Source organism: Mustela lutreola, chromosome 10 (genome assembly GCF_030435805.1).
Source record: "Mustela lutreola isolate mMusLut2 chromosome 10, mMusLut2.pri, whole genome shotgun sequence".
Taxonomy (NCBI): Eukaryota; Metazoa; Chordata; class Mammalia; order Carnivora; family Mustelidae; genus Mustela; species Mustela lutreola.
The window spans coordinates 30,802,029-30,941,855 of NC_081299.1; the positions used below are offsets into that span (position 1 = coordinate 30,802,029).

A 139,827-nucleotide genomic window follows, 5' to 3' on the forward strand; every position below is an offset into this window, starting at 1 on the left:
CCCGCCCGGATGCGCCAGCCGCCCGTGAGAAAGCGAGAGCTCCAGCGCCCTGCCGGCCCCAGGAGGAAGGCCGGAACCCCCTCGGCCGGCACCGGGAGGGCGAGGGAGGGCAGGGGAAGAAAGCTGGTGTAACGCAGCTCAGCGCGATCGCAGCACGCCGCCGAGCCGGGACTGGCTGAGGCCGGAACTCTCCACAGGGACTCCGGCCGGCCTCGGGCCGGAAGTGGGGAAGGCGCGATTGTCCTTTTCCGGCCGAAAGTAGGAGGCCCTGGGGGCGCCGCCACGGGGAAGAGTGTTGGTGTAACACTGCGGGGTGCGCGGAGGGGGTGGGATGGAGGCGGGTGTCGGTGTAGGGGCGCTCGGAAGGGACGGATATCGCTGTGGCACTGCGGGGACGCTCTGAGGGGACTGGTGACGGTGTGGCACCGGTGCACGCTGAAGGAGCCGGCGGAACCGGGTGGCCATGGGGATGTGGGCGTCGCTGGACGCGATGTGGGAGATGCCGGCTGAGAAGCGTATCTTCGGGGCCGTGCTGCTCTTCTCCTGGACAGTGTATCTTTGGGAAAGCTTCCTAGCACAGCGACAGGTGAGCCTGGACAGGGCCCACCCGACCCCGACACCTTGGCAGCCCGGGCCAGCGTCGATCTCGACCCCGGGTCCTTGGGGGATTGCTTGCGGCCCCAGCACCCGCTTCGACCCCGTGGGTCCCTGCGAGGCCTCCTGACTTGGCCCCGAGGGCAGGCTTGGCCTTGAGGGTCTCTTGTGCTCTGGGAGGTTTTCCGCAACGTTTTCCTGGGACCCAGGCCTCCCAGGGCCCGATGAAAGGGAAGGCAGGGCTGACGCCTGGTCAGACTTGGGCTGTGCCTGGCCCACAGCTTTCTTAGGGCCCACCGGCCCGGACTTAACCTCCTTTAACTTTGGCAGCGACCCATGTGCCTTCAAAAGGAAGAGGCAAAATTTTTAGAATCACAACTTCCCCATGACATTCGTGTAACCATGCTCAACCACGGGGTTAGGAAACCATTTTCTGAAAATTTATAAAGACTTCACAGCCTTTCCGGAACTTTTTTTCTTAAAAAAAAAAAAAGGATACAGTATGTTGTTTTGCCCAAAGACCAGTGTTTTCTTGTTTTACTTAAAACGTCTTTATCATGGCTTAAGCGATGAGGACTGTAAAGCAGTTCTAATATTGGAAGTGAATATTACTTAATAAATTTCTGGAGATAATCATAATGAACTGCTCGCTGGATTAGAGATCTGAACTTCTAAATGAGATTTTAAGTTTGTCTGCTTTATTGCCATCTCTTACTGCTGATGTCCTTTACCTACCCTCTTCTGTGTTGTCATTGAATTGTGTCAACCGTGATGGTTATTTTATGAGAGCCTTTCTCTTTTTAACTGCTGGCACTCTTTTTTTTTTTTTTTTTTGAGCATTACAACCATTTTCCTCTGCAAATTTCTTCTCGGATTACATTCTGTGTGAGTCTTTAAATTGAAATTTTTAGTTCTTCATCAAGAGCTGTATCTTGATCTCTTCTTTTAGGCCAGAATATTTATTTATTTATTTTTAGATAATATTTTGAGTCATTTTGTTTGTCTTTTTAAAATTGATCTCTGTGCCCAACACCAGGATGGAACTCAGGACCCCAGGATCAAGAGTCACATGCTCTACCAGCTGAGCCAGCCAGGTGCCCCTCGCCCAAGAGTGTAGCACTAGATTCTCTGACGCAGATACGATTGGCTAATTCATTAGTCCAGAATCTTGAGGGCTTAAGAAGATCCTTTGCATAAAGTAAAAACACAGTATATACTGTCAGAATTGGGGATGGGTTATTGAACTTATGTCTTACTTTAATGATAAGCCCAATTACAGTAACTACTTTTCATTAATGTCTCCTTTACTCTCTTATGCTTTAATGTAATGCCTTTTATTGAGGGTTTGGTAAAGTGCCCAATAATATATAGAGAAGCCATGTGTCATGAAACCATTGCGGGAGATGCTATCCATTATATTGCTTAGTTTCTGTGCCCTGTATTATGTCCCATGGGCTGGAATTGCTGTCTAGAATTTAGTGTAATTATAAAGTTTGTCTTTCTTGAAGACCTGGTCTGTTTCTATTTGTCATTCCTCAAATTTCCCTTAATTTGGTTTCTAGGACCATGTTTAATAACTAGTTACAATACCTGTTAATACTTATGGCTGGCATATTTGCTTCCTTCTCCTTTCCATGAATTTGTTTTCTAAATTATATAGGAGGTATGTTTTGCTTGGAGTGAGTGGAACCCTTTGCCCTGTACCGTTCTGGTTCACATATGCATACTGAAGTGTAATGACAACCCTGATTTTAATTTTACCTAGCGAGCTAGCCTCAACTTCTCATTCTGCTTTTACTTTCCTGAATCAGTTGTTTTAGTGGTCAATGCACTTGATTAAATGAAATATTTTTGTGTATATAAAGCAAATTCAGTAGGCTTCAGTGACAATAAATGCTATAAACCACTCAGTATTTGATCATAAATGACTGCTGTAATAAAAAATGAGTTGATTTGACTGTCTGAGTGTTTTCTTCAAAATATTTCAGAGACGGATATATAAAACAACAACTCATGTACCACCGGAGTTAGGGCAGATCATGGATTCAGAAACCTTTGAGAAATCCCGACTGTATCAGCTGGATAAAAGTACTTTCAGCTTCTGGTCAGGACTCTATTCAGAGATTGAAGGCACTGTGAGTAATTTACTTCTTGGAGAGATAATCTATCGTATTGTTTAATACTTTGTAATGTTTGTTTTCATCTTGTATTTTTGTGACACAAAAGAGGGCACTGTACCTATAAATCCCAGAATGCTTTCTTAATCTTCGTTATCAATAGTAATGGGTGTAGAGCAAAAGACGCTGAAACGTAATTGTAAGGGAGCTGAAAACTGTGGTGTGTGATAACTGTCATAGGTCAGGCATGAAAAATGACATGATATTGTTAAGTTATCCTTTTTCTTTTTTTTAAGATTTTATTTATTTATTTGACAGAGAGCACAAGCAAGGGGAGCAGCTGAGGGAGAGGCAAGCTCCCTGCTGAGCTGGGAGCCCAATGTGGGACTCAATCCTGGTGCTCCAGGATCATGACCTGAGCAGAAGGTAGATTCTCAAAAAGCTGAGCCACCCAGGCATCCCTTGTTAAGTTATTCTTGTAGCAGTCCCTCCTTGTCTTCCTGCTGCCTTTTTTTTTTTTCTTTCTGAGATTCAGTTTATTTATTTGAGAGGGAGAGGGAGAAGCAGGGTCCCTGCTGAGCAAGGAGCCCAGTGCGGGGCTTGATCTCAGGACCCTGGGATCATAACCCAAGCCAAAGGCAGGTGCTGAACTGGCTCACCCTCTTTTTTTTTTTTTTTTTTTCTTAAAGTAGCAGCCCTTCCTCCTGTTTCTGTCTCTCTTTTTTAAAAAATATTTGTTTAAGTAAGCTCTTTACCCATCATGGCGCTCAAACTCACTACCCCAAGATCAAGTGTCACTTGATCACCAACTGAGCCTGTCAGATGCCCCTCAGAATAGTTTCTTTCTTTTCTTTTGTTTTTTTTTTTTTTAGATTTTATTCATTTATTTGAGAGAGAGAGAGAGCATAAGCAGGGGGAGCGGCAGATTTCCCGCTGAGCAGGGAGTCTGACCCAGGGCTCCATCCCAGGACCCCAGGATCGGGACCTGAGCCAAATGCAGACACTTTTTTTTTTTTTTTAAAGATTTTATTTATTTACTTGAGAGAGAGAGACAGTGAGAGAGAGCATGAACGAGGAGAAGGTCAGAGAGAGAAGCAGACTCCCCATGGAGCTGGGAGCCCAATGCGGGACTCGATCCCGGGACTCCAGGATCATGACCTGAGCCGAAGGCAGTCGTCCAACCAACTGAGCCACCCAGGCGTCCCCAAATGCAGACACTTAACTGACTGAGCCATCCAGACATCCCCTTCTTGCCTCTATCTTTTTTTTTCTTTTTTTAGCAATTTTTTTTTAAAGACTTTTATTTATTTGAGAGAGAGAATGTGCATAAGCACAAGGGGGGGCAGAGGGAGAGGGAGAAGCCAACTCCCCGTTGAGAAGGGCAACCCTTCCTGCCTCTTTTTTTTTTTTTTTTAAAGATTTTATTTATTTATTTGACAGAGAGAGATCACAGGTAGGTAGAGAGGCTGGCAGAGAGAGAGAGAGGGAAGCAGGCTCCCTGCTGAGCAGAGAGCCCGATATGGGGCTTGATCCCAGGACTCTGGGATCATGACCTGAGCCGAAGGCAGAGGCGCCCCGTCTTCCTGCCTCTATCTTAACTCTTAACTGTCCTCCACATTGCAGCCAAAGGAATTCTGAAGCACAGTTTTCTGATCATCTTATTCTCTTATATTAAACCTATCACTGTTTCCTTCAGGGTGAAGCCCATATTTCTTCGTATGGATTTTTGAGGTCCTTTTTGACCTGGCCATTGCTTACTTCAACTTCATCTTTTTATTTTGTCCATCTCAAACCCAGCTTGGTTTCCTGTGACTTTAACTCTTTTCACATGCTGGTATTTTCCAGCATCTTTAAGTCCACTCTCACTAGAAGCTGATTAATCCTCACTCTTCCCATTAGGTTCCAGCTGAGATGTATCTCTTTTAAGAAACAGTTTGAAACTTCCCCTGTCCCTCAGGACTGAATAAGATAGCATCCTATCATTATTCCTATCAGAGTACTTACCACATTGTATTGAATTTTCCTGTTCAGTTGACAGGCTGGGAGTTCCTTAAAGAAAGGATGCTTTAAGGTTTTGTAATCTTTTGGTACTTAGTGCCTGGCAGAAAATAAGCATTTAATCCATATTTATTGAGTGAAAGAAGTGACCGTTCATTTTTACTTAGTAAAACAGACCCGGTCTTACCCCCATGCTAAAAGAAGAAAAGCTCTGTAGTGTAGAGCAGTGTTCTCGGTTTTTTTTTCATGATCAACTCTGGCCCCTGGCCCTGTATATTTTTAGACTTTTTTTTTTCTTTAAGTAGGCTCCATGCCCAACATCGGACTTAACAAACTCATGACCCTGAGATTGAGGGTTGGATGATCTCTACCAGCTGAGCCAGCCAGGTACCCTAGGATATTTTTTTCTTAATCATCCCTCCATGAAATTTTGATACCACAGATATATTGTGTATCTGTTTCTGAGCTATATGTATGTGTATTTGTGCTTTATGAATAAAATGAGTAAGATTTTTTTCCGTTCCCAAAAGCCAGTTCTTGGTTTTCCATCTCCTAAGAATAATTGAAAGCGCATGGTGCAGAGGTTAAGAGCAGACTCTGAATTCAGGTGGCTTGAGTTTGAATCTCAGTTCTTCCGCACTAGCTATGGGACCTCAAGCAAGTCACCACTTCTGTGCCTCAGTTTTCTCATCTGTTAAATTTGTGTGGTAGTGGGGCCCCTGGGTGGTCTGCCTCCAGCTTAGGTCATGATTCCAAGATCCTTGCGTCAGGTTCCTTGCTTGGCAGGAAGCCTGCCTCTCCCTCTGCCTGCCACTCCCCCCTGCTTGTGCTCTCTCTCTCTCTCTCTCTGACAAATAAATAAATAAAATCTTAAAAAAAAATTGTGTGGTAATAATTCCTTATTCATAGTGTTGTTGAGAGGATTAAATGAGTTAATATATGTAATATGATTAGAACAGTGCCTGATTATTGTAAGTGGTCTGTAAATGTTGGGTATTATTATTTTTATCATCAGGATCATGATTATCATCACTTTTCCTCCAGAACTTTTCTTAGATCTCCCAGTAGCACTAAGAGAAAGACTCCTATTGAAAATAGATGAGATTGGCTATCAGGACTGTTTTGTCAGTTAAAGAGAAGAAACCAGCTGTTCATGGCTTTGTTAAGTGATGAAAATATTATCTAGCTAGTTACAAAATTTTCTGACAGTTATGAACTAGTATGGTTAGGACCAAATATTAGAAGACTTTCCCATTTCCTCAGGGTGATGAAAAGTTGCAAAGAGTTAAGAAGTAGAGTTGAATCTTGGTATTTTAGGAAAATTAGTAAATGATCTAAAAAAATTGCTTTGGTTTTTGGCATACATAGCAATTACTAGTAATTAATCTTTTCAGTGTTGATTTTTTTCCCCCAATATTGATTTTTTAATTATATTTTTACTAGTACAAGCCTGGTTTAGTTACTGAGACATTGAAAGATTGGTATTGAAACCTGATGTTTTCCAACCAAGCCAGGAAAGGTAGCTTTATTGTGGATTATATTTGGCTTCGTTTAATTTATCTGAAGCATTTCTTCAAGATAGGCTTCAGATAAATTCAAGATTATCTAAGTAGATAATCAGCCTTTAGAGAGACATGGAAGTAGAGGTGGTGAATTTAGACATCATCCTCTTTTCCTCACTAATGTTTGATTCTGTGAAATTCTTTGTCTTACGCATCACAGGTTCATTATAAGAAAAAAAGACAGAATATTTTGTCAGTCTCCTTGGTTGTCACTAGTAAACAGTTCCAGGAAAGATGGGCAATGGCTTGGTTGGTGAGCATGGGGATGGCTTAGTTTGTTCTAAGAGAGGACAGAAGCAGGGAGAACACAAATAGAATGAGAGCTTCATAGTGTTCTGTGGCTCAAACCAGAAGCAGTACTGGTTTAGTACTGGGCTAAAGCTGGGGACAGTAATTGTCACCATCATCACCATCATATGGGTAGTAGTGACTTTCACTTCATATATTGTTTTTATATTTATCATTTTGTTTGATATTACAAGAGTGCTTGGAGGTAGAAAGTATAGGCATTGTTAGTCCCTTTTTATGGACGAGAAAGCAGAGACTCAGAAATTAAATGACTGGTCCATTTACTGGCCAAGTGACATTAATAAGTGGGAGAACTGGTTTTCTTTTCTTTTTTTTTTTTTTTTATAAAGATTTTATTTATTTATTTGACAGAGAGAGATCACAAGTAGGCAGAGAGGCAGGCAGAGAGAGAGGAGGAAGCAGGCTCCCTGCTGAGCAGAGAGCCCGATGCGGGACTCGATCCCAGGACCCTGAGATCATGACCTGAGCCAAAGGCAGCGGCTTAACCCACTGAGCCACCCAGGCGCCCGAGAACTGGTTTTCAAACTTTGCTCTTCTGAGTCTTTTTTTTCTTTCTTCCAATTTGATACACAGGGATCACAAGTAGGCAGAGAGGCAGGTAGAGAGAGAGAGGGGAGCAGGCTCCTCCCTGAGCAGAGAGAGCCCGATGTGGGGCTTGAGCCCAGGACCCTGGGATCATGACCTGAGCCGAAGGCATTAACTTACTGAGCCACCCAGGCGCCCCTCTTCTGAGTCTTTAAAATTACATTGAAGCAACCATTCTTCTTTTAAAATTTATTTATTTTAGAGAGAGAGCTGTGGGAGGGGCAGAGAGAGAGGGAGAGAATCCTCAAGCTGACTCCCTGCTGAGCCCACAACTCTGAGATCATGAGCTGAGCTGAAACCAAGAGTTGGGTGCTTAACCAACTGAGCCACTCAGGCACCCTGGAGAAACTATTAAAACTCCAGGGACTACATCCTAAATGTGCTGCATTTATTCTTGGGGAATTCATAGCTATATTTGTCATTTGACAGGAAGCATTTTGTGTTACTTTGAAATCCTGTTCTGTTTGAAAGGAGGTTCATTAATTCCTGTTTTGTATTGATTAAAATTAATAGGTTTTTATCACAAAGAACAAGTGCAAAGATTAATTTAGACTTTTTTTTTGCCTCCTTTTTTCTACCTGAGAGAATATAAGCAGAGGTCTTCTGTGACCAATTACAGGTGCCGCTGTTCACACAAATGTGACAGAGCACCCACAGAGAGGATGGCCAGCCTTTCTGAGATAGACTTTTCCTAATACCCCACAGATGTCGGTGAAGACCCGTCAGGAAGTGGAATGGTTGGGCAGTCAAGGAGGGCAGTGTAGAAAAGTTCAAATTGTTGCTTCTCCAATTTCTGCACATTTTTGAGTGAACACCTTAGACTTTGAAATTCATTTTTTCCCTCTTTAACATGAGAAGGTGAAGGGCACCTGGGTGGCTCAGTCTGTTAAGCGTCTGCTTTTGGCTTTATTCATGATCCCAGGGTCCTGGGATTGAACCCCACATTGGGCTCCTTGTTTAGTGGGGAGCCTGCTTCCCCCTGTCCCTCTGCTGTTCCCCTGCTTGTGCTCTTTCTCTGTCAAATAAAATCTTAAAAAAAAAAAAAGATGAAAAGTTGATCCATCTTAAACTATGTCTCACATGATTTGTGGCAAGGACTAGATGAGTGAGACAATGTAAATGAAGCAGTTAGTACAGTGCTCAGTACATAGCAGTGACTTTAACCTCCCTGAGTTTCAGTTGTCTCTTCTAGAAAGTAGAGATGACTGTATGCCATGCCTGTTTTTTAAGACTAGTGAAATCGTGTATTTAAAAGGTACTGGACTTGTTTTTGTTGGGTTCATTAGTTCTGTTCTGAGACAGCCCCAGCAGCATGCTCAGTGAGATTATCAATAGGAAGAAAGTTTACTGTTCACTGGGCTTTATATTTCATTCCCCAGTGCATACTGAACAAGGCTTGCAACAGCAGTTTCCAAAAGCATTCATAGATGCACACACAGTTCATATTAAAGCTACCCTTGATGCATACTTAAAAGCTGGGCTTTTAAAAATAGGTGTTTCAACCTTTCACCAGGAGATTTATAAATCCTTAATTTTGCATTATTTATTAGTTTTGAGAATAGGATGAAAGAAGTGTCGTCTCAAGTCAATTAGTTCAACAAGTGGAGCTTATACCATACAGTGGTGCCAAAGCATGTCTTTTGGGAAAACAGGGTTTATATCCAAGATTGAGTTGGGTGAAGAAAAGTGGAAACAGCTGGACATAGGGTTAAGGAAGCCTTTAAGACAGCAATTTATTAAACCAATGATTTTCAGACTTCGGTGTACATCATTTTACCTAGAGACTGCTGGGCTCCACTTCGTTTTCTTATTCGGTGGTTCTGGGGTGGAGCCTGAGAATTTGCATTTCTAACGCATTCCCTGGTGATGCTGCTGCTGCTTCTCAGATACCATATTTAAGACCCATGGTATTAAACCAAGCCAGCATACAGGAAAACATCTAAAAGATGTTTGAGATTATGGGGAACACGAACCATCAGGTACTGCTGATGAGAGTGTAATTTGGTATAAACACTGTAGAGAAAGCACAGGCTGATAATATACTGAATAAAGGGGGCACCTGGGTGGTTTAGTTGTTAAATGTCTGCCTTCGGCTCAGGTCATGTGGGATAGAGCCCCGCATCAGGCTCCCTGCCCTGCGGGAACCCTGCTTCTCTCTCTCCTGCTCCTCCTGCTTGTGTTCCCTCTCTCACTCTGTCTCTGTCAAACAAACAAACAAACAAACAATGTATATTTACTGAATAAAGTTACAGATCACCATGGCTGGATCTAAAAATTTGTAGAGTATAAAAAGCAAATTGTAGAATGATAAATACAATATGATGTCATTTATATATAGTCTTAAAAAGCATATATAAACCACCATAGTATTTATGGATATATACATAAAAATGGAAAGTACATTGGACGCCTACCCATGAGATATATAATAAGTGCCAGAACTCCTCAAAAACCACAAGGAACCATGTGTGAACCAGTGAGAAAACTGTGCTTCTAACCAAGGAGTGTGATCGTTGTGTTCCTGAGGCTCCACAGAAAGGAAAAATAATTGATCCTTTTGAGTTCCATAAATTTAATATCTGTTGGGGGAAGTTTTATTTTATAAGCATGTATTCTCTTCAGATTTTAAGACCAGCTCACTCATTCGAATGACGTGATTTTTTTTTTTTAAGATTTTATTCATTTACTTGACAGAGAGAGATCACATGTAGGCAGAGAAGGAGGCAGAGAGAGAGAGAGGAGGAAGCAGGTTCCCCACTGAGCAGAGAGCCTGATGCGGGGCTCAATCCCAGGACCCTCGACCATGACCTGAGCCAAAGGCAGAGGCTTTAACCCACTGAGCCATCCAGGCGCCCCGAATGACATAGTGATTTGGTGAATGTCTTTATTTACTTTATCTGCCCAAGACAAAGGGTGGTGCCAAAAAGGGGGTCTCCTATGAATTCCTGATTCCTACCTTAGGATTCCCTTTTCATTACCTGGGGAAAGCACAGATACCCCATTCTGTCTCTCAGTTTGGTAAGTGGACCTGACTGTCCACTTACACTGATATGAATACTTTGTCCTGATTGACGGGGACTATTTCCTTTCAAGGAAAAGCCACTTAGGTAGCCACATAGCCTGGTTCACATCCCATTTATGTTACTCATTAGGTGTGACATTCTGGAAAAATTGCTTACCTTTTCTCTAAGCCTCTTTCCTCATTCAGAAGGCCTTTGTTGTGGTCTTCGGCAAGTTTTTTTTTTTTTTTCCTTGCAGCTTTATAGAGATATAATTCACATGCCATAATTTATCCATATAAAATGTACAGGCAAGGGGCACCTGGGTGGCACAGTTCGTTGGGTGTCTGACTGGTGGTTTCGTGTCTGACTGTTGGTTTCGGCTCAGGTCATGATCTCAGGGACGTGAGGTCCGGCTCCATGCTCAGTGGGGAGTCTGCTTGAGATTCTTTCTCTTCCTCTGCACCCCACCTCTGAGACACTCATGCTCTCTTGCTCAAATAAATAAATAAATATTTTTTTCCCCCCAAAGATTTTATTTATTTATTTGACACAGAGAGAAAGAGAGAGAGAGACTGTGAGAGAAGGAATACAAGCGGGGCAGAGGGAGAGGGAGAAGCAGGCTCCCCACTGAGCAGGGAGCTAGACTTGGAGCTTGATGCCAGAACCCCGAGATCATGACCTGAGCTGAAGGCAGATCTTTAATGACTCAGCCACCTAGGTGCCCCTATAAATAAGTCTTTAAAAAAATAAAATAAAATGTACAGGCAAAAATCATTACAGGTCTAAACCTAGTATCTCTGTTGGTTTGTATTCATCTAAATGCATAGTTTATCCTAAATAAGATCTCTTTTTTTTCTGTAGAGATAATTATTTTTTCCTTATTTTCTTTATAAAATGCTCTCATCTTATAGTTTCTATTCTGTTCAAATGTAACCAAAGTATGTCTTGTTTTATAGCTTATTCTTCTTTTTGGAGGAATTCCTTATCTCTGGAGACTTTCTGGACGATTCTGTGGCTATGCTGGCTTTGGACCAGAATATGAGGTATGTGATTCATTAGCATATATTTTTTTAGAGTCTTTTTGCTTGGCCAGCTTTACGTGAAAGTTAATTTTTTGGCTCTGACTTTAGGCTTGCTTCTCTGTTTGTACAGTCCGTGTCCACACATCCTCTGTTAGGATAATGCTGCTTATTGTAGCAAACTCCAGAATTCCAGTGGCTTATCACAATAGTTTATTTCTCAATCACATAATAGCTTAGTGTGAGTATAGTTTGGTCATCAGGTGACATTCTTCTATGTGGGAAGCCAGGGACCTGGTCTCTCTTCATCTTACTGCCCTGCAGTCCCTTGAGTGCCCCACAGTTCTCTGCATCCAGCAGGCAGCTGGAATGAGGGGGTGGGGAAAGAACATCCTCTTCTTAACTCCCTTGTCTCTGAAGTATCCTTTGCATTCACGTTTTGTTGGTGAACCAGTGATTTAGTCTCAGATAGAAGGGAACTGGGAAATGGTGGTCCCCGGTTAGGTAGCCATTTCTCAGGGACAACTCCTTGCAGTGAAAGGAGAAACCTGAATTTTGTTGAACCCGCTAAGCAGATACTCTGTACCATAATCATTTAGAGATAACTTCATACAAGGACAGAGAGTGTAACTTCAGAATCTCCATGGAGCTGGTTGAGGTGACTACCCAGTCTTACAGAAGCTCCATTTACTGGGCAAAGCATTAAGTGTGAGACTCCCCACCCGTGGTGGATGATAGGACACTGTCTCCCGACTTTTTCTTGGAAATTGCCAAGTCTCTTCCCTCTTTCCTGATTATTTACTTTAAATGATGGCTCTTTTCTACATGTATAAGGTATCTTGGGTTTAATTCAACTCCTCCTGTGTCCCGCTTCCATATACCTTTTTCTAAAGCAGCCAGATCCTTTGAAGTCCTCTTCTTCCTGGGATATCTCTGTATCTTCATTGACTCTTGTCCTGGTCTGTTCTATGTGGCATTGTGGTTTACTTACATATTCTCTGCCCTGTTTCAGAAATTTGTAAAGATTTTATTTTTTTAAAGTAATCTCTACCCCCAGTGTGGGTCTTGTACTCACAACCCTGAGAGTACTAATAGAGCCAGCCAGGCACCCCATTGTTTCAGAAATTATTTAAGGTGGTTTCATGTAAACATCATGACTGACTCCTTATGCATTTCTCTTCTTAAATGTCTCTTTCTCAGAGAGACCCTCCCTGACCACTCCATCTAGAGTAACAATTCTGCTGTCACTCTTCAGTGACACACATCACGTTATTTTCTATATAAAAGTACTCAACGCTCTCTTCAGTTACCTTATTTTTTATTTATACGTAAAAGCCTTGTTTATTTATTTTTTATTAAGAATTTTAAGCTCTAAGGGGACAGAGACCCTATATATTTTCTTTACTGCTGTGTCACCAGTGTCTTCAAAAAGTTTGATACCAGATATTTAACTTTTTTTAATTCATGAAGAATGAGTGCACAGACACATGTATAAAGTGGTCACTGTAGTATTAGAATGACTGCTGTCATGGAAGTAGCCTAGGTGTCCACTTATGCAATGGAATACTCTAGAGCTGTTAATAAGGAAGAAATAACTATATTGATATGGAAAATTTTTATGAAATGTTATGTGAGAAAACAAGTATTCATAAAGTCATAATGATTGCATTTTTGGGGGATGGAATTCTGATTCATTAGTTTTGAGGAAGGTCCTAGAATCTCTTTTTGAATTTTTTCCCCCATTACCTGTTTGGGAGCAGTGCCGAAATGAACCACCCTGCATGTTACAGCCAGACAAATCTTCCTTTCTCATCCTCTCTCCCTTCTTCCTCTGATTAGAAACTTACATTGGCTGCATCTTTGTTACCAAATCAAATGTGTTTTGGTGGTGTGTAGTACACTCACATTTACCTTAAAAGAATTCCATTTTACACCATCTGGTGAGAGGGAAAGAGCAAGGATTCTATTTATCTCATCCCTCTTTCTCCCTCCCCCAGCTCCCTTCATACTAAGTATCCCATTTCCTCTACTATCCTAGGAAAAGTTTGGAAAGAGAAATGAGGCAGTTCTTGGCTTTTGATTTCCTGAGGATCTATCGTGAAGGCACTTGAAGTAGTTCTTGACGGTAATTTTCTCTATTGGTCTTTGGCTTCTTGTGAAAACTTTAGGACACCCCACCCCACCCTGCCCCAGTCCAGCTTTTTTTTTGATGCTCTGGGATAAATTTTTCTGCCTTATCCAGGCCTTTTCCCAAAGCCTGTCATCGTGTCCTCTTCCTCTTATAGAGTGCTTATTTTGCAAATTGGAACACATTTCTCCTCCTTTCCTTATCTCTCCTGTCCCATTAATTTACTTCTTTCTTCACAGTGGCATCCTGGGTCTTCTTAGCCTAGTAAGCCTTGCTTGAATTCACCAGTGTATGTGATTGTCTCTCATTTTTTAGTTGTTTCTGTAGCTTTAGGTAACTTTCACATAGTGCCTGTATAATAAAAGAGACATTGTTTTATTGCTTCCTTCTCTCACAAGTCAACTTGGAGAGTAGAGATGATGTTGTCAGACCTTGTATTACCCATAGAATCAAGCACATGGCTTGAGATGTATTTTTCATTTATTCACTAATTATTCATTTGAAGAATGAATTAGTATTACACTATAAAAACTGCTGTTTATTTCTTCCTGTGTTTAGATCACTCAGTCCTTGGTGTTTCTCCTGTTGGCTACACTTTTCAGTGCATTGACTGGTTTGCCATGGAGTCTTTATAATACCTTTGTGATAGAAGAAAAACATGGTTTCAATCAGCAGGTAAACTAGAGAACACATATGTTCTCTTTTAAACATAAAGACTTTGTGATTTTTCCCTCTCCTAGCAATAATTAAACATAATTTGCTATTTTATTTTTTAAGGATTTATTTATTTATTTGAGAGAGCAGGGGGAGGGGCAGAGGAAGAGGGAGGGAGAGAGAATCCCAAGCAGACCCATCACTGGGTGCAGATTCCGACTTGGGACTCCATCCCATGACCCTGAGATTATAACCTGAGCTGAAATCCAGAGCAACCCAGGTGCCCCCATAATTTGCTAATTTGGAGCAAGAATTAACTGAGGGAAAAGGAACTGCAAATATGGTAAAGATGATAGCTTGAAGTCTTGCCCTAAGCTCTTCTAGTACTAAAGTCTAGTGTTTTTCTGCTAATGTTGAAATGGTGTATCTTGAACTATAAAATGCCAGACACTTGCTTTTCTTTTTTTTAACATCTTAATTTTATTATTTTTTTAAGCGTTCCAAGATCACTGTTTATTCACCACACCCAGTGCTCCATGCAATACGTGCCCTCCTTGATACCCAACACCAGGCTCACCCATTCCCCTCTCCTTCTCCCCTCCAAAACCCAACTCTGACAGACATTTACTTATGGTCTTAGGCTACCCCTAGTGTCCTATTATATAGACTCACTACCTTTTAACTTTTAAAATTGCTTTAATAATGTATCCTTTGCATATACTTTATATTTCAGGTTTTCTTTTCTCAGTTTCTTGTGATCTTTTCTTTTTTCAGACTTTGGGATTCTTCATGAAAGATGCAGTCAAGAAATTTGTTGTGACTCAGTGCATTTTATTGCCTGTGTCTTCACTTCTACTTTACATTATTAAAATTGGGGGCGACTATTTTTTTATATATGCCTGGCTATTCACATTAGTTGTTTCTCTGGTGAGTAAAATGTTTGTTTTGTTTTCTTTTATAAAATTTCCTTGGTGAGATAATGCTGATTTAATCTTCATTAGCATGTGAACAGTTCTTAGGAAGCAAATGAAATATAAATAAGTGGTCATATAAATTTCCCTCTTGGTTTCTGCTTTTGGGTATAGAACTAGGAGAGCTGACTCTGACCGTAGATTTTCTTCTTCTTATGCTGACTCAGATCCTAGAAGCTGGTTATTAGTTATTGTTAATGGTCCAGTTCTCAGGCAGTTTTGGGCTGTACATTTGTGAGTTGTCACTAGAATGGATGACTGAGTTTGATCGTGTAATGACTCTTCACTGAGCTCCCATGCCTAAACATTGTGGATATTCTGAAGAGACTAGATTTAAGAGGGATGAGAAAAAGATACTATAAACTTACCTGATTTTTTTCTGCCCTCTTGCCCCTGCCTTTCCTCTCCTCCTTTCTCCCTTCTTTACCCCTTCTTCTCTGTTCTCTTCTCCCTTCCTTTCTCTCCTTTCTCTCCTTCCCTCTCTCCCTTGACCCCTCACTCCCCATCTTCCCTTCCTCACATCTTTGCCTCTTCTCTCTACCATATTGTAAACCACTTCACAACACACACTACGACACAATGAAAACGGTCTGTTCACAGCCTCCAGAAAATAGCATCTGTTAGCTCTTCAGCTCCTGATGATGGGGTTTACTTTAGTCTGAATTGCCGTGATACTCACTGCTTCACTTTCCACTGGTGGGATTGAGCTCTGAAAACAGGTGCTAGTTGGATTTATACACATCTGTGTATGGCAAATGAAGTAAGAGGAAAGAGAACAGAGGAAATGCTCTAGAAATGCTTAAGGAAGTGCTGCTTCAAACACAATGGATAGTTGTGCACTGCAGGTAATTAATTTTAGCAGACCAACCAAATAACAGCACACAGTCAAGCTCTAGTAATTATTTTCTAGCAAAGACTGCAGGTCTCTCATGATTACTCTCAAAGGCAGAATTCTAAGTTATGATGGGATTATGAAGTGTCAGAAATTCCCAAGATAGTTTTGAATGGATCATTTGACTTTTGAGCTATTACCACATAGAGACTACTCATTTTGATTTGATTTAACAAACAGATTTTGAGCACTTGCTATCTGGTATTTGGGGCTGGGAACACCAGAGCAAATAAGAAAAGATCCATGTTCTCAAGGCTGGATCACACAGTTGTTTTAATATAATCTATATAAATAGCAGTTTTTCTTTAAGAACATATTCATAGGTTGTTCTGACATTTATTTTTCAGGTGCTTGTCACAATTTATGCTGATTATATTGCCCCTTTATTTGACAAATTCACACCTCTGCCTGAGGGAAAGCTTAAACAAGAAATTGAAGTAATGGCAAAGAGTATTGACTTCCCTTTGACTAAGGTGTACGTTGTTGAAGGTAAGGCTACCCAGGGGTAAGGAAGTTTTATTCAAGTGATTTGATTTGTTAGGGGTTTATATTTGGGCTTTAAAAAGCCAGATTTCTAGGAATTGGTGGCATACTTCAGGGATAGAAATTGGTAGCCTAATACCAATCCTGCTGTTGCCTACAGCTGTGTTTGGTTGGCTTTACAGTGTTGTTTGGCTAAGGCCTTCCTCACTCCTTCTTATATCTTGTATATTGGACTGATTTATGAACTTAACGTTACCTGCCTGGCTCCCTCAGGTAATTGAGCTGGACTTTTGCATAGTCAAGTTCCATTTAGCACTAGTTTGGGGGCTCATAAAGAAAACCAATGTTACTGGCTTTGTCTCATCCAGCAAAGCTTTCAGTGTTCTGGAGGCGTCTGATTTCACTTGCACATTACCAAAAATGTAGTACCATTGGACTTCAGATCAGTTATTTTCTGCTTTTATGATAATTGCTTTTGAGAGTTAAGCTATATGTTAGCTTACATAAGACTACTAAAGTCTCAAGCCCAAAAAGATGTAGAGTAAAACTGTTGTATGATACCATGACTTTCAGAATCCATAAATTAAAATCCACGTAAATGCGTGAGACTGGTTCTGCCTCTGCCACTTAGCACCTGTGGAATCTTTAATGAATCCCTTCACCCTCCAGGTTTCAGTTTTGCGTCCCCTAACCCGTGCTTTGGCAAACATTTTCTGTAAAGGTCTAGTCTATAAATACTTTAGACTTTGTGGGCCACATGGTCTGTCTCTGTCACAACTGTTCAACCCTTCCTTTAGAGTACAGAAGCAGTCACAGATAATACATAAACAAATGAGCATGGCTGTGTTCTAATAAAACTTCATTTATAAAAATAAGTGGCAGAGTAGATTTGGCCTGCAAACAATAGTTTGTCCATCCCCTCTCTAAACTAAAAAACAACAACAACAACAACAAAAAAATATCACCAGAGAAACAGCTGTATTGGATGAAGGAGTAGAAACTGAGAAGTAATCATGGGATTGGGGAGAATAGAGATGGCCACAATGGGAAAGAATGAATTAACAGTGACTAGAAGAGTATAGAAGTCTCAGACATCTAGTGGTTCTGAGGTAACAGCCCAGCTAATGGCACAGTTGGGACATATCTGGCAGAAATGGTAGAATGACAATTCCTACTATTTTTTAGGCCCTGAGGTCACTGCTTTTAGTTAATAGTAAACTAGAAGTATATCAATCAGTACAGTAGGACTGTCTTTTAGGGACTTTTACTGATGGGGCAACCTAAGTTGCTTATCACTTAAGGGATAATCAGATAATATGAAACGACAGCTAATGATATCACAATAGAGGTAATTGATAAGATGTGTAATATATACTGTCAGTGCCATGTGGTTTTAGATGAAATAGGGAAGGCTTTATGGAGAATTATAACATGAGCTGGTACTTTATGGAATATCAGGATTTAGCCTTTTATTCATCGCTCCCTGACCATCTTTCGGGGCCAGCCCACACTTAAGACAGGAAGACAAAAAAGCCACTGGAGTTGATCTTTGTGCTCCAAATCAATATGAAGAGTGGAAAGTATGTGCTGGGGTGCAAGCAGACTCTGATAATGATCAGACATGGCAAAGTGAAACCACCGGCCTTGAGGAAACCTCACATAGAATATTATGCCGTATTGGTCAGAACTGGTGTCCATCACTACAGTGGCAGTAGTACTACTGAATTGGGCTTAGAAAATGGGAAGTACCGTGGAGTATGCACCCTGCCTGTCATTGCTCTAAGTGATTCTCATATCATTAGAAGCATGCCAGGACAGACTGGTGAAAAGTGAGTCATACAAGGCTTTTTCTTTAGTAAAACTGGCCAGAGCTCATTTTTTCTTCAAAAAAAAAAAAAAAAAAATTGAGTAGTTGGAAGGTAGCATTTCAGAGGTGAGGCTGTGGGGTCAATAGGCTTTTATCCTGGTTTTATCACAAGTTACCTGTTGTGACTTTGGTAGCTTACCTTTGCTAAACATGAGTTTACTGGTCTGTAATGTAATTTTTAAAATAATAGTAATAATGCTTAGAAATATTTTGAATGATTGTTATTACTAATAATAACAACATACATTATGGATCTGTAAGTTGATAGGAATATTGTTGTGAAAAACCAACATTATATTCTAAAAAATTATCAGATAGCAAGTGTTGTGCAGAGAATGAAACTAGTGTGATGTGATCAAGGATGACTGAGTAGAGAGATACTTTAGATTGGGTCATCAGGCAAAAGCTCTCTGAACAAATGAATTTGAGCTGACGCCTAAAGGAAGAAGCCATCCATGCTGAGATCAGTGAGAAGACCTTCTAGAGCTTTGTGTCGGCAGGAAACAAAAGAAAGCCGAGTGTGGCTATAGCACAGCAGGAGGGTGTGAGGACACGAAGTGTGAGACACAGGCAGGAGTCAGACCACATAGGCCTTGGTGAATCAGGAGAAGAGCTTGGGTCTTACTGTAAATTGGGGGCGGGGGGAGGGAGCCATTGAAGGTTTTAGTGACATGGTCTGGTTTGTAGTTTTTAAATACTATGGGTTGCTCTCTGGAGAAGAGATTGTAGTGGGAGGGCTAGAGTGGCAGCCAACGAGCTGTTCGGAGGCTGTGGCCATGGTCAGGGCAGAGATCAGGCAGCTTAGATTAGGATATTACAGTAGTAATCTATGCAGAGAAGTAGATGCACTGGGGATCTGGTTCAGAGGGAGAGTTGAAGAAATTTACTCACAGATTACCTGTGAAGGAATTGGGGAAACAGAGGCATTAAGGGTAATGACCTAGATTTTTGACCTGAGCAGCTGGATAAATGGTGGTTTACAGAGATGGGAAAACTGAGTGAAGAGCAGGTATGGGGGTGGGGGGATTAAGTTCTGTTACATGTTGAGGTATCTGTTGAACACTGTATTAGAGTTCCTCAAGCAGTGGTTAACTCCGAGTAAGCAGTGAGCCAACTATGGCTGATCGAAGCAGGAAGATTTCTTTCTTTTTTTTTTTTAATTTTTTATTTTTTATAAACATATATTTTTATCCCCAGGGGTACAGGTCTGTGAATCGCCAGGTTTACACACTTCACAGCACTCACCAAAGCACATACCCTCCCCAATGTCCATAACCCCCCCCTTCTCCCAACCCCCCTCCCCCCAGCAACCCTCAGTTTGTTTTGTGAGATTAAGAGTCACTTATGGTTTGTCTCCCTCCCAATCCCATCTTGTTTCATTTATTCTTCTCCTACCCACTTAAGCCCCCATGTGAAGCAGGAAGATTTCTTATCGAGACAATCTTTGATAGCTCACAAAATCATCAGGAAGGTTAAGTTTACAAGCTTGGAAAGTGGGCTATTCCCAGGGAGAGGAGGAGCTCAGAATCTCACTGTAGAACCAGTCTGCTGACAACCCTGCTGTTGCCTCCTGCTGTCGAAATTGGCAGTTTGCTCTCTTAACATCCTACCACTAGCACCCATGGCATTAATTTCTCACTGCCCTGCTTCTTTGCGTAATTAGCTCAATCTTCAGAGTCCCCAGTGGGTGCATGTATCTGATTGACTGAGCCAGGGCGTGGGCCAGGTGCCAGGAGTCTCCCACAACACTTACATGGTGAGAAAGTCTCTGAACACTGAAAGGAGAATTTGACACTAGGCAGGGGAAAAGCACACACACAGGCATACACACACAGGAATATAAACAACAAATCTGCATTACAGACATCCCTGTGGAGATGTAGGGAAGGCAGATAGGCAGCTGGATATATGAACCTGGAGTTCTAGGGAGAGGTTAGGGCCAGAATATCGATAGGAAAGCATCTGACACAGATGCTGTTTAATGCCATGGTTGGGGGCATTTAGAGAAGAGAAGGAGCTTCAGGTTGGAGTCAGCAGGAAAGGAAGAGCCAGTAATGGTGGCTGAGGAGAAGAGACCACGGAGGTAGGAAGTCCAGGAGAAAGTGGTATTTCTTTCGAGATAGGAGAAGAAGAAAGTCTTTCGAGGCGGGAGCTGTGTCAAGTGCTGCTGAGAGGTGAAGGTAAGACATCATTAAACAGAAAGACACAGATGGCAATGCCTTACATTGGTTTTCAGAGTTCTTAAGTATATTACTTCAAGTGACCTCATCAACCCGTTCTGTAAACGCTCATTGAATATATATTATATGCCAGCACAGTGATACAAAATGCTTATGGTATAGGGCAGGGACTCCTATAAGCTTTAGTGACTAAGTTTGTTCAAAGACAGAATCTTGGGCTCCATTCCCAGGTGTTTTAGTATCTACTTTTAACAAGTGCCCCTAGATGATTCTCGTATAAGTATTCCTTGGGCTACACTTTGAGAAATTTGGACCAGTGGGAGATATTAAGACATTAACTTTATTTTGTTTATAAGTATACAGTTTGCCTGTTTCCATAAATAACTTAAGGCAGCTTTTAAGAAATACTTGTACTTAAAAATTAGAATCGGAGAAGAGAGAAATAAGAGAGAACTGTAAGACCTCTGACTGACACCTGATACTCCAGATACTGAGGTCCTATACCACTGTCAGAATTGGACCACATGTTTGGCTCTTCTAGGCAATGAAACCAAAAAATGAGATAGTAATAAAATAAATAAACTACTACTTATTAAAGCCTTCCTAAATTCTAAACATACTTCAAGCATACTGCTATATATCTAGAATATGTATCTTAAACCTACTGCTAACCATAATTTATATTAGAAGTATGAGTAGATATAGAATATGTATTTTCTGTGAGATATCTCAAGTTCTCAAGAAAAACAAATGTTTTATCATTTCTTTTAAAAAATGTATATAAGTAATAGTAATAATTTGTGGATCAGGCAGTATATGGATTGATTCGCTTAGAATTTATCATGTAATCTTTAATACAGCTCAGTCAGGTAGAGATTAGCCTCATGTCATAAACTGGTAAAAAAAGATCAAGGAAGTTAAGGAAGTTTCTTACATTTACACAACTACTACATGGCAGAGCCAAGATTTGAACCCAAAGTCTGCTCTTAACCACACAGGTCCCTGCACAGTGTAGAACATTTAGAAAATGAAAAATATAAAGAAGCAAATTAAAAAATTAACCACAGTTCAGCTCTTGTTAGTCATATACTGTTAGGTATGTTTTTTTCCCCAGTCTTTTTAAAAATAGCTTTAACTTTTTCTAATAGAAGTAAGTATACTTATTTTTAAAAGCCTTGAAAAGTATAAAGGAGGGAACAAAATCCATAGTTCTAGAAGCCAGTGGTAAACACTTAACTATTTTGAAATATGTCTTTATAGGCCTTATGCTTTTCTATTTACATATACTTTTTTTCCATGACAATAATAAAACTACGTATATATATGTTTTATATCCTCCACAGTATATTGGTGAGCTTTTTTCTGTCTTGTTAAGATTCTTCAGAAGTATTGCTTTATTTCTGGCTGGTTAAAATTCCATTTCATAGCTCTACCATAATTTAATCATTCCACTACATTGGATATTTAGACTTATTTACTTATTGCTATAAAGCTGCGACGAGCACAAGTATTTGTTTGCAAAACTTTAGGGAAGCAGACGCTCTCCACTGCAGGTGGTGATTTATGTTGATAACAGTTTTCTTCAGGTATTAAACAGTTTGAAAATGTTAATGTCCTTTCCAGTAATGCAATTTCTAGGAGTCTCTCCAAAGAACCCCAAACTTTTTAATTATTTTCCATGCTTTGAACTGTCTTTTCCTTAGGATCTAAACGCTCTTCCCACAGCAATGCTTATTTTTATGGCTTCTTCAAGAACAAGCGAATAGTTTTGTTTGACACTCTACTAGAAGAGTATTCTGTACTAAACAAAGACATCCTGGAGGAGTCTGGCATGGAACCCCGCAAAGATGGAGAAGGGGACAGTGAAGAAATAAAAGCTAAAGTTAAAGTGAGTTCTTCTTTTCCTAAGAGACCCTGGCTTCGTTTTTCTAAACAGTTCCTATGACAACTCAAAATAACACCAGTTTCTATGTAGTGAGCGGTAAATTCAAGGAGACTGTCAGATAAGAATCCCATGGCCCCTTTATAATTCTGGTATTTGGGAGAGATTATCACTATTATTATATGCTAACTACCTTGCAAGCTTTTGCAGAACATACACATGAAACTTGGAAGCAGAAGATAGGAAAATTCTTATGACTATAAGCTATCTTTAAAACAGGGATATCATATATATTCCTTATATATTTATGTTCAGAGAATTCTCCCAAGCAGGATAAAGAGAAGATAAACATCTGATTTTTAGCTCATTGAGACACGCTAATGATAGGCTTCGGCACTGGAGAGACTTGGATTTGAATCCTGGTTCTGTCATTTAGTAGCTGTGTATCCTTGGGTACACTGTATAGTGTGTGGTCAGTTTTCTTTTGTTTGTTTGACAAATATATATGAAACACATTTTGTGCTGAGACACTTTGCCTGGCACTGGAAGTGTAAGAATAAGAGGGAAACTTCACTCTCAAGGAGCTTATGGTCTAAAGAGAAGAAGCCCAGTACAATATGATAATTGTAACAGTGAAGCTGTGTATCCCGGATGCAGTGGGAGCACAAGAGAAGACTTTTATTTATTTATTTATTTTTTTGAGAAGACATTTCTTAAATCTGACTTAAGTCTCAGAAACTTTTTCTGATTTCTTTCCTGGATGAGGTGAGCTGAGGCTGATAAGCAAGATCTCAAGTATCAAGACTAAATGGGGGAGAAGGGATAGTGATAAGAAACAACCCAGATTTAATCAGAGACAGCTGCCAGTATTTGTATATGTATGGGAATGTGCTATTGGCTTTGGTGTCATTCAGAGATGATTTTGAGTTTATGTAACTCTGGGTTAAGCTCTGTTCTGGATTTCTTTTTTTTTTTTTTTTTTTAAGATTTTATTTATTTATTTGACAGAGAGAGATGACAAGCAGGCAGAGAGGCAGGCAGAGAGAGAGGAGAAAGCAGGCTCTTTGCTGAGCCGAGAGCCCGATGTGGGGCTCGATCCCAGGACCCTGAGATCATGACCTGAGCCGAAGGCAGCAGCTTAACCCACTGAGCCACTCAGGCGCCCCTGGATTTCTTTTTTTAAACAATTTTATTTTTAAAGATTTTTATTTATTTATTTGACAGAGAGAGATCACAAGTAGGCAGAGAGGCAGGCAGAGAGAGAGAGGGGAGAAAGCAGGCTCCCTGATGAGCAGAGAGCCCCATGCGGGGCTCGGTCCCAGGGCCCTGGGATCATGATCTGAGCCGAAGGCAGAGGCTTTAACCCACTGAGCCACCCAGGTGCCCCTGGATTTCTTAACTAAAGGGTGATACTAACGGGGTTTCTCACCTTGGCACTGTTGACATTTTGGGCCAGGTAATTTTTGTTGTAGGAGGGTATCTTGTACATCATAGGGATGTATAGTAGTATCCCTGGTCTTTCCCCACTACATGCCAGTATCAACCTTCCCTACCCCTGACAGTTGTTATAACCAAAAATATCTCCAGACATTGCCTGATGGCCCTGGTGGGGGATAGGGTAGGGTTTGTGGGGCAAGGTCATTCCTGGTTGAGAAATACTGGGCTATAGATGCCTGCCTTTTAGGGTTGGGAGGTAAATGAAACAGTATAGGGGAAATACCTTGTACTCCATTTTATACATTTTAACTACCAGAAAATAATTATTATCTTTTGAACATCCATTTTGATGCTAAAAAAAATAGTCAAGTAAAGTGCCTAACCTATCATAAATATGTACAGGAGGCAAGAGTCTGTGAAGGGATTAAGCATTGGGAGAGGGCTAACTGCTTTGATTTTGCTTGTTTTTGAAGTGGGGTTATCCTGCCAGTTAGGATGATGGAATAAAAGTCACTTTGGTCTGAATAAGCATCCGGATTTTAAGCTAGGAAGAGATTCTTAAGGTCATCTTATCAGTAGGAAAACTGAAGTCCAGAAAGGGTAACCCAGAGGCAGCACGGCGGAATCATGTAAGTTGAGCAAGTCAGGCTGCTTAAGAGGTAACTACATTCAGGGGTGTGGGGATGGGGGCAGATAACATCATAGTCAAACAATGATGTTAGGTAGTGGTCCATCCCAAACAATGTAATGAAATTACTGACCTTTAGTATCTAGGGGAACATTATTCTTTGGCTTAAATCCTACAAAAGATTAGATAGTCTTTAGAAGTGTTTTGAGTGGAGTTTGAGTTATTTTGCTGACTTGAAAAGCCTGCTTAATTTCATTGATTAACTACAAATTTTTAGCATCTAGATATAGGTTACATAACAAAGATACATTAGACATATCCTGCCCTGAAGAACCTGTAGTAGGGGAGACTAGCCATGAATACAAATAGCCCATAAATGAAAGCAGGGTGTGGTAAAAGTGACTGTAATAGTGTGGCCTTTAGAAGTTAAGAAATTACTGAGAATTCTAACAGACAGTTTTCTTAAAAGAGAAGATACTGGCCTAAGTAGAATTTTGACTGGGAATGGGGCTTTTCGGGTTGAAGGTATGGAATGAATAAAACTATAGAGATTTAAAACAAAACAAAACAACATGGTAGCTCTCCTAAGACTAATAATTATGTGGATTTTTATAGATGGAGATAGAAAGGTAGCCTAGGATCAGTTTGTAAAATTCTTCCTGAAGACATCAAGCAGTTTCCAGTGGCCTGGAAGGGTTAGATTGATTTGGGTAGGAGCCAAAGCTTGCTTTAGGAAGATTACCGTTTAGTGGCAGCATACAGGATGAGCAGACTGGAGGCAGGGTGACTTCTAGGGGCCTATTGCATTAAGGTAATCAAGATAATGAGGGTCTGCACTAGAGTGAGAATCAGAATAAGTGCAGGACTCATGGTAAAAAATGGATTTAAAGTACCTGATGATTGCTGTTATGGGGAATGAAGGAAGTCAAAGACTGACTCAACACAGAGAAAGACAAATAGCATATGATTTTGCTCATATGTGGCATTTAACAAACAAAACAAACAAGCAAGGAGAAAAAAAAGGCAAAGCAAGAAGCCAACTCTTAACGATAGAGAACAAACTCATGGTTGCCAGAGGGGAGGTGGGCAGGGGGATGGGTGAAATAGGTGATGGGGATTTAGGGAGACACTTGTGAGTATTCGGTGTTGTATGGAAGTGTTGAATCACTACTTTGTACACAAACTAACATAACACTGTATGCTAACTATACTGGAATTAAAATAAAAAATTCCATAAAAACAACAACAACAAATTGGACTCAACACTCATTAACTGTAGTGCTTTCCAGTGCATGTGCCATAGCACTGTTTTAGGTAGCATAGCAGTATTTTAAATTTGAAAAGCTGTATATTTATTAAGGTACATTAGGACAGAGATAGAACTAGCATACAGCGATTTCATGAATATGGCCATTTAGGACAAGGCTAAGTTTTAAAAAAGTGAATTGGTTTAAAGAAAGCTATTGAGTAAATAATTACACAGAGAGCACACAGATGTAGCAGAAGTTTAGGAACCAGTGGTTTAGTCACCTGCTACTGAACGCCTACTGTATACAGTGCAGTGGGGTGGGAGGCTGCAAAGATGGTTTTCAATCTGGATGAGGGCGAGAAAAGGAAGCATTTCTTTTTTTTCTTTTTTCTTTTTTTTTAAGATTTTATTTATTTATTTATTTGTCAGAGAGAGCACAGGCAGGCAGACCGGCAGGCAGAGGCAGAGGGAGAAGCAGGTTCCCCACTGAGCAAGGGGCCCCATGTGGGACTTGATCCCAAGACACTGGGATCATGACCTGAGCCGAAGGCAGCTGCTCAACCAACTGAGCCACCCAAGCGTCCCAGCATTTCATTTTTAACAGAAGTCTAAAGAAGGAAAACTAAGTGATCTGAAATCCCTCCTCTCAGAGAGAGCTAGTAACATTTTGGTGAATGGTTCTGTATTGGTTATTAACATTTTAAAAGATGCTGACAAAACTTAACTCTGGCATTTTATCCTTCTGGAGACAGACAATGTTTGGAGCAACCTGTCTCGAAAGTAGTTTGAGTAAAAGGGAAAATAAAACTATAGAAAAGCTGCCCTTTTGGGGAAGAAAAGAAGTATGTCCCAGCAAGTACTAGGGTTATGTGTAGTGTTCCCAGTTAATAAGAGTAATAGAAAAGGCACAGGTCCCAGGGATGTGGGGTCGGGATTTACCCACTACTCACTAGCAAGATGATCTGAAGCAAGACATTTTAAATTTGTCAGCTTCCTTTTCTTCATCTCTAAAATGAAGATAACACCCCTCCCCCAGTTTGGTGGTATTGGGATCAAACAAGTCAGTGGGTAAATCTTGTGAAAAAGAAAGTGATAGAGAAAAGTAGAAGATGTGTGATAGTTCTCTTTATTCCATTACTTGAAGTTAGTTTGGGAAGTAAAGGAAATCTAATTTTGTCCAAGAATCTATCACAAGGAAGCAAGTCGTCTTTGTGTGGGAAGTGACCCTTTTTTATTAAGCTGTCATCATTCCAAATCTTTGTGACTCTGTGTACTTTCTAATAGTGTCCTAAAACCAGCCTCATGCTAGGACACAGAGGCCTGTGCTATCTAGCAGAGAGCTGGTTCTGTGAAAGAATTCATAGTTCATATCGGGAAGCTGGCAGCTAGTGAAAACAGTCTGTGCACCGCGCTACCTTATCTACAGTGAGGCTACTGATAGCTGCCTTACTGTAGTGGAGAATAGTGAGCTGCATGTAAAATGCCTAATACATCCAGTGTCTGCACATAGGCCATTACGGAATGGGAGCTATTACCATTATTATTACTATTAAACCAAACAGCCACATTTTTGCTTATTATGAAAGCAATAGAAAAGTTAGAAAACATGAATAATTCAGCTGACCATAAGTATCTTACTATGTATTTCTCATCTTTTTTTTTTTTTTTTTTTTTTTTTTTTTTTTTTTTAAAGATTTATTTATTTGTCAGAGAGAGAGCGAGCGAGAGCGAGCACAGGCAGACACAGTGGAAGGCAGAGTCAGAGGGAGAAGCAGGCTCCCTGCGGAGCAAGGAGCCCGATGTGGGACTCGATCCCAGGACGCTGGGATCATGACCTGAGCCGAAGGCAGCTGCTTAACCAACTGAGCCACTCAGGCATCCCTGTATTTCTCATCTTTATAAATTATCATTTTTTTCATCATTCTCCTACTGGATGTATGGATTGTTTCCAGTTTTTGGCTGTTAAAAATATTCTGTGAATATTCTGTGAATATCTTAATATTATCTTAATATAATATTATGAATATCTTAATATTATCTTAATAATTCTGTGAATATCTTCATATGTGAATTTTCACTCTTTGTTTCCCCCTTAGAATAGATGTCTGTTAATTGGTGCTTAAAATTGGTACTCTTGCTTAACAGCCCTGGAGGTACAGGTACACATGTGTCTCTCTGCCTTTTAAAGAACTAGGTCAGTTTTCTCATTCTTTTCTTCGCCTACCAGATGTGCTCTGACCTAAATTCTAATATTTGAAAAGAAAAGAGATAATAAATGTCAATACTATCTTACAAATCTGTTTATCCTCTTTCTCATGTATCTACCCAGAGGAATTGGGGAGGGAGGGGGAAAGTGGTAGAATAAATGTGGCCCTTTGTGTTCCCATTAGGTTACATTTTTCTGAATTGTATAAAACAAAATCAGTTTCCATTTTCATCTGGTTTTTTTTGTACTTTTTTTGTACGCTTTTAAGTAGCTGCTGTTTATTTCAAAACCCTTAGCCTTCACTTTCCTAGGATGCATATTCTCTAATTCTTTGTTGCAATATACTGTGTATGTCAGTAGATCAGCTTGTTTATTATTTGGTTCCAATCTTTGTATCTCTTTGATACTTTATTTGCTTTACATTTCAGTTATTGAGAGAGGTATGTTAACATCCTCTATTAATAGATTTGTCAGAACTGATATATTCCAAAGAAATAGTATTAGGTACATATAAATTCAGAATTAATGCATCTTCCTGATAAATTGAACTTTTGACCATTCTGTAGTGACCTTCTTTAATAATGCTGTTAAGTCATCTTTTTTTTTTTTTTAACAATTTTATTTTTAAGTAATTTCTACCCTCAACATTGGGCTTGAATTTATCACCCCAAGATCAAGAGTCCCATGCTCCACCAACTGAGCCAGCCAGGCTCCCCTTGAGTCGTCTTTTAAGTTGATTTTGTCTGATGTTAATATAGCTACACCAATCTTCTTTTGGCTAAAGTGTGCTAGATGTCATCCATTTACTTTAAAAAAAAAAAATTGAGGTAAAACTTACTATTTTTAAATGTACAGTGCCGTGGTTTTTAGTATATTCGTCATGTTGTACAGCCATCCACCACAATCTCATTCATCCTTTTACTTCCCACCTTACCGTCCTCTGTCTTAGATGCCATATACAGAGCATATATGTAGGTTTTGTTTTTACGGTTGTTTTTATTTTTATTTATTTATCTTTTGAAGATTTTATTTATTTATCAGAGAGACAGAGCATGAGTGTGGGGAAGGGCAGAGGGAGAGGGACAAGCAGATTCCCTGCTGATTGGGGAGCCCCACATGGGCTCTATCTATCCCAGGACCCTGAGATGACCTGAGCCAAAGTCAGAAGCATAACCGACTGAGCCACCCGGGCGACCCCTTATGGTTGTTTTTAAATTCAAACTGAGAGTCACTATCTTTTTTTTTTTTTTTTAATCTTAGTTTATTTATATATATTGTAATTACTGATATGTTTGGGGTTATTTCTACCATACTATTTTATGCCCTTTTCTTCTGTCCTTTCCATACCCCCACCCTAATCCCAAACATATACACGTACACCTTCCTGCTTTTTTTTTTTAGAGCTGTATCAGGGTTTTTAAAAAAATTATATTGAGTTGTTATTCAGGTTGGAAGGTTGTTGTATGATTGTTCTTTCAATGACTGCTGTTAAAAATTTAGCTTAACTTAATTTACAATTTAAATATCTTAAAATATATAACTTAAAATCTTAAAATATCTAGTATCTTCACTGCTACCTAACCAATCCAGGGACCATACACACTTTAACCCAATTATTCCTTTCATCTTGTGTTTTAGTTTTGATTAATTTTTACCCCACAAATTAGCATTATTATTTTATACAGTCATTATTTAGACTTATCCCTGTGCTTACCTGTTTCTTTGCTTACCATTCCTTATTCATCTTACACCTTCCTTTTAGACATAACTTTACTTTTTCTAGAAGTATATGTTGCTAAAACATTTCTGGGTTTTGTTTTTGGACATTTGGACATTTCTGGGTTTTGTTTTTATTTCATTCTCATTCTTGAATGTCAATTCAAGACTCTCTTAGTGAGTTATCTTAGCACTTTATTTTTATTTTTAAGTATTTATTTATTAGAGAGAGAGAGAGATAGTGAGAGAGAGCACAAATAGAGGGAGGGGAAAAAGGAGAGGGAGGAGCAGACTCCCAGCTGAGCAGGGAGCCCCACCTGGGGTTTGATCCAGAACACTGAGATCACGACTTGAGCTAAAGGTGGGCACTTAACCAACTGAGCCACCCAGGTGCCCCGTTATCTTAGCACTTTAAAGATGCCATTCTAGGGACTCCTGGGTGGCTCAGTTGGTTAAGCGGCTGCCTTCAGCTCAGGTCATGATCCCAGCGTCCTGGGATCAAGTCCCGCATCAGGCTCCTTGCTCGGCAGGGAGCCTGCTTCTCCCTCTGCCTCTGTCTGCCACTCTGTCTGCCCTTGCTTGCTCTTTCTCTGACCAAAAAAAAAAAAAAAAATCTTTAAAAAAAAAAAAAAAGTGCCATTCTAGGGCGCCTGCGTGGCTCAGTTGGCCAAGCATCTGCTTTCAACTCAGGTCATAATCCCAGGGTCCTGGGATCGAGCCCCACATCAGTCTACTTCTCTCTTCTCTCTGGCCTTCCCCTGCTTGTGCTCACTCTCTTTCTCAAATAAATTAAAAAAAAAAAAAAAAAAAGGATGCCATTCCATTACGTTGTAGCTTACTTTGTTCCTGTTGAAAACATCTGCTCTGGGCAGATGTCATTTCTTTATAGCTCTGTGTGGTTGTTCTTAAGATTTCTCTTTGATTTTCATGTTCTGTAGGTACGGACTTCTTTATCTCAGTCCTACTTGGGATGTATTGTTGTTCCTATATCGAACAACTTAGATCTTTCCTGAAGTTTTGAGAATTCTAAGCCAATTACACATTCAAGTGTTGCCTCTTTCCCATTCTCACCAGTCTTTCTTTCTGGAATTCCAGTTAGGTGAATGTTACATCCATATCCATTTACATGAATGATACACACATAGCTCATTCTGTCTTTCACAAATGGTAATCACTCTTTTATATTTTCCCTCTTTTGGTCTCTACATTCCAGTGCACTGATTCTTTCTCTGGGTATATTTATTCCATTCTTTAACCAGCCCATTGTGTTTTAATTTTAAAGCTCTGTTTGTTTCTTTTTCAAATCAGTTTGGTTGTTTATGGATATCTCCTATTCTTATTCATGTTCTTAGATCTCTTTTGTGTAGAGTATGCTTTTAAAAGTATTTTGTATCTAATAGTTCCATTATCTAAAGTCCTGTGGAGCTAATGATGCTCTTTATTTTTTCTGCTCTTACTCATTGTTCCATCATTTTTTGAAGTCTTTGGCAGTTTTTATTGTGAGCTCAAAATGCGTCACTGATTTTAATCTTTAGGAATCCTGAGGGGTCTGAGTTTAGGGTGCAGTCCTCATTTAGAGGATTTGCATTTGCTTCTGTCATTTGTCCCCAATGCTACCAAACCGGAAGTACTTTAATCTGTCGCCTTGGGATGTTTCTGGACCATACCAATCATGATTTTGATTTTGATTTGATTTGATTTTTTTCAAGATTTTATTTATTTATTTGACACAGAGAGAGAGATTACAAGTAGGCAGAGAGGCAGGTAGAGAGAGAGGGGGAAGCAGGCTCCCTGCCAAGCAGAGAGCCTGATGTGGGGCTCTATCCCAGAACCTTGAGACCACGACCTGAGCCAAAGGCAGAGGCTTAACCCTCTGAGCCACCTAGTTGACCCATGATTTTGATTTTGCTTTTTTTAAAAAAATATTTTATTTATTTATTTGACAGAGATTACAAGTAGGCAGAGAGGCAGGCAGAGAGAGGGGAAGGGAGCAGGCTCCCTGCTGAGTAGAGAGCCTGATGCGATCCCAGGACTCTGGGATCATGACCTGAGCCAAAGGCAGAGGCTTTAACCCACTGAGGTACCCAGGCGCCCCATGATTTTTAATCAGAAGTGCTTTTTTCCCCCATTTTAGGTAAGACTTGACACATTTGGATGATTTTGCCACCGTATTTTTTTCTAGCTCACGTGATCTGACTCAGAGTGTAGTTCTTCATGGATTTGTGCAAAGGATCTCAATTTCAACTCCTCACCTTTGACTTTCCCTTACTTTCTAATGAACTAAACTATATGTCTAAAAGGATATTTATGGGGCTACTGGGTGACTCAGACAGTTAAGTGGCAGATTTTGGCTAGGTCATGGTCTCAGAGTCCTGGGATTGAGCCCATGTGGGGCTCTCTCTACTCAGCTGGGAACCTGTTTCTCCCTTTCCCTCTGCCCCCCCCCAACTTGTGTGCACACTTTCTCTCTCTTTCTCCCCAATAAATGAGTAAATAAAATCTTTAAAAAAATTTTTAAAGAGATATTTGTAACCTGTTAATAAGCATTTTTAGATATCTGAGAGTTTTTCAGACTAAATAGTTACTAACATTGCCAGAAGCTAGCATCTAGTGGTGGGTATGTGTGTATGTTTGTGTTGATGAGTGAATATGTGTGTGCATGTGTGAGTGTGTAAAAGATTACATTGTTCATTGTGTATTGGCACTATTTACATTGAATCTGAGAAGTTTATAAACAATTTTTTGTGGCTTAGTAAATGTATTTCATCATTAATATGACCATCTGCCATTTATGTTTAATTATTTTGCGGTACTGTAATAATATGCAAGCGGTTACACATGTGTCAACTAAAATTCCTGTATTTGATTAATGAATGTTGAATAATTTCCTTTTACATCCGTAGTTGTGTAGAAGTTGAAAGCACAGGTCTCTGGCACCAGACTGCCTGGCTTCAAATGCCAGACTTTGGCTGTGTGGCCAGAGGAAAATTAGTTAACTTCTCAGTGCCTAGATTTTCTCAACCATAAAGTGGAAATAATAAGAATTTTGTCATATGGCGGTTGTGGTGTATAAATGAGATAATTAAGTATTTAGCACAGAGGGTCTATGTAGTTATTGTTTAATAAATGTTATCAATTTTTGTACTTATTTTTTTCACCTTTCCTGGCCCAGTCTTCATATGTCTTGAAGGGTTTCGAAAAAATTAAAATTTTCTCCTTATGTAATGTCTATTTCTTCCATACTGCTCTTTTTCTGGATCTCCCATCTTAACAACTTCCCTCATATATCTAGTAATTCTTGGTTGTCTACTCCTTAGTAGGAGAATGGGATTAAAAACTTCATTGGAATCTCTGAGCCTGTCAATAAGGTGTGTTCACTTTGGGCTTCGCTATAGGCTGGCCTGGGTGGGCTTCTTGGCTGTACAACACCTGGTGTTATTATCCTCCAGCCTTTCCTGGTGGAGTGGTCAGAGTTCCCAGGGAGTACTCTTTTGATCTTCTGCCTGGAGGGTAGCCAGGTGCAGGGAGAAGACTGGGTCAGGAGAGAGGGTTGTCAGTATTCAGCATACCCTGCCTACAGCTGACAAGATACATAGTCTGTTGCTAGTGCACTCTAGCCCCCCACTATCCCCAACCCTTGTTTGAAAGGTTCTCTTCTTTAGCCCTGTCCAGAGAAAATAAATGTTCGGGCTCTTGCCACAATGAGGGAGGAGCAGTTCCCTTTTGGTGTGGAGTTGAAGAAGGAATCTGGAGCTTTAACCACTTCTGAAGCCTCTTGAACCCAATTTTTATTGTAGGGCCTTCCCCTTTTCTCCCAGTTCCAGAAGTACCTAGTATTGTTAGTTCACAAGCCCTTTGCATACTGTGTGGTGTAAATCAGGCTGGTTCTGTTTGGTCTACTGCTGCCTTGTGAGTCAGCTTTCTTTATCTGCTAAGTCTGTTCATAAGCCCATATGCTTTCCTGCTTCCAGAATGTTGCTGTAGTCACCTTTCATGTTTTCCCCTTCCATGCGGGTTTATATCTTTTTAAAAAGTTCCCTTGACTGTAGTTTTATTGGGGATTTTGGAAGGAGTCACATTAGTTGCGAATTGTGAATGTTCTTTCTGCCATCTTAACTTGGAAGTCTCAGTTTTTTAAAAGGCAATTCATGGTGTATTGGGGGGGATATCATAAGTGATACGTGCTTATTTGTAGGTAATTTGGAATATAGGAAAGATACAGAACAGTTAAACATCACTATAATTATATCTTATAGAAAAAGCTGCTGTTAACATTTGATAAACATCCAGCTTGTTTTCTGTATTTGTGTTTTTATTTTACATTTAGAATCATTATTTTTAGTTTTAATTGGAATCATTATTTTTGGTTTTGTATCATGCTTTCTTCACCTAATAAACCATTCCCCATGTCAGAACATAATTTTGGAAACAATATGGCTGTCATATAACTTTGTCATGATTTATTTAAATATTGTCTATTGATATTTATACTTTTAGCGTTTTTTTTTTCCTAATCCAAATTAGACTGTAAGCTTCATGAAATCAGGGAATATCTGTCTTGTTCATGATTCTTTCTCCAATGTTTAACCCAGTGTCTACCATGGAGTGATTCAGAGAATGTTTTACTAAGTGGATGAGAAGTTTTACATAAAGGTGTGATTGTTTTCTTAAGTTAGTTAGAATTTAAGAAGGCCTCTTACTGGGTTAAAAGGCATAAACTTTTTGAAGGTTGTTAATTTATTTTCAATGCATTCTTTGATTTAGAATAAGAAACAAGGATGTAAAAATGAGGAGGTGCTTGCTGTACTTGGCCATGAACTGGGGCACTGGAAGTTGGGACACACAGTCAAAAATATCATTATCAGCCAGGTAAGTGGTAGTGACAGTTCTCTTTTTTTTTTTAAGATTTTATTTATTTATTTGACAGAGATCACAAGTAGTCAGAGAGGCAGGCAGAGAGAGGGGGAAGCAGGCTCTCCGCTGAGCAGAGAGCCCGATGCAGGGCTCAGTGCCAGGACCCTGAGATCATGACCTGAGCTGAAGGCAGAGGCTTAACCAACTGAGCCACCCAGGCGCCCTGACAGTTCTCTTTTTATGGCATGATAGTCAATGAAGGGGAGGTATGGCAGGCCGGAGAGGTGGTCTGGTGGAAAGGTGGCTTCATCCCACAGCTCCCTGACTTACTACCTGTGACCTCAGGCAAGTTCCTTAAGCTCTCTCTGTCTCCGTCCCAGTCTTACATCTTGACTGATGTGAGAATAAATGAGCTAAGGCATGTAAAGAGTTTGGAGTAGTGTGTGGAAGCAGTAAGGACCGTGTGAGTGTTTATTGCTGTTGCCACCATTGTGGCCACCTCCGGAGTCACTCAGCTCTAGGAACTGCGAAGATCAAAAGCCGTGTGCCTTGATAAGCTGGACGTTAATTAAAATGCTTTCTTTTTAAACTTTCTTTCTCATTTACAAGCCACTATTGAAGAGACCTGTAGTGGCTATAGAGAAGAAAGTAACAGTTCCTATAACATTCCTCCTCTGGGGTCTAAATCAGCTGTAAAGCAGCAGTTACCACAGTTGTCAGGCTTTGGGCAAAATAGCACTATATCCTGTTGACGGCTTCTGAGCAGATGTGGCCTTAAACCCAGTCTGAAGTGGGTGTTTGTTTTTGTTTTGTTTTCCTGTCAGAGGGGTAATGTGCCAAGGTAACAAGATTTGAGGGAGGCAGATATCACACAACAGCGTAACTTTCCAATCACCATACTGAGGAACTATATAAGGATCAGAAGTGGGTCTTCGTACTTTTCTAAAGGCCCATCGGTTCTGGTGACGGTCTGCATGAGAAGGCTTGTGAGCCTCTGTGGGCCCTTCTGTTGCCTTGCATCTTTCAGTAGAAAAATGAACCTGTGGCTTGAGGCTAGTTGTGTGGATAGATAGCAATAAGTAAGACAGTAAATAAGTCTAAATCCAAGTTTAAGTATTTGGTCTAAAGAGGAAAATCAGTGCTGTTTTCATAAAGGAAGGGGTGCAGTGGAATCAGGCTACCTCGAGGTAGTAGGCTGGTCTGTGTTGTGTGATGCCTGATCCAGGGTGGAGTTGACTGCCCCTTCTAATAGACTGTGCACTCAGCAAAAGCCAGTGGGGAGATGTCTGGGTTGTTGACTAATGCACTGACTCCAGCCCTGGCATCTTGGCCACTTTGTTCAAGAGCTCCTTGACCAAGTCCTAGAGTGGCTGGGGAGAGAAGCCGATTAACATCCACAGAGCAGGTATCTTCTCTCTACCTTATTGACAGTCTCCTTTACTGTGGATTCTATTTTTTTTTTTTTTTTTTAATATTTTGTATATTTATTTGACAGAGATCACAAGTAGGCAGAGAGAGAGGGGGGACGCAGGCTCCCTTCTGAGCAGAGAGCCCGATGTGAGGCTTGATCCCAGAACCCCGGGGTCATGACCTGAGCTGAAGGCAGAGGCTTTAACCCACTGAGCCATCCAGGCGCCCCCTACTGTGGATTCTTTTAGTGAACATCCACTTTGGGCCAAAGTATTATCATACTCTGGGATAATTTTGGAACTTTTTCCACATACCTCTTTTCCAGATCTTAATAGCCGTCCTGGAGTTCATTCCAAGGCCTTGATCATTCAGCCATACCATTATTTGCCAGTGCTTATATAGTCTTAGGGCAGACCTTCTATCCTTCCAGACTACCTAAAATTTAGATAAACTACTTAAAATTTCCCTCACTGAGAGTATTTCCTTCACCGCTGTTTTCCAGACAAGCCCCAAGTGATTCTGTAATGCCACAGCAGTCCCCTTTCAGCCAGTGCCAGCATATTGTATTATTTGTAAAATGTGCTCAAATTTTTTATCCTCAATTAATGATCATAGGGGGTTCCCCATGAGTAAGGGTTGATCGAGGGGTGAAGAGTGGCAGGAGTTGGGATACTGGGACTATGAGCCACTTGCTCATTTAACTTCTCTCTTCGTGGCATCCTTCATTCCTACTTGCATGTACACCACTTAGCCTGATGTTGGAGTGCTTCAGGGCGGAGCAGTTTCCTGGCTATAGTTGGGTCAGTTCAGGAGGGGCAGCTCAGAATGCAGGATGGTAGTGTCCGATGGTCAGGAATCAGTCTCTGGATGGGCCCAGTAGCAAAGCAAAGTTGTTTTTCAAAAGGCAGGTAGTTATTGACATAAATGGCACGCATAGCTTATAATCGTAGGGGCCTTCCCTGTGCATGAAGTTTTCTGTTGGAGCTTGTCATGTTACCAGGACTGAATGGATCTGCTTGCACTCCTCCCTGGGCCAGCTGGTGAACCTTGTGCCTAGCCGCACTCTTAGCTGATAGCTTTGGGGTCATCGGGCAAATGGTTTGGAGCAGCATGGTACCTCTGGCCTTCAAGACCCTGACCTGCCAAGGGGAAGAATGGTATTTGTTCTCCAACCTTACTCCAGTACCTCTTTACTCATATTTTGGTGCAGACTTTTGATTTTTTTTTTCCTCTCGTTTATTGTTAAAGATACGGCTACACTTTTTTCTTGCACCTAACTACTCAGTACAGCTCCAGTGATCCTAAAGAGTATTCAAGGTGGGACGCCTGGTGGCTCAGTCAGTTAAGCATCTGCCTTCGGTTCAGGTCATGATCCCAGGTTCAAGTCCCACATCAGGCTCCCTGCTCAGTGGGGAGCCTGCTTCTCCCTCTGCCTGCTCTGCCTGCTGCTCTCCCTGCTTGTGCTCTCTCTCTAACAAATAAATAAAATCTTTAAAAATAAAAAAACAGTATTCAAGATTCAAGAATCTTGTTTTTTTGCAGCTTCCATATCAAGGTGAGGTGGAAGGCCTTGTGTCTGATTATGATTTAGTGCAAACAAAGCCAGAATCCATTCTATCCCTTCAATTTTCTACAGAAAGAAGATACTCAGTTGCTATTGGCCACTTCCAACCCTCAGTCATAAGAGGCTCCACTTACGCCTGTTCTTATAGAAAACTATACAGCTTAGACATTTGGGGAAGTTTTACTTTATCTTTCGAGAATAACTTTTTCTGTGATTACACTAACACCATTCTTAGAATCACACCCTGATGTCTGATTCTAGTTTTTTCATAGTTCTGATCCCACAGTGAAATTAACCTTATTATGTAGTTAGAAATTTTGTGTCTTTCTTTCTAGATGAATTCTTTCCTCTGTTTCTTCTTGTTTGCGGTATTAATTGGTCGAAAGGAGCTTTTTGCTGCATTTGGTTTTCATACCAGCCAGCCCACTCTCATTGGATTATTGATCATCTTCCAGTTTATCTTTTCACCATATAATGAGGTAATGTATAATCGTTAAAATTATCTCACATATACCCTTGCATTTCAAATCTAGTACCTTTAGGATAGTGAAAGAAATAAAGAAAGCTATAGTTTTAACAAGTAGATGAAACAAAGTGTTTTAGTCCCTTGACTGACTGGTGGATCTAAGAAAGTAGCAGAAAAAGCCAAGCCCAAATGAACAAATGCTTGCATACTATTAGTGGGCGGAGCAGGGGCGGGGGAGTGGAAGACTAGACTGTGGTGGTAGAAACCTTGATCTAACATATATCTCCGAGACTTGGTAGATGGAGATTAACTATTGGAATGCTATGCCCTCAATCACATATTGGGGCATGCTTGGCAGAACATGTTCTGTGTGTGAGGGAATGGAACAGTGATAGTTGAGTATATATATGGCTAGGTCTGGGAGGCTGTATGACTGTTCCTCTGGTCTGTTCTCTGACTGCCTACTTCAGAACAGCCATGGGGGTCCCACCACAGGCCCTTTAAATCAAAATTGGGTGTATGATGATAAGTAGATTTTAAGAACCACTACTCAGATTGCTCAGTAGGGGGACTCTATGCAGGTGGTAAGGCATGGATTGATGTGACTGTGTATTAACAAATCTTATAGTGACAACATGTATGATATTTGATAAATTAAGCCAAATTAAGCCAAGAAATCATTAAGCCAAGAAATAATATTGGGGATTTTGAGATATCTCCATTCAGAACGATTCTTTCTTTGAGACAGATTATAAAGATTTTGAGATAAACCAAATGTATCCTGTTTCTCCATTACAGAGGGGGGAAAGTTTGGAAAGAAAAATAGAGAGGAATAGATCATATTTGCGTAGCATTGTCCACATAAACTAAATTTTAAATTTTAAAAGTTTTCCAGAGCACTGAGATTTACTACCTTTAAAATCTTTTTTTTATTTTTTTTTACTGAAAATATTTATAAAAATTCCTTATGCAGTTTGTTACTGCTTAAAGAGGTTAGAGATACTTTTTTTTTTTAAGATTTTATTTTTAAGTGACCTCTATACCCAATGTGGGGCTTGAGCTCACAACCCCGAGATCAAGAGTTGCATGCTACACCGAGTGAGCCAGGCAGGTGCCCTGAGAGAACACTTTTTAATGTTCTGTCTACCATTTCTGTCTTCTGTCACAGTTCAGGCATGCCTTAGGGACAGTGAGCTATGTATACTAAATGACCCCCCACTACTTTGCTTTTTAAGCAGTTATGCTGTTTATTTAACTTTTTTTGTCTCTTCCTTACTGTCAGGCTGATAATCCAGTACTGTTCAATGTGACTTTGCCTTATCGTCATCCTTTTCTAGTTTTCATCCTTAACCTACCGTAGATGGGAAAACCAGATCATCAGACTCATGAAGTAGCAGTTACTAGATCTGGCCTGATTTGAAGGGTCCTATTCGAAGTAGAGGCGCGCACAGTATTAGTGATTATCCTTTGTGGCAGCTAATGCGGCTGTGCAGAGGGTTTTTGTTTGCTTGTTGCTTCCTTATATTGAGTGGTTGAGTTCACTTCAAAACCACCTAAATAAATGTTGGGTATTAGAGTAATTGGAAGTGTGATTAATCTGCAGAGATGCTAGCAACTGCTTAAAAAACCTTACTTAGCCCAGAAGATTTGTTTCAAAAGGACTAGATACTTAAACAAAAAAACTTATCCTTGGGCGCCTGGGTGGCTCAGTGGGTTAAGCCGCTGCCTTCGGCTCAGGTCATGATCTCAGGGTCCTGGGATCGAGTCCCGCATCGGGCTCTCTGCTCCGCAGGGAGCCTGCTTCCCTCTCTCTCTCTCTGTCTGCCTCTCCATCTACTTGTGATTTCTCTGTCAAATAAATAAATAAAATCTTTAAAAAAAAAAAACAAAAAAAAAAACAAAAAAAAAAAACTTATCCTTAATGTCAGTGTTTAAGAAAGCATGATAGGAGGGACACCTGGGTGGCTCAGTCCATGATCCCAGGGGTCTGGGATTGAGTCCTGCATTGGGCTTCTCACTGAGCAAGGAACCCACTTCTCCCTGGGCCTCCACTACCCCTGCCTGTGCCCCCACCCCGACAGTTAAATAAATAAAATTTTAAAAAAGAACCCAATATGACATTTTTTCTTTAAAAGAAAAAAAAGAGGCATGATAGGAAAGAGCTGTTTTCCTGGGAAAGTTGGGAAAATTGCCCTATTAAGAGTCTGGAAGCCTACAGCAAAGCAAGAAGGTGCAGGTATAGTATCTTCTTATGTTTTTACTTACAAGTTTAATAAGAGATCAGATAGGTCGATAGGGACCAACCACATAATGATCCTGTCCTAAAAAAGCATCCAAGATGTAGAAAGAAATTGTAGGCAGAATTCAGATATTAGCTTTATATATGTTTAAGAAGGTATTAGGATCTCCCAGACTTTATTTTGAAGCTCTCTATCTGCTAGTAGCAGTGAGAGGTACAAATAAGAGACTTATTTTTTGTTTTAATGCTGAAGTATTTCAAGGTAAGAACTAGAATTCACGTCATTCATCCTGAAGTTCTTCAGTGTACAAAGAAATTGTTTTTTTCCTAGAAATTTGTATTTTCAAATGAAATTTGACTCCTTTGTAATGGTCATTCATCTTCAGTGATTGGATACATATTCTAGCAATGCTGCCATAGCTCAGGACACTGTAGAAAACTCAATTTTGAGGTTGTCATTAGAGGCTGTAGCCTCTTATGTGGAATTAGTGAGCAAAAATATGTTTTCAATAGAGAAAGAAAGAGTCTGAATGGAAATCACCACGACTTAACGCTGACACTGAGGAAGGCAGTATGCGTGGTCGGTGGAGCCACCTAGACTCTCAGTGCCAGCACCTTCTAGCTCTGTGACTTCCACTAAGTTACTTCACTCCTCTGAATGTCACCTTCCTCATCTGTGAAACAGCAGTAAGAGTAATGACCATGTGGGGTCGTTGGGGAATATGTACAGCGGCTGGCACATGGCAGATTCTTAAAAATTCATGTGTGTGTTTGTCAGAATCACATTCATTGGGATATATATCTGTTACTGTTCTGTTTGCTTGTGTGTGGGTTGGGGGAGCTCAATTAATAATTCCCCACCTCAGATGCCCTAAATATGAGTGATCTTTCTTTGGGCCTGCTGCTGTGCTTATCCCCTGCAGCCTTGCTCATGCCGCCGTCGGGGGCAGTGGTTAAAACTCTTCTGTGTACTTTTTCAGGTTCTCTCTTTCTGCCTGACCGTCCTAAGCCGCAGATTTGAGTTCCAAGCTGATGCATTTGCCAAGAAACTTGGGAAAGCTAAAGACTTATATTCTGCTTTAATCAAACTAAACAAAGATAACTTGGGATTCCCTGTTTCGGACTGGCTTTTTTCAATGTGGCATTACTCTCACCCTCCACTACTGGAGAGGCTTCAAGCTTTGGAAAACTCAAAGCAAGACTGAGGTGCCCAGGGTCTGCGGCTGAAGACATTTCTGATTATTTCTGTCCTGGCAGCATGTTCCAGCTCTTGATGTTTTTAGACTTTTTTTTTTAAAGGAAAATTATTAAGTACAGAAAAACCCAGATTTAAATACATTTACTATCTCATGTCAAAAAATGATTTTAATAATCCATTTCTTTAAAAAAAAAAAAACCAGAAGAAATTTTGAGGCTTAATGTTTTTAAAAGGCATGATTTTATCTTTAGCATCTAATTTACCATCAACTTTTAAAATTACTTGAGAAAATACAAAACTTGTTTTATTTTCACACTTATATGGAATCTGCATATAATGTGTTTAGGGGCATATGTTGAAAAGAGGAACACCTCCTCAGCATCCTCTGTGTGAGGCAGAGACAGTGGTCCCAAATCATTGTGCTCATACTTAAGTTGAGATTTCTTTTTGCTTTCATGCTATTGTGATCTAACGTGGCCAATCAATGTTTTAAATAAGGAAGAAAATAATCGGTAAGGCTGGTGTTAATTAAATGAAAGCAGTGAGGAATATGTTCTACTGTTCTACCAAATTTCTGGGTTCCCTCTCTTGCTTCACACTGATCAGGAGCTTTTAATACTACTTTGAAATTATAAATTATGTTTAGAATGTTTTAAATCACTGGGTTTTGTTTTTGTTTTTAGGAAAATATCAGTCTTTATCTTTATTTCTACAAGGTGGATATGATCCCATTAGGGTAAACTAGTATTTTTCAGAACCTTCAGCTTTTTCCTCATTTATACTCTTTTATTCAAAAACAGTACATCCTTTCACTTAGCAGAAATTGCCCTATTGAACAGGTTTTGCTATTTTTAAAGTGCCAGAATGTGGAAAGAAGAAGAAAGGAAATGTTAAGAGACCTAAGGGTGAAATACTGATGTTTCTCTTAAGGTATTTCAGGAAAAAATATAGTTTTATATCTCTTTCAAAGACAGAAGAGATTTGGTTTTTATTTTTGTAATTTTTATCAGGAGGTCATAAGTACTATTTAATCAGGCCTGATTCCATTTTTGAAAATTACAGTTCTTGATATGCAGCTAATTTTTATTTTCAAAACAAGTATCATGAAAGATTTCCAGTTTTCAGAGCTGTGTGTTTGACTGCTTCAAATCTCTGTCCATTTTCTGAATGAGAACTGACTTTGCCTAGAGCTCCCACTCTCTGGTAGTGTTTCCCTTCTGGGCATTTATTCCAAAGTGGAATCAACTGCACTTTGGTATCTGGCCAGAAAGTCTTTTACTCAGCTCATACTAGGTAATGTCTTTACATGGAAATACAATAAAAATAAAGGTCTAGTTTAGTACTGCATTATTTATTTTCCTAAAGCTAAAGAGGAGCAGTCTTTTGCTTTTATCCAGCATCCTTTATCCATGAATTCACGCTGTGATAACTGCCTTTCCTTCCTTCTGTGCCTTTAAATACAAATTTCAGTTCTGCACAAGTGAAACATTAAAAATTGCCAATGCAGATTGATGGACTTTGTCTTTGATTTGACAAAATTGTGTGTCATTTGTGACCTAGATGTATGTTTATTACCCTGGAAGGGCTGAGGGCTAGTCATGAAGAGTAGGAAGCAGCAGCCCCACCACTGAGTGATGTTAGCGCCACCCGTGCCTCAGCCGCTCCGGTCCTCCTCAGTGCCTTCCTCCTGCTTTGCTCCAGAGCACCGGGGGTTCTTGATGTTTCCTCAGAAGCTTCGGCTGGAAACCCTCCTCCATTTCTGTTAGCTCAGACGGTCCTGGGCCTGTCTGGTTTGCTCCACCTGCTTCCTTGGGCTCCTTTACCTGGGGCAGCCGTCACTAGCTAGTTAACAGGTGATTGTTTTGACCTAGTCCCCTCCAGTTTATGGATGGCACAGGCATAGGGATGGTGGACAGTACCGGTGGGTTCCCGAGGTATTATCCAATCAGGGGCAGGAGGAGAGAGGCCAGCCAAGGAAGTAGGAGGCCTTCTGTACCGATACTCGCTGCATGTGCAGGGGCAGGACAAAGCAGATCCAGGCCTCAGGTAAAATGGCACGACCTCAGCGTGTTGATCTCCGAATCGAAGGTAGAGTATACGCTGCTTTTGTCTATCTTGGCCCTTTGCAGAAGTCTGAGAGCTTCTAGTAAACCTTACCTCTGTTTAGGATAAGAATAGAGTTCCTAGGATTAAGTCAATAATTTTAGTTCCACTGATGGTGCCAGCTTGCCCTTGGCCTTTATAGTCTCACTGTCATCCTTAATCCTTTGTGTGGCATTCCACTCCCCGAGGAAGCCTTTTTCCATTTGGTCTTCTTCATCAGTCCTTTGGATTCTTCTGCACGTATATGCACTGTGTTGCTTTGACTGTTTTGAGTGTTTTCTCATCACTAGCAGGAAGTTTACTAAGTACTACCTGAGAGCCTTACGTTCTGTCCTAGGTGCTGTGCAAAGAAAACATGACTGAGCCTTCAGTTCTCCACATGTTACTTAGCAAATACCGAGTTCCTGCTCTGTACCAAGGTGTGTTCTCTCAGTGCTGGGGGATATGCTAGTAAATAGATGATAGAAGAATTATTCCCTCATGGAGTTTACATTCTAGTGTAGAGGAGATAGGCAATAGAATATGTATATAATATTAAACAGTGATACATGTTTTGGAGGAAAAGGAGAGCCTTTTACAGGTGTGCATATGTGTGGGGAGTGGGAGTTGCAATTATTTTTTTAAAGAATTTATTTAAAAATGTTTTAAAGATTTTTTTATAAAGGTATTTTGGAGAGAGCACACATGGCATGCAGGCAGAGGAAGGGACAGAAGAGAGAGAATTTCAAGCAGACTCCATAGTCGGCGTACAGCACAATGTGGAGCTCGATCTGACAACCCTGAGATCATGACCTGAGCTGAAACTAAGAATCGGATGCTTAATCGGATGCCAATCAAGCCCCCCCGGCACACCAGGAGTTGCAATTTAAAATACAGTGAGCAGGGGCACCTGGGTGGCTCAGTGGGTTAAGCCGCTGCCTTCAGCTCAGGTCATGATCTCAGGGTCCTGGGATCGAGTCCCGCATCGGGCTCTCTGCTCAGCAGGGAACCTGCTTCCTTCTCTCTCTCTCTGCCTGCCTCTCTGCCTACTTGTGATCTCTGTCAAATAAATAAATAAAATCTTTTAAAAAAAATAAATAAAATACAGTGATCATAAGATGTTGCTAGAGATAATGTCCAAACAAAGAAGACCTGATGGAAGTGAGTAGGTGATTTGCAGGAAGCAGGTATTTTGGGAAAGAGCATTCCAGGAAGAGGGAATAGCAAGTATAAAGGCTTGACAAGTAAGAGTGAATCTGGTGTGTTTGAGAAACCCCAGAAGGCCAGAGCAGCTGGGATGGAATGTACTAGACAGAAATAGTGGGAGATACAATCAGAGGTAGGGATGAGGCAAATTTTACAGGGTCTTGTAGGCCATTGTAAGAACTCCGGCTTTTCTTAGAATGCAGAGGAAAGCATCAAAGGGTTTGGGGCCAAGAAGTGATAGGATCTAATCTCTGTTTTAACAGGATCACTACACTTGCTCTGTTGAGGAACGAGGGTGCCACCAGAGGACTAGTTAAGAGGCTCTCTGCAATACTTCTGGCAAGCACTAAAAATGGTGCCTGGCTTGTAGTCGGGGAGGTGGTGAGAAGTGGTTGGATTCTGGATCTTCAAGGCTGAGCCAACAGGATTTGCTGATGGAGCAGATACGGGGCGTGAGGAAAAAAAAAATAGAGGATGATTCCAGTGTACTTAGCCTCAGTAACTGAAAGCACAGAATTGCCAATAACAGCTGGGGAAGGTGGAAGGAGATGGGCATTCTGGAGGGGCAGGTGGGGACTCACACTGCGGACCGCTTAAGTTTGATTTGCCTACCAGACTCTCAGGGGAGATGTTGAGGAGGCGCTTGGAGAAATAGATTGATTTAAGAGGTGAAGTCTAGGTCAGGGACGTAGGGGTGGAATTTAAAGCCATGAAACTGAAGGAGATCACAAGAGGAGTGAGAGAACAAGAGTCCAAGGACAAGCCATGTAGCCTTCTGACCTTCGTGTACGGGGGAGATGAGAAGTCAGCAAAGCAGTCTGAGAAGGACAGTGTGGAAAGCTAGTAGCCAAATCAGACAACACTCTGTTCCCATAAAAGAGCAAAACTATGGGATAGTAGCAGTAGGTAGAAGTGGGGTTGAGAGAGTACTGTGTTTTTTAACATGATAGGTGGGGATAACACCTGTGTCACAGGGTTGCTGTGAGGGCAGAATGAGATCACGTTGGCAGGGTGCTTTAGCACGATATCTGATCATAAAAGCTCAGTAAGTGGGTAATAGTAATAGTCACTGTTAATAATTTAGCATAATTGCTATGATGCAAATAAGCACAAGTAGCAAAAAAAGTGCCTAACTGAGCTGACAGTTGGGAAGGAGGAGAGGCTCACCAAAGGACATGATCCAAGTTTTGAAAGAGGAGTAGGAATCCACTAAAAAAGGGCGGAAGTGGTATTCCAGGGAACAGCAGTTGTAAAAACATCAGAACATGGGGCATTTTAGGAATTGTAAGAAGTTAGACGAAATGAGCCTGCAGAGGAAGATGGGCCAGGCCCAAGGGGCATGTGTGCCATAATAAAGCAGATATTTTCCCAAATAATACTCGTTTAATAGGTATTAAGTTCCTGGTAAATACTGTATATCATTGAAGGCGCAGAGGATCCAGCAATCCAGCAGTGAGCAAAACAGACAAAAACACCCTGTCTTCATAGAGCCTACGTTCAAGCTGGGGAGACAGCAGTATTTGTGGAATAAAGGGATATTTGCTGAACAAATGAGTGAAAAGGAGAGATCGACCTGGTTGGCGATGAATTAGTGATGGGGTGAAAGCCAAAGGAGTTAAAGATGACCCAGGTTTCAGGTCTGGGCACCTGGTAGATGGTAGAACTAGTTACTGAGATAGGGTATGGTGAAGAAGCGGTTTGGTGGCAGGGGAGTCTTCGGTTTGGGACAGGTTGCATGTCATCTTTATCAGATAGGCTAGGCAAAGGGGCATAGGACAGATTTCTCCTAATCCACCTAGAGCTAGACCCACTAGACTTTGTGACCTCATGGGTGACATGACAGGCCCAGAAACCAAAGCAGCTAGCTGTGTGGGTCCTTGTCCTGTGGATGAGAAACAAGGTCACCATTTATCCTGGGAATATCTCTGCCCTTCTGCAGATACTTAAGCTGAACCTCTGGTTAAGCACAGCCTCTCTGCTGCTCTGCTGTTCTTATGCAGTGCTTTACTTGGCAGAGGACCTCGTCTGCTTCTGAGCCCATCGGGTTCCACCAGATCGATGCCCACTTCAGAAAGTGCCAAAATACCCAGCAGCCACCCCGAGACCCTGTGTGTCAGTAAAACACCAGAGCTCTGGCTGAAAGCCCTGGTCACTGTTGATTTTAGCAGCATGGGTTGGATGCTGGCCATTTGGGTTGGAAGATTAGTGATTTACTAAGTTACTTGAAACAAAATCCCAACTTCCAGGCTCCTGGAGCTCTGCCAGGGGCAAGTTTGGGACCTTGAGTCCTCACAGGCTACATGATGGAGGAGAAGCTGCTGAACCTTTGGAGGGAACTGGGCTGACTTGATGCAATGCTCTGTTAGGCATCCCGAATCCCCCTTTTCCTAATTGCAAACAGGGGAGTTGAGTTCCTACTTCATTTTTGTTACACTAGACTTTGTCTCTTGGTTCAGTTGGGGAGATTCCTTCTTGATGATGAAAGAAGTGCCATCTTGGAACATGCCTCAGCCTCACATAAGCTGAGACCAAATGCCAGGCGTCTTTTTGTTTGGTTTTGATTTTAGTTTTGAAACTTTTTTTCTTTTCAGGTGCTTTTTCTGTTTGTGTGTGTATGTGTGTGTGTGTGTACCCTTAAGTTCTTAGCAAGCTTTAATTATACCATACATGGTTCCCTGCTGTAGTCACCCTGTGATTAGCTCCTCACACCAGGCAGTTTTAGGTGCCGGGGAATGGAGCAGCGAACAAGGGGCCAAACTGCTGCCCTACGGAGCTTCCATGATGTTGTTGAATAGTGACAAGTACAAAGGGGAGAGACTAAAGCCCGGGAAGGGAATCTGGGATATCAGGGTGGGGATGAGAAGGTCACTCCAGAGTGAAGACCTGCAGTGAGGACACTGGCAGGGAAGGGATTGTGGGGAAAAGCAATCCCAGCAGGGGCGTAACCTGTGTGAGGAGCTGCCCGGGCGCTGGCATGGCTGGAGTGCAGTGTAGACATGAGCTCAGAGAGGCTTAGCAGAGTCTTGTGCATCAGACTAAGGACATGGAATTTTCCTTGGGGAAATTCAGCCTCCAGGAAGTCTTAGAAAGGCTATCAGGCACTGGTGCCTAGGAATCCTCAGCCCCCTTCAGCCCTTTTTGATGCCCGAGTTGTAGGAATGAGGTGTAACTCTGCCTAAGATTCAAAATCAAATCCTCCAGTGGACCTGATTTCTGAAAAGTTGCAGAGAAACCCACGGAAAGCCCAGGGCCAGCACTTGAGGACACCTCAAGGCGTATACTGGCTAAGCCCAAGGCTTCCGGCAGTGAAGTGACTCCGCCTAGGAAGGGGGTCCCTCCTCCCCACCAGGTACAAATTGCCTCCCTGCTACTCCCACCCTCTTCCCTTCCTCCCCTGAGCCTGCTCCAGTAGCCACGGTGAAAGTGGGCCTCCTGGGGGACGTGGGGGGCGGCCTGGGATGCTGTGATACAAGATTTCTCCAAGCATTGAGACTGAGGCCACCTCTGCCTCAGCTTATCTTTCCTGTTTGTCCCTCAGTTGGGGTAAGGGGACTAAGATGTCACATGTGTTTGTGTGGGTGTGGGTGTGGGGGGCAGGGGAGGGACAACTGGGGGTGGGCTAGTGAGAGGAGTTCTTTGTCCTGCTGTTTGGAGAAGGGTGTCCCAGCTTGGCTGGGGACCTAGTGCCAAGTTTAAGGTGAGGTGTAGGAGAGCCTGGACTCCGTCAAATGGTTGGATCTTAGACTGGAGTCCTATGCCTTCAGGAGGGGCTGAGACCTGCAGAATGCTTCCTTTGGGAACAAATGCCCGAATCAGTAATAGGCGCATGAGGGCTGGTTACTCCCTGAATATGAAAAGTTCCCATCCTTGCATGAGTCCGAGGTGCCCATCCTCCATTGCCTGCCCCTCCTGCTGCTCCAAACAGCTTTGATGGCCTACAAAGCTATGTGTGGGAGTGTGTGCAGAGGTACCCATCAGATCTGAGCCAGTCTCCCCTAGACGCCCCGAGTGAGTGTGGCATGAATGCATGTCACTTCTGCTATCATCCAGGTCCCACAGACCTATGAACCCCTGAAGGCAAAAACCAAGTCTTTGAGTCTTGCACAACCAGCTCCTCCCCAGGTCCAGCGTATGGTGCATGCTGGGTCTCAGGAGGACCTTCTGTGTGCTGGGCCCTGGCAAGACCCTGGGTGTGTCCTACTGGGACACGGCTGAGTTCCTGCGGAGCCATACCAAGGCTGTGAAGGGATCTGCCAAAGTTACACAGCAGGTCACATCCTGACTCCAGCCCAGGTCCTTCCCACAGACCTTCCTCAAAGGCAGCATGCTGTTCTCAAGCTCACAGTTCAGGGTGTGCCCAGAGGAAGGTACATGTCTCCCCTTGAGGAGCCCCTGACCATCCCGCCCAGACAATGGTGGCCCAGTGACAGCCCACCACCCTGGGTCCACCAGGATTGAAGCCCAGCAACTCCCATCCTAGTTTGTACCCAAGTCAGGGGCTTTTATTTACAGAAAGGCCGGGATGGATTCAGGGTGGGTGGGTGGGAGGGGGTCATGCCAGGAAGAGAAGGGGGATGGGTGTTTAAATACTCAGATGGGAGGGAGGCAGGGAGGAAGTAGTGGGGCTGGCTTCAGGACAGCCACCTCAGGGTAGTCACCCACCAGCAGTCACCCAGCAAGTCCAGGGGAAGGAGGTGGGATCAGCGACCGTCAGAGACCTCAGTACACCCACCCCAAAGAGGACGGCCACTGGAGGATGGCAAGATTAAGGAGACATTTGTTCTGGTAACTTCTGAGTTGGGCTCTGGGAAGGAAAGCCACCCATCCCTTTGGAGCTGGGACTCTCCCGTGACACTTGCTCTGTCTGTTGGCCTCACCTTCTCATTTCAATGCCCTCCCTTCCCTTCCCCCAGATTCTAGAATTTCCTTTTTCTCAGAACCCCAGGGTCCAAGATGGAAGGTCCTGGGGAGGCTGGCTTCCTGGTCTGAGGGCTGGGATGCATGTCCACCCAGAGGGAACCCAGTCCTTTCCCCCCGGGATGCCCGCCAGGCTCTATCCTGGCCTTGCGCTCATGGCCCTTTGATGGATCCAGGCTCCGTGAGGCGTGCGGAGGCATAGGCTGAGGCTCCAAGGCAGGCTGCAGGCTCACAGAAGCCTGGCAGCCCCACGGGGCCTGGCAGGCCTGGCCGGCCTGCTTCTCCCGCAGCCCCTGGGGACCCTCGAGCTCCATCCTTGCCGTTGATTGCCTGGCCGGGCCGGCCAGGGAGTCCTGTAAAAGGGAGAAGACCAAGACATCAAGGCCTTCTCCTGTCTCAGCCATAGGATTCCAAGTCCCGTTTTTCAGGGCGGTGGGGACCGGATGAGATCGAGATTGAGGCCTAGACACAGGGTCTGAGAGTCGCATGACATTGTCCATCACTCCCAACTCCAATTCAGTGAGTTTGGGGAGCAAATGCCTTCTCATTTTCCTCCATGAAGCAGATTTTGGTGCAAGCCAGGAATTCCTCAGCATCTCAGTGCTCCAGTTCCCAGCCAGACCCCACCCAGTGCTCCTGGGTGCCTCAAAGGAATGCGAAAGCTGGAGGCATGGGACTGAGATGGCCAAGCAGGAGGCCTCCATGGCAGAGACCCAGATGTCAGGAATCCCAGAGCTGAGGGCCAGGGCTGCTAGGCAGGGTCAAAGTCTTACCTGGGATCCCCGGGGGCCCTGGCATCCCAGGGTGCCCGCGCCCCATCTCTCCCTGGTCACCCTTCTCTCCGCGCTTTCCTGTCAAGAAAGAAGCGGTCATTTTTCAGAACTGGAGAATGTTTTTTTCCTACTTTGGTTGCTATTTCATTTCTATTTCATACAGCAATTATTCCTGGTTTGTGCTAGTTTATACTAGGGGAAAGTTGGAAATGTCTGCAGTTAAATAAAGGAAGGTCCAGGCAGGATGGAAGGTGACAGCCAATCAAGTTCATTACAGGAAAGCATCTAATAATAACCATAGCATTTACTATGTGCCAACTCTACATAAATTACCCCCACATGTAACCCTCAGCACAATGCTATGAGGTGGTTGTTATTAAATCCCCCATTTTACAGATGATAAATCTAAGGTTCAGGGAGATTATCAGGTAAATTGTCCAAGTCTACAAGGACAAAGTAGTAGAGTCTAGACAGATAGCTGTCTTGTGACTCGAGTTTGCTTGCTTCACTACATTGCTGACCTGCCTCTGGGCTTCCAGAGGCACAGAATGATGTTTATGGGGCACCACTAAGCAGATCTGTAACAAAACAACCCCCCCCCCAAAAAAAACCCAGGTTATAAAATAATACATTCATTTCCATCAATTTGCTACTGAGAAAGCAAGCCCAGGAGTCACATAGGACTTCTGGAAAACTTTGCTGTGGGAATGGGGGAAAGTGTACCTCATCCTGAGACCGGGGATGATGAAAGAGAAAACAAGAGGCGGAGCCATCAGTTCACATAACCCATAACCCAACCCAACCGGCCTTGGCCTAGTCCACACTGCCCAGCCCCCACTCCCACCACAGAACAGCACTCACCCTTGGGCCCTGTGTTGCCAATCTGACCCACGGCTCCCACGATGCCAGGGACACCCCGAGGGCCAGGGTGCCCATGGGGTCCCTGCTTGCCTGGATACCCAGGAGGCCCAGGGGGTCCTGGAGGACCCACCATCCCGACTGCACCCAGGGCCTCCCGCTTGGCACTCACAGCGACCTCTGCCAGTTGCTCTGGAGGAGGGGAGGGAGATGAGAGGTCTGTGGCATGGGGGTCAGCTCCGTTAAACAGAGCATCCCTAGGCCCAGCCCCTGGATGTGCAGAGGCAAAAGCTGTGTGTTTCATCTCCCCTTCCTCCACGGTCTGCGGAAAGATCCAGGGAGGCCGGAGATGTACAGAGGATCCCGGCCTCTCGAAGCAAAGCTGGAATGAGTACCCGGGCCTGCAGCCCCTTGGGCAAGACCACTCGGAGAAGCTGCTGAAGGGTGGCACTGCGCGGACCTGGATTGGGAAGAGGAGGGGTTGCCGCGCCCTCTCACCTTGCATCATCTTCATCATCACGGTCACAATGTGCTGGTCGCTGGCATCTCGACCCTGCGGGCGGACAAGGCCTTCCAGGAAGAAGCCCCTGGCTGGCCCCCCATGCTCCCACCGGAAGTCCATGCACCATCGGACTAAAATCCCTCCTGCCACACCCCGTCCCGCCCCCCCCCCCCCCCCCGCCCGTTGTGGGGCCTGGAACCGGCCTCGGGGAAGCCAGCTGGCTCCAGAAACTCCCGGCCTTTGGGGGATCAGCAGGACCCGCAAAGGGATTCTCTCCACGGGCTCCCCGCTCGGCCGGGCCCACTCACCGCCACTCCCTGTCTTCCGGGCAGTCCGGGCAGGCCTCGGTCTCCAACCAGTCCTCGAGGGCCGGGGGGCCCGGGGTAGCCCTGCACCCCTGGGGCGCCCGCATCCCCGCTGGGGCCCGGGTAGCCGGGTTCTCCGCGGACTCCTTGCTGCGGAAGGGGGTTGGGGTTGGGGGGGTCCATAGCGGGGATGAGACCGCCGGTGCGGGGGAGTGGAGGTTGGCGGGGAGGGGGGTTGGCGGGGAGGGGAGCTGGTCAGAAACAGCGGCGGCGGGGGTAAGGAGAGGCTGCGGGACAGGGGCTGGACTCACCTGTCCCTTGGGCCCCGGCTCGCCAGACTCGCCCTGCAGACACAAGGCAGCTCTGTCACGACCCGCGGAAGCCCTGGGGTCCGCCCCCTGCCCCCGTCCCGCCGCCCGTCCCGGCGCAGCCGGCTCACCTTCTCGCCTTTCTCTCCCCGGAGGCCGGCCACCCCCGGGTCGCCCTGCAAAGGAAGCACAGCGAGTCAGGGTACCGGGGACCCCTGCCCGCCGCCGCCGCCCCACACGCCTCCCGGGATGTGGGTAAGGGAGGCGCTGGTACTCACCACGCTGCCGCGGGGTCCGGTCTTCCCTGGGGAGCCCTGCAGCAAGCGGGGAGTCAGGGGCTTGCTGAGTTCCCCTCTCCCCAGACCGCTGCCCACTGGGGTTCCCGCAAACCCCGGTCCTGGCCACACCCCTCTGCAGCTCCGCCTCGCTCCCGCAGGGCTGCGCGGGACCCGCTCTAGCCCTGGAGGGCTCAGGAAGTACCTACCAGCCCCATGCCCTCTCTCCCCCACCCCCCCCCCGACCCCCCTCTCAGGACTTGGGGCTTCTTTTCAGGTATTTTCCAACCCCGTTTGGTACCTTGTCTCCCTTGATGCCTGGCAAGCCTTGGGGCCCTGGAATTCCGGGGGGGCCTTGCTCCCCTTTGGGTCCCTGAGGAGAAAAGAATCCAGAGCAGGAAATCAAATGAGGTGTCCAGACCTGCTCCCCACTGCCCCTCACAGCTGGCCTCCACTAACCTGCCGTCCTTGAGGGCCTGGCTGCCCCACAGGCCCTCTCTCACCCTGGTCACCCTGAAACAGAAAGAAAAGGATGATCCAAGGACTTTCAGCAGGGGCACCCCCCTCCTCCACCCCCTCTCCAGCCCCCAGCCCCTGCTGGCCAGGATGCCCTCCATTCCTGTCCTCCCAGCACGGAGGTCCCTTGCTCCACTTCACAGACCAGCAGACTGGGGCCTTTGTGGGAAGGCCTCACATAGGCTGGGCAGGACTAGGCAGGTGCTGGAGCCATTGAGGGGACCCAGATCCTGGGTCTAGTAGTGCCAACTGCTGCAAAGGCCCCTGGGGGAGGGGGAACCACTGTTACCTTCTGCCCTATGATGCCTCGGGGTCCGATTTCTCCTTGAGGTCCTGGCTCTCCCTGAGGGACAGAAATTGGGAATGAGCAATAGGCCTGGTGCCCCGCCCCCCACCACCGCCATGGAACCTGCTGGGTTCCACGGCAGCCTAACTAACCCCGTATCCAACCTGGGTCTCAGCTAACTCACTTCCTCAGGGAAGCCATCCCTTATCCCCTGTTCTTAGGGTCCCCGTACTTTTCCTTCAGTAGGACCCCACACAGTTGTAGTCAGTCATCATGTGATCATATATTTAAGATCTTTTTCACCAAACTGAAAGCTCTGTCTGAGTAGGAGACTATCTCAGCATCTAAAATGTTGCGGGGATTTGGTGAATGTTTATGGAAAGAATGAATGAATGAATGACTCTGCTGGATTCTTCGCCCCAGTCAGCTTGGCTGTCTGAACAGATCATGCCCATACGGGGCAGAAGCAATCCCCACCATCACTGCATTGTACATAGAGAAACAAAGACCCGGAGAGGAAAAGGGAGTGTCCCTGGATCAGTGGGTCAGTGGGTCAGTGGCACAACCCAGACTAGCTTCCTGATCACCCCCAAAACTAGGGCTTCACCCACACTCTCACTCAGGTCCCCATGCTGGTGCAGGGTCTTCAGGCCTGGGAGGGAGACCAAAGCAAAAGCCTGTGTCAGGGGAAGGACACTTACCTCCTTCCCAGGAGGACCAGAGAATCCAGGGAGGCCCTGCTGGCCTGGTTCACCCTGCAGGAAAACACAGGTTTAAGGTGAGTCTGGGGGAGGGAGCAGGGACAGTCAAGCCCTTGACCTTGGAGAAGGCTGTTCAACACTAAACAGAATCTAGAACCACATGACTTGGGTAGAAAGTATTCTTGGTCAGGTCCATGCCATCCTGTCTCCACAGAGGTTGGGGGGAAGCAGCAGGAGGGAGGTGGTTAGGCCCAAGGGATTTGTGTCCAGGCCATGCCTTTGAACCTGGGGTGAGGCCCGGGTCTTGCAGTCTTTTAGCCATTACCCCTGGACCCTGCCTGCAGGCTCCCTTGCTGATATGAAGCCAAATCTGTCCCCAGCTTGGAGTCACCTTACCTTGTCTCCTGGACCTCCTTTTGTCCCGGGCTGGCCCGGCACACCCTGGAGAAAGAAGTTGATATCAGTTTCTCCCCCGGCATTGGGGAGCCCCAGGCACCTGCTGCTTTACCTTCCACCCCCAATCCAGATTCCCCCCCTTCTTCAGCGCTGGCCTGTTGAAACCAAACAGCAGAAGGCCCAGCCATGGCATCACAAACTTGACCATGCCCTGAGCCCTGTGTATACGGGAGCCTATACATACATATAGTCTATGGGGCGAAGAGGAACACCCCGCGCTCACAGGCACATGCGATATGGGAACATGGTCTGCACCTGGGTGTGATATCTGGCTTTGGCCTCAATACCCCCAGCAGGGAGGGAGGGGGGCTCCCACGGACTGGGCTCCCAGAAGGTGTGCAATGGAGGTAGAAGGCCGAGAGAGATGGGGAAGGGCATTCCAGGCAGAGGCACCCGCAAAGGCCTGAAGGCGTGGGGGTAGAAAAGGCAAGGCCGTGTGGGGAAAGGAGAGGACACAGAGGCACAGTGGCTGATGAGGATGGAAGGCTAGGGTGGGGTCAGATTGTGGTGGTCCTTGAATGTGAAGATGAGCTGTGAGGACAAGCATTGTGGTTTGGGGACTCAGTAACTACTTCTTGGATGACTGGATGGAATGACTCTCCTGGAGGCAAAGAGGGCCATGGAAGGTACTGGAGCAGGAAGCAGCCAACATGGAGAACTAGAAGGGTCCAGGAGAAGGCTGGAGCAACTGTCCAAATGAAGAGGCCTAAGCTAGGCCAGAGGCCACAGAGGTGGTGATGAGGCCTGGGCTAGGTAGGGACAAGGGACGACAGCAAGGACCCTGGGTTTGTGGATTTCCGCCTCATCAGCCACTCATCCCACCATGGGGAAGTGGGCAACATGGAGGAGGAGAAGCAAGTTGCCCATGGGGCAGCCCCCGGTGCTCCACCCCACACTCACCGCTAGGCCCTGGTGGCCTTGGTTTCCCGGCCGCCCCGCCTGTCCTGCACTGCCCTGGGAGAGACAGAGAACCAGAGGCACAAGTGAAAGCTCCAGCTAGAGAGTGCAAGTAGGGAAACTGAGGCCCAGAGGTGAGGAGGGATGTGTCAGTGACACACTTGAGGATCTCAGTCTCCTAGGTCTCTGGGATCCGTGTGATGAGACTCAGGGCCTGAGCCGGGAGGGGCCCTGACCCTCCGCGACCGACCAGCAGTCTCCACACCTACCTTCATGCCAGGTGTGCCTGGGGTCCCGTCCTTGCCGTCGATGCCTGGAGGGCCCTGCTCAGAAGAAAAGTTAAAGGGAGACTCACAGTGAGGAGATGCCTGGGGTCAGGCTGCCCAGCCGTATCCCTCTGTGACAGCTGCTGTGTGCAGGTCAGAAGTGGGTCTGGTTATCTCGAGAACCCCCACCAGCCAACTGGGAGAAGGGAGCAGAAAAGGGAAGAGGATTTGGGGGAATGGACCACAGTCCTTCCTCTGTGTGGGTGATAGGTGTTCCAGATGGCCACAAGCTTCCCCAAACCTCGACTACATCACCACATGCCCTATTTACAGGTGAAAGAAGTAAGGCACAGCAAGAGGACATTTCCCAAGGTCATAGAGCAGCCCGCCTGCAAAGGAGTTCAGTCTACAGTCCCAGGCTCCTCATCCTCTAAGAGCTTGGACAGAGCTGACCCTGCTCTCTGTCTGGATAGGCCCAGGCCACTTACAGTTGCTCCCTTTGGGCCCGTTATTCCCTGGGGTCCTTGAACACCTTGGCTGCCCTGCAAAGTAGATAGAAATGAGGTCACCTTCAGGATGCTGAACCCCCATTTGCCTGTTCAGAGAGGGAAGCAGCTGAAAAGAGTGACCTCCAGGTCCCAGGATACCTCTTGGAATAACCCACACTGCAGGGGCTGGAGGAGAGAGGCCTGGGAGGGAGTTGAGGTCAGTGCTGAGCTGATGGACCTGGGCCTGGGCCAGGCTGGGCAGTGCAGGGGAAGAATCCAGTGCTCACTGAGACCTCCCTCACCTGAGCTCTGAGCACCACTTATTGAAGAAATACAACAACTAAATACAATGCGTGGACTTTGTTTGGGTCTTGATTTGAACAAGAACCATGAAAAGACATTTTTGAGGTACCTGGGAAACACGGGATACAGACTGGTTATTTGCTGATATTAAGGAATCATTGATAATGTTGTTGGTATGATAATAAAGATACTGGCATTATAGGAGGAAAAGTCCTTGTTTTTAAGAGAGGCATACAGAAGTATTTAGGGATAAATGACATGATATTAAGGAATTTGCTTGAAAATATGAGCAACAGTGGTGGCAAAATGTCAATTTAGGGAGACAAGAATATGGAGGTTCATTATATAAATCTCTACTTTTAAGTATGTTAAAAAGTTCCATAATAAATAAAAAGGCTACTTTCTGCTCAATTTTTCTATAAACTCAAAACTTCTCAGGAATGAAGTATATTAATTAAAAAAAAAATGTTAAGAGAATTGGGATGTGGACCAAATCCCATTAGCCCCATGGCTGATTCGCTGGAATTTCATTGTCTGGTCGCTACGAGCTTGGGACGGGATCCCATGGCTTCTCCCAAAGTGAGTTTGATCAGCACAGGCTGGGCTTGCAGGAGTGGGGGCTGGTGGGGTGACTGGGCCCCTAGCACAGAGGCTCCTGCCCCACACTGGTCACTCACCTGCACAGACACACAGAGTAATGCTCGCACACACACTCATGCAGCCACACAGACACAGAGTAGCACAGATTCGCACACATGCAGCCTCAAAGACACACAGGCTAATGCACGCACCCACTCACACATGAGCCCTGCGGGGGAGCTGAGCCTCTCCCAGGACTCTCTAGGGCCCCTGACTGGACAAGGGGTTGCTGAGTACTTACCACATCGCCCTTCTCCCCTGCTTGGCCTGGTGGCCCCCGTGGACCTTCCTCACCCTGGCAAGAAGGACAAACGAATTTAGATCACATGGGCTCCGGGGAGCCACATTCCCTTTGCAGCCCCAGGAGCTCCAGCAGGAGGAGGTATGTGTGCAGGAGCAAGAGGATACTTACTGGTGACCCAGAGGCACCAATGGAGCCCACCATGCCTTTGTACCCACGAGGACCCTGGGGAGAGGAAAGGGTCACAGTCAGTCCAGGCTTGACCCCAGAGGCCAGAGCGCTGGTCGTGACAACCCTTGCATTCCATGCCCTACTTACTTACCGTCTCTCCTTTGGGTCCCTCCATGCCCGGGTAGCCCCTGATGCCCTGGGGACCCTGTCAAGACAGAAGAATGACAGCAATGGCAATTTCAAGGCCCACTTCACCATATCTTCTTTGATCCCCACCCCTGATCTTCACAATGCCCCTAGGAGGCAGGCAGCATAGTCCTTATCTCAGAGAGGGGACCCTGAGGCTCAGCAATGGGGGAGGGGCTCACCAGGGTCACTGGGGTGGGGGGGCAGTGGTAAAGCCAGGGCCTTGGCTGGGTCTTCTGGCTGAAAGCCTTAGTTCCCTCCCCACCGGGAGACATGCCAACTGGACATAGGTGTTTCTTCTACAGGTTGGAGGCCAGACCCTGGGAATGGCTCCACTAAGATCTCCTGGGATGGAGAGGGGAGGGCCGGGGGGAAGTGTTCCTTACCGGCGGTCCAGGGATGCCTTGCTCTCCGGAGGCACCCACATCTCCTTTGGGACCCTATGGGGCGGGAATGAGTGATCAGACAGGCAGGCAGATGGAGAGACAAACATACAGACAACCAAAGATACCGTCCCCTTCCCAGAAAAAACAGACAGGAAGGACCCTAGAACCCATGTAGGCCCTTGGGTTCTAGGGGACAGAAAGGACATTTGCCTGGGGCAAAAGGACCTGGAACATAGGCCTCCTGCCTCTCAGCTCAAAGCTCAGTCCCCAGAGACTCACAGGGGAAGGAGAAGGGAGGAAGAAGGGAAGGCAGGCTCTGGTTAGGTCCTCTTCCTACACACTCACCGGCTTCCCCTGGCGGCCAGGATCTCCCAGAACCCCACGTTTGCCAGGATGCCCCTGGAGGGAAGGAGGGAAGTCCATGTGGGGTCCCCTCCCAAACACCTGCTCTGCCCCCCACAAAGACCAAACACCTGCTCTGCCCCCCACAAAGACTCCCGCCAGTGGCTTACCTTCACTCCCTGCAGCCCTGGGGGGCCTTTCACCCCCGCTGGACAGTTGGTTGGACACTGGAAAGAAAATCCCACCGGGTTCTGTGCTCACCGGCCTGCTCAGGTCGGCTGGGCAGTGCTGCCCCAGCTTGCCAACTCCCAGATCTTCCTCTCACCCGACTTAGTGGAACCTCTGTGCCGCGCCCCTCCATAGCGCCCCGACTCTACCTCGGAAGAGGACCCACCCCTTCCTCCCATGAGCCCCGCCCCACGGCCTCCTCACCAAGAATTCCGCGCTGCCTTCCAGGCCCTGGATGGTTCCAGGTCGGCCCTGAGAGGAGATGTATGAAGATGGAGCCCGACCCGAATCTTCCCACCCCGGGTTTGTGCCAGAGACCCTTGTTCTTACCCACGTGGTAAGTTTGAGGACACTTACCGGTTTGCCGGGTGGCCCCGGGGGCCCCGATGGCCCCTCTGGCCCAGGATCCCCCTGGAAGCAAGAGGGGCCAAATCATATTCCCACCTGGCTCCGCCATTCCCGCATTCTCCCTTCCCCATCTTCCCTCCACCCCCCACCCCCAGGTCCCTGCTAACCCTATCCTCCAAGTCACTTTCTGTGATCTGGGATGGCCCCAGCCCTTGGTTTCCCTGAAAGACCTAGAGGCGTGTGGGCTCAGCAGGAGGGGGTTCTGCCCCAGACCTAGAAGACCCCTCTGCTGGCCAGAAGGAGGCCCAGGAGCTACTGGCGAGACTACCCAGCTTGCCAGCTTGGAGTTAAAGGGCAGGAGGCGGAGTGAGCAGAGGGGTGGCTGGGGCTCACCTTAGGGCCTGTGACTCCAATCTCGCCTGGGAGGCCAACAGGTCCGGGTGGCCCCTAAGAGCAGAGGCATCACTGGCCAGGCTGCCTCGGAGGGTTAGCCCACCCTGACACAACGATAAGCCCCTTCCCCACTTTTACTTTGCACCCAAGCCCAGAGAACCCCAGGGCCTGCAGACAGGACATGTGTGGCTGGCCCAGAGTTCTCGGGCACGTCTACCCATTCCTGACACCATCACAGTGTGCTGGCCCCTCCCCTGGATGGCCAGTCCCCCCAAAGCCCTTCTGTTTCCTTCCCCAAGAGTCCCAGGGGCCCTGCCCTATCCAAGAGGACTTACAGGAGGTCCAGCAAAGCCAGGGCCCTGGAACAGAAGGAAAGGAGATTAGGTTCATGGCTCCTTCTGCAAGTCCCCCTGCCCCCCCCCCCCTGCCAAGGGTTCCTTGAAATCCTTGCAGATTACACTCACTGGTAGACCAGGGGGACCTGGGAGACCGGGCTGGCCCTGAAAGAGCAATGGGAGAGGTTCAGAGGCTGGGGTCTCCTGTGTCCCCCCATCCTCTTAACTATAGACCCTCCCTAAGACTGCCCAAGCCAAGCCCCCAGCAGGCCACTAACCTTGACTCCAGGGATCCCCATGGGGCCAGGCTCCCCCTTGGCTCCAGTTAGACCCTGAGGAAGAAGAAGAAGGTAGATCAGTGAAGGGCAAACTTGACCCCTGAAACATGGGACAAGCCAGGGCCTGAGATCACTCCTGGGTGGGACCAAGCTGCCTTTTACCCCACTCCATGAAGGACGAGGGGCCTCAACACCTTGTTTTCTCTTCCCCCCGTTCCCACAGCAACTCTGGGAGGCAAGCAGGCAGAACGATTACCCTTTTTCAAAAGATGAGAAACCAAGGCCCAAAGATTTATCTGCATAGGCTTCACACCTCCCAGTTTAGGAGCCTGGAAGACCTAGATGTAGATCTGGATGGGCCATTTCTTGACATCTGCCCTTGGCAATGTTTCCTGAACCTTATTGTTCACATCTGCAGAATGGGTTAATCATGTTCACCTGTCTGCATACATGTGAGAACCATTGTGCTAGTGGAAGGCCATGTTTTGTTTTGTTTTGTTTTTTAAAGATTTTATTTATTTATTTGATAGAGAGAGATTTATTAGGCAGAGAGACAGGCGGGGGGGGGGAAGCAGGGTCCCTGCTGAGCAGAGAGCCCGATGCAGGGCTCGATCCCAGGACCCCGAGATCATGACCTGAGCCGAAGGCAGAGGCTTAACCCACTGAACCACCCAGATGCCCAAGGCCATGTACTTTTTAATTTTTGCAGGGTTGGGAAAATCTGGAGAGGCCATGGGGCTGCTCATAGCCCCTGTGACCCCTCTTGAGACAGCAGGACAAAGGCACTTCATGGGATCTCTTTTCCCTCCCATCTTTTAGTGATGGACCCAAGTGTATTCCTCAATCAGATGACTGTCCCAACGGTCCTGGCTGTGTCCAGAAGCTCATGACCTTGGAGGCCCTGGGAATTCTGTGGTATCAGCCAATAATCTTCCTTTCCTGAGTTGCTCCTGGGGCTGCGAGGGGGCAGGGTAAGGCAGGGAAGGGGGAAAGAAAGGCCAGCTCCATCCGACTAAATCGGCTACAGGTGAACAGAAACCCCTCTTTGGGCCCCCATGTGCCCATGACTCATGCTTCTGGGGTAGCCGTGAAGTCATGGGTCATAAAAAGGTGAAGGGAACTCATAGCTCTACAGTCTCCATCCTGCTTTCCTGCTCTGAACAGGAGAGCAGGGAAGATGCCTGAATGGGGCTCTGGAAGTCAGTGAGTGGAGCCCAAACCTGCTTTATTTATTTATTTATTTATTTAGTAAAAGTTTTATTTATTTATTTGACAGAGAGATCATAAGTAGGCAGAGAGGCAGGCAGAGAGGTGGGCACTGAGCTCCCTGCTGAGCAGAGAGCTCAGTGTGGGGCTTGATCCCAGGACCCTGAGATCATGACCCGGAGCCAAAGGCAGAGGCTTTAACCCACTGAGCCACATAGGCGCCCCCCAAAAGTGCTTTAGCCGACACTCAGGTACTCACATCAATCCCAGGCTTCCCGTCAGGCCCATCTGGCCCCGCTTTGCCAGGCTCTCCCTTAGGTCCCTTAAAGACAGAGGTGGGCCACATATCAGTCAGAGGAGGCCAAGAACTGGAAGGGTCAAAGGTCAAAGGTGAAAAAGCACTCACCGGAGGGCCAGCTTTCCCCGGGGGCCCCTTGTCACCCTGAAAGATACAAGTTGGTCAGACAGCCCGCTGTGGCTCGTGCTACGGCCAATGGACACATATAGGCCCTGGCTCTTCCCACATGCTGCTCTCCTCACCCTCTTTTCTTCTGCCCGGGTCCCCTCAGCCTTGCTTTTTTCTTTTCTTTTTTAAATTTAAAAAAATTTTAATACCTTCCTTTCCCTCAAAACAAAAACAAAAAACAAACAAAACTAAAAAACCCCCAATCCTAGGTGGATTGAGACCACCTGCAGCCAGGTCGGAGAGGAGGTTGTCCACAGGCTTGCGGGTTACAGGCACACAGGTGTTGCTGAGGTGCCAGTGACAGGCCTGCAGAGAGGGCTGCCGGCTCCAAGTTACCTCAGAGAGTAGGTGCCTCTTGGATTTGGTCAAATGTGGGAGAAATTTGGGACTTTCAGAAAAACATGAAGGGGAGGAGAGCTGGGTGGGCAGCCCCTCTTTTTTGGATTGGGGTCAGGAAAAGAAGAGATGGGGGCAAAGACAAGGACCGAGAGGGCCTGCGCAGGGGGCCGACTCAGTGTGCTCCCAAGGCAGGCAGGACGTCCTCCTCCAGCGACAAAGGACTCATGGTGGCAGATAGACATGGCCTGTGGAGTCCCAGTCCACCGCAGAGAGGCCTTCTAGCCGTCCAGGGTCTGCAACAGCCAGAGTGCCTGGCGGGGACCCAGCGCCCTGTGTTGGGGGGGAAGGGGGGCCGCACCAGGTTAAATAGAAGTCTGTCCAGACGGGTAAACATGGAGCTGGCCTCCCGGGGGAGCCTCCTGAATGAGGCATTTAAACCTCCCCATGCTAGGGAGAGCAGGGAACAAGGCCTGCTGGTTCTAAATCGGGGAGAAAAATGCAAAGGGAGAGACAGGAGTCTAGCTTCGGCTGGTCAGCGGTCTGACCAAGGCTTCCAAGCCACCCTGAAGAAGCATCCGGATGTGCCAGGGGGCAGAGCGAGATGTTAAGGCGTCTCCCGTCCCAAAAAAGACGGGAGAGTAGGGGTGGTGGATAAGGGATCGCTGGGAGCTCCGGCGGGCAGACGGTAACAGCAGCTCCTTGTCCGCGGGCGGCTATAACGGGCTCCAGGCTCCCCATCTCTGGGCTGGTTTGAGGTTTTCCAAGAACAAACGGGCTCCTTGTGGCGCAGGCCAGCGCCGCCTACTCACCACAGGGGGGCGCTGCATCTGCAGGCACCGACCCCACCGCCGCGGCTTCCAGCCCCCCACCCCCACCCCCGGGCTCACAAAGTTTCCCTTTGTCCGCAGCTTCCCTCCCCCTCCCGTCCCAGGTTAGAGACTCACGTCGATGCCGTCAGATCCAGGCACTCCCGGCGGCCCTGGGGGGCCCGGGGGCCCCGGTTCTCCGGGCGGACCTCTCTGAAAACACACACAGGGGTGCAGCCCTCAGACTGTGCAGGGAGCCGGGCGTCCCAGCAGTGAGCCTCCCCGGGAAAAAGCTGCGTCCTTCTTTGAACTGAGAACCTGCTGTATCCCGCACTGTGCACCCCGAAGTATATTCATCTTACGGGCTGCTCAGAACCGGGGGTGCGGATACTAGGACGAGCCCCAGTTTGCAGTTGAGGACACAGGCTCAGAAAGATTAGGAATGATCGCGGAGAGTAAGCGGTGGAGCCCGTACTCCGGGCTGGGGCCGCCAGCCTCCTTCCACGGGACCTCTTGCCCTCGCGCCGTGCGGTGGGGAAGAGATGGAGATGCTGATGGCGCAAGGAGTCACGGCTGGCAGGGGAGGCGGTGCCCAGCAGACGGTTGGCTCCAATCAAGGGTTGCTCGTGTTATTTTTTTAGGTGAAAAACAGGTACCCCTCCCCAGTGCGGGTAAACCCGAAAGGAAAGGGGGGGAGGCGCAGGGAGAGGGGACGTAGGGAAGGGAAGTGTGTTCTCCCTTCCCCTCAGAGCACCCCTCTCCCAGCACCGTTCCTCCGTCCTCTCCTGGATTGTCCTCTAGCGGGGACCAGCCCGACCCAGGCAGGGGGTCTGCGCCCGCCAGGTGCCCTCGCCCTCCTGGGCGAGAAGTGCCAGCCTGGAGCCCGCGCCCAGCCCCGTCGTGCCCCCGGCCCATTAGGCCCCCCAACCCCCCCCCCCCCGACGACTCTCGGCAGCGCGACTGGGGCGGGAGCCGGAGCGGGGCCTAGGGGCAGCAGCCCGGCCCAAGCGGCGTCTGGCTGGAGCCGGCGCCCCCCGAGAGGAGGCGGAGCGGAGGCTCCGGAGCCCCGTGAATGGGCACCATTGTCTCCCCCGCCACCTGGGCTCTCGGGGCTGCCAGGACCGGGCTCCATCCAGCTCCTGGCCACGCTGCGTGTCCCAGGCTGGGCCGAGCGTCGGCGGACAGGGTCCCTCCGGCTCCCCGGCTCGTCTGCCTCCTTTCGCGGCACCGGGGCGCGCCCTGCATGCGCACCCAGGGAGGGGACGGGCGCTTCGGGGCTGCGCCCAGCCGGGGTCGGGGGGGTGCCTGCCAGGCGAGCGGGGAGACAGGCCGAGCCCTTCACCAGCCTTCCTGGGTCCCTCACCCTAAACCCCACTCCCCGCACCCCGGCTCCCGCGCAGGGACGGCCGCGGGACTTACCATCTGCGCCAGGGCGAGCCCGAGCACCTGGAGGAGCAGCAGGAGGCTGCGGGGGGCGGCCGCGGCGGCCATGGCGGGCAGCAGGGTCGCGGAGGACGGGTGCCCAGGTCCACGCTCGTACCGGCCCGCAGAGGCTCCCGGCGCGGCGGCGCTGGCTGCTCTCCGACTGGGCAGGCCGGGCGGCGGGAATATGCGGCGGGGCGGGGCGCGGCGGGGGCCGCGGGGTCTGTCACCTGAGAGCGCCAGGGGAGGAGGGCCGGAGGTGGGCGGCCGGCGCCCTGCGCCCAGCTCCGCCCCGCTCCCTCCCGCCGCTGGCGCCCACCCTCTGCGGTCCGAGGAGCCGCCGGGGCGCAGGACTGAGACCGTGGTCCGGTTTCTCTGGGAGGAGGCGCAGGGCCGTCCGAGGTCTCCCTCCAGCCTGACCTCCAGGGCCCGGCACCTTCCCGCTGACCCGCAGCCCGCGCCCGATCACTTGAGCCGTCCTCAGCCACTTCTGCCCGAGAGCCCCGGCCTGGGTCCGTCGTCTCTCCTCCAGGGCCCAGGCGTCCGAGAGCGAGTCTTCGGTCCTGCAGACCTTGGAGCAGAGGCCTCCACCCACCTCGCCCAATTCCACAGACCATCAGGCCTCTTCCGTGTGAAAACCCACGCAAGCCCTTCCTGGATCGGCCATCCCGGGAACACCCCCATCCACCTCTTCCTTCTTGCTTCACCGCCAACTCCATAGTGGAGTTGTCTGTGCCCTACCTCCAAACTCCCTCATCTCCCTCTCTCCTCCCTGCTTCCCCCAGGCTGGGATTTCAGTCTTCTTGGAGGCCACCGGTGAGGCCCAGCCCCTCTTCAGTGCCCCCTGAAGCACTGTGTTTTCGTTGCTCCTGGAGCTGCCCTTGGCCATTCTCTCCGTGAAGCCTTCCCTGCCCAGGCCCCCACGGTCCAGCCCTCCTCCTTCTCCTGTCGCTTCACGGCAGCTTCTTTAGGCCCGGGAGTCTCTAAGGGCCTGGTTTTCTCTCGTGGGGCTCGGGGTGTGTGTGTGACCTTCATGAAACCACCATCCCCCTATTCAGAGTTTCCAAAGCCCACCTGCCCAGCATCTCCTCTCTCCCAGTCTCTAAGAATTCCTTTTCACTCACTTAAGCGATATTGGTAAAGTGCTTTGGAATCTGTCACTAAGACCACAGGCACCTAAAACTGGATAGTGTCTGTTTCCTCCTCTGTAAAAGGGGATAATGATAGTCCCCACCTTACAGGGTTTTTGTGAAGATTGGATGAGATCATGCCTTATGAAGTAGTTAGCTTTGCTGAAGCATATAGTAGGTGTTTCATAAATTTTAGCTTTCATTATGTTTTTTAAAAAGATTTTATTTATTTGACAGAGACACACAGTGATAGCGGGAACACAAGCAAGGTGAGTGGGAGAGGGAGAACCAGGCTTCCCACTCAGTGGGAAGCCCATGGCGGGGGCTCCATCCTAGGACTCTGGGATCATGACCTGAGCTGAAGGCAGATACTTAACAGATTGAGCCACCCAGGCGCCCCACTTTCATTATGATTTATGGAGGACACTGTGTTTACCAGCCCTGTACCCAGTGTGGGGGAGAAAGCCAGAAGATCAGCCAAAATAGACAAGGAGAAAACCCTCAGGAACCTAGGAAAGTACAGTCCCACGCAGCACGTGGACAGAGGGCGCTGGGCTTTGAGAGGAGTTCCTGGAGCTGAGCTGGGAAAAGGGGGGCTTGAGAGAACTTGATTGCTCTGCTTAACGGAGTGAGGAGGAATTTGGAGTTTATAGGAAGTAAGATGAGAGGAGGTGGGGAGCGATGGTGGGTGTTGCCCCACGTGGGAGGGTAACAGGTGGAAGGGACTTCTCTGAAATAGGGTGGCCAAAGTTGTTGATTTTTACATTGCTCATTTCTTCATCTCTTTGTGGGCTAAACACACGAGAGCCTCATGGGAGTAGGCTTTCTTCTGTGTCTGTGTGTAAATTATGGAAAGGTGATGCTCCTTACATCTGGATAGCACACATGAGTGTATTAGTTGTCTATTGCTGCATAGGAGGAACTCTGAAAAGCATAGTGGCTCAAAGCAGCAATTTATTGGAGCAGGAATTCAGGAATGTCTCTGTTGATCAAGGTCTGTTACGAGGTTGCAGCCAGATGGTGGCTGGGCTTGGCTCGTCTAGAAGGGTTCTTCACTCATGTGTCTGATGTCTGGACTAGGAAGCCTCCAACAGCTGGAGCTGGAGCAGCTGGGATTTCTTGGGATGCTCTCTCCTTTATCTGTTTGTGGGCTTTCCATAGGGTCTCTCTAGCATGGCAGCATCAAGGTAGCCGAACTTCCAACACTGCAGCTCAAAGAGAGAGGGAAACACCAGACCATAGCAGAATTGCTTCTGAGGACTGAAGTCACACAGCATCAATGTCACCACATTCTTTTGGTCCAGGCCATTTCAAGGGGTTGCCCAGTTTCAAGGGGAGGCAACAGAGACTCTACCTCCTGATGAATCAGTATCAACGTAACAACATTTTGGGGCACCTGGGTGGCTGGGTTGGTTAGGTGTCTAGACGTCTACCTTCCACTCAGGTCATGATCCCAGGGTCCTGGGATGGAGTCCCACATCACATCCAGCTCCCTGCTTAGTGGGGTGGCTGCTTCTCCTTCTCTCTCTGCCTGCCACTCCCCCTGCTTGTGCGCTTGAGCTCTGTCTCTCTCTTTCTCTCCCTGGGTCTCCTGCATACAAACGCGCACTCTCTCTATCAAATAAAATAATTTTTTTTAAAATGTAAAAACATCTCAAGAGGAGCGTAGAGTATATGTGTGTGGGGGAGTGGGATAGAACATATACCGGTGCAGCCACCTTTGGATAATGTAACCTATCACACTTGGGCTTAGAACCTGAACCATTTCAGTGGAAAGTGAAACTCAAAGCAGGGGCTGATCAAGAGAAATAGTAGGGAGGGCTTTGGACCCACAAATCATGGACTAGAGGTTGGGCCAGTCATATATAGCTCTTAAGGGGCAGGGAGAACCTGAATAAATGGAAAGTTATATACCCATATTCCTGGATAGGAAGACTCAATGTTGCAAAGATGTCAGATTAACCTGGGACACCTGGCTGGCTCAGTTGGTGGAGCATGCAACTTTTGATCTCTGGGTTGTGGGTTCAAGCCCCATGTTGGGTAGATATTCTAGGAGAGAAACGACATGAAATAGTCAAAAAAATTTGAAAAAGCAAAAGAGAAATGTCTTTCCCCACCACAGATCAAAACATACTATAAGGGAGTGATCCAAATAGTGTTTTATCAGCCCAAGATTAGATTTTTTCTTAAAAAAAAAAAAAAAAGAGAAAGACCACACACACACACACTTATCATGTTTAATTTATGAGAAAGGTGTATATATTTAGTTTATAATAAAGGTTAAATTTGAAATCATTGAGGAAGGGAACCTAGGTGGCTCAGTCAGTTAAGCCTATGACTCTTTTTTTTTCCTTTTAGATTTTATTTATTGATTTGACACAGAGAGAGAGAGATCACAAGTAGGCAGAGAGGCAAGCAGAGAGAGAAGCAGAAGCAGGCTCCCGGTCCTGGGCTTGATCCCAGGACCCTGAGATCATGACCTGAGCCGAAGGCAGAGGCTTAACCCACTGAGCCATCCAGGTGCCCCAAGCCTATGACTCTTGATCTCAGCTCAGGTCTTGATCTCAGGATTGTGAGTTTAAGCCCCATTTTGGGTTCTACACTGGGCATGGAGCTTACTTAAAAACTAACTAACTAACTAACTAAATAAATAAATAAATGTCACTGAGGAAAGAGTAGCCCAGTCAGTTCATGTTAACGCAGTTGGATACATAATCAGAAAAAAATTCAAGTTATGGGACACCTGGGTGTCTCAGTCAGTGAAGTAAGCATCTACCTTTGGCTCAGGTCATGATCCCAGAGTCCTGGGATCAAGCCCCATGTTAGGCTCCCTCTCAGCACTGAGTCTGCTTGTCCCTCTCCCTCTCCTTGTACTCATGCTCTCTCTCTCTCTCTCTCAGATAAATAAATAAAAGATTTTTTAAAAATTCAAGTTAAGGGTGCCTGGGTGGCTCAGTGGGTTAAAGTCTCTGCCTTCAGCTCGTGTCATGATCCCGGGGTCCTGGGATCGAGTCCCACAAGGGGCTCTCTGCTCAGCAGGGAGCCTGCTTCTCCATCTCTCCCTGCCTGCATCTCTGCCTACTTGTGATCTCTGTCTGTCAAATAAATAAATAAAATCTTTAAAAAAATTTTCAAGTTATATTTCTATATTAGTATACAAAAATATATTCCTGGATAAATTAATTAGGGACCTAAATATAATGATAACAAACTATTAAAACCTGGAGGAAAGTGTTTTTTTTTTTTAATTTTGTAGTTAAAATAAATCAATAAAAATAAATTTGTGGTAGGGAAAACTTTCCTGAGCAATACACAAAACCATTAAAGGATGCTGAAGTTTGACTCCATAACCTTTAAACATGTCTTTATAATAAATATGTATGGGGAAAATTAAAAGAAAGAAAGGAAATATTTATAATATATATTACCAGACAAAGAACTAATATGGATGGCTTATAAAGAAGTCTTACAAGTCAATAGGGCAAGCTCTAGCAAACTTTTATTTTTTTTAAGATTTTATTTATTTATTTGAGCTAGAGCGAGAGAGAGAGAAAGAGCGAGAGAGAGAGAGCACTAGCAGGGTGGAGGGGCAGAGGGAGAGGGAGAAGAAGGCTCTGGGCTAAGGGAGGAGCCCGATGTAGGGCTCGATCCCCAAACCCCAAGATCATGACCTGAGGTGAAGACAGACACTTAACTGACTGAGCCACCCAGGCATACCTCTAGCAAACATTTAATGGAATATCTAATTTGAATCTTCTACAAGCTTTGAGAGAATGAAAGAATATAACACTCAAGCTCATTTTGTGGGACTAATATAACTTTGATTTTCAAACCAGTGATGGGAAGTACGAAAAAGGGTATTAGTGGCCAATCTGTCTTATGAACACAGATGGAAAAGTCATGTAAAGTATTAGCAGACTGAATATAGCAATCTATTGAAAGATACATTATGACCAAGTTGGTTTCATAGCAGGAAAGTAAGGATGCTGTAAAGTTAGAAAATCTAGGGGGACCTGGCTGGCTCAGTTGGTGGAGAGTGCGACTCTCAGTCTCAAGGTTGTGGGTCACTTTTCCTCACTCACTAATGATGCGGGCACTTGGGTCACACCTTCCCCTCCTCTCAGAGTCCTGCCATTTGGGGTTCTTCATTATCTTCTCGAATGACTCCAATACCTTCACCTTCGATTCCCAGTGCCTTAACCACCTCCTTCTTTTCTTTCTTTACCTCCCTTATTCTCTTTCTTTCTTGAGAGGGAGAGAGAGAGAGAGAGAGAGAGAGACAGACAGACAGACAGCGGGGATAGAGGCAAAGGGAGAGAGAGAATGAATCCCAAGCAGGCTCCACACCCAGCCCGGAGACAAACATGAGGTTCAGTTCACAACACTGAGATCATGACCTGAGCCAAAACCAAGAGTCGGGCACTCAGCTGACTGAGCCACCCAGGCGCCCCTAACCGCCTCTTTTCTAGTGACTGTCTCCTCCACTCCATGTCAGCCATATTCTCAAGGCCATCCCTGGGGCTTTGGTCTCATTTAGAAGGCCTCATCTCTGAGATATTAAAATCAATATCCCTGGGATCCCTGAGTTGCAGTGTAAGAAGTCTGACCATCCTGCTGGGGAGACCACACAGAGAGAGAGGCCCAGCTGAGCCCAGCCTTCCAGCTGTCCACACCAAACCACTTTCCAGACCAGACTGATCACCTGCTAAGTGCGCCTGAGGGCCTGAGCAAACACCGCAGGGGATAGAAGAATTGCCCATTTAAGCCCTAATTCCTCATGCAAAAAATTGTGAGGTTTTCTTTTTAAAGATTTCAAAACCTTTTTTATTTTGAAGAATTACAAACTCACAGGGAACCTCAACAATAGTACAGAAAGGTCACATGTTCCCTGTACCCAGTTTCTCTCAATCATAGCATCTTACATAACTACAGAGCAATAACCGAATCAGGAGGTAACAGCATGGTCCCCACGCATCGTGGTTTCCAGCAAACATGTACTGCATGGGTTCAGATAGTAGCTCTGTAGTTTTGTTATATATTATAAATATGCAATTTTCTGGCTCAGTGGATTAAGCCACTGCCTTCCGCTCAGGTCATGATCTCAGGGTTCTGGGATCGAGCTCCGCATCAGGCTCTCTGCTCAGCGGGGAGCTTGCTTCCCTCTCTCTCTCTGCCTGCCTCTCAGCCTACTTGTGATCTCTGTCAAATAAATAAATAAAATCTTTAAATATGCAATTTCTAAGTGATTGTGAGTGGTATTGTATTTTTTTAATTAGCATGTAATGTATTGTTTGCCCGAGGATTACAGATCTGTGAATCATCAGTCTTACACAATTCACTTCACTCACCATAGCACATCCCTTCCAATGTCCATAACCCAGACACCCCATCCCTCCCACCGCCCCCCCGCAACCCTCAGTTTGTTTCCTGAGATTAAGAGTCTCTTATGATTTGTCTCCCTCCCAATCCCATCTTGTTACATATTTTCCCTCCCTACCCCCCCATGACCCCCCACCCTGCTTCTTAATTTCCTCATATCAGAGAGATCATATGAAAATTGTCTTTCTCTGATTGAACTTATTTCACTTAACATAATACCCTCTAGTTCATTCATGTCCTTGCAAATGGCAAGACTTGGGTTTTTTGATGGCTGCATAGTATTCCATTATATATATATTATATATATATATATATATATATATATATATAATATATATATATATCACCTCTTCTTTATCCATTCATCCTTTGATGGACATCTAGGCTCTTTCCATAGTTTGGCTATAGTGGATATTACTGCTATGAACGTTTAGGCGCATGTGCCCCTTCAGATCACTACGTTTGTATCTTTTTTTTTTTTTTTTTAAGATTATTTATTTATTTATTTGACACAGAGAAAGAGAGATCACAAGTAGGCAGAGAGGCAGGGAGAGAAAGAGGGGGAAGCAGGCTCCCTGCTGAGCAGAGAGTTCGATGCAGGGCTTGATCCCAGGACCCTGAGATCATGACCTGAGCCAAAGGCAGAGGCTTCAACCACTGAGCCACCCAGGCACCCCCCACCCCTTTTTTTACATTTGTCTCTTCAGGATAAATACTCAGTAGTGCGATTGCTGGTCACAGGGTAGCTCTATTTTCAATTTTTTGAGGAACTTCCATACTGTTTTCCAGAGTGGCTGTACCAGCTTGCATTCCCACCAACAGTATAGGTGTGTTCCCTTTTCTCTGCATCCTTGCCAACATCTGTCATTTCCTGACTTGTTGATTTTAGCCATTCTGACTGGTGTGAGGTGGTATCTCATTGTGGTTTTGATTTGTATTTCCCTGATGCCGAGTGATGTTGAGCACTTTTTCATGTGTCTGTTGGCCATCTGGATGTCTTCTTTGCAGAAATGTCTGTTCACGCAAAAGATTAGTTCCTAATTTCCTTGATTTTCTCTATTGTTTTCTGCTTTCAATTTTATTTCTCTTGTTATCTTTGTTGATTACTTCATTGTTCTTGCTTTGAATTTTGCTTTTCTTCTAGGTTGTATTTAACCATATTTTTCTGGTTATTTTTAAGTCCTTGGTTACTAATCTCAATATCTGGGGGTTGTCTATGGCTCTGTTTCTATTGACGTACTTTTGTATTTGACCTCACATTTTCCTGTTTTTTTTTTTTTTGTTTGTTTGCTCATTTAGCAAGCCTCTTAGTTTTTATTGTATATTGGGCACAAATGATGTGTTGTAGAAACTCTGAATTGTGTTATAGTCCTCTGGAGAGTGTCCAATGTTTTTTCAGCCAACAGTCAATTTACTGGTGGATTATCTTGAACTTGTGTATGCTGAATTTTACTCATTTTTAGGGTAATTCTACTTTTCGCTTTGCTCCTAACCCTTGGGTATATCTTTTAGTTACACGATATAGAATTTTCTCCTAAGGTATCACCCTTCTGGGACTTTAACAGAATGCCCTGGGTGTTTACCAAGCACTTCTACATTGACATAACTTAAGCTCCAAACTGTCTTCCTTGAATTAGGCAGTAGCTGAAATCTTAGCTCAGTTCCTTGATCCTTCCAATCACTGATTTCCACATGGGTTATTTGGAATCTTGTCTGTGCATGTGCAGCTCAGAGGTTAACCATGAATTCAAAGGGAGTTAGCTAATGGATAGATTTTTGGCCATCTCTCCTTGTGGCTTTTTTGTATCTGGGGTTTTTCCCTCGTTCTTTTATCCACTGTGGCAGTCCTGAACTCTGTCTTCTGATTCATCAAACTCATAGAATCCTAGCTTTTTACTTGATTTTTAGCTTGTCTGTTCTGTGAAGACTAAGTTATCCCCATTAGCAGAAAATCCATATAAATGTGGACCATATCTAATGTGGTTCTCTTCTTTTAAATGTTGAATCCTCCCCCAGTTCATGGTTGCTTTTGGTCACTTTACAGTTTTTTGTTACGTATTTTGACAATTTACTGCACCATGACCAGAACTGGAATTCAGCCCTGTTTAACAATTAAGCAGCTATTTAGTGAACATCTGCTTTGTACAAGGTATGTATACTTTTGAGTAATATAGATACAGTTTCTGCCTTGACAGCGCTCACACTGGGAGACAGGGGCTCAAGTAAGAAAGCAGTGTGCTGGGGGCTGTATTTGGGGAAATCTGGAGGACTAAGGGGACCTAGAATATATTGATACCAACTCTCTACTAAGCATTTTGCTAGGGATCCTGTTTGCAGTCCCTTCTCAGAGATCCTTAGTGAAACTCAAAACCTCCTTGAGCTTTTTCTTTCATTCTTCTCTCTTTCCTTTCCTTCCTTTCTTTCTTTCTCCCTCATTTCATTTCTTTCTTTCTTTCCTTCCTCATTCCCTGTCTTTTTTTCTGTCTGTCTCTAGGCACTGTCCTTAGCTAGTCCTTAAAGACTCCACCTCCAGCAAGCCTTTCCAGACTCTACAAACTCTACGGCCCAGAGAATGGGATTGAAATTCATTTTTAAAATGTTTTATTCCACTAATATTTCCCAAGGACCTGCTATGTATCAGGTCTATAGTGTGAGGAAATGATCAAATAATTGACATAATCATAAAAAGGGTAGCTAGGAGCTACTAATTATTGCAAAGATTTTATTTATTCATTTATTTTTAAGTAAGCTCTACGCTCAATGTGGGACTTGAACTTGCAACTCCGAGATCAAAAGTCCCATGCTCCACAGACTGAGACAGCCAGGTGCCCTTTGGAACTACTAATTGCTGCTAATAAAATGTATCATCTACATAGTTAAATGATTATAATTATTTTATATTTATAATCATACTTATTGAACACCTGTTATAGGACATTGTACTAGTCCGTTCTGTGGGTTTTGTTGCTAAGTCCTCACAACACTCAGTGAAGTAGGTCTCGTGACTATCCCCATTTTATGTAAAGTCTAAGGCTTAGAGGAACAAATGGTTTTCCCAAGGGCATCCAGTTGTATTTCCACCATTTCTGGATCATGGTAAGTACCAATTATGTGCTTTTCCTCCTCCCCACCCTTCCCCCCAATGATCACAGCAATTTGGGCTCTGTGCGAAAACGGATGACAGAGAGGAGAGGGGGGCTGAAATCCAGTCCCAGCCACAAGCTTGCTACAAGCTTTTATTTTGCTGGTCCTCGATTGAATTGCTGGTCTTCAATTGGGTCACTCCAGTGTACGATCCTCAGACCTCTAATCTCTAACCTTCGGATTTCCTGCTCTTTTCTCCCCAGCTCTGATAGGGAGGAGGGGTGGGCGTGGAGAGCAAGAAGAAAAGGCCGGGCTCCCTTGTCCACCGCCCCGCCCCCCCTTTACCGTCCCCGCCTCGCCCAGACCGGGGTTCCTATTAACTCCTGGTCTGCAGGAAATCAGGCTACCTGATACTCTGGCGCCACCTAGTGGTTCGCTGCTGCAGCACACAGTGCCGACAACTTGACAAGTTGGAAAAAAACCTCTTTCTCAGGGAGAAAAATTCGCGGGGACCTGAAATGGGGAGAGAAGAAAATAAAACACGGTGGGAACTCAAGGAGGGAGCGATCATAGCTTTGGGGGAATTAGAGCTTAGAGTTTGTATTCGGCTAGCCTTGGGTCCTGATTCGACTGCATACGAATTGTGTGACCTTGGGCTAGTCCCTTCACTTCTTTGAGTCTCCGTTTCCTCACGGGCAAGATGGGGGAAAACACCAATGCCTCTTGATGTCCCGGAAACGCTTAGCACAGTGCCAAGCAAGCTTTGGATATTTACTTTAGGCAGAAGGAACTTTGTAAGCAAAGGCAAGGTACAGGGCTAGTGTTTAGAACACAGGGTAGGTGACTTGATCCCCCTTCCCTGCTAGAATCCTTTCCTGGAAGGGAACCTGGTGCCCATTCTAGGCTAAGCTCCAGTCCTAAGTAGGTTTGCTCACTGTGGACTCCAGCTGCTGTCATATGCCTGGGCAGAAAGTGCCAACCTCTGTATTCTCTTCTTGCACTGGAGCAGAGCTCCTCCAAACTCCTCTAAGCTGCCCAACACTGCTCCTGGTTCCACCTGACCCCCTATTTGTTCCATCCGATTCTCTCCCAGTGCTGGTGCAACACTGACAGACTGTGATGCTGGCTCCCAAGAGCTATTTTCTCCTAGTTTTCCTCCTACCTCTCTGGCTGTTCCTTCTGATGTTCCTTTGTAGGTTTCCTTTCTCTGCACACCCTCACTTACCACTCCGAAGCATCCTGTCCTGTCCTTCTCTTATTCCCCATGTTCTTCCTGGGCCATCTTACCCCCTCCTCTGACTTTTACTATCACTTCTGTGTCTTCTGTAGAGCCTCAGACCCGCTTATCCAACAGCCTCTTGGATGTACCATAGGCAGTTGATACGTTCAAAATGAAATTATCTGTTGGCTCCCAAACCCATTCTTCTTCCTGTCTGGCCTGCACAGCCAATGGTTTCTCTGCCCTATTGCTTACATCAAAAATAGGGGTGTCAGCCTTGACTCTACCCTCTTTCCTCCCCCGGCTTTATCACCATGCTCCACTCACTATACTCATGTATGTTTATCTAATTCTTCCTCTTCTCTCTCCCCCTGCCTCTGCCTCAGCCTGGACACCATCCTCTTTTGCTCATTGCAGCTGCCTCTGAATTTGACTGTAGGCTTCTCTGCTTCTTGTGTTCCCTTCTGGAAGCTCTAGGAGAGAGTCCATTTCCTAACACTGTTATCTTTTAGAGGCCTCCCACATTCCTTGATTTATGACTCCCTTCCTCTATCTTTAAAGCAAAAAAGTTACACCTCTCTTATCATTCTCCCCTGGTTGGAGCTCCCTCTACTTTTCTGCTTTCCTCTTCCACTTTTAAGGACTCCTGGGTTTGCACTGGACCACTCTTTTAATCTAGTGTAATCTCTCCCTCACAAGATCCTTAACTTGATTATATCTACAAAGACCCCCTTGCCGTGTAATCTAACAAATTCACAATTCTGGGGATTAAGGTGTGGACATCCTTGGAGGGCTTCAATTCTCCTGCCGCAGTCTTCTCTCTGACCTCCAAATATTCATGTCTGCATGCAAAATACACTTACCTCGTTCCAAAGAGTTCCCAAAATTGTCTCAAAGTCTCAGCCCATTAAAGCATCAACTCAAAGTCCAAAACCAACCTCATCAGCTCTCTTTCCCAGGTCTCATCATCAATATCATCTCTATTAGGTAGACAGTGAGACTCAGTGTGGTCTATGCTGAGGTAGAGCTCCTCTCTCTGTGTGGACCCAAGAAACTAGAAACAACTTCTTTCTCCCAGAATAGAATGTCAGGACCTGCATATGGCCAGAGTCAGAGACATTTCTGTACCAACAGAGAGCAAATGGAAGAAATAAAGGAGTCCTGGGTCTCATGTAATTTCAAAATTAGGCTGGTCAAGCTCCATTAGGCTTCAAGTCCTAAGATAATTCTCTGTAGTTTAAGGCTCAGCTCTCTGAGTCATTTTTTTTTCTTTCTCATGAAAGACAGCACCTGCTTTCAGCTGGACCGTTTTATCAACCTGTCTCCTGCCTGCAGAATTTTGGGAGTCCTGCTGCCTTCTTTTATTTCAGACTCTCTCCGTCCCTTTCAGTCCAGGTGCCCCCAGTTTCACCCAGTGTAAAAGTCTCAAGAACCCTGTGGGTCTCTCATGTGTGTCTCAGGGATTCGCTCCCTGCCACCAGAGGCTCCTTCACAAGACGCTCTCTGGATGATTCCATTTCTGCTTTTGGCTTCCATTGAGACAGCTGATGTGGTCTATGAGTCACACGCTAAAGCTCTTCAAAAAGCCTTTTTACGTGACCACCTACTTGGACCTTCACATCTTTCAGAGATGCTAACAAAAGGTGGCCCAGGCACACCCTCAGCTTTTTCTCTAGAATACCCTTTTCCTGACAGTGACTCTCTTCATATTAATATAATTTCTGATCTAGATAGGCTGTGAATTCCTCCACAGCACCAAGCCCCGGTTCGTTTTGGTCTGATGGTTCTTTTCTCAGTGTACCTCTGTCCCCTCCGGCTTACTGCCAGCCTCAAGAAGCCAGGCCACACTCTTAAAGGCTTTGTTTGGAATCTTCTCAGCAAAATACCCAAGTTCGTTGTCCATAAATTCTGCTTTCCACATGACAGCAGACATGCAATTCGAGGCTTGCTACCGTGAAATGGGTTTCCAATAACATGTTCCTCATTTCCTTCTTAGCTCTTATGGGCAGCGCCTTAACATCCTTTAACATCCATAGTTCTTTCAAACTGGGATAAAATAAAAATATGAGCAGGTCTGCCTTCCTTTCTGAAGACTCTAGGGGGAGTCTATTTTGTTTCTCTTTCTAACTTCTAAAGTCTTCCCACATCCCTTGGCTTCCCTTTGCCATCTCCAAAGCCAGCAACCATACATCTTTGTCTTCCATCACAAAATCTCCTCTGCATCTCTCTTCTTCCTCCCTCCTCCCCTGTCACGATGCTTGTGGTTACATTGAGCCCAGCTCATTGATCCTGAGCAGTCTCCTCTTCTCAAGAGCCTTAATGTAATCACCCCTGCAAAGCCGCTTCTGCCTTGTCATGGAACATATGCACTGGTTCCAGGAATTGGGATGTGGACATCTGATGGAGCACTGTTCTGCCCATTGCACCCTCCAAATGTTAGCCAGTGTGATCTCACTGAACAGACTCAGTCATATTCTCCTGTTTTAAAACTTGTGATGACTCCCCATGGACTTCGGGATACAGACCAAATTCCTACCTTGGCTGATCTAGAGCAACTTTTGTGATCTGGTTGTTCTTGCTGTTAAACACTGCCTCTCATCTTTCCCTCCCTCCTGCCCCATGCACCCTGCATTGCAGCCACACTGCCTGCTGGCAGCCTCACAGTTTCCACGATGCTATCAAGGTCATGGTTCAGCTAGCTCACTCTTATTGTTCTTTGGGTTGAGTTTAGGCTTCATCCTTTTCCAGAAACCTTCCCTGGGTTATGTGACCCCCCCTCCCCCCTCCCTCCTCTGCAACATGCTCCAGCACTTTCCCCATCAGGGTGTACTGTATGGCATTGGCATGACCATGAACTTCTCAGCCTCCTCTGGTAGACCGCAAATGCCATGAGGGCAGGACTGTGTCTGCTTCTTTGCTATGTCCTCGGGGCCCAACCCAGGTCCACTATGAGAGAGGCTCTTCATGAGTGTTTGCTTTGAGACGTTAATGGGCAGGATTCCTCCCAGTTCACGCTTTCCGTTCTGTGAGGTCTAATGGCAGGACAAAATCCTCATTGCTCAAAGACTTTGGCAGAGGTGTTGAAGGCAATCATCATGCTAGTGGGGAGCCATCTGAGCTGTGAATGGGAGTGGCAGAAGCGAGAAGGCTGAGCTGCGGGCCAGACCACTCACTAATGACGGTGCTGGTTTCAGCTCATTCCTAGCTCAGGAGACAACACGGTGACCTTCTGCTGTCATACTCCAGATTAGTCAAGGAGGATTTTCCTTTCTGTTGCTGGAAAGGGACTTGAAAGGTTGTGCTTATTTGCTTTACTTTGCATTAGCATTCATATTCCCACCTCTTAAAAAACGTCCCCTCTCAGCTTTCTTTCTCATTTTTTTTTTTTTTTTAGATTTTATTTATTTGACACAGAGAGAGAAATCACAAGTAGGCAGAAAGGCAGGCAGAGAGAGAGAGAGGAGGAAGCAGGCTCCCTGCAGAGCAGAGAGCCTGACGTGGGGCTCGATCCCAGGACCCTGGGATCATGACCTGAGCCGAAGGTAGAGGCTTTAACCCACCGAGCCACCCAGGCGCCCCCCCCCCTCAGCTTTCTTGATAAACTTGACCAAAGAGGTAAAAGACCTAAACTCTGAAAACTATAAAGCCCTGACAAAAGAGTTTGAAGATGATACACAGCAATGGGAAGACATTCCATGATCATGGATTGGGAAAACAAATATTGTTAAAATGTCTGTACTACCCAAAGTAATTTACACATTAAAAAAAAAGATTTTATTTGTTCTAGAGAGTGAGAAAGCATGAGTGGGGGAGGAGTGGAGGGAGAGGGACAAGCAGATTCCACGCTGAGTGTGGAGCCTGATGAGGGCCTTGGCTCCATCTCACAACCCTGACATTGTGACCTGAGGCAAAATCAAGAGTCAGCTGCCTAACAGACTGAGCCACCCAGGGCTCCAGCAATCTATACATTTAATGCAATCCCTATCAAAATACCAATAACATTTTTCACAAGACCAGGACAAATAATCCTAAAATTTGTATGAAACCACAAAAGGCCCCAAATAGCCAAGGCAACCTTGAAAAAGAACAAAACTGAAGGTACCACAATCCTAGATTGCGAGATATACTACAAAGCTGTAGAAATCAGAACAGGATGATACAGGCACGAAGATAGACACATAGATCAATAGAAAAGCAGGGACAATAAGTAAGCCCATGATCATATGGCCAGTTTATCTATCACAAAGGAGGCAAGAATATGCAATGGGAAAAAGAAGGTATTTTGGGGCGCCTGGGTGGCTCAGTGAGTTAAAGTCTCTGTCTTCAGCTCAGGTCATGATCCCAGGGTCCTGGGACTGAGCCCCACATCGGGGTCTCTGCTCAGCAGGGAGCCTGCCTCCCCTCTCCCACCCCCACCTGCATCACTGCCTACTTGTGGTCTCTGTCTGTCAAATAAATAAATAAAATCTTTAAAAAAAAGAAGGTCTCTTTAAATTGTTTTGGGGAAACTGGATAGCTACATGCAAAAGAATGGAACCGGACCACTTTCTTACACCATACACAAAAACAAACTTAACATGGATTAAAGACCTAAATGTGAAACCTGAAACTATAAAAATCCTAGAAGAGAGCACAGGCAGTAATTTCTCTGACATTGGCTGTAGCAACATTTTTCTAGATATGCCTCCTGAGGCAAGGGAAGCAAAAGCAAAAATAAACTATTGGAGCCACGCCAAATGAAAAGCTTCTGTAGAGTAAAGGAAATAACGAATAAAACTAAAAGACAACTTACTGAACGGGAAAAGATATTTGCAAATGGCATATCAGGTAAAGTGTTAGTACCCAAAATATATGAAAAATTTATACAACTCAACACCAAACCCCCCAAATAATCCAATTAAAAAATGGGCAAAAGATATGAACAGATATTTTTCCAGACAAGACATACAGATGACCAACAGATACATGAAAAGATGCTCGACATCACTCATCATCAGGGAAATGCAAATCAAAATCACAGTGAGGTATCACCTCACACCTGTCAGAATGGTTGAAATCAACAACATGAGAAGCAACAAGAATTGGTGCATGTATGAAGAAAAAGGAATCTTTTGGTGGGAATGTAAACTGGTGCAGACACTGTGGAAAACAGTATGGTGATGCCTCAAAAAATTAACAATAGAACTACCATTTGATCCAGTAATTCTACTACTGGCTATTTACCCAAAGAATATGAAAACACTAATTTGAAAAGATATATGCACCCCTATGTTATTGCAGTATTATTTACAATAGCCAAAATATGGAGGCAACCCAAGTGTCCACTGATAGTTGAATGGATAAAGAAGATGTGGTATGTATGTGTGTGCATACATGCAGACACACAAACATGCAGACACACAGACACACACAATGGAATATTACTCATCCATCAAAAGAATGCAATCTTGCCATTTGCAATGACATGAATGAATCTAGAGAGTATTATGCTAAGTGAAATAAGTCAGAGAAAGACAAATACTGTATGATTTCGTTTGCACATGGAATTTAAGAAACAAAACACATGAACAAAGAAAAAAAGAGACGAATCAAAAATCAAGACTCTTAACTAGAGGGAGCAAACCAAGGGTTACCAGAGGGGAGGTGGGTGGGGGAGACGGGTGAAATAGGTGAAGGGAATGAAGAGGACACTTATCGTGATGAGCCCTAATGTATGGAATTGTTGAATCACTATACTGTACACCTGAAACTAACTTAACACTGTATGTTAACTGTACTGGAATTAAATTTTAAAAGAAGAAAGAAATCCGCTTTTTTGAATCTCACTCAGCTCTAGGCTATTTCTACCAGGTCATGCTGACTTCCCCCACCCCTCCAACCCTCCTCCGCCAGTAGGAAGCAGCTGGCTGAGAGTGGAACACTCCAGTTTACAAAATAAGCTTATGTCACAGTCTTCTTTTTCAGGTCCCAAGTTTCCTATTAAATCTCTCTGAAAGAACCAGTCATGTCTCCATTTGACTGCATCCCATTACTTATTCATTCTATAAGCTTTTTTTAGAGTGCTCAATACTGAGCCTGCAACAATGAAAGTGATGTTTTGGCAGTACTGTGCAGATAAGCAGAAACATGATGGACATTTCCTTGAATGTCTGGAGCAGGATATTAATTTGGCATCACCTAAGCCAATAGTCTTTAAACATTTATTCTAAATTTATTTAGCAGAGAGGATGAATACTATATATAAAAAAAAAAGGTTGGAGAAGAAGATCTTTGGGGGAAGTGTTCTCTTTCTCTCTTATTATATCCTAAGCAATTCAGCTCTGGCCCCAAACTTGCAAAACAAATGTTCTGCAACTGACTAGATCTACCCACCCTCTTTATCCTTTTTTTTAAAGAGTTTATTTGTTTTTTTGTGAGAGAGGTAGAGAGAGAACACAAAAGCAGGGAGAGTAGGAGAGGGAGCAGGAGGCTCCCGGCCAAGCAGGAAGGCTGATGCAGGGCTTGACCCCAGGACCCTGGGATCATGACCTGAGCCAAAGGCAGACATTTAACTGACAGCGACCCAAGAGCCCCTCACCCATCTTCTTTAGAAGTTCTGTGGGGTGCCTGGGTAGATCATTTGGTTAGGTGTCTTCTTTCAGCTTAGATCATGATCTCTGAGTCCTGGGCTGGAGCCCCACATCAGGCTCTCTGCTCAGTGGGACTCTGTTTCTCCTCTTCCTCTGCCACTTGCCTTGCTCATGCTTACTTGCTCTCTCTCTCTCTCGCAAATAAATTAAATCTTTTGTGCGTGTGTTTGCATCACCTTCAGTGGTTCCTTGAGCAAAGTCTGGGAGTCTCAAGCCCTACATGCACACCCAACAATTATACACAGTTCTCTTGAAAGGAGTTTGACTTTTTTTTTCTTTTTCTTTTTTAATACAACCAGTATTTATGTTTCCAGGGTTTCTGCTTATTATTTGGGGTCTAGATCTGCATGGTAGCTGGCCAAGGGAAGAGGAGAGATGAGGTAAGGATGAGGGGTGTGAAGTAAGGTGTGGTCTTCCGGGCAGGAAGATAGCAAATTGAGGCCCAGAAGGGAGGAGAATCCTGACCCTTAGAAGAACTGAAATTGCATCTGGCTGGAGGGCAGAGGTAGGGAAAAGTGTGAAGTCAGTTTTTCCCTCCTCTTAAATATCCTATTAGAAAAATAGTCTTCAGGGGCGCCTGGGTGGCTCAGTTGTTAAGCAGTTGCTGTTGGCTCAGGTCATGATTGCAGGGTACTGGGATCAGATCCATGGGCTCCCTGCTCTGCGGGGAGCCTGCTTCTCCCTCTGCTTGCTGCTCCCCCTGCTTGTGCTCTCTTTCTGTCAAATAAAGAAATACAATCTTTAAAAAAATTTTTTAAGGGGCGCCTGGGTGGCTCAGTGGGTTAAGCCGCTGCCTTCGGCTCAGGTCATGATCTCAGCGTCCTGGGATCGAGCCCCGCATCGGGCTCTCTGCTCCGCAAGGAGCCTGCTTCCCTTTCTCTCTCTCTCTGCCTGCCTCTCTGCCTATTTGTGATCTCTGTCTGTCAAATAAATAAATAAAATCTTTAAAAATAAAATAAAATAAAATAAATAAAAAATAAAAATTTTTAAAAAGAAAAATAGTCTTCACACTGTATGTCATACTTTTTGAATCATTTTTAAAAATGATTCATTTAAATGCATTTATTTGAGAGTGAGAAAGAATACAAGTAGGACAGAGGGAGAAGCAGGCTCCCTGCTGAGTAGGGAGCCTGACATAGGGCTCAATCCCGGGACCCGGAGATCATGACCCAAACTGAAGGATGCTTACCTCCTGAGCCACACAGACTATCCTAAAATCATTTTTATATCTATCTGTGGTATCTACTAGAATATGCATGAGGAACTAGATGAGATCAATTCAACTGGTCTCCTCCTTGCCCTCTTCCTCCACCCCTACAGAAACACATTACTTAACTAGCCTCTACATTCACAAAACTGTGAATAATGCTGTGAAGAAAGTTACAAAACATAATTATTAATGGATTTGGGGGAATCATTTCCTTCGCATAGTGCTAGAATTGGAGCACGTGGTCTGATCTGTTTTTTATATTTTCATTTTCTTAATGATATATATACTTAGGAGTGGAATTGTTGGGCCACAATTTTAATCTTTAATATTACATGTTTATTTTTTTACTTTATTTTAATTAATTTTAATTAACTTATAATGTATTATTTGCCCCAAGGGTGATTTTTTTAAAGCTATTTAATATACTGCTGGAGGTTTTCCAGAAAAAATTTTTAAACCAGTTTAAACTTCCAACAACAGTTAGTGGAAAATATATAGTTCCCTATATACCTTAACAACACTGGGTATTATAATTAAACTTCTTTTGCTGACTTGGTGCATTTATCTTAATAAAGCTAAATATTTTTCTTATGTTTATTAGCCATTTATACTTTTTCTGTGAATTGCCTTCAGATAATTCTTTGTCTTTTTTCTATTGGAGGCTTTTTTATTTGTAGTGGTAGGATCTTATTTTGCCAATTTTGTGGTGCATATTCAAAAACAAGCTTGTTGCTTGCTTTTAAACATAATTTTTGTTTTTTTAACATACAGATTTCATTCTTTTGGCAATGTGAATTCTACTATAGTTTTTATCCTTAGGAAACTGTGGTGGTAACCTCCAGATAGTCCTTTTAAAAATTGATTTTGGTGTGTTTCCAATTTTTCAGTATTATAAATAGTGCTTAAAGAGTATCCTTGCATTTAGCTATATTTATTGCTTTAGGATAAATTCCTGAAACCAGAATCATCATGGATATGCATTATTCTAAGATATCTAACATATATTCATGAATTGTTCCCCAGAATTGGGTTAATAAGTCACATGCCTGATGCCTGTAGGGCACCTGGGTGGCTCAGTGGGTTAAAGCCTCTCTGCCTTTAGCACAGGTCATGATCCCAGGGTCCAGGGATCGAGCTCCGCATTGGGCCCTCTGCTCAGTGGAGAGCCTGCTTCCTCCTCTCTCTGCCTGCCTCTCTGTCTACTTGTGATCTCTGTCTGTCAAATAAATAAAATCTTAAAAAACAAAAAAAAAAAGGCACATGCCCCTCCAGCAATATATAAGATTACTGGTTTTCTACTTTCCAGCCCATAAGAGGGTATTGTAATTTTAAAACCTTTGCCAAAATGACAGATGAAACTGATTTTATTATTCCATTAATTTGTATTTCTTTCTAGTAAGAGCAAACTTTTTATTTATTGATCATTTTGTTTTTCTTTTCTTTCTCTCTCTTTTTAAAGATTTTATTTATTTATTTGACAGAGAGAGAGATAGTGAGAGAGGGAACACATGCAGGGGGGGTGGGAGAGGGAGAAGCAGGCTTCCTGCTGAGCAGGGAGCCCAAAGTGGGGCTGAATCCTAGTACCCCGGGATCATGACCTCAGCTGAAGGCAGATGCCTAACAATCGAGCCACTCAGGCGCCCCGTCATTTTGTTTTTCTTTCATCAAAGTGCCTGCTCATATCCCCTAGCCTGTTTTTCTATTGGGACTTTTAATTTATAAAATTTTCTCTCAATTGCGTTTCTGTGACTTTTTCTGAGATCATTATTTTTGCTTTTCATTGTTGATGTTGCTGCTATGTTATTTAATGCATAAGATTTTATGACTTCAGTGATAAAGTGGAGGTCAAAATAGCCCAGTGCTCATAGTTAAGATAAAGACAGGCATCATTTGTTAAACACCCACAATATCCCAGATCCATCTCATACATTCTTTCAAATTTTTGTAACCACTCATTTAATCCCATGTTAGGGAGGAGGACACTGAGGCTCACAGAAGTTAAATATCTTGTCTGAAGTCACACAGCGAGTAAGTGGAGTGCACTTTATGGTTTCTAATCCTCATGTTCTTTCTCTGCAGTTCAAGCACCCTCCCCCCGTCCATTCTCAGGCCACTAACAGGAGAACCTTTCCCAACATGGTAGCTTGTAGGGAGCTGTTGGAAAGCAAAGGGCTGATAAGTCAGAAAGAAGACAAGTGTTGTCTCCAACCATTCCACAGAGTTGAAGTTGGTGGGGTGGACTCTCCAGCCCTCTAAGAGGCTGTGTTGGGGCGTGAATCTTGCTCTAGTGAAGACAAGAAGGTATGTGTCCATGGGATTCCAGTCTCAAAAAGCCATGAAATGGTAGCCTAGCTAGGTGCTCTGAATTTACTGAATGAGCCACAGGATGAAGCCAATAGCTAGCTATACATCATTAGTACCAGTTGGCCCAGCAGAGAAATCAGTGGTTTCCTCAGCCATGACCTTCAGCAGGGATCAGCAAGGTACCCAAACAGAACCAGCTGTGCCTCAGGGTGCATCAGTGCCAGATACACGGGACTCAGATCCGACCCATCACACCATGTTGGAGATTAGCAAAGGGAACAAAGGGCAGTGAGCAAACCTGAGGTCCCTTCCTCATGACACCGTAAGAGCATGACCAGAAGAGACCCAGGAACCAGTGAGGACTTTGGGAATAGAGGAAAGTAGGCTGACTTGTCTCTTTGTGGTAAGAGACAAAACCAAGAGGAAGATGGTATTCTTGGTGCAAAACTGAATCTTTGCAATAGTTTGCGAATCTGGGCCACTTCCTGTTTAGGCACTAGTTGGATCACATGTTTGGGTAAGTGGGGTCCCGACTAGCTGGGTCTAGGGAAGTCCTTACCAAATCAAGGGCACTAACTGTTGAGGTCTTTTAAGTCTACTTGGATGAATATTTCCAATGTGTGGTACCCAAAGGGCTAAGAACATAAAACTCAGGAATTAATCCCAAAGAACCCAAATAACATCATTGGTGAGCAGGCTTAGCCATGTGAAGGACATTTCTGTGTCCTCTTCTGAAACAAATGTTTTTAAAGTTCTGTTGTTCATTGTGATTTTTGTAAAGAAATTTCTTTCTGAGTTAAGAAAACTAAGTGATAATATTCTGCCCCACCCACCATGATTGCCCACTCATTACAAAAAATGATTGCAAGCAAGCCTCCAGAGTTGAGATCTCTGAAGACTCAAGGTTGGGAGCAGACCCAATGATCCCACACTTTACCAGGAACCACAAGGGCAAATCATGAACAAATTCTCTTGCACTCATCCCACTCCCCTTGGAAAAAGGTACTCTGGTTCCATTATCTGGTGCCTTCCTGGAGTGCCTTTCTGGAGTGTCCCAGCTATGAAGGAAAGCTGGTAGATCTTTTTCATAGGTGTCCCATTCCTTCATTTCTCGTTGTATGGGTATAGTGACAGTGACAGGACTGAGAGGTTTTTGGAGAGAGGAGGAACTCTGTGACCTGGGAAGCATATCTCCCATACTGGAGGAGAATCTGTCCCTCTCTTGACACTTGTTGGAAATTGTCCATTGCAGAAATTGCAAAGAAAGGGCTCTGGATGGGAAAATGGAATCCTGGTTCTAGTGTGAGGTTAACCTGGATCTAGAATCTAGAGTCTGAATTTATTCCGGTGATAAAAAAAAATAATGACTAATTCTTTGACTTCTTAAAGAAGTGATTCCTAAATTAGTCTGAGTTACACATGTCTTTGCAAATCTAGCATCCACTCCTCAGAAAAGTACACATACCCACACAGCCAAGAAACTTGTCATATGATTGCAGAGCATTGACAAAGTGTCAAAGTCCATTTGTGGACCCAGATAAAGATACTCTCTGACCCTTAAAGATACTAGGAAGAGTGTGGAGTCTAACCTCCTCAGCACAGCACACAAGGCCCTTTGTGATCTGACCTCTGCTCCTTCTCCAGCTTCTCTTGATGCCCGTCACATACATCCTCTCTAACAATTTGCAATTCTCCTTTCTCACTTCTGCACTTTCATGCATGCTAATTTCCCTGCCTGACATGTTCTCCCTGATTGCCTGGAAACTGTGATTAACTCTATTAAGGAAGAGTTAAGCACTTCTTTTTTTGTGTGATGGATATGAAAATGGGGCATTTTGATGGGTCATTTGGCCAATGATAGCAAAGTAACCACAACGTCAAATCTCCATGTTAGAATGTAAAAAGTTTTTCTTTAAGCCAATGTGGCAAGACAGGTTTTTCTCTCCTCTCTTCTCCATCGTTCTCTCCCCTGGTCATTTCTGATGGAAAGGGAGCCTTTCGACAAAATGAATTATGACCAGAACCACTATTCCATGAGAGACTGATAACATCAGTAAGAATGAGATTTCTGCCTTGGATTCTCCTATCTGAAGAATTTGGAAGTTCTAAGTCTATTCTTTCAGATCAGTGTTAAGATCTTTGGCTGCTTTCCCAGGTGCAAGTCAGGAATGATGTTATCTGTGGCTCTGACCGCCACAGGCCCTGTGGCAGACATTATCTTCTGGCCGGCCACAGCCATTCCCAGCTCTTTCTCTCCTGCTGCCTCCCACTGGAGGGGCTGGAAAGCTAGATACATGCTTTCCTGGTTGCCTCTGTAGTTACCTATTGAACCATGAAACCTAGTTCTGGCCCAGGAGTCCTAAGAATTTTTAGAAGTTTTATTTTCCTGATAAAAGGAACATCCAGATTGGAGACATTCCTTTTCTCTTCTTCCTGCCTTCAAAGATGTTGTGATGTTTGGAGCAGTGGCAACTATTTTGTGACCATAAGGCGATATGCATGAGAAGTGGTTCTCAAACTTGAGGGTGCATCGGTATCATCCAGAGGGCTTCTTAATAAATAGACTGCTATGCCTTACCCCCAGAGTTTCTGGTTTCTACGTCTAGTGTAGGCCTGGGAATAAGCACTTCTAACAAATTTCCAGGTGATGTTGCTGCTGTTAGGCTGGGAACACACTTTGAGATCCCCTGAACATGTGGATAAAAATTCCACAGGCTAATGATGGCAAAACAGGATAATAGAGTCTGGATGCTGATGGCCTTATCAGAAAGCTGAATAAATGTAGAAACAAAACCAAACCAAATCCTGCTTCTGGATTTCTTGTTCTGTCAAAAAGTCACTATTTATTATTATTATTTTTAAAAATATTTTATTTATTTATTTATTTGACAGAGATCACAAGTAGGCAGAGAGGCAGTCAGAGAGAGAGAGAGGGAGGGAGAGGAGAAAGCAGGCTCCCTGCCAACCAGAGAGCCTGATGTGGGACTCCATCCCAGGACCCTGAGATCATGACCTGAGCCAAAGGCAGAGGTTTAACCCACTGAGCCACCCAGGTGCTCCAAAAAGTCACTATTTATTTAAGCTATGGTTAGTTGGGTTTCTTAAGATGTACATTCAAAAGCATTCAGAACTTTCAGGGAGGTGGGCACTGCGGAGCAGGCAAAAGGAGAGAAAAATCCAGAGGAATACTCATCCTGGGCTAACTTAGCATGGAGTCAAAACTGCCTCAACAGGAAGTAGTTTGAAACCTCTCTTAGCAACACTGAGCTTTGATAAAGGTAAGATTGTGGGGTTTTAAAAATGCTAGGGCCAATTAAAATTTTTTAAGTCGAAGTAAAACTTGTACATAGTTAAGAAGTCAAGTAGTTATACAACGTTTATAATGACACATGATAATGCCCTGCCCCACACTTAACCCATCCTGATGCCTACTCCTCCAAGGCAGACATTCTCAACTTTTGTAATGCTTCTTCTGGAGTTTACAGATTTACCTAAATGACATGCTTATACTACCATTACCTACCTTTTTGTCTTTATTCACTTTCTGCTCTGGAAGATAAGAATTCAGATTCCTTTTTGTATATCCTCCCCTCTTACCGTGCCATAAATGTCCTCTCCCACATTTTCCCAACGTTAGGTAACAACATTTATGTTGTTACATTAGCGCTTGAGGTCTGTGATGTTATGACTAAATAGTATTGGCAGATGAACCTTAATTACACCTCTTTTTTGGTTAGACTTGTCAATAATCACCCCATATTTTTTTTCGCTTCATTTTTATGAATCTCTGATGAATCCATCCACGTATCCTCTGACAGAGGAGACCTTCCTTTTAGTTCCAGCATATCGGCTCACCTATATGTTTCAATTTTCTTGGCGCCATCTGTTTTAAAGTTTCTACCCTGCAGGTCCAAGCAGGAGTAGGCATTCTGCGGTCACCCAGGAACCTCCCCTCACCAGCACACTGGGAATGACCTTTGTCTTTTCCTGTGTTAAGTGCTCTGTTTTCTGGATTTGATGTTTTCCTTTTTTGTTTTGTTTTGTTTTGTTTACTCTGATATGCAGGGGAGGTGACCTGGTTAGAGTTCCAAGAGGAAGCATGTAGCTTGATACTAAAGAGGAAATTGAAGAGTTTGCAGAAAGGTTTTTTTTTTTTTTTAAAGATTTTATTATTTATTTGACAGAGAGAGGGAGCGAGCACATCAGGGAGAGAGGGCAGAGCCAGAGGGAGCTGAGCAGGGACCCTGATGTGGGGCTGGATCCCAGGACCCTAGGATCATGACCAGAGCCTAAGGCAGATGCTTAACCATCTGAACCACCCAGGGGCCCCAGGATTTTTTCTTTTTTTAAAGTAGTCTCCATGCCCAGTATGGAGCCCAATGCAGGGCTTGAATTCAAGACCTAAGCTGAAATCAAGAGTCAGATACTTAACTGACAGAGCCACCCAGGTGACCCTAAAGAAAGGACCATTTTAAAAAGTATCGGCAAGGTTAAAAACACCAACAAACAGCACAATGTATGTTGGGGCTAGCAACAGCAAAAAAGCTGTTATCCCCAAAGCCTGAAAGGGTGAGAGGAGAGGGTATTCCCAGAACAGCCTTGGCTGTAGGAGAACGCCACACTCACAGGACTCTAGCTGTCATTTAGGGATGTGATGTTTCTGTCAGCAGGGAGCGAGCAGAGAAAATAGCTCTACCTCTCCCCACCTCTGCCTCTGACTTCCCAGTCATGCCTCCCATTGGCTGAAACCAAATCAGAAGCCAGTGGATGTCTTACCCAGAGGTTGCCTCTGGGGGCACAGAGCTTCCAGAAGAGTGGAATGGAAGTAGAGGGGCAACAGAACACAGCCAGCACAGGAGGTAAAAGTTTGAAATCTAGTGTATCTAAAACTGTCTCTACTCAACGCATTGCCTCTAGAGAAATGGTGTGGCTCATGTGGAATTCTGGGTTGGTGACTCTTGTTTTCCTCAGAATTTTAAAGGCAATGTTCCATTGTCTCCTGGCTTCAGAGTGGCTGTTGAGAACTCTGTGCCATTCTGATTCCTGATCCTTTTCATGTAACTTGTTTTTGCCTTCCTGGAAACTTAAGATCTTGTCTTTTCCCCCAGCGTTCTCCAATGTGGTGAGGGGTGAGTTTCTCTCATTATACAACAGGGTCCCCAGAGTAGGCCCAGATCAGGTACACTTCCTCAGTCCCTTGAAGGCCCTGAAAGGGCCAGAAATATAAATGTAGGTGCCCACTCTCCTGCATCAGTACATAGCTTCAATGCAACTGCTCATGTGTGATGTCTGGTCATTATTAGGCACCTGTGGACAACACAGCAAGATTGCCATGGTGGGGAGTGAGGCTGGGATTCGGGCACTACTATAGACAACTCTGCCTCCTCCCTCTCCCAGAATCTGTGCTGGTTGATGGTAATGGGCGATGATACTGTAAAACTAAGGGTGAGGAGGGAAGAGGGAGATATTTGGTTGGAGTAGGGGGCACAAACTCTTTTGAAGAAAGTGATAGATTGGTATGGTCTGGAGTCTGTTCCCATCAGGCTCCTCTGGTCCCTGGTGTAGGGCCTGAGGCCCTAGATTAGAGGGAGAGGTTCAAAAGCCAGCCAAGCTGTCTTTAACAAAGACTGTGAGATGGCACACGAGTCATCTAGGACCAAAACTACAATGTGTGACACAGAGTTGGGGAGAGGCCATTCAATCCTCGGCAAGGGATTGCCTGGAATCCGGAAGAGTTCATAATGCTATGAACATTAAGAAATAGCACTGTTGACACAGATACCAGCTTTCTCATAGTGGGCTCCATCAGCAATGGAAAATCAAGGCTCTTCCAAGAGTGTCAGGCTATGGACATTGACAGCCTATGCACTAGGAAGTGGGCTTTCACCAGACATGAAATCATTTGCTACATTGATCTTGGCCTTCCAGTCTCTAGAATTTTGAGAAATAAATTCTGTTGTTTATAGCCCACCAAGTCTATCATTATGGCATTCTGAACTAAGAAAAACCACCATTTTGAATGTTGATAGTTGCCATGACAGAGGGAAAGAATCAGGGGAGTCTCAAAGTAGCAAATGAGTGATTTGGGTGTGAAGTGACACATGTCCTTTCTGCTTAAACTCACTGACCACATAAGAGGGCCAAGAAATAAAATCCTACCATGTGGCCAGAAGGCAGAAAGTCAGTAATATTTACTGAAGAGAATTAATAGTCTATCACTCACTTTGCAGCAAGAGCTGTTCTAAATATATTACAGGCATTAACTCAGTTAAGCCTCATAACAATTCTATGAAATACGTCCCATTAATATCATCATCATCTCCTTTTATAGATGAAATAACTGAGGTACAGAGAGGTTAAGCAACTTGATCAAAGTCACACAGACAATAAAGGTGAAGTTGAATGAATACTTAAACCCAGTCATTTTGGTCCTGTAACAGGACTATGGAGTCTGTCACTAGATGGGAAAATTTGAGAGGCACAGTCAGAGGTGATGGAGAGTCACTAAAGGATTTTTAAACAGGAGGGTATGATTTGATCAGATTTGCTACTGAGAAAGCTCTCTCCAGAGAGTAGAGTGAAAAATCCAATTGAACTAGGGTTAAACTAAGGCAGGAGGTCTATTTGCATAGTGAAGGGATGGAGATGAGGAGGATTAAACTAAGGCACATTTACTACAATTAACTGAATAATCTTGAGCCTCCATTCCATCAGCTTGAGCCTCCGTTTCATCATTTCTTGAAATATGATTATGGTAATACCTTTCTTAGTGGGTTTCTCTGAGGGTTATAAAAATAACATAAGCAAAACCTGACAGTTCTATGGCTCTGAAATTACAGACATTTGAATTAAAAATCCCAGCTCTACTACTCACTAGATCATTAGTTTAAGTCTCAGTTTGTTCATTTATAAAACACGTGTTTAAGTCAGAAACGTTAAATAAGTTAAAATAAGAAAAATGATTACAAACTGGTTGCAGGTTGAGAAAATTAGCTCAAGAGAAATGCAGAATTCCTTCTAGAAAAATAACCACGATTTTGTTTAGGAAAAATACCTTAATGAACTTATGTGTTTATGAAAGTCAAGTCTCTGAGGCATGACAAGAAGGGAAGAGATTTAGACCAGAGAATTAAATAATTTTGATTAATAAAGTAATAGAAAATTTTGGTTTTCCCCTGGTGAGATGAAAGTTTTGAGGGAAACCTGGGCTTGGGAAAAAGTAAAGACGGAGGGGAAGTTTTCACTGGAGAGAACTATGAGCATCTGGTCTTAATCAGTTTCCCTGATCCATTCTTCCCCTGGCAGCCAGAGTAAGCTTTTTAAAACCATTAATTAGATTATGTTGTTCCCTTTCCCAATGCCTGAGACTTAGGAGTTTCTCAGTAACAATTTGTTGAGTGAACAAATGAATGAATGAAAACATTTCCAGGGAGCAGGTGAATCCCCAAAGAAAAGGACTTTTTTTTTTTTTTAAAAGATTTATTTATTTTAGAGATAGAGAGTGAGAGAGGGTGAATGAGGGCAAGGGCAGAAAGAGAAACAGCAGGCAGACTCCCTGCTGAGCACAGAGCCCCATGTCGGGCTGATCTCAGGACTCTTGAGATCATGACCTGAGCTGAAATCAAAAGTCAGCTACTTAACCAACTGAGCCACCCAGGTGCTCCAAGAAAAGGACTTTTGTGGAGGAGTTCTGTGTAGTGAGGGTGGTTTGGGGATGTTTATATTTTTTAGTTTTATTTTTTAAAAGATTTATTCATTTATTTAGGAGAGAGAGAGAGAGAGAGAGAGCACAAGCAGGGGGAGCAGAAAGCAGAGGGGAAGCAGGTTCCCCATTGAGCAAGGAGTCCCATGCCAGACTGGATCCCGGGATCCTGGGATCATGACCTAAACGAAGGCAGCCACTTAACTGACTGAGCCATCCAGGAGTCCCCGAACACTGATGTTAGTCAATCAAGTAGTTCTCTATTGTGTGTTTTGCTGTAATCACCATTCCTCTTCACCACAACCCTCCAAATAACCTTCAGTGAAAGTCCGCTGCACAAAACTGCGCTGTTTGGGGGAGGATTTAAGAAATGAAAGAAAGTATCCAGGCACCAGGTAAACAATGTGTAAAGACGGCAGGAAATCTAATGAACAGAGGAACCCAGAATTCAGTGGGAGCAGCAAGAGGTAACCAGAATCCTCTGAAAACTTGGGGAGGACGTGCTGTCCCCCTTATCCTGGATTAGGGGGTTTGGCCTTGCATTTGGTTGTTGAAGAAAAGAATAAACGGATGACTTTGGAGTAGCTGCAACCCTCAGGTTACATAAGAACGATAAATATTTAACTCATAGAGACATTTTGAGGATTATATTGGGATAATTCTAATAAAGCACTTAACACAGAGCCTGGCACCTAGTAAGAACTCAGCGAATGTTAATTGTTGTTTTCCTTCACTTTCCCCCACTCCATTCATTCTTTTCCAAGTACACGCAGGAGGCGTGCCCACTCCTCCCTCCGCCCACCGCAAGCTCCGCCCCTCACTTCTGCCCGGATTGGCTCCTGAGAGGCGGAACCGAGGGAAGAGCCCTGTGCGACGCGGTAGGGGCGGGGCGCATGCGCGGGCTGGGCTGGGTGGAGGTGGAGAGGAAGAGCTGCCGGAAGTAGGCGGCCGAGGTGGTGGCTGAGCAGGCGGCAGCTGCCTGGGAAACCGAGGCGCGGGACTCACGACCCGCAGACAGGCCGGCGGGGGGGGGGGGGGGGGTCGTCCCTGCGCGCTCCGTTTGCCTGGGCTAAGGGTCTCTAGTCCGGCACCCTCCTCTGGACTCGGGCCTTTCCCTAAGCCCGCCAGGGGGCGCCGCACTGAGGGGCTGCAGGGTTGGGGGCGAGCGCGGCTGACGAGAGAAGGGGCGCGGGGCTGGGCCGGAGAGGAGGGGTTACCCCCCTCCCGCCCCGCTCAGGAGGTGCCCCTGGGCGGGGGACCGGGAGTCCTCACCTCCCGACTGAGGCAGAGGTTCCTAGGGGCGGGCAGGGCGCTTCGCCCTCTGCCCCCGCCGGCACCCTGGCCATGACGGGCAAGTCGGTGAAGGACGTGGATCGGTACCAGGCGGTCCTGGCCAACCTGCTGCTGGAGGAGGATAACAAGTTCTGCGCGGACTGCCAGTCCAAAGGTAGCGCATCCCTTCCGGCGGGCGAGGGGTCCAGCCTCCCGCCGCGCCTGGGAGGTGACCTGGGTGGGAAGGGGGTTTCTGGAGCTTAGGCCTCCCGAATCCTGGTAAATGGTAAGGCGTGCTCCTCTGACTGAGGAGGCTGCTGGGTGTTCTGCGGCGCCGGGGTCGGCGTGGGGAGAGGCTGCGAGGGAGAGTGTGAGTGCTTGGCGGGAGGGGTGGGGGGTGGGAGAGCGGTGGAGGTGGGGGTGGCATTGGCATGGGGTGTGCAGGTGAGAAGGTCTGTATGTTAGGGCTCCGAATGGGTTCCGGGCCGATTGTCTTTCCCGAGGCAGCCCAGAGCTCACCGACTTACACTTGCAAAACGGGGGGATGAACTGCAGTGTGTGTGTGTGTGTGTGTGTGTGTGTGTGTAGGCGGTTGGGGGGGGGCGCGGGAAGAGGCTGAGAGAGGGGGAGGAAGAGAAGGAGGGAGGAGGAGGAGGGAAGTGAGATGACGGCAGGAAAACCGCTTAAATAATTTTTTGAGGTGGTGATTGTTGCTGCCCGCTATCTGCTTAGCAGCTCCCTCTGTCATTTTACAGTCTTGCTGAGATCTGACAGAGTGCATAGGTGGCTTTCTTCTTCCTGGATGTGTGAAGTGGGAACCTGCCTTATGCAGTGACACAGTGCGGATTTCTAGACAGCCTAGCCCTGGCCGTGGAGTGCGTTGGAGGCCGTGTGTGTGCGCGCGCGCGCGCGTATATGTGTGTGTGTGTGTGCGTGCGTGTGCGCGCGCGCGCGCGTTTGTGCGGTGGCAGAAATTAGCAGATTGTGGCTGTAGTGCAGGATTCGTTTAATCAGTGGAGAGAAGGAAGCAGGGGATGCATCAAATTTGTTGCTTCCGTGGTCATTACCCTTCCAAAGGTGAAAAATGATCACTGTATATTGTTAGAACCATTTAGTCTTTGTTTGCTGTGCCCTCCAAGATGCAGGATTTGATCTGATTAAAAATCAGTAGTATAAGAAAGCTGGGTTATAAGTGAAAGCTTGGTTATTAGCACTCAAAATTTATAGATACAAACTTCTGTAAATATTTTGTCTCCTTATTTTCTTTCTGAATTCTTTGGAATGTAATTGGAGAAGTTGGGAAAATTCTTTTCGCTTTGGAGAGAAGGGGATAGTTATATTTTGGGAGCTATTGTTAGTTTGCTTCTGTTCATAATGCAGTGGATTTGCCACAGTCATTTGCCATGCAGCATGTTGGGTGCATAGTATACACCAAAGATTCAAATGTATTTGTGTTTATCAATATTGGGAAAGGAAGTACATGTGTAATTGATGCCTTTGGGTAATTACCTTTTATTTTGGAAAGAAAAAAGATTATGTAAGGAGAACAGGGGAGTGATACATTGGTTTAAACATCTAGTAGTTTTAATGTCCTCTGCCAATAAATAAATGGCATGTACTTTTAGGAAAGCATGTCTCCAGACTTCTTTCCTGCATTTTTGCTTAGTGAGAAATTGCTTTAAAAATATTTTAGAATCCATTTATGTTGAGTAGGTTTAATTTCTTATAGTTGAGTCTTGTTAAATATCGTCCTAGACTTTTTGGAAGATTCAGTTTAAAGTTTAGGAGTATATTTCCTGGCTTTACTCAAATTCCCTTTGACCTCAGTTGACAGATCTTGAGTCACAGTGAAGCATCCCACTAGAGTGAACATTGCTACATTTGGGGAGTCAGATGCCATTTTGATGATTAGTACTACCCTCAACTCTCTGTTTCTCCTACCACTCACACTTACTCATATTTCAGTGAAATACAGCATATGGAAGAGAGAGCTTGATTCATCACTTCTTCCCCCAAATTTTCCATTGCTCTTTATCAATAGCATTAGTGGGGATCAGATAATGAAATATTAGTTAGTTCTTGATGAGAACTAGTAACTGTTGGGTTGTAAACTTTGTTAACCCCTGTCAATGGTAGAATCCTGGTTCTTGAAACGATTTTTCAAAAATTAGTTTTACATTTTGGCTTGGTGGCTTCAGTGAATCGGCCATTGTATTAAACACGAAATGGTAAGGTGTCAGTCATCTTTCAGTTCAGTTAAATAGCATGTTGTTTAGGCCTTAGTTTACCCAGTTTGTATATTATCTAGCTCCTTCCACACTTTCAGCCCTTCTCACTAATTTTCCTCCTCCTCTTCCCTAATTTTGGTCGTCGTGATGATCACACAGACAACTACTGGATCATACAGAAGGAAAAGACACTCTTATCAGATTAAGTTACCTATTAGCTCTGGTAAAAAATACATGTAGTGGGAGAATGTATTTAAAAACTATTGGGTTTGGAAAATGAGATTTGGATCTGAGTTTATCTCTGTGTCTCATGTTGTTTCTTTGAAAATTGAGAGCTAATCGTACAGGACGTGATGAGTGATTGCTAATCTATTAATATTAAATCAGATGATAAGGCCCTGGACCATAGACTATATGAGCAGTATTTTTCTGATGTTCTAAAATAACCCTTTGGCAGTGGCTCTTCTTTTAAAATCTTATACTTGTTTAAGGATCTTACTATCTTTGAATATGTAATGTGAACATCAAGAGTAGAGAACAAGCACGTGTCTTTACGTAGTATGAGTTTTGTTGATTCTGGGATTTTTAACTCTTTTGAGTGTAAGACACACCAGTTTCTGGGACCCTTAAGGCACTGAAATAACTCCTGTGTGGCAAATAAAGCTGCTTAGATACTGCCTTGAAAAAGTGCTTTGATTTAGTTTTAGGCCCAAAGATACGGTTTCCTCATCACCCAAAGACACTGTGACCTTTAGAGTAAATTTTTGGACTGACTTAAGTAGTGATAGAACAAAGGACAAACATACTAAAAATTCCAGATACGTCAAGTGGTAACTCTACCTAGTTTAGACTGGGTCTCATTTTTGGATAGACCCTTGTGAGGCTGTACTAGTTCAAGGCTTAATCATCAGCTCTGCGGTTGCATATTCTGTCAGTGTGCCTGGAATAACTCCTAATCAACCTCTTCAGAGACCGGTTTAAACTAGGCACTCTTATTTACCATGTAAGGATCTATCTTTCTGATGACCCGAATACCAGTGTCCACTACTGGGATATTACTTTCTCAGTACCAAAGTTGGTTAAAAAAAATTAAATAAATAAAAAATTTAAAAATATTGAGAGCTTTTTAACGAGCAAAGAATTAAAATAGAAGAGATTTGATGGTCTTGTGGAATATTTACTTTGGTCTGTGAAACCCCACCTGGAATTCTGGAGCTTGGCAGAAGTTTTGTAATATTTTGTACTTTTCCCTTCTGCTGCATCCTATCTCTGAAATGTTTTACCTTGAATTACCAAACCATTGCCTCTGTTCCAATTTCCATTATATACTCTAAGATTTAAATTTGCTTTTTGGAAAAGGTAACACTTTCATGTGTTCAAAATATAAAAGATTGGGGCACCTGGCTGGATCAGTGGGTTAAACCTCTGCCTTCAGCTCAGATCATGATCTCAGGGTCCTGGGAAGGAGCCCCACATCAGGCTGGCTGCTCGGCAGGGAGCCTGCTTCCCCCTCTCTCTCTGCCTGCCTATCTGCCTACTTGTGATCTCTTTCTCTGTCAGATGAATAAATAAAATCTTAAAAAAATATATAAAAGGTCCCGAGGTAAATATTGTATAATGAAGAGTTGTGTTCTTATTCCTGATCCCTTAGCCACCAGCCACCATTTTCCCTTCCTAGAAGTAACCACTTTTGATAATTTCTTAGGGGACTTTTAAGAAAGAATATATGTGCAGGCAAACAACTACATTTAAATATATTCTTTTGCAGTGCTTTTATGCAAGACGTAGTGTATTATTCACAGTCCGTGGCACCTTGAATTTTTCAATCAGCAGTATAACGTGGAAAGCATGAAAGTGTTCTCCCCATGCATGTTGAGCTTTCTTCATTCTTTCAAGGGATTTTCTAAGGCTCTATCTAGGTTATCTTGATTAAGTTGAAAAATATGCCTAAGTGATTTGGAAACATCTGCTCTTGTTGAAGGAATCTTAGTGTCCTAGGCTCATCCATAGCTCATATGAATCCACCTTTGAGGTGGCAAAGAAGCAAAATAATGGAAGGGGCCTTCGACTTGATGTTGAAACATCCAGTTAAACTCCTTCACTCTGTTTATTTTAGCTTTGTGACCTTCAGCACTGCACTGAACTTTCTCAGTTAAATTTTCCTCATTTGAAAAATGAAAGTGCCTGGGAACTAAAGTGTTACACACATGTAAGCATTGCTTATTACCACCATTGCTGGTCTTATTTATTCTGTCTTGGTTTTATTTGTTTCACTCTCTGACTCTCTTCCCTTAAATACTCTGGTTACTGGAAGCCATGGTTAGAATGACTCACCCAATAATTCCCTAGTTTTTAAGCCAAAACCATCTCCTACATATGGGGGTTCTGGCATTTTTGCAAATGGACTTTATAGTACCCTTGAGGATGGACTCTGGATTCTTCCTCACTCTTTAAACTTGTATGAAAGATTAGACCAGGGAATCTTTGTGTAGAAATTTTCTACAGTAGTCCTAAATTTTAACTCCAGTAAATTAATCTCTAGCTTTGCTTTATATTTGTTTTGTGTTGATAGATAGCTAAGTCATTGCTTGTTAAATAGTATTCCTTAGAACATGAACTTTCCTGTCAATTTTTAATTATTTTACCTCTATCTGTGGCACCTCTTGAGAGATTAAATAAAAAATTCCATCAGATTTGGACAACAGAAGTTTTGTGTCCATCTTTAGTTGTAAACACCCTTCTCCAGTGAAGATTAAATAGCTTTTCTGGGTTTTTACAGCTAATGCACCTTAACTCAAACAGTCATGGTTAGGTTGACACAGTTACACTGAAAGTAATTTATCAAAGTCCTCATTAGATTGTCTTTTAATATCAACTTGTTAAGCCTGTTCCCTGGGAGATACCTTCCTGTTTGTTCTCCTTGTCCTTTAAATATCATTCTGTGGCAGTGGAATAGAGAATAAAAAATGCCTTATCATCTAGGGGGAACTCTGCAAGCCTGCAATCCCACACTATATATATTCATTCTGAAAATATTAAGCACTTACTTTGTGTCAGACACCGTATGAGGATATGTAGTAGATTCAGAGATCCTGTCTTTGGTCCAAAGGATCATACAATTGAATGGGGAAGCAGATGTGTAAACTGATAAATGATGCAATGTGGTATTATCATGATGGCCTTGTGTGCAGGGAGAATTGAAAGCTCTGGAGAAAGCAAACACGTCTGCCTCAGGAAGTTATGGCTTCAAAGAGACAAGTAGGCTGTCTTGAATGATAAGCATGACTTTGCCAGGTGATTTTAGGGAACTTGGCTTTCTAAGCAGAGGAAACAGAATGTGCAAAGCCTCTAAGGTATTGAATGTGTGTGTTGGGGGGTGGGATTCTCTCGTGTATTTTAACTACATCTTGGGTCACGGCAAGGGATAAAGTTAGGCAGGGACCTATAAGGTTAAAATCCTAGCCCTGTCGTTCATTTCCTATGTATTACTGAGATTATGAATATGCTTTAGACTCTATGTTGTGTAAGAACCCCATACTATTCGAAGTCTACCTGCTACTCAAATGAAATTACAACCATTGCAGACATGAAATGTTTCCTAACTGATGAGTAGAAGAAAGATTTCAGTATTGTGCCCACAAGACCAACATGGAACTGTACATGAGTACATTAAATTATCTTACAAAAGTCTAGTGAAATGCCAGCAGTAGCTATTATGTCATTTCTGAGTTGACCCTGAGTTTTTTGAGGCTGAGCGCGCTTATATACTCTAGTGGTCTAAGAGTGCTGAATATTTGATGTGTGCTCTCGGTTGCTTGGTGCTCAGGAAGTGTAAGCAGGTAGCTGCAGCTTGATATCTCGGTATCCTTTTCAGCAAACCTATTGCTTTCCAATAAATCAGAAAACTACTTTGTGCATTTTTCATCTGATGTCATTATGACATGTAGGTGGCAGCTTTCTTGGGCACAGTTGTCTATATAACTAACTGTTCACCATATGAGTCATTGTCTGTTTCTATTCTTCTGCCTGAAAATTCTGTCTTAAAAATGATGTCATGCAATTAATGACTGCTGCACTTTACTCATGATGCACATTGCAGCTGGCTCTGTATGTTATGTTGATGGATGCCCCCTATGCCACAGCCAAGGGACAAACTGACTTGTTAAATGGACTCAGACTCAACTCCTCCAAATATCCCCTGTAGAAAAGATGCCAAGCAGTAATCTGCATAGAACACACATATGTTTTACATTCTAAGCATACAGTGCCTAACTTCTGTTATTGTGTCTGCTTAAATCCTTATCACAGTTGTACTTCTGTTTGAGCAAGTGGCCAGTTTAAGTAGATACTAATTTTGAAGAAGTTCTGTATTGGCCTCTGGAATGTGACAGTTCAGCTTACCACACTGAAAAGGTAGGAATCAAATCTATGTAGAGTAGAACACCTTAAGGTTAATTCACTTTTTACCAAATTCCTCTATTGTTAAAGAAATATTCCTATATTGATAAATTTTTGAAAAATTATACTGTGCCACTGTTAACGTGTCTACTAGAATGTAAGCTCCATGAGGATAGGGTGATTGTGCCTGTTCACCAAAGTATTCCCAACACTTAAGAGTAGTGCTTGGTATAGATGGAGCTCTTAGTAAGTATGTGTTTGAATGAATGAATTGATCTTGCCATCTATAAATCATTTGTTTTTTTATAAGAAATCTTAAACAGGTTATCTGAATATTTGTTTAATTCTTAAGAAACCCAAGTTTTTAAACATATTTTCAAGTCAGGGACCTAGCTGAGAAACAAACCCCACTGTAGATAGTACAAGCAGAGGGAGTTTTTTTAAAAAAAGATTTTGTTTATTTATTTATTTGAGAGAGAGAGAGCGTGAGCAGGAGTGGGGAGGAGAGGGAGAAGCAGGCTCCCCACTGAACAGGGAGCCTGATGTGGGGCTCCTTCCCAGAACCTGGGATCATGACCTGAGCTGAAGGCAGATGCTTAACTGACTGAGCCACCTAGGTGCCCCAAGCAGAGGGATTTAATATACAGACTAGGTTACATGGATGATGTAAGAACTTAGAAGGTAAATGGCCTGGTGAGGCAACCCAGAGATTAGCAACACCTGGGAGCTAGTGTGCTTTTAAGGAAATTAGAAGGTGTTGATGTCACCAAAGGCTAGAAGTCTGAGCTATCTGGTACGAGCTAGAAGCATGGAAAGAAAAGCTGTTTGGTGGCAGCAGGAGCTGTGACTCTATTAAGAGAGCATTACCCTGGCTTCCCTCCTCCTCCTCCTCCTCTATCTTACCCTTATCTGTTACCTCCTGTTGATGGAACTTACCCAAAAATTGGTTGGCAAGAGAGCCTGGGAGCTGTAGCTCCCACTGATGGAATGGAACAAGGTAGGATCCAAGTGGAGACAGGCTGAGGCACAAAGGCACTTAAAAAAATCTCCCAAGATGTAATTCTTCTTCCTTGTAGGTAAATAGTTGAGTTATTTTGAATGAGAGATAAGGGTTTTTAGGCAGATACAACCTTTGTGCTTCTAAGGAATCTTAACTGTTGCTGAAGTAATAATTAGTCCGAGGAAGTAATGTAACGACTCAGTCATTGCCTAAATAATTAGGATGTGTGTCTAGGAAAATTGGCTTCTGTTGAATCTTCCAGGAGCAGTTTATCAGTTTGGTTACTCAGGAAATAAGTTTCCTGATCCTGGGATGCCTTGGGCATGATTGTATGTGTGTGTGTGTGTACACGTGTACATATGTGTATGTACACACATACATTGAGCTTGTCCCATCTACAACTGAAAGACTTGAATCAACACATAAGATGTACAAAGAGAGTTTTGAGGATGGTAGCCTCATGGTACAGATTAGACTTGCCTTGACAGTTACAGAAATTATAGTAGAGCTAACTTTTCTTATGCCACATATCATTTTAACTGGTCTTATTGGTTTGTCTGGGGTTTTTCCCCCATGGCTTCAGAGAGGTTAGCACTAGGGGAGGGAGTTGAGACCACTGATTAACTTTCTTCTGGACCTGAAAAGTATTTTTTGTTTTATAAGGAAGGTTGCTGCTGCTCCATTTAAAGGCCAAGCTTCCCAAGTTATTGCTGGTAGTTTTCTTTTTCATTATAAAGTGTTTAATGAGTTACATGATAGAAGTTTGGCACTTTGTCGAAGGGCATTTTTTTTGTCAATCAGGTCACCTGCCTTTGGGCCCCTGCTACATTAATGGAATTGGTGGAAGTAGGCCAGCGAAGGTTTTCAGTGGAGTGTGAGTATGTTTCTTCTTAGGCTGTTATTTTCCACAGAGGCCATGGGTAGGGGACTCTGAGTAAAGTTACCGTCTGTAAAAATTGCATAGGTTTCATTGTTTTTCCTCTTTCCTCCAAAAATTAATTTCTTCTTGGCAGGTATAATTCACAGATATAATTAAAAAGTAATTTGGTTCTAAAAAACATATCAGACTGCTTCCCAGAGTACCAGTTCTTTTCAGCCAGTTCATTTCAATTTAAGAGGTACATCTGCATTTTTGAAGCTTCATGTTTAATAATTACAACATTTTGCTACTGTATTTGACTCTTCCGTTTTCCAAACTTTCTCCTTCCCTACCCCACTTTTCTGGCTCCTGTATTTCCCCACAGGCGTTGTGGATGCTGGTCCATTGATGGCTGAACTGCAGGCCACTTCCCAGTGGAAAACCCCAGAGATGAGCCAAATCTGCCTTCAGCTGTGGCCATCCATCAGTGTAAGGCTGCCCAGGCGGTTGTCTTTAGTTTGTCCAACATTCCTCTGCCCCGCGCCTTCCCCTCACCCTCCCTCACGTGTGGCCGAAACTTGCTCTGGAATCCCACCTTTGTAACGTACCAGTGGGTAGTAATAAGATTTTAATATTGCTGCTGCTTTTCATCTTCAAGTAATGTTAAGTAGTTCTCCGACCATTTTTGTCGACCATAGCCCTGCCCCCCTCCAAGTCTGCATATTTCCTCTGTGTGTTCTGGTGCTTTTAAATGCATGTAGGATACAGTTTATTTAGGAAGTTTTGGATTTCATAAGCCCAACTGGAGAATGTTGATTTTTCAAAAATTTCAAGTTAGGACTTTCAAAAAGAAATTTCTTAATCTGAAACCATGAGAATTGGATCCCTCCGGCTCCATGTCCTTTCTCCTCACCCAAAAAATAAATGTGTAATGTTCTCTTTTTATGATGTGTCGAAAATAATAAGGCAGATACAGGAGTAACGCAAACCTCTTCTCAGCTATAGTCGATAAGCCTGGCCTAGCGTGATTTGAGGAAATAGAGCACCTTTTCTTTTTTTTCCAAACTAACATGCTGTCTTTCCCAGCTAGTGTTGGTAAGACCGTAAAATCCCCCTCTACCACAGAGCTTACATCTTTAGACTGGGGTTTATTGCTATTAATCCTACAGCGTTACTTCCTGAAGTGCACTGAAAGTACATTTTGTTGTTCAGCTTCTTCCTCTTTCCTTGCCTTACTGGAAGTCCCCCCATGTGTAGAGTTAAAAATGAGTTCTCTGGTGTTTCAAGCCTTGAGTTACATTTTATATTAATATTGTTTAGATGGTTGCTTTCCTTCTTATGCTTTCAAAAAATAATTTCTTACAGAATTTCCTGTGTGAGCCGGTAACATCTTAGGCTGCATTCTGAAGCTCTGAGAGGAGAGGGTGCTGTCTTCTTCTTATGGATACTTTACCACTTGGGTCATAACCAGCACAAGCCCTTCAGTGAGAAATAGGAAGGAAATCCCCTGTTCTTACCATGATGCTTTTATTCAAAATAGCAATAAACAGCACAGTTAACGGAAACAAATTTAAGTGTGACAGCTGATTGAGAAGGAAAAAGTGAAAAGATTCAGGCACTTCTGCTATGTTGAAAACACATTTGTTGAAAGAACAGCTATTTGGAACCGGAGACCCTGACTCTCTGAAGGTAGGCCTGAGAAGTTTGGTTAGAGGAACTGTTTCAGAGTGAGGAAAACTGTGGGAAAAACTCTTTCCTGAAGTGCGAGTGCTGTGTTAACATCCAGCTTGTAGGTGAGAGAAGGGAAGAATTATTAAAGTAGCACTGGAAGGAAGATTCCAAAGCAGTTCCTCTGAGCTTTCTGACTTTGTTCTGAGCCTAGTTTCTGCACAGAAGTCTGACACAAGTGACTCAGATCAAGGGACCATGCTGTGGGCAGAGTAAAAATAGGGCTCAGTTTCATTAGGCTTCTTAATACATTGGAGGAAGAGAAAAGATTCATTACCATAGGCCAGTTATTTTTTTTGTCTTGTGGGATATTGGTGAGTGGGGAGGTGTGAGCGCCCATACGCTTATTAGCTAAACGTTATTAAATGCTACTTCTTTAAAAAACACTTCGGGGTGCGCCCAGGTGGCTCAGTCAGTTAAGCGTCTGCCTTTAGCTCGGTGTCCTGGGATCCCAGTGTCCTGGGATCGAGTCCCACATCGAGCCCTGCATCGGGCTCCCTACTTGGCCGGAAGCCTGCTTCTCCCTCTCTCGCTCCCCCTGCTTGTGTTCTCTCTCTGTGTCAAATAAATAAATAAAATCTTAAAAAAAAAAAAAAGTACTTTGTGGTGCTTGGGTGGCTCGGTAGGTTGGGCAGCTGACTCTTAATTTTGGCTCAGGTCATGATCTCAGGTGTGGGATCAAACACCCCTCACCCCCTGACCCCACCCCGTCACCCCTTCGGGCCCTATGCACGGTGCTCAGCAGAATCTGCTTGTCCCTATCCCCTCCCCCCACCTCTGACCTCTCTCTCATAAATAAATAGATAAATAAAATCTTAAAAAAAAGTGCACGCTTTTTGTGAAAACAATCTTTGTGAAAAAATTTGGGGAGAAAATCTTTGGGATGTGAAAAAATATAATGTTGGAGAAGATATTTCACATAATCCCTATCATCCATTTTTTTTTACTTGTACTTATTCCATAATAATTTTTTATCATTATTGTTTTGCTTAACATTTATCATAAGCATTTTTAATGACATTAAAAACATTTAAATACCTTTATTATATTCCATCATTTGAATATGTCATTACTTACTTAACTCCTGCCCAATTCTTAGACATTTGAATTTTTAGATTTTCAGTATTATAAATGTTGCTACAATGTAAATTTTTCTGTTGCTGTTAGACTAATGGATTATTTATGTGTTCAGAGGTGAGTGGTCACGGGGGCCCTCTAATTTAAAAAAAAGTTTCAGGATGTCCCCTGGGCTGAGCCCATGCAGAGACAGCCCTGCTGTGGGGTCATCATTCTAAACTGCACTGTAGTGGACATCTGTTGCGGCAAGGAGTGGAGAGCTGCAGAGAATCCTGACTTGACCATAAGGAACAGATTTATGGAACATGATCACAGAGAGATGGACCAAGATATATTCTTTTTTTTTTTTTTTTAAGATTTTATTTATGTCTTTGACACAGAGAGAGAGAGATCACAAGTAGGCAGAGCAGCACACAGAGAGTGCAGGGGAAGCAGGCTCCCTGCTGAGCAGAAAGCCTGATGTGGGGCTCTATCCCAGGACCCTGGGATCATGACCTGAGCTGAAGGCAGAGGCTTAACCAACCCATTGAGCCACCCAGGCGCCCCCCCCCCCCAAGATATATTCTTATCTCATGCACCGTCTTCCACATTATATGCTTAATACATGGAGCTATTGTTGGGTTTTGATCAGCATCTTGTGTTGTTCATACAGTCCTCCTTCACTTAACCAGGGCACAGGGAAGGTGGAGTAGAGGTCCTACATTGGTAGGACCTCTTTTCTTTTCTTTTCTTTTCTTTTTTTTTTTTTAAGATTATTTATTTGAGAGAGAGAGAGCAGGGAAAGAGGGAGAAGGAGAGGAAGTCTTAAGCAGATTCAGCACTTGAGTGCAGAGCCCAGTGTGGGGCTCAGTCTCAGGACGCTGAGATCACCAGGAATCGGGCGTTTAACCGACTACGCCAGCCAGGCCCCTCTGGTTTTTTGTTTTTTGTTTTTGTTTTTTTAAATCAGAGCTTTCCTAGGACTAGAAATTCCTTCAGGACAGGGACTGTGTCCCCTGTATATACGTATGTCTGATGCAACATCAGACACGCAGGGTCTGTGCCTCCATTGTGAGCTCTCTTATTCTATTAAGGTGTGTTTGGATCATATTCTTTTTCTCTTTTGTCTTCTGAAAGTCAGCCTCATGCTGTTAACTCAGATATTTGAAGATCTGTGACATTCCAGGAATCTGAGCAGGTGAATATCATGGCTGCTTTGTTGTAGTTACTTCTTTGTGCCATTTCTTTTTTGTGCTTTTGGCATCCGTGCTGCATTGAAAGCTGGAGCCAGTCACGAAGCTAGTACTCTGCCCTCTCAGTGGGAGGTTTTGGTGTGATGCATCATCTTGCATCTTGGGAGAACGGTAGCATGGGGTGTGAAACAGGAGGCTGGAAAAGCACTCCTTTAGCCTTTTTGTGGGATGGGAGTAAATATTTAGACACTGTTCTCAGGTGCTGCAGAAATTAATAATAACCTTGCAGCAGTTTTAAAAGCTCTTCTTGTATCCCCTGGAGCAGGTTTGTTTAATTTGAAGAACCTCGCTTTAGCTCTTTTGAGGCTGTGATTTTTTTTTTCCTAGAGACCTGCCCTGGGTTCTTCTACACAATGTTCTTTTTGCAGGACCTTTCTATCCACACACGGCTGACATCTGCCCCACCCCCTTGCACCACACCTGACCTGAATCTCATTATACCCAATTCTGAAACATCTAGTTTTGAAACGTGGTAGTGTTTTCTTTTTGAAAGGGCCAAATCTTCACCCTTTGTTCTCCTCCCTTAAACCAGGGCTGTTTTGATGACTAACATTTAGCTTGCCACTGGACTGACCATTTGTACTTTGATCCCAGAATTAATTTCTTGTCTGCTGTTTGTTTGGAAATGAAAGTTCTCTAGCTTGTTTGAATACAGTTGTGATTCAGTTAACTGGCACTGATTTTCCTTCTGTTTGCCATTGGTTGACGCTCCTCTGATGTGTTAGGAAAGCTGCTGCATACCATTGGGGAGAGAACGTCATGTGTCCGTGGTCTTGCACAAGGCTTTGTTTGTGGACTCAGGTTTTGTGTAAAGCTTCCTTTTGCTGGAAGGGCATGAACCTCCCTTCAAATAATTGAAAAGCATATTCTGCCTGCCCACTTGTTCTTTTTTTTTTTTTTAAGATTTTATTTATTTGATAGAGATCACAAGTAGGCAGAGAGGCAGGCAGAGAGACAGAGGGGGAAGCAGGCTCCCCGGTGAGCAGAGAGCCCGATGTGGGGCTCAATCCCAGGACCCTGGGATCATGACCTGAGCCGAAGGCAGAGGCTTTTAACCCACTGAGCCACCCAGGCACCCCCTGGCCACTTGTTCTTGAGCTCTAGTATCTTCTCCACTTCTGGGCTTCCTTTGAGGAAGAAGAATGTGGGTAGGAAGGGGTGTAAACGAACCTTCATACACAATCTTAGATGTTGGGCTTCCCAGTGGTAGAGAGTGAATTGCATATCACAGTAGAAAAGACCACCTAAAGAACAGGGTATCAGTTTAGCGATCATCATTGAGCATCCGTGTATAACCCATAGTTGGGTGTATAAAGATGATTCTAATTCCAGCCCAGCTGCTGATTTCTTCTATGAACTTGGGTAAATGACTTGACCACTCTGGACCTTAGTTTCTCCAACTGTGCTTGACTAGATAATCCTTAAGGTTCTTGCCAGTTTGGGAATTCTATGTCTAAATATTTATCTGTATGTTACAGAACAAGAGAAGAGACTCTTCACAGAATTGGTAGTTCTTCATCTCACACGCTTCAAACTAAATGGCCTAGGAATGATGCCTGTAGAGAAGGACTTCTGAACCTCAGCACTGTTGATATTTTGGATGCTTCTTTGTTGAGAGGTTGTCCTGTGCCTGGTAGGATGTTTACCAGATGTCAGTAGCATTCTTTGCCCCTGCTCCTGCCCCCCAGCCAGTTGTGACAATTAAAAATGTCTCCAGACATTGACATTGCCCCTTGGGGGAAATTGATTCAGTTGCATTGCTCCAGGAAGAGAAGAGGGATACTGTTTGAAGGTGGGCTATTTTTAATATGTGTTTTCATATTGTTCCTCTTTTGCTTATTACTGATCCTGGGGATGGAGAATGAAGAGCAACCTCATTGGTCAAGGGCTGTATCACTCTTCTTTAGTGGCTTCTTTTCAAGATATGCCTTTCCTAATGGGGTGGGCTCTCTTTGCATCTTCAGTATTTTTTCACAATATGAGTAGATGCTGGTTGTTGCCAAGAGAAAATTAAGGCTTTAAGGTGAAAGAACCTAAAAAATGTACAGAAATAAATGTCCTTAGAGGGTGAAGACAATGACTTCAGGTGAATTAGATGAGCTTTTGTTACCTGAAATGAGGTCATGAGTGATAGGAAATTCTTTCAATTATAATACCAAGTTTTGAAACATCAGGTCCACTTGGCCAACTTTGAAATGATTGCCTAGGGGCGCCTGAGTGACTCAGTTGTTAAGCGTCTGTCTTCCGCTCAGGTCATGATCCCAGGGTCCTGGAATCGAGCCCCATAACGCGCTGCCTCCTCAGCGGGAAGCCTGCTTCTCCCTCTCCCGTTCCCCCTGCTTCTGTTCCCTCTCTCACTGTGTCTCTCTCTGTCAAATAAATAAAATCTTTTTTAAAAAAAGATTGCCCAGCTTTTAGTTCAGTGATCCCTCCCTGTACACCTCCTCCCCACAGCCTGCTGTTAGCCATTGAGGTAGTGATTGAAATGTACTAGTTCTCTTATGAGATCTATTTTTAATACTTGTTACTTTTGCTATAATATGTTGATTTTAGGTTGAATGACTTTTCACCCCATGCCATCTTTTCCTCATTTTTTGCAAATCCATAGTCTTGACTGGGTTAGGTACTGTTTGTCAACTGGGTAGAATACGTTTTGTGAGCATCCTTGCTAGGATGCTTTGGGATTCCAAAGCCATGACCGAGACACTTAAGCCTGTGTCAGTCCCTATCCCTCCATCCTTGCAGGCTCTGTGTTCCATCCCAGCTGAGCCTTTGCTGGAGTAATTGCCCACATAAAGCCTTCAAGCCAAACAATTGTTCATACTGAGATAGTCTCACTGTTTAGCTCCTAATGAAACAATCTCCTTCCTGCCCCCAATGAAAGCAGCTATTTTTTTATTTCCTCCCTCCCTTTTTGGAGATGCCATGTCTCACCCGACACTCTTCTATCTTATTCATAAATGCTTTAAGCAGAGTCTTTGTTCAGAGGAAATTGGCTGGAGCTAAAATATCATGGGCTATCCAGGAGACAAAGAGCATTAAGGGCATCCTTAAGGATACCTTTTCCCTAACTTTATATGTAGCATGATATGTATTATCTTTGTGTGATTTTCTGAGTAAATAAACAGTTTAAACCTCAAGTCCACATAAGAAAGATACTAGGTTTTTAAAAAAGTATACTAAATTAGTTGTTACATAAAGGAGCTTACAGAAATAAAGATAAAAATAAAACCCAACAACAAAATAGCCATAGATGAGTGCCACAGGACAACAACAAGATGCTCTGGGAATCAGGGCAGGAAGGAGAAGAGGCATGATTGGGAAAGTGGATAGAGCAAGATTTTAACAAAATGATGTTTTGCAAATAGAAGTAATAGCCCAGGTACAGCTATTTGTGAGAAATCCAGAGTTAATCAGGAAAGTATAAGTAGTCCAGTTTTCCTTATTGACCAAAATTTAGAGCCTCCAAAATATGAATTCAGGAAGGAGTACCCAAAGTAGAAATAATAGGTGCCCAGGAAGCTCCAGTGTGTCCTGCCTGCTTTCCTTTCTCACTTGGGCTTGCTTCTCCTGGATTATCAATGCTTTCCTCATATTGCCATCTCTGTTCCAAAGCTCTGGCTCGTATAGAGACACAAATCACTTCCTTTGATTCTTTCCCCCTTAGTCTTGTTAAGACTGTTTAGAACTCTTGAGTACAAAGGGAAAACAAAAAAGGGAATTTATTACGAAATATACACCCCTAAAAAATAATCCACTATTTTTGGACTAAAAAATAATCACCCTTTCAAAATTTAATTGCTGATCCTCCCTTGGTTTGTTCCTAGTCCCTGTTCTACTTCCTGATCCTGAGGTCTCCATGCCTTAGCTTTATGGGACCAGTGTAGCTTCCTGCTTACTTGGCTTGATTTTTTTTTTGCTGAGCACCATGCTGTCTTCCATGAGAAAGGTACTATCGAAGGATCCACCATCCAGAAGTTTACTCTCCAGAGAACTTGACCTGAGGTAAAATCCAAATTCGCCTTTTAGTGCTGCTGCTCACATAGGGCTCTTTTACTCATTTCTCTGTAGTTAGGCATCCAGGTTTCTTCCTGAGGTGGTTGACACAATAAGAGACCTCATCCTCCAGATGGACATGAAAGTTCTCCAGAAAGAGTGGGGCTTTCCACTTGGAGGCCCAGTGCATGTACTACAACTTGTATACTGCTCTCTCATGGGAGCATTTATTTAACAAGAACTGTTTTTTTTTGTTTTGTTTTTTGTTTTGTTTTTTTTTTTTTTTTTTAGAGGGGAAGACTTTTATTTTGACTGCCTTAAAATTTAAAAACAGTTAAACAGCAAAGCACATTTTTTAAATAGCAAAGCACATTCTAAATGAAGTAACAATGGTTAAAAGGAAATTTAAAAATTAAGAGATAATTGCAAAATGTTAATTCTGCTAAATTTATCTATCAATTTAGGGCTAAATGAATATAAATATTACTAAGTTTATCTAGGGGTGTCATTTGCTTTTTGTTTGTATATTTGTTTGTATATTTTGTTTTGTATATTTGTCAGAGGGAAAGGGAGAAAGAATCTCCAGCAGATGGGGCTCGATCTCATGACCCTGAGATCATGACCAGAGCCGAAATCAGGAGTCAGATGCTTAACTGACTGAGCCACCCGGGTGCCCGTGTTGCATTGTTTTTAAAACTAATAAAAATTTATTGAGATAAACGTTAAGTTACTTTTGTAAATTTTGAATTAAAAGCTCATAGCATTTCCTGTATTGTTTTAAATATCTCTATGTAATCATGTCAGACTTCAATTAATGGTTTAAGTAATAGTGAATATTTTATTTACATCAAAGTGCAATAATTGTACGGTCCAATTCTGGAGAGTCCAATGAACTGGAAATAATATGTTCCTAAGAATGACATAAGCAATTTCTGAGGGATTACAATGAAAGCAAATGCAGCATCCATTAAATAACAGCCATTTCCTAAAAAGAGATAAAGCAGAATTACTTTTAAAGAGAGAAATAGGCAAATGTCCCCTGGTTGGATGTGGATGTTCAGAGCGCAGCTGCTGTAGAAGCTAAATCAAACCTACATGTGCCCCTGGGTCCCTCGAGCCTCATGGTTTAACCCTCCTCCTTCCTGGGGAACCTGATGAAGGAGAGGGATGCCCTGGCCCTTTCAAGCCTCCGCTTGTTGAATAGCCAATGGGGGGAAGTTGGAATTTAAACTCTCTTTTTAGCCAATTTTTGTCTGCTATGACCAGTTTCTTTTCTTAGCTCATTGAGCTTTCCTCTCAGTCGACAGGGAAGCCAACCAACTTTGTTGAGCTTTTTTCTCATGGGACATAATCCATCTTTGGCAGAGGAAGTGTTTCTTTCCAGTTCTCTCTCTAGGTCTTTGGCCCTCTCTCCATAGAAGCTGCACTGCTGGTGTATACCGCTGATGCTTTTGTACACTTTGGGAAGTTTCTTCATTTCTAAGCAGTACGTTACCTTGTTGATTAGCTTTCTGCACGTTTCTTTATATGTTCTTGCTTCAGCTGGGTCAGTGTTAGAAGTTTCAGCTAAAGCTCTTGAATGTCACTTGTAAGCTGTGAATCTTCAAACTGCAACGATACTTGCTCAGTTTGGAAATTTCTCATTGGACCTGTAAGCTATTTTTTCATTAGATTTTCTTTACATAATTTTTAAAATGTTCCTAGCTTTTTCCCTTTGGGACTTTTTGAGGAGATGCTTAAGTCATGGATGAGTTTCTTCAATCGACTTTGGACTCATAGTCTAGGTGGTCTCCATTTTCTGATCCACTCTTTTTGTATAATCCCAACTGCCATCAGTCATGTTTCTCTAAAGAGAGCAGGCAGGCATGTCATCGCCAGCACAGACTCAGTCGGAGATTTTTAGCTGGCTGTCCGTTTATCATTTACAGCCTATTTCATGTGTGTCTTAGAATTTTCAAGCGGTTTTTTCCCTCCAGTTCCCACACTCTTTGCTTCCACCCTGCGGCTTCTTGGGAAAGCAGCTCTAGGCTTTCCTGAAGGTAAGTATTTTCAACCATACCATCCATTCTTTTCCTCCGAAGTTGCTTTACATTCTTCCGAGATGCTTTTAGTGTTTTTGGCGCCAGTCAGTAGGAATAGGAGAGATTTTGATGTCTCTTTGAGTGGCCATGTGTGCGTCCTTGAAGACAAGCCATCATCACTGCATGAAAGGAAAGCTTAGGGGCCTTACTTTTCTGTACTTTTTCAAGAAAGCCTATTGTGTCTTCAAACGAACAGGTGGCCATGTTCAGATTTGTATTTTTTGCGGTATTCTATGTTCATAATTTCAGAGGACTGGCCTCCATTGGAGGCATCAGCTTGTGTAATCAGCTGAATCTTCTTACTGACTTTATGAGATTCTTCAACCCTGGCCAGAAAATCTTTTGACTAGCTCTTTTTCCCTCCTTAAAATATGTTGGCTCTTTACTGTAAAAACAATCATAGCAGCACATACCAGAACTTCCCAGGGAAACCCCAAGAGATTTGGACCTTGTCTCAGGCTTTCAGACAGCACCACCAAGAATACTGCACAGCCATTCCAGGACTTGCTGGAGGCTCTGTGGTTGGAATCAGGGACTTACCTCGCCTAAGAGTCCCTCTGTCTGTGCCCCTTTCCTGAATGTGAAAAAGACCTCTGGGTGTCTGTGGGGAGGATTTACCTTCAGACATTTCTCTGTAGCTGGAGCATAGCAGCTGGTATTGTACACACAGTTTTAAGGGGAGGAATTGATGTCTTTATTGGTATATAGAGGTAAAGAGAGGAGTAATAAGAATTAATTCTAGAAGGGCCTGGATCAGGCAAGAATTTAAGCCACACTTAGGAGTTTGAAGTCACTAGACCATGGGGGTCCAGTTACATGTCTTTGAATGGGGTGATAACATCATCAGAGCATACCTTGCTAGAACGACCTTTTCAGAGCCGGGGGGAAAAAAACCAAAAGGACATACTGGACCTGTTCTTCCCCTTCTGAAGTGTTCCAAAGAGTTGAGTAATAATGGTACAGGTTGGTTGATTGGGTAGTGTTTTTTTTTTTTTTTTTATTACTAGAAACATCACCTAAGTATGCACTAGTTATCCACTGCTGGGACAGACGGGAAGGAATAGTTACAGCCTAACCTACAGTGAATCCTCACCTACTACTAACCAGGAAAGTAAGACTGGTGAGGCCCTAAATTTACTAAAAGTTAACTGCCCTTGAGTCTTTTCAGAGTAGCTCAATGAATTTTAGAGATAATGTTACTACCTTTGAGAAAAGTTAGGTTTCAGAGATAATCTTATCTAGGTAAGGAAATTGACTCTTGGAGAAGTGAATTGGCTTGCCTGAAGTCAAACAGCTGATGAGTGGCACAGCTTAGATAACCCCTGTCCTTAACGGTGTGGCAGTGGGGGCTAAGTAGATACCAGGAGGTCTGTACAGGCATGTTTCTGACTAGTTCAAAGCAAGCACTGCTTTTGCTAGGATATCGAGGTCAATAGCCACCATGTAAAGTTGCTGAGCAAAGCTGCTCCATGCAGCTGTAGACATGTGCCTTGTTTTGGCCCCTGGCCTTTTGGCTATGTTACTATTTTGGAGTGATTCCTTTAGGCCCCTTTTCAGTTGTATTTAATATTTTGGTTCTCCCTTACCCAAGGGCTGAGCAAAGTCAAGGCAAATCCTGGTCTGTAAGCCCTGCTAACACCTATAGAAAGATGAAACATGTCTGCTTCCCTGTTGATTTCTGAGCTTTAATGTCTTCAGAGAAAAGACATTTTAAGTTAACTGCTGGAATAGGTTTAGATTTAGATTGAACTAATCATTTCATCAGTGAGTGCTTGGCAGCATTGTACTTCACTAACCTTTTTTTGGGTTACCTGGTAGGAGGATATGTTTCTTCGCTTCATCTCCACTGATGTCATAGCAATCTGGTTGCTGTCTCTGTTCTATCACTGACCTCCTGGATTGAGTTGGCTCATCTGTTTCATACTCGGTTGTGTGTATGGGTAGCTGCTATCTTTTTTTTTTCTTTTTTCTTTTTTTTTTTTTTAAGACTTTATTTACTTGTTGGAGAGGGAGAGAAAGTGGGGAGAAGAAGAGGGGGAGGATGAGGGACAAGCAGACTCTGCACCAAGTGTGCAGCCCCATGTGGGGCTCTATCTCAGGACCCCGAAATCATGACCTGAGCTGAAACCAAGAGTTGGATGCTTAACCGACTGAACTACCCAAGCGGCCCTGAGTAGACACTATCTTAAGTTCCATCTTTATCTTGCATACCTTGTTATTTTATATAAATATGGGAGGAGTCTAGAAGAAGCATCAGGAGATAAAAATGCAGAATAATGGGATTCAGTATTAGGAAGACATCTCTAATAGTGATTGTCATCTAACAGTGAGTGTAACCACCTTTTGAAATGGTACATAACTCACTTAGCACTGGAGCTATTCAAGGAAGACCCAGATGGTCTCCTGTAGGATAGCCCGCATTCAGTGAGGGATTAGACTCAGTGACTGCTAAAGTTCTTTCTACCTCTGATTTCCCAATTTAAAATTCCTTCGTGTAGTATTTACCTTTATTCTCTAATCAGTCTCAGAAAAGTTTCAGTTTGCTTTGTCTCAAAGATTCAAAAAGCTTAACTTCTGTTTTTCTCAAATACGTGAACATGGACAGTGTCTCTTTTTTGTAAAAGGAAACAGCATTTTTGTAAGACAGACCGGATGGAAAGGAACTTCTCTTGCAGAACATTCTGAGAGCAGAGGTTGATTGAGTAAGCCCTTATTTTGATCTGGTGGTTCCTTAAAATGTTCATGCATGCAGACATTCAAAGTTACTGCTTATTGTTATTTTAGAAGAGGGAACTAAGTGAGTTTTCTTTTGTGTAGATGAAAATTGGCTGGTAAACATACCTCTCAGCAGCCTTCCTTAATTTCTCCAAGATGACTATGGTGTTTCTGCACATTCTTTGTAGGTAAATCGGGGGGTGAAGGGACATGATGAGTGGAACTGAGGTAACATTAGAATTGTTCTTTAAATAATCACTGCTTCTTTATCACTTTGACTCCTAAATTTTGTGTTGGGATTTAATGACGGACCAAGTCAAGTAACCCCTGTTTTCAAACCAGAGTTTGTTGATTTAGCTTCTTACTCATGTGTCTGTCACATTCAGGCCATTTTTCAGTGCCAGTCACAGGCTCCACACACTGAATTTGATTCAGTTCCTTAGATTCATCAAGACCTAACATCTTCATAAATTGATTATCTCATGCTGCATTCTCAGAGCCATTGAAGGTCAACAGAAAGGGACTCCCAAATTACCTACAGATCAGCTAGTAGAACTGCAGTGTAGAAGTCACCTTGGGGCTCGTGGTTTGCCCATCCACTGTGCAGGTTTCTCTGCTGTCCCTGAGAGATGTTCATCCAGCCTCTGCTTAAACACCTGCACTTAACTGGATTCTACCATTTCTGGATAGGCTGCATTTGTTTTCACACAGCCTTAATTGTTACAAATTTCTTCCCCAGAGTGTGCTAAAATTAACTTCTACTCACTGGTGCTAGTTCTGCCTTTGGAGCCTCACCAAAGTAACCAATCCCTTTTCTGTGTGGTAGCTTCACCTTTAAGGTGTTTGAAAACATTCATTTTGCAAAATGGGAAAAAAATCATATATACTTTTATTGATGGCTTCACTTAACAAATATTAATTTTGGTTGTTTGCAAGCATTGGGATAAATATTTGAGATAAATGGTGTGGTCTTTGCCTTCTAGAGCTCCCAGTCTATTTAGGGCAAGAGAGACTTGTAAGTAACTAAGTATAGTAAGATATTAAGTATTAGAAGAGCAAAGCATACACTGACTACTAACCATGAAGAAGATCAAGGTTTATTCCATTAGAGGGCCTCAGAGAGGAGGTGACGTTGGACTGGGTTTTGAAGTTTGTGAAGCAGGAAATGGGGAGAAAGCCATTCCAGGTAGGAAGAATAGTATAGGTAAACAGGTATGAGTACATGGCAAGTTTCAGAATGATGATTTGCCCAGCATGTGTAAAGCACAAACTCCTAGAGGGTTTTATATGTCATGTTAAGGTGTTTCAGCCTCTCCTGCAGCCAATAAGGAGTCATGGATGGCTGTGTTGTTTTCCAAATATCTGTACTGTTTTTTTCTTATTACAAAGTAATAGAAGTTCATTGCAAACAATTCAGTGAGTACATAAAAATATAGAGAAGAAAATAGGTGTTTCACAGCCCTACTACCCAGAAATAATAGCTTTTAATATTTTACATATGTTCTTCTAGACATTTTTTTCTGTGCATATGCATATATTTATTCATACTTTTAAAAATGGAATTGTTCTGCATATACTGTTTTGAAACTCAGTTTTAAAATTAGTATACTGTGGGGGCATCTGGCTGGCTAAGTCAATGGAGCATGCAACCCTTGATCTGGGGTTGTGGGTTCGAGCCTCATGTTGGATGTAGAGATTACTTAAAAATAAAGTCTGTTTAAAAATTAGTGTAACATGGAAATATTTATATATTAGAGAGTTACAACATTTATGTAATCTGTTATTTCTAACTTTTATTAAATAATTCTAAATATATTAATGAACGTTCTTAATATATGTGTTCTTGACCTATTGTTTCCTTGATGAATTCTTACCTGTTCTTTTCCTGATGAATTGAATGGGTTGGGAAGGGGGAGTCAAAGAATTTATTTACTTTTAAATAATTTTTGCTTTCTGAGGAACTATGGCATGTATGTCCTGGGAACATGACAGCAAACATCACAGGTCTGCTGTCTGCTCTTTTGGCATTGGTTAGTGGAGAAGACGTGCTAAACCATTACACAAATAAAAATATGATAAAGTGTGGTATGACTTAGGAAAAAGCAAAAGGTAAATAAAATTTTGTAACGTTTAAAAAGTCCTGTCTTTTACTGATGTACACCAAATTATGTACAGATCAAATGGTATGATATTTGAGATTTGCCTCAAAATGTTCCAAGGTTGGGAGAAAGAGAAAGTGGTGGGAGTATAGCTGAAAAACCATTGGCCAGAGGTTTGTAATTGCAGAAGGTGGTAGTTAATTATACTCTGCTTTTGTGTGTTTGAAATTTTCTATAGTAAAATGCTAAAGCCAGAAGAAAGGGGCCAACGAAAGGTTCCTTTGAGGAAGAAACTTTACAGCTATGACCTTTGATATATATAGGAGTTGACCAGGCTGCAAGTGGTGGTATAGGGGTCAGGGAAAGAGCTTTTTAGGCAGTAGGGTCCACGTGTACAAAGGCCAAAAGCTCTATGTAAGGAGCATGTTGGTTTTTTGAGGAAATGAAAGAAGACTGGTATTGGAGTTGGGAAGCCGGGGAAGTGGGCATGGGCTAGATCACATAGACTTTGGAGACCATGTTAAGTATTTTGTTCTTTAATCCAACAGTGATAGTAGAAAGTCTTTCACAGTTTTATACAGCTGAAAGATAAGGTTGCTTTTGCTTCTCTGAGAGTTCAAGCTGGCTGTTTTGTGGAAAATGGTTTTGGTTTGGGGCTAGAGGGGAAGAGAACATAAAAATAAAAGTGGAGAGACATCAGGATGTTATTGCGCTAGTCCAGGAGATCTGGAGACTTCATATTAGAGAAATAGCATTGCCAACAGAGAGAAGGGATTCTGAACTGAGAGATATTGTGGTCTTGGTGATAGCGTAGATATGGGGGATTGAGGGAGAAAGGTGTACATTTCTGACTGATACAGTTGAATGGATGGAATTGTAATTCACTAAGATCCTAAGAAGAATGGAGAAAGAACAGGTTTTGTGGCAAAGGATTGAGAGCTTAGTTTGGAATATGCCATTCAGAAAATTCGCTCCAGTTTACATTTTCACAGTTCTATGTGAGACCTGTGTCATGTTTGTATTCAGGGTTCTGATCTGTACAGATTTGAGTTTTAGAAAGATTATTCTTTCTAAAGAGGCCAGTTAGTCTGTGAGCTTTTTGAGTCAGGGAGTCTTACCTGTACTGTGTCTGCCTTTGTATCCCTGTACCGAAGCAGAGTGTTGGCATATAGTAGGTACTCAGTAAATAATGTTCGAAGAATAAGTGCTTATAGGTGAGATAGGTTTAAGTAGAGATTGATAGACTTGGGAGTTTCCAGGATAGACTCAACAGGGCTTGGATGTAAAGATGGAAAAATTTTTTTTTCTTCCTTGGCCTTTGGTGTTGAAGAGCTTTTCAGTTGCTCCAGGATGCTAGCAAGTCTCAGTATGTGTAGCCATCAATGTATCAGTGTGTTTTTCTTTTGCTCAGTATTTATTTGTTTAGAACTCCATAGGTTAGAGATCAGCAAGTTGTAATTATTATAATACTAGCTTCAAGCTATCTGTAACTGTAGTTTTTTCTCTCTCTGCTAACTTCTCAAGCCCAGAACCCTCTAAAAGCTAGCAGCTCTGGTGGTGGGGGAAGTTGTAGCAGCAAAGGAAATTTATAGCAGTAGTTGGTATGTAGAAGCTTTCCAGTAGTTGAATGTAAATAGGATTTACTTACATGCTTTCCATTTTACAAATGGAAACATAAGCCCTAAAAAGACTTGTCAGAACATATGCAACCACTCATTGTAAGCCCAGATTTCCCTGATCCTGAGGTGGTGCTTACCACAGTCAAATTCTTGACAGATCAACCAAATCCATATACTTTTAAATTTTTCACTGATTGCTTATTGCAGAGTGACTACATGTTAGTTTTTTTTTTTTTTTAAGATTTTATTTGTTGATTTGACAGACAGAGATCACAAGCAGACAGAGAGGCAGGCAGAGAGAGAGAGAGGGAAGCAGGCTCCCTGCTGAGCAGAGAGCGCAATGCGGAACTCGATCCCAGGACCCTGAGATCATGACCTGAGCCGAAGGCAGCGGCTCAACCCACTGAGCCACCCAGGCGGCCCTAGTTTTAATACTACTTAATGCTTCTGGAACCTGCTCTTCGGGGCCTGTGGAGTATGTTCACTTAGCCATGACCTTGTTCTTGTGTTGTGCTAACTACTACCAGTTTATATCGCTTCTCTATCCTGTTTGCTTTTAAAATGGTTGATAGTATTGCCTCTCAGAGTCCCTTTCCATTTTCAACTTGGAAAGGGGTATCTTTTGTTATTTCCTGCTTTGTTGCCATGACCAATGTGTACTGAACAATTGTTTTTATCTTTGGAAGTTTACCAGATTTAAGTAGGCTGGCCTTGTTGCAGCAACCCCAGGTACTGTGGAATCCAAGTCTGTCAGGTTGACAGTTTGGGGCCTATGTATGTGTGGTGAATACATGTGTGGGCACAAAGGCAGGGTGGGGGAGTACAGCAGAGAAGGGGAATAGGTGGAGGTTTAGATAGTATATTTTCAAGGAATATTTTCAGGGAGATAAAGGAATCTGCTTATAAAATTTCATGTTTTGTAGAATATTTGAAATTGGATCCAGGGTAAATTTTTTCTTTCAGATGTTTAGTCAGTCAGTTTTGGTTCTGACATTTTAAGACCAGAACTCATATTTCTGTCTAAAAAGAAGCGTTCTGTGGTGTTGCATAGAGTGTTGGTATATGCATATTAATGAGTTAACTAGCCTTTACAGGGAAGATGGTGAATGGGAAATGGGTACTGGAAATCTCATTCTATACCATGTTATTACATGTAGCTCTCTTATATTATCATCCCTCTGTATTCTGTGAGGTACGCATTTTATAGATGATGAAACTGAGGCTTAGCAAGTTTAAGTATCTCTCTGAAGGTCATGCAGCTAATTATTAATGGAGCTAACATTTAAATCTAAGCTTTTTCTGGCTGCAAAAATTGTACTTTAAAATAAAAGATTTTATTTATTTATTTGACAGAGAGAGATCACAAGTGCAGAGAGGCAGGAAGCGGGGTGGGGGATGGGAGAAGCAGGCTCCTCGCTGAGCAGAGAGCCGGATGCGGGGCTCGATCCCAGGTCCCTGAGATCATGACCTGAGCTGAAAGCAGAGGCCCAACCCACTGAGCCACCCAGGCGCCCCCAAAATTGTACTTTTAATAACAGCATTTTCCTGCCTTTTCAGATGTATAAAGTAACCTTCATCTTTTGTGTTTTCCTCTTCTCCAGTTTCATAATCTTTTATGGTGCATGTAGTTACTGACTAATCAATCTAGTGGCTTAAAACTAAAGGAGGCTGAGTGAGCTACAACTGTCACTGTTCCACTGGGAAAAGGTTGTGGACAGATGTGGGAGGGGATCAGAGGAGGCGGTCTGACTTTTCATGAAAATAGTATTGCCTGCATTTCTGTACTCAGGCCTTGTTAGTGGCTCCATAGTATCAGGTCTTGGCCTTGTGTTCCTCAGAGGCAAAGAGACTTTACATACTCTATAATGGGATCTGGAGAAATTCCACAGCTGTGACAGTGGCTTAGAGGATTGGGGATCAGCATCTGTGGACTTAGGGCCTGGAAGCAAACAGCGTAACATTCCACAGCTAACTTTTAGTTAGTGGCTTCTGGTTGTTGTTAGTAAACAAATATATTTTAACTATCTCGTGATGCGTTCTAGAATCTGGAGCAAAGAGAAAATGGTAAAGAAACACAAAATATTAGCTTTTGGTCCCGTTTTTAATCCCCTATAACTTAAATCATACACCTATATTCCTTTATGAAAACTGTAGCCCAGTGTAGACACACAAACCCAGAGAAACCTCATTTCTATCTGTTGGGGCCTTTCATTTTGTTTTTATATAGTTCCCCACCAGTGAAAGATGTGTGTTCATCATTTGCATGTATTAGCTGTGTGGCAGACCCTCTGTGCAAATCCATTTAGGGATTTCAAGCGGCTGAAGTTCTTTTCAGAAGATAAATCTGAGCCTATCAAGATAGTTGCAATAAGAAGGTACTGGGATAAGATTTCAGGCAGAGAACACCACCTGGTGGTTATAGGGAGGATTGGAGCTTTCTGTATTTATGGTAGTTGCCATAGTATCTGAATATTAAGAAAATTACATTCTTTTTTATAATAATTGTGAATTCAGATTTCTAAGAATAATTTTTTGCCATACAGTTCTAGCATTGTTCCATTAAAGTGGCTCTCAGAACCTGCAGACTAACCAAGTAATTGTCTGGCAGAATTGAAGTCCAGTGCCCTTGGCTCTTCTAACAGATCCTGTTTATCTCTGTAAAGAATCATTTGGTGTCTTTTCATTCTTTATTGCAACCTCTAACTTTGGTATCATGCTTATTTTATATGGTAAACCTCTGCCTAGTGGAATGATGGAGAAGGAAACATTAGTGACTTTTCAGTAGTTTTTTGGCAGGTATCATATAAAAGCAAGTTGTTTTTTTCCTGCTTAAAAACTATGAAGAGGAGTTTGATGATTTTCCAGAGTGATTAATAGAATGAGCAAAGTTGGCAAGGGGTGGGAGATTATATAAGTTTTTTTATTAAAATGTATACCTGAGATTTCTTTTTTATTGAAGTAAGCATCTTTGTTATTTGACAGTCTTGAATCGAGAGAGTTCTGTAGTTAGGTAAAGTGGGGACATCAGCTCAAGGGGAGAAGATCCTATTAAGTTAATCAGGATGCATATTTTATAGGCCTGGTGGGGAGGGGAAGATAAACAAAGTTTTAAATTTCAGGCTGAGACTTGGGCTGGCTTGGCATGTCTGTATCTTTTTTCCTGGTAGGAAAACTGAATCCAGGCCTGACAATCATTGAAAAGTTTCTTGAGAGAAGGCTATTCATGCAAGATACTAAATGGAATGTGATGTGACTTTGCACTGTTCTCCTGGGATACTTTTTTATATGAGTAACAGTGTTATAACATCTGCATTTTAGCAATCATATTCTCAAATACTGTAAAAAGCTGCTCCATACATACATGCCACATACTATATAATTCCACTCACATGAAATATCCAGAATTGGCAAATCTATAGAGACAGAGAGATATGTGGTTCCCAGGGTCTGGTGGGAGGAATTGAGAGGAAATAAGGGGGGTGCCTTTTAATGGGTTTGTGATTTCTTTTGGGGGAGATGAAAATGTTTTGCAGCTAAATAGTGATAATGGTTGCATAACTGTGTGAATATACTAAAAAAACCACAGTACGGTATCTTTAAATTTAAACTAAACTTAAAAAAAAAAAAAAAAGGCACTGATCCTTGGAGGAGTGAACAAAACCATTAAAAAAAGGTAAATGTGGTAACGGTTCCCTCCTTTATGTTCTAGCAGAAATGTTGTCTGATAATCTAAGTATTCCCACTTGGGCCTTGAATATTGTTTTAATTTATGTTTTATTGCCCTGTTCCTGACCTTCACAGGGCCACGATGGGCCTCCTGGAACATTGGTGTCTTCATCTGCATTCGATGTGCTGGAATCCACAGGAATCTGGGGGTGCACATATCCAGGGTAAAATCAGTTAACCTCGACCAGTGGACTCAAGAACAGATTCAGGTACTTACATAGCCCAACAGTGAGTCAGCTGTTCCCATATTTCCATGTAATAGTAGTTCCATATGAATTTCAATCATACGGGGCACAAGGGTGAAGATAAAGAAAAATTTAGTTGTGAAACACTTATGTCAGATTCTTACACCTTAAGAGAACATTCTTACTCTTTCTATTTAAGATATAAGTTATTCTACCCATATTTTACCTCCTTCAAAACCCAAAGTCTGTGGTCTAGGACCCCATGGTTATGCCCCCAAGGTATAAAGGGCGATCTTTGGATTATTTTTTAAGGCCCCTGGGATGTGCAGATCTAACATTTGTAGTTTTAGATAGTCGTGCGCACCTGCATGTGCACGCATGTGCATGCGCACACACACACACACACACACACACAGATACTCCAACTTACAGACATATTTTATTGCTAAAATATGTGTGTGAATCTTGCTTGCTGTTAGGTTGGTGGGCTGGGAGTAAGACACTTATGTTGGTGAGTCTCGCTGGCTTAAGATCTGCAGCTCTATGTAGCTTCATTCTTCTCTGTTCTCTTCCCACATCAAAACTTTTTTCCTTTTTTTAGGGGGGTGGGAGTGGGAAGAAAGGATCCAAAGAAAATAGTTGCTACAGTTGGTGGTGGAAATAAGAGGTTTTCTTAACTAGAAAAGGCTTTAGAAATTACTTTAGACTGCTTTTATAGAGTCATCAAAGTCTAAAAGATTATTTGTATTTTTCAGTTACACTTTACTATATCTAATGAAGGAAATTACATGCCATGGAGGTAGTTGGGAATTTGAAGATAAAAAATTCAGGGATTTACCCCTCACAAGTGTTAAGGAATCTATTTAAAAGGCCTAATGGGAAGCACATGTCTTGGTAATAAAGCTGAATAGGTTAATTAATAGTATAAACTCAGAATTCTAGTTATTACTCAATTATTGCCTGCCTGATTACATACTGATTATTGCTTATCAAGTAGACATTTTAATTGGTAGTTGCGTGTCTTGAGATTTCAAATGGGGTCTTGAATTATTATTGAATTAAATATATCTTGTCAGATTTTTCAATAAAAAGCACGAAGGGTGTGTTTGTGATGGACAATCATGGAGGCAAATGATCGGCACTAGTGTGGAGAGAATCATGGATAGGAAATCAGGGTATGAGCATGGATCTTGTTCTGCCACCATCGGGTTGATTCTTTAGTTGTAAAATGCTGCAGTTGGGCAAAAAGTTTTTCAAGTCTTTCCTCACCTGACATTCCATGTTTCTACATCTTTTTGATTGCAGTGCATGCAGGAGATGGGAAATGGAAAGGCAAACCGACTTTATGAAGCCTACCTTCCTGAGACTTTTCGGCGACCTCAAATAGACCCGTATCTTTTCTGGAGTGACTTAGAAGGCTGACTGGTATTTTGGTGTTTTGGGAGAGTCACATAAGACTTAAGCCCCTTGATCTGACTGGGCCATCTCTATGTGGTGTAGTCAAAGTCTTGCTTTTTTCTCTCCTGCCACCAACACATACAAAAAGCATATTTATACTTTCTAATATTGGAATGGTGCTGCCACATGGAGAAGACTCATTTGGGAATTAAGACTGCAGTGGCTCACTGTGAATTCTCCCATAAAGTGACATCTCTGATAGTTTTTGAATCTTTGAAACTATTGTGTGCCAAAAAGAATAGATTACTGTGCTGTATTGAATCAGCAAAACTACCATTCATTCTTAATGCCTTTGCTGTGTCCTCTGTGAAAGAATGAACTGTTATTAACCAGTTAATCAATAACTTTCTTCCCCCATCCCCTCAACAGGGCGTAGCACTCACTCACAAAACCAAATGTCATAAAGGCAGTGCTTCTCAAAATGTGGTTTGTAGACTGTCTTTTTAGAGTTTGCTTTTTGCTGGGTGTGGGTGGAACCTGTTAAAATGCAGATTTGGGCCCTGCAGAAGAGACACTAATCAGAATCTGGTCGTGACATACAGGGCTTATAGTTTTAAGGTGCACTCCAGGTGCCTTTGTATAAGGCCTTTGACCCAGGGGCTTTAAAATAGATAATTGGCTGCTTTACCTGTATTCTAGAAGAGCCTCAGGTTCCTCTGATGTCAGTATGAAGATTAATCCCATTTGCTGCTATCATTATCCTGAAGGAAAATCATAGGAAATGGTGATTCCCTGCAGTAACCATGAAGGAAGCATTTTAAGGTTGTGGTCAGGGAAACTGCATGTGAAGAAACAGGAGCCATATGGAGAAACGGGGCAGGAGGGGAAGAGGAGGACAACATTCTGTTGAATACAGATCGACCTGTTAGAGTCAGACAATGGGAAAGATTTGTTTGATTTAACCTTAATAAGCTTTTGCAGAGCTGTCGAGGGATTTATTCGAGATAAATACGAGAAGAAGAAATACATGGACCGAAGTTTGGACATCAATGCTTTTAGGGTTGGTTATAAATCTTTCAAGCCTTGTTCAAAATCATAAAAAAAAAAAAAAAAATAGAAAAAAAAGCTAATTATTGAATCAAGGCCACAAGATATCATGGAGCAGACTTCCATGTCAGGGACAGACAGGGCAAACCATCAGTGAGTTCTTTGTCTTGATCTGTATTTAGGCGTCAATGATTCCCAGTTCCAAATTATTCCTTCAGATGGAGATGTTGGGCATACTAGTAATATGTCTGTGTATCTATGTGTATAAATGTCTGTGTATATATGTATTTTTTTCTGTAAATGAAGTCAACAAAATTAACTAAATCACCAAAGTTTTCTTCAGTGTGACCAGTGTGTATTACCAGTGTGTTGATGGACACGATGGGACCCTGTTCCCGAAAAGGGTTTTAGAAGGAGACTACCAGTTGTCAAGCTCACTTTCCATCCTAGGCATTTGGTTAGAATCTGAAGCACAGTGTAACTAGGACAAGAATAACATACAGGTGAAATACAAAAGGTTTCTTGAAGAAGGAAAGGTGCCTGACTAGTGACAACTAAAGAGGAACCAGTATGACAACCTAAAAAAGCCTTTGATAAACTCTATAGTAAATTTGCTTAGGAATAATTGATTATTTCTTTAGCTTCAGAAGTATAGCTGGATTCTCCAGCTCTAACGTAAGTCCAATTTATCATCTTCCAGTTTTGTATTTTAATGGAGGATATACAGGACTCTAAGCCCTTCCAGGTAATTTAAAGTCAAACTAATTGGAATCTGCCCCAGATTGATCTTTTGGGTTTTGTGAAAAGGGGCATCAACTAGCAGGTGAGTTTCAATGTAGGCAAGTAAGTGCAGGGTAATATATTTAGTTAGATGAAGATAATTCCTTCTCAACTTAGTATGAGGGACTCTTACTTCATAGTCATCCAGAATCTGTCATAACTGTTCTGTGAAAGAATCAACCCAGTGTAGAGCCACAGCTTGGATGGCATCATCAAAAAGAGTTTGGAACCAAAGGACACACATTTCCTTTGATTTGTAGAAAACTGGTCTGTCTGCTCAGTGCTGTTCATTGTACCGAAAGATATGAAATCAGATGAGGTCAGAGCTGAGTATCAGAGATAATCCAGATGATGGGGGAGGAGGGAAGAGTTGCTATATGAAGATAGTGTTCATGCAGACTTACGTTGCTGGTGTACCATACCCATGCAAACAGCCTGTTTTACTCACTGAATGTTTTCACTTAGGAAAGAAATACCTTCTGTTTACCAAAAAGCTCTTCCAAGAATTTTTATTTGATGTACTTAGTTTTTGAAAATATTCTTGTGAAGATTTATATGCCAAGAATTAATATTTGCTAAGTGAAGGCAGGTAATAGTCAAATTGAAAAAAAGTGGCCTTGTTAGAGTATTATTTTTAAATGGACAGATAAAATATTTTTCACTTCAAGAAATAAAGTGTTCTGTATTAAAGCACTACATCATGTATGAAACAGACATAGCCACATGTGTTCTTTGTGGTTATAATATCATATTACAGATAATAAGAAAATTAAAGTGGAAAATCCATGCCTACCTTTATCATCTTTACCAGTGATGATCACCTTGGTGTGTTCCCTCTTTTTTTGTAGTTACTTTTAGGAGGCACAATTATAATAGTTATATAAATTGTCTACTATTTTCATTCAGTGTAGCATATTATGTATTTTTATGTTTCTTATATAATGTTCATAACTTAATTGTTACATCCTTCAGTGAGTTACTAGATCAGTATATTCTATATCACAGACAATGTAGAAGACAAGAAAGGTTGTTTAAATGTTTCTTCAGCATAAATAATTCTGGGATGAACTTCTTGGTGCATAAGGTTATATTTCTACATTTTGGATTATTTTCTTAAGATACATTACAAGATATGGTATTATCTAGGTCAAAGGGCTTCAGTATTTGTCTCTTTTTAGTTTTGCTAATATACTTTCCAGAAGTTGCACTGTTTTATGCTGTCTTCTAGGCATTGTAGAAGAGTGCTAGTTTTACTTGTTCCTTATCAACCCTATTATTATTGAGATCGTTCTCCCCTCAAGAAAGTATTTTATTTTATTTCTTTTATTTATTTATTTGATAGACAGAGATCACAAGTAGGCAGAGAGGCAGGCGGGGTGTGGGGTGGGGGTGGAGGCAGGCTCCCTGCTGAGCAGAGAGCCTCATGTGGGGCTCGATCCAGGACCCTGGGATCATGACCTGAGCTGAAGGCGGAGGCTTTAACCCACTGAATAGTTTTTTGAATGCACTTCCTCTTATAAGTCTGTGTTCTCAAGTTTGCTCTGAGGTTCTGTTCTGCATTTAGGTATTTATTTGATGTTAAAAATGAGACCAATACATTATAATCTATGAAAGAATTATGAAACTGCCTCTGGAAGTAACGAAAACTGAGAGACTTTCTAACCTCTTACTTTTGATGTGCTTTTTTTTCCAGGCAACTCTTTCAGGACCCCCTAAAAGGGATATTTTAATCCCTTTGGTTTTTTTTTTTTTTTTCCCTTTTGGCCTTATATCCTTAATTTTTTGTTTTCCTAATATTTAAGCTTGAAATTACAGTTTATTTTCTGATTTTAAAAAGAGGAGACTAACATTGAGAGGATTTATGATTGAATTAGAATCACAAAGGATGGGGTGCCTGGGTGGCTCAGTGGGTTAAGCCTCTGCTTTTGGCTCAGGTCATGATCTCAGGGTCCTGGGATCGAGTCCCACATCAGGCTCTCTGCTTGGCAGGGAGCCTGCTTCCTCCTCTCTCTCTGCCTGCCTCTCTTCCTGCTTGGTCTCTCTCTGTCAAATAAATACATAAAATCTTTTAAAAAAAAATCACAAAGGATGTATGTTAGGTAAGATGAACACGAATTTATTTACTGGTGTACCAAAATGAGGGGGACCCCTCAAAGCATGAGTAAGTTAAACTTGGGTCACAAAGGGGCAACAAACTGGTGAAACATTTTTAACTTCTGTAGGTAACCTGGACTCGCATTTCAGGAGTCATAGGTGAGTTAGAACAAGGAGGCACTTAGTGAAAGATGCCTCTTACAGCATTGAGGCTACTGTGGTACAAAGAAACCCCCATGTTTGTCAGACTCCTGCTTCAGATTCAACAGGAATATTTTCTGTCCTTTTTGCACATTTGGAATTACAATTTGTCTAACTATTGGTCACCGTGGGGCCTGTGTTCTTTGTCTTGTTTTGTTAAATCATTACAGAAAGAAAAAGATGACAAGTGGAAACGAGGAAGTGAACCAGCTCCAGAGAAAAAAATGGAACCTGTTGTTTTTGAGAAAGTTAAAATGGTAAGTGGGAAAGTCTTCGCACTGGGATGGCCTGGGGTTTGTGTATATGCGGAGGGGAGGGGAAGGAGGCCTTTTGGTGGGTGGGGTGGGCTTAAGAGCATTCTGCACCATTTTACTTGGAACCAGAGGGTTCCACATTTAGATTAGATTGCCTGGTGCCATTTCTGATGCTTTCCCATTGCCTTGTTGCCTAATCTGCTCTGTGACTTTTCTCTTTGGGGCCAGTGAGGGGTTTGGGACGGCATCTGCCCCATCTGAGCTAGAGGCACGTTCCATGTGTGATACCTCCCGAGCAGATGCTCTCTGCATCCTCTCTCATTAGACGCTCTCTACCTCATTTTCCTGTTGCGGTTAAGAACAGTCCAGAAGCTGGGCTGTACTGATCCATTTTAATCCTCTTCCTGCATTCTTGCTCTATCATCTTGAAGTAGACACCTTTCTTTTTTTCACAGGACATTGTGGCTATAGTAGTGGATACTCTAATGTAAGAGCTTGGAATCTTGGGAGAGAGGACTTTTTACTGTTTGCTTAAGGAAGAGTCTTTGATTGTCATTCTGAATCGCACTGTCTGCAGAACACAGTCATTAATGATACGGGCAGAGTGAATTAGGTAATCTTTAAACGGATCTCCCTTTTGGTATTAAAGTTTTTCTAATCACTGGGAGATTTGTTGGCTCTGGGCTTTTATACCCTCAGACACCTACCTTTATTCTTGGATTTTTCTGGGGCCCAAACCTGCTATTTTTATAGGATCTTCTGATCTGTGGTTGTCTTGGTTTCAGAAAGGCAGACAAGCACAGATGATAACTTTTTCACTTTAGGTTTGGTTTATGCACCTACACTTCCTGACTTGATTCTTTCACCTGACACTTCCTGAGTTTTCTTTCTTTGGAACTCTGAATAAGGGCAGCCGTACCACAAGAACACCTGTGGCTTTACAGTGACGAAGGGAAAAAAGCGTTCAAAAACACCTGCTTATTTCTTTCTTTAACATATTTTCACCTTAGCCACAGAAAAAAGAAGATCCACAGCTACCTCGGAAAAGCTCCCCGAAATCCTCAGCCCCTGTCATGGATTTGTTGGGCCTTGGTAAGAGCCAGACTTTCCCACTCCCATACTCTTACATATTATGATGAATTCTCTGTCATCCTGGGAAGATAGATAGTGATGGGATTCTTTACTTTGTGTCTTCATCGCTAAGATGGTTCTTTCATGTTTTTCCTGTTGTTTCACCTCTCAGCAGTCATTCTAAGAAGTGTTTACACTTTTCAGAGCAATAGTATAGCGTAGTGGTTTGGAGTCGGAGTCCCATCTCTGCAACTTACTATATGTGTGACCCTGGGTAGTTTACTTAACCTCTGAACATTAATTTCCTAATCTGTGTCATAAGGATGATAACCGTCTCTATTTCAGAAGTGTTGTTGGGAGGATTCAATGAGATCGTTCCTCTCAAGCTCTTTGCCCCTTGCCTGGCATGAACTAAGTATTCAGTAAACATTAGCAAGTTTCACTAAACCAGCTCCCATGAGCCATGCCCCCATCCCTCTCACTTTCAGGTGCAGTGTGTTTCTGAGATGGCCTATTAGCCTTGTGGTTATTTTTCTCCAAACCTTTGAAACCCTGAGCTAGTGGTCTGCCCCTTTCAGAAATAGAACCCATTCTTTACCCTTCACAGATCTCATGGCTGTACTTTGGTTTCAGTGCATTTCTGCTAATTTAGGTTATGGGCTATTTAGGTTTATAATTTCTATACCTTCCATTTATCTCTGAAAAAGAGAGAAAAGCTACGCAGCTGTTCCCCTCAAATAGCCAGAAGGGAGCCAGCCAGCCCCTTTGCTAGGGGGCTAATAAAGCCTTCAGGTCTGGGTTTCTGCTGCCCCTTCCCAGATAGCTGGGCTCCAGCCTTCTCCAGCATGCTCCGGGGAAGGTAAGGTGAGGCCTTTTTTGAAATGCTACATCCAAACTAGATGGTGTCCAAAGCCTAGATTTCCAGGTCCCTGATGGAGCATATAGGTTTTCTCTGTGCACTTTGTATCTAGAGTAGAAGGAAGTCATGGGCTTAATGAGCAGTGCTACAGTTGAGCTTTGCTATTTCTTTCCAGATGCTCCTGTGTCCTGCTCCATGGCAAATAGTAAGACCAGCAATACCCTAGAGAAGGATTTAGATCTTCTGGCTTCTGTTCCATCACCCTCTTCTTCAGTTTCCAGAAAGGTGAGTCATGTGGATGCCTTAGGATTAAGGAACATTCTGAAAAGGATAATTTTGATAAAATGGAACCAAGTCATACTTCTGTGGTGGAGTTGGACTTAATTAATTAATTAATTAATTAATTAGCTTTCTTAATTCTTGATTCTTCCCTTAAACCTTGTGCCATCTCTGTTACAGCCTAGGGTTACTACTCATTCCCTTTTGTCTCCTGCCCAAAAAAAGTGGGTCCTTTGAGTGGGCTTCTGTTGAAGGTGTGTCTCACTGTAAAGGCTGATACTTCAGGTCAGCTCCCCAGCATGGAGGTTACTGCCAGAGAATTTGTAGGTGTAAAAGACTTGAAACTGTTAATGGCTACCATTGGTGGACTACCTGCTTATGACCAGGCACAGTGCTAAGTGATTTTGTATACCTGTTTGCGTATTTCTTTTATAACTTAAAATATTTACCACAGCCCTGCAAAATGGGTATTTTATAGATGAGAAAACATTAATTCAGAAAATTTATGACTAGCCTCTTGTTATGCAACTAGTAAGTGGCTGCGCTGGGATCTAAACTCAGTTCTCCGTGGCTGCATCATTTGTAGGTTGATTTTTGTTTGTTTTTCACCGAATCACTTGTTCAACTGTGGAATAAAGAATTGCACCAGATCTTATCTATCAGGTGTTTTTAATATTTGTGTGGTAGAAACGTTAGGAAGCTATTAACTTGCCCATGAATTCTTATTGCAGATGTAGAAGCAGCAGAGAAATGAGGGTGGTCCTTACCGAGACTTCTGTGAGGACCATTCCAATTCTCCCCTCTTCCCCTGCCCTCTCTTTGCCCTAAGGTTGTAGGTTCCATGCCAACTGCAGGGAGTGCCGGCTCTGTTCCTGAAAACCTGAACCTGTTTCCAGAGCCAGGGAGCAAATCAGAAGAAACAGGCAAGAAACAGCTCTCTAAAGACTCCATCCTTTCACTGTATGGATCCCAGACACCTCAGCTGCCTGCCCAAGGTAGATGTCACGGGGATGATGGCATTATGCCAGACAGAGACATGGGGACTTACACACAGAAATTATTTGTTGTAATAGGGTGTAGTTGCCTTGGGGGCGCAGGACATTATACCCTAAACAGGCCTGAACATGACATTCCTTGTGAGGTTATGAAGTGTCAGCAGGTAGATATTAATGTAACTCAGAACCATACTTTTATGGGGTCTGGAGTCCCACTGCTATAAAGTCTGACTCAGGGTCTGGACCTGAACCCTGAAAGGAAAGTGGCTAGGTCAGCAGTCCGCTGGTAAGCCATCTCAAGTCTTGTAGGGAATCTCACTGTTCTGCTGTGTAAAAGAGCATTCTAGGTTGAGTAGAAATGCTACTCAGAAATTTTAGCTGGCAAGGAGGAAGTAGCCAGTGAGCTTGGACTGACTTGGTGTACTTTGCTCTTAAACGGTTCTCTGTTTATGTTTTCTTGGCAGCAATGTTCATGGCTCCAGCTCAGATGGCATATCCCACAGCCTACCCCAGCTTCCCTGGGGTCACTCCTCCCAGCAGCATCATGGGGAGCATGATGCCCCCACCAGTAGGCATGGTAGCACAGCCAGGAGCTTCTGGGATGGTTGCCCCCATGGCCGTGCCTGCAGGCTATATGGGCGGCATGCAGGCTTCAATGATGGGCGTGCCAAATGGAATGATGACCCCCCAGCAGGCTGGCTACATGGCAGGCATGGCAGCTGTGCCCCAGACTATGTATGGGGTTCAGCCCGCTCAGCAGTTGCAGTGGAACCTAACTCAGGTAAGCTACCCCATTTTCCTTGGGACAAGAGTTTGGAGCCTCCCTCAGGGCTGTCTCACGTCACCTCTCCCTTAGAACCCTTTGAACCCTTATAACGTGAACGAGATAATGCGAGACATTCTTAGGTTTGCCACCCTCCCCCACCCTTTTTATTCCTAGAAGGTCTACCTAACATCAGACTTTCTGAGGAGTTCTGGGTTGTTGTAGAATGAGGATAATTGCCTCAGTCTAAATTTCTCCACACAACTCCTCAAAACAAGAATTTAAAAAAAACCTGTATAGGTAAATAAGGAATGCAAATAAAACCACTCATAACTTATGACTGCCACATCTAGTAGATGGTATACTGCAAACTTCACATTACATGGCAATAAACACCCAAATCCAGCAGAGCCAGCATCAGAGAGGCTATGTGGAAAGACGGGGGGGAGCAGAGGGCTGGAGGTGACAGAACATAGACAAATCACCCCCTGGAAGGAAGACTTATGAGATTAGAGGGATGATGAGAGGAGGTCTGAGACTTGCCAGTTAGAACTCTGGTTATGTGGGTCTTGAAATATATAAGGTTAAAGGTGGTAGCTCTGGAAAAGCATTTCTTCTAAGTAATGGGGTTGACTTAGAATCTTAATTAGGGTCCATGCCCAGCCAGTGTGGAGCCTGACTCAGGACTTGATCTTAAAACCCTCAGATCATGACCTGAGCCAAAACTTAGAGTTCGATGCTTAACAGACTGAGCCACCCAGGAATCCCCTGTGGGAGTGACTTAGAAGGGAGAGGCACTCTTTCGGGACCTGGTAGTGAAGGGAAACTAAGAAATGAGAAGTGGAAAAAGGGAATCACAAAATGAGAAGATAAACCCTTCCTTCCAAATAATTTCACTATACCAACAGAAGAGGGCACTCTTGAACTAAGAAACCTAGTAAGCCTCCCTGAACTCTCACACCCATTTATTATTCCTGATTTCAGAAAAATAAGGCACTACAAAACAAATAGAAAGTGGCAGGTCACATTTATACAAACTATTACTAGAAGAAAATAGAAAATGAAAATCGAAACATACCAAGAAATGAAAATTCTCCCCCCGAAACAACCATGAACAGAAGAAAACTGTTAACAAACCACCAGCCTGAATGAGATGTCCTTTAACACTTGAAGACAAAACAGCTTGAATCAGAAATATAAAAACTCAGAACCAAGATGGACAAAAACTGGAATTTATGAAATGAAACTTTCCAGCATTCAGGAAAGAAATCGAAGAGACACAATTATCTTAGAAATAAAGTCTGAATTACAAGTTAACCAAAGGAGAATAGATTCAACTGAAAATATACTTGGCATTGAAGAAAGGCATAACACAGGTCAGAGAATGGAAACTAAATATAGGAAGCAGGAAAATAAATCTAAGAGAAGGTAAAATAGAAACTAAGCAAAGAAGGCCTAACATAAATATATTTGGAGACGCCAAAGAAGAAAAACTAAATAGTGGAGCAGAATTAATATATTTAAATCTGTAATACAAGAAAACGTCCTATAAATAAAATAATATAATATTGAAAGAACCCACCATGTAAAAGTTGACCCAGAATGGTCAACTATAACATATATCCTGGTAAACTTTCAGATTTTATGGAACAAGAAAAATTCTCAGGGCTCCAATACTCTCTTTACCTCCCATCCCCCCAGATCTGCCATTTTTTATGAGATTGACTCAGGACCTTAGATCTGCCATTTTTTAAAGACAAAAAGAACTTGACATTAGACTTGACATTAGACTTCTAACTGCAACATAAAAAAAAGACAACAATGGGAGTAATATTTTCAAGATGCATACATGTGAGACAAGTATTTCACAGCCAGACAAGCAATCCTTCAAGGATTGAGGCCATTTTTAAAAAATCTTGAGGGGCGCCTGGGTGGCTCAGTGGGGTGAGCTGCTGCCTTCAGCTCAGGTCATGATCTCAGGGTCCTGGGATCGAGCCCCGCATCGGGCTCTCTGCTCAGCAGGGAGCCTGCTTCCTCCTCTCTCTGTGCCTGCCTCTCTGCCTGCTTGTGATCTCTCTCTGTCAAATAAATAAATAAAATCTTTAAAAAAAAATCTTGAATATGCAAGAAATCAGAGAATATCATACGTGTAAGTCTTCCCTGTGGAATGTGCCAGAAGATAAGCTTCATCCATCTAAGAGATGAGTGGGGACATTTTGGCAAAAGGACTGATGGTGAATATATGTTTTACTCAGAACAAACAATGGTAACAGGAGGAGAAGGTAAAAAGGAGAAGGTAGGATAAATTGATTTTTGCATAGGAAATAGGTGGAAGTTGAAGGGTGTAATAAGCTGACGTGTCAAATGGAAGAAGCTTGATTACAGAATAAAGGAAGCAAAAGATAGAAATTATTAGTATAAAATTAACCACTAGAACAAAAAATGAAACTTTATAAATACCAGAGGAATACTCTACAACAAAATGGAGTACGTAGACTATGAAGTACAGCAAAACACAGTAAAAATGTAACATGATAGAATTAAGACCAAACGGCAGTCATATCAACAGGTAGCTCTTTTATGAAAAGAAAAAGATGTTTGGCTTACAAAGCAATGCCTAATTTTACACTGGATACAAAAATATCCACTGAAACAAAGTGATTCAAAGTCTGAAAACCAAGAGATGGGCAAAAAGAGGTATTATTGGAGCAGCATGTGTGCCCACACGTATGCGTGCACACACTGTCTTTCTCAGGTTTGGGTGACAATGTTTACCTGCTGTATAAGAACTACTTTCTTGTTTTCCTTTCTCTTTAGTCTGGAATCGTTTATATAGGTCTTTGGAGATTGGGTAGAATTCCCCAATTGTGTAGAATGCAATTGTGTGGACCTTTGTGTAGTAATTTAATAGCATTCTCTCTTTGTTCTTTAAAAGTCAGTTTTGGAACTTGTGGTCTCTGTCTGTCAAATAAATAAATAAATAAATAAAGTCTTATTAAAAAAAAAAGTCAGTTTTGGAAAATTCTCTTTACCTAGATTAAGGGTAATTACCTATCTAGATTACCTAGATCTGGGGTTTCAAATTCATTTATCAAAGGTTAAGCCAAGCAGTCTGTTTCATGATTTTTTTTGAAAGTTTCCTCTTTCAATGGTTATTTCTTTCTCCCTTGTCCTGTCTTATTTGGTATGTTTGTGGTTTCCTTCCCTCTTGCCATTTCTATTAGGCTAACTAGTGGCCTATTTTGTTAATTATACATATACATATATTTTAAAACCCCACAGGATTTTGTTTTATTTAGTCTAAATTTTTTCTTTGCTTGTTTTTGACTTCAATTTATGGTTTATCTTTATTATTTCCTTTTATATGCTGCTTTTTGACTTACTCTGATCTTCTTTTTCTAGCTTTCATAGTTGGGATTTTAATTCGTTATTTTCAGTCCTTCATGTTTATTTGTATAAGTAATGAAGTGCTATGAAACTGTTGAGAATATGTCAGGACACATGAGCCAACTTCTAGAGGTTCCAACTGTCTAAATATGGGACAGTTTGAACATCAAAAGGAATGACACTGATGGATTATAACACTAAAGGAAAAGAAATCCATGGGTCTATAGTGATATATTTTTTGAAATGGGTGTGGGAAAGAGGGAAGGAAAGCCTTCTTTACAGAGAAGAATGGCAACTAGTAATTGTAGAAAGAATGGGATATTCACATATTCTCACAGAAATACCCTTTAGATTACTTACTAATTACAACAACAACAAAAACCCCTGAAAACCTCACGGTTGATAGTACCCTAGTAGAGTGCTCAAACATAAGATTACCAACAGTGGGACAAATGAACATCATGTGCTTCTTGGTGTCTTGTACTGAGAAGCACATGATATCACTTCCATAGAATTTTTTGCCAAAAATGTTTAACTTGGATCCAATCTTGAGAAAATGTGAGGTAAAACCAAGTTGAAGGATTTTCTGCAAAGTAACTGGCCTGGATTTCGAAAACAACGTCAGGAAAGAAAAAGTGGTGGGGGAACTGTTCTATATTAAAGGAGACTACAGAGATATGAAAATGAAATGTAACCTATGTTAGAGTATTGTGATCATACTCAATTTTTGTATTGTGGGTTTAGGAAAGTGTTCTTTCTTATGAGCTGCCTCCTGGCTTACTAATTGGTGAAATGTCAGGACATCTGCTGTTTTCAGTGCTCATCAAAAATGTACACATAGGGCACCTGGGTGGCTCAGTTGGTTAAGCAACTGCCTTCAGCACAGGTCAAGATACCGGAGTCTCAGGATCAAGTCCTGCATCAGACTCCCAGCTCCAAGGGGAATCTGCTTCTTCCTTTGACCTTCTCCCGTCTCACATGCTATCTCTCTCTCTCTCAAATAAATAAATAAAAATCTTTAAAAAAATTTTTTAAAACAAAATTTTTAAAAATGTACACACACACACACACACACAATATATATATATATATATATATATATATATATATATATATGTACAAAGGTCCTATACAAGATATGCAGAGCTCAGAAAATAAAACAAGGTGTTAACAATTGTGAATTTAAGGAAGGATATGTGGGTTCCATTATATTGTTCTTTCTATTTTTCTATAAACTTGAGGTGTTTTTTTCTTTTTTCTTTTCTTTTTTTTTTTTTTTTTTTTAAGTTGATGGCAGGAAAATAGCCCTTCTCCTCAAGAAAAGAACTTACACAAAAATGTACCTGTCTTGGGAGATTTAAGGCATTTTTCTTGATAAATAGTTTCCTCGATAAATAGTTTTCTCTCTTCACTGCAGAGGCCAGTCTTTCAGTCTCATTCATAAAGAGGTCCTAGCCCTGGCCAGACCTTATTCCACTGGTTCTTTTCTCCCTCATACATTGAAGACCCATTGGCCTTTTCTTCTTTCTTTCTTTCTTTCTTTCTCTCTTTCTTTCTTTTTCTTTTTTTCTTGCCTGCCTTTGTTCATTCTAAACAGTCCAGTTCTTTTTTCCTTTTCTCTCGGCTTGAGCACACACAAGCACTTCCCCTGGCACTGACAGTCATGACTCTGCTGGAGATAAGACAGGAGCGCTGCTGTGGGGGCTCGGCTGCATACTCTCGGGGCTGGCAAGTTCACAATAGGCCCCTTCTTTTTAGGATGAGAGACTAGAAAGGAAAAAGAGAATAACGTCTCATGCTGCTTTTATGTTGGCTAGCTCCAGGACTGCTTTCCCTCTCTGAGCATTAATCTCTGTCAGCATCTCCCTTCTGGGAAGTCCTTATTTACGTGGTCTGGAGCCCTCAAAATGGTCTATTAAGGCTCAGGGCAGATCTGTACCATAACAATTTCCCTTTGTCTCATTCAACCCCTCCCTGTAGACGGAAGGACTCCTACCCTGCCTTTTTGCAGTAATTGGCTGCATGCCCACAGCTGGGTCTGAAAGTCTCCTCTCTCCCTTTCAGATGACCCAGCAGATGGCTGGGATGAACTTCTGTGGAGCCCACGGCATGCTGACCTATGGACAGTCGATGAGCGGCGGAAATGGACAGGCAGCAAATCAGACTCTCAGCCCTCAGATGTGGAAATAAAAACAAAACACCTGTATGGCTCCCACTCTCCTCAGCCCTCTCCCTCCCGGTTTTCCTCTTTCCCCAACTCCCCCGTCCCATCCCTTTTTCCTACCTCTCTGTTTGGTTTAGAAATTGCTCAATCTGTCATTTGGGGTTTGGCATTCTGCCCAGCCCAGCCACTTCCTGGACACGCAGACCTCTCTGTTGCTTTATGTTGTATGTGTCTGCTCGCCATCCTGACTTCCTCTGCAGCCTCAACCCCAGTCCTCTCCTGGCACCAGCACCTTAGGAATTGTTGGCAGAAGGCACTTAAACTGTGGGAGAAAGGTGCACACCTTTGAGTACCTTTCCCCTGAGGTTAAACCTCCTGTCAGACTCTCAGAAAGGTCTGGAGGTGTTGTCTTTTAGGCAAAGAGGGGAGGGTTTAGAGGTACTTCTGTATGTGTTGCTAGGCTGTTTCTACATGTTTGAAATTTTGGTTGAAGAGGGAGATATCATGCTCCCATAATTTATGGGAATGAAGAAAGTACTGAAATCAAATTAAATACTCCTTGGGTCTTAGATCACGTTGGCCTTAGCCCTGGGCTGAGGCAAACCCCCTCCTGTGGGGATGAGCAAAAATATTACTCTACTTTGCCCTGAATTGCTTTCTGGATCTGAGGCTTCAGGACTTACTGCTTCAGTCAGCCTTTATAAGCACCAAAGACTTCACAAAGGTCCCACACAAGAACACACCCCTGCCCCACCTCCATCCTACATGCAGTGGGATCTGGCTCTATGGCTGGAGGACCAGCCCCTCCAGTGGGAATGCAGAGCTTAATGTGTGTACTGTGTGTGTGTGTGTGTGTGTGTGTGTGTGTGTATTTCACCTCCCACTCTTTCCCCATCTGCTCTGGGTGTTTTTGTTTTTGTTTGAGGTTTACACAGAGAGGAGTTAATTTATCAACAGCCTGAAACTGTTGCCACTTTTTCGTATAGTTAAAAAAAAAATTGCAATCTCACACACAGCTCCCTTCCTCCTCCCCCACCCTCCTGATCTGCCAATCACCCTTTCATGCCTGTGTATCCCAGGCCTCTCTGTTTCCCCACCTCCTCCAGGTGTGTGAAGCAGAGAGCCTGGACAGCTTTCCTGTCAGTCATTGTTCACCCTACTTGAAAATTAAAACAAGAAAACTTTGCTTAAGAGATTTCACCTGTGGGAACCACAATTCCTGGTTGCCTTTCTCCTGTGTATGTGTAAATTCCTTAATAAATATTGCAGGGAAGGACCCTTTGCTTGGCTGTTAATGTGTGTTACTCATGGAGGAGGGTGAGTTGCATCTTGGTTTCCTGCTTTCCAGTCGTAGTTCCCCCCACTTCCTAGATTTTCAAAAATTTTATATTGGGAATGCCCAAGGCCCAGGCCCAGGCTCAAGCAGTCAGAGAAGGGACCTTTGTCCTTTGCCCAGTGGTGTCTGGAGTTGTGAGCTGAGGAAACTGTGGATATCTGCTCCTGCTAGCGCCTCAGAACATCGGAACTA

General features: G+C 43.5%; 3 protein-coding genes and 1 non-coding gene across 6 annotated transcripts; 2 read left to right on the plus strand and 2 right to left on the minus strand.

Annotated features, from left to right (window-relative positions):
- Window positions 1–253: 253 nt before the first annotated feature.
- ZMPSTE24 (zinc metallopeptidase STE24) lies at window positions 254–42,718 on the plus strand. Of its 2 annotated transcripts, XM_059136368.1 has the most exons (10): window positions 257–586; window positions 2,583–2,729; window positions 11,124–11,210; window positions 13,873–13,989; window positions 14,743–14,895; window positions 16,179–16,320; window positions 22,065–22,249; window positions 34,244–34,348; window positions 37,643–37,786; window positions 40,993–42,718. In XM_059136368.1, the coding sequence occupies exons 1-10, from the start codon at window positions 464–466 to the stop codon at window positions 41,215–41,217; spliced, it is 1,428 nt and encodes a 475-aa protein (XP_058992351.1). In that variant the 5' UTR covers window positions 257–463; the 3' UTR covers window positions 41,218–42,718. The 2 variants fall into 2 exon arrangements, with proteins under 2 accessions (XP_058992352.1, XP_058992351.1); XM_059136369.1 differs by lacking the exon at window positions 37,643–37,786 and having other exon boundaries at window positions 254–586.
- LOC131810718 (small nucleolar RNA U13) lies at window positions 35,152–35,252 on the minus strand. The gene has a single exon (XR_009345696.1). It is a non-coding gene; the product is annotated as a small nucleolar RNA U13 (small nucleolar RNA).
- A 6,265-nt stretch (window positions 42,719–48,983) lies between the features above and the next one.
- Window positions 48,984–64,767, minus strand: COL9A2 (collagen type IX alpha 2 chain). 2 transcript variants are annotated; one of them, XM_059137546.1, is made up of 33 exons: window positions 64,455–64,767; window positions 64,133–64,365; window positions 62,852–62,926; window positions 61,509–61,544; window positions 61,362–61,424; window positions 59,897–59,950; window positions 59,748–59,783; window positions 59,619–59,642; window positions 59,284–59,337; window positions 58,900–58,953; window positions 58,747–58,794; window positions 58,485–58,541; window positions 58,318–58,371; window positions 57,973–58,026; window positions 57,552–57,605; window positions 57,401–57,454; window positions 57,230–57,283; window positions 56,047–56,100; window positions 55,562–55,615; window positions 55,296–55,349; window positions 54,336–54,380; window positions 53,940–53,993; window positions 53,242–53,295; window positions 52,896–52,949; window positions 52,738–52,809; window positions 52,440–52,475; window positions 52,293–52,337; window positions 52,165–52,197; window positions 51,857–52,003; window positions 51,545–51,599; window positions 51,050–51,238; window positions 50,189–50,266; window positions 48,984–49,768 (listed from the first exon to the last, which is right to left on the minus strand). In XM_059137546.1, the coding sequence occupies exons 1-33, from the start codon at window positions 64,750–64,752 to the stop codon at window positions 49,569–49,571; spliced, it is 2,526 nt and encodes an 841-aa protein (XP_058993529.1). In that variant the 5' UTR covers window positions 64,753–64,767; the 3' UTR covers window positions 48,984–49,568. The 2 variants fall into 2 exon arrangements, with proteins under 2 accessions (XP_058993529.1, XP_058993530.1); XM_059137547.1 differs by lacking the exon at window positions 58,747–58,794.
- Window positions 64,768–93,698: 28,931 nt separating this feature from the next.
- Window positions 93,699–139,575, plus strand: SMAP2 (small ArfGAP2). Its single transcript, XM_059134875.1, has 10 exons — window positions 93,699–94,239; window positions 122,898–123,031; window positions 124,313–124,398; window positions 125,387–125,465; window positions 128,698–128,784; window positions 129,792–129,873; window positions 130,887–130,996; window positions 131,820–131,985; window positions 132,450–132,766; window positions 138,200–139,575. Exons 1-10 carry the CDS (start codon window positions 94,137–94,139, stop codon window positions 138,323–138,325), a joined length of 1,290 nt encoding a protein of 429 aa, XP_058990858.1. The 5' UTR covers window positions 93,699–94,136; the 3' UTR covers window positions 138,326–139,575.
- Window positions 139,576–139,827: the final 252 nt, after the last annotated feature.

Coding starts and splice junctions, on each gene's coding strand:
- SMAP2 (XM_059134875.1), top strand. CDS start 94,137: ATGACGGGCAAGTCGGTGAAGGACGTGGATCGGTACCAGGCGGTCCTG. Junction 125,466..128,697: donor TGGACATCAATGCTTTTAGG/GTTGGTTATAAA, acceptor AAATCATTACAG/AAAGAAAAAGATGACAAGTG. Junction 129,874..130,886: donor CATGGATTTGTTGGGCCTTG/GTAAGAGCCAGA, acceptor ATTTCTTTCCAG/ATGCTCCTGTGTCCTGCTCC.
- ZMPSTE24 (XM_059136368.1), top strand. CDS start 464: ATGGGGATGTGGGCGTCGCTGGACGCGATGTGGGAGATGCCGGCTGAG. Junction 587..2,582: donor GCTTCCTAGCACAGCGACAG/GTGAGCCTGGAC, acceptor AAAATATTTCAG/AGACGGATATATAAAACAAC. Junction 14,896..16,178: donor TCACATTAGTTGTTTCTCTG/GTGAGTAAAATG, acceptor TTTATTTTTCAG/GTGCTTGTCACAATTTATGC.
- COL9A2 (XM_059137546.1), bottom strand. CDS start 64,752: ATGGTCTGTGGAATTGGGCGAGGTGGGTGGAGGCCTCTGCTCCAAGGT. Junction 55,350..55,561: donor CAGGCACACCTGGCATGAAG/GTAGGTGTGGAG, acceptor TGTCTCTCCCAG/GGCAGTGCAGGACAGGCGGG. Junction 50,267..51,049: donor TGGCAACACAGGGCCCAAGG/GTGAGTGCTGTT, acceptor CTTTCTTGACAG/GAAAGCGCGGAGAGAAGGGT.